The sequence below is a fragment of the Notothenia rossii genome (genome assembly GCF_949606895.1).
Source record: "Notothenia rossii genome assembly, chromosome: 7".
Lineage (NCBI taxonomy): Eukaryota > Metazoa > Chordata > Actinopteri > Perciformes > Nototheniidae > Notothenia > Notothenia rossii.
Window position 1 is genome coordinate 65125238 of NC_136905.1, and position 138992 is coordinate 65264229.

A 138992-nucleotide genomic window follows, 5' to 3' on the forward strand; every position below is an offset into this window, starting at 1 on the left:
ATGTAGTGAATAAAAAGTAAATATATTTGCTGCTTAAGTGTAGTGGAGTAGAATTACAAAATAGCATAAAATGAAAATACTCAAGTAAAGGACATGATCCTCAAAAATACTTAAGTGCTGAACTTGAGTAAATGTACTTAGTTATTCTCCAACTCTGGTAGCGGGCAGCCATTTTAACTGTGTCATATCAACTATTTAAAAAACCTTTTTATAGACATCTCCCTCTAGCTAACATTATGAGATCTCATTACAGGGAAAGTACAGGAATTAATAACATTAATTACAGTTTGGTTCCACTTAAGTGTGCCAGTATCTTCTTGCCACTGAGCCAGCAGCATGGAGGCTACCAACACTCTTACTGTGGCACACCTGGGTGGAAAACAGCCATTATGAATGTTATTAGTTCATTTACAAGTCACAGAAGTGTTTGGTTTTACTCTCTGTTTAGACAGCTAACTTTTATTTTGCTTCAAGGTGTGCCATAAAGTGAAAAGCTTGGCTTCTGATCTGCTTGACATCACAAATATGTTTCCTTTCTTTAGTTGTATTCAGTTAAATGCTGCCCTAACTGAAACATAGGAAATTCATGTTTTTTTCTATTGTAATCTTTTTTTTTGTTCATGGCATACCGTAAAGCAATTTGAATTCATATTATGCATGAAAAGTGCAATACAATTTATTTGTTTTATTTGTATTGTTTTGTTTTGTGCTTGTTCTCCTTTGTAGCTTCTTTTTTCTCAATGGTGAATAACACTGTTTTGGGTTTTCTACCATATTTATTTTGTCTTATATAAAACTTTTAAAATATTATAGTATAAAAGTTGAAGTTTGAAAAAGTGCTATATAAAAAAAGTGTAATATAACATTGTCTTGTGAATACTGAATACAAATATCGCAAAGTCCAACATCTTTCTTTGACCTCTTTGACACAAAAAGATAAGGGAACCACAGCCTTGGGCTAATTTGTTAATCCTTCAACTTTTGTTTATTATATATTCATAACAAATGTACACAAATAGTTAAAACACATTGTTTGTGGCCTCCTGTCTAGTTCCACTAAAACCACCACAAAGCCATGCCTGGAGGCTACCTGTTTAATAAAATGATTATAGCAGGCCTTATCTGCTGGCCAAAGTAAGCTTTGGCAAACTCACAGTTAAAATAACATTTATATTTACTTTTGATTTAACTGTCATGATAGGAGTTAAATATTATTGGCCGTTTGAAATGAAAACCAATTATACAACACAAATTATTATATTTAAATTGAAGGAATCCCAATATCCTACCAGCCACATATTTCTGGGCCTGCGTGCTGTCACTCAGCAGACTAAACCAAACACAAAGCAACCTATGTGACCACATGAAATGTCAGGTGCACTGAGTCCATTATGCAAAGAAGGGTTTTCACACATTGTAGCTCCAAAACCCAGTTGGGATATCACTGTGTACTCTCGAGCGAGCTACTTTACCAATGTAAATATTTAGCCAGCTGTATAAATGGGTGTTGTGTAAAACCTGCAAACTGAACTGGCACTGCACAGAAAGAGCCAAACAGAAAAGGCTATGCCAAACATATGAGTAGTGAAAAATACACAGCAGATTGTTTTACCTGTTAAACTGAGAGCGTGATGGCAAAAATGTAAATCAAGGGTAAAGAAACTCACTACAAGAGACTGACTGTAACCTGTGTGTTGGCTCCCTCTTATGGTGTGTAATATAGCCCGGCTCGTTATACAAACACACACGTACGACACACAAACAGTCAACATGTTTGAAAAACAATACTCAGCCCCTCCCTGTCTCCCCTTCATTACCCAATTACACTAATACACTCATCCTGCTTGTAATGTGTGCGGTCTGAATGATAGCTATCCTTGTTGTGTCTTACCCCACACGGACAAACACACACATACTTTTGTCTGTTTTCTGATGTGTGGATTTTCCTGACAGTGAATTACAAGTGGAGACCATGTCTCAGTGTTCAGCAGAAAGGGAGAAGAGACTGAGGCTGAAACATGACACTTTAATGATCTGGACAGCATCCAATAACAGTACACCCCCGCACTTTTTTTTTTTTTTTAAATATATTGCGAAACTTTGTCTGCAATCAGCCCTGCAGAATAGACTTGTTTGTGCTTCAGAACAGTAGGGACATGGCTCCAAAACACCATCAAGCTGACAGCCAGAGGCAGTGTTGGGGGGGGGGGGGGCAGGGTGGAGCCCACAGTGGGTGGACACCCACATGAGACATTCCTTGGAGACGGAGAGAGCTGTAAACAAACATGTTTTTGCCCAGGGGTTCCCAAACTTTTCTATATTTTTGTATCAGTGAACTGCGAGATTAACTATAGTTTGACCATGAACAGTCAAAAGTCATATAATAGTTCCCTTTTTCTGTTTGCAGGGGAGCTCATGGGACCTGAAGGTCACTGGGCCCTTTTGTTGGAAACTTGGGCTGATTTTACTCAGCAGGTAAACAGCCCATCTAGGGATTTCCCCCTGAATAACTGACACACATGCCTTTTCTTCTGATATATTTTCTGAATTTGTCTTAAATGTGGAACAAGGTTTGGTATTCATAGTGACGTTAAAGTAGTACATAATTCATTCATGTTTATGTCACTCCAGAGAAAAAAAGTTACAACATTACGCTGATTCTTGCAGATAGCTGGAACAGAGCTGCAATTGTTTTTGTTTTCTAGGACATGATTACATTTATGAATTCTGGTTTATCTTCATTTAGCTGCTCCAGCTTCAGGGTACAGATCAATTGAATGTGGCATCAATGTCAGTCCTATAAAGAGAGCCTATGAAACTTATTAATTTAGATAAATACCTCTTAACTCCGTGTCCAAATTACTCTCATGGTCTTCCTCAAATAACTATGTTGCTTATTTGTCTTCTGGTCAATGGATATGAACATGGAATTAGTAAATAGAAGTAAGGCTTAATGACAGTCAAAACACTTACAGTTACAAAAACAAAGTCAGAGTGCCAAGAAGTTTATTTAAATGCAGTCAATATTGTTAAGAAAAAAAAAATCCATGACATAGCTTGTATAATTTCTTTGTACAACATTATGTTGTAAAGAAATGGTCTCTGCAGAGAGAAAACGGGTAAGGCAAGAGGAGATGGTTTGAATTCAATTCCAAGCAAGCAAGAAATGAGCTTCAGATGAAATGTATAAAATGTACACATTGAATTCTGAGCGACCAAAACAAATATTTACAATTCCTGTTTTTGTAATCAAATTGGTTTAATAACAAAATGTCTGAAAAAACATGGCAAATGAGAGAAAACAAAACATGTTTTTGCTTAATCCGCATTAAAGCACTTTTGGAGCTACTGTATCATCACATACATTCACTACCACAGAGATCTACATACTGAAGAGACAGGTATTCGTTTCATTGCTACTCTCCTCTTTTGACATAAATATGTTTTGTGCCGCCTTTTACTGACTGCACATTAGTGTCCTTCATTCTGTATGCTATGGAGAAGGAAACGGAGTGTGTGGATCTCTTTTTACATAGCCGGAGTCATTTCATCCACAGTGAGACCAGTATAATGTGCCCTTTTTGCCCCTCCATGTGTAATCCAAACTACGGCTACAGTCAGCACTCACTGACTTTCCTTCATGCTTCACAAGAGAAGACGAGTCAAAGAGCTTTGCCACGTCTGGACATCTACACCTTAGATATCTGTAAGCTACATGGGGTTGATTATTTCTTCACCTCAGGTTAGATTTATCCCGATTCCTGCAGCACGTACAGGAGATTCCCTCCAATTCTCCAGAGCTGAGCTACAAGACTTTTGCCAATTTGAGGCAATGAGGAAATCAGAGCATGGATACCAGGTAGCTTTACCTGCAGTTACAATTATCTTTGATTTATTTAAAGTCGCTCAACATTAAAATAAAGCGTCTCTCACTTGATATGCCAACCACTCTGGTTTGGATTTGCTTCTACTTGTCAAATACTTGAGTGAAAAAAAAAAAAAACAGAAGCTTCAACACTGTTTACAATGTCTCTTAGTAAGCCAAAAGACCGGGAAAAACTGCTTCTCAGTGTTCATCCTAAAGCAATCCTAGAAAGAGCCATTTCAATATTAAACAGACAAGAGGAAATTAACAACAGCTTGTGACCTTCCCCCTGCTCCAGAGGGAAGGTCATCTCGAAGGTCACTTATATGTTGATAAGCGCTGATACACATGTCTGGCTGCTTCTCATGTGGCCGCGCAACATTCATCGGCCTATGAAAAACAAAAGTAAATTAGGGACGGAACAACCGTGAACTTTTGCTGAATCAACTAAAAAAAAAGTAGGTCGAAAAAGAAAAGGGATTGAGAACGGTTCATGCATTGGGCTTCGCTTTAGATGAGAGAAGGAAAAAAAGTCCAAAGTTATTTCTTTCTCGTGAATGAGCACATCAGTCCCGGGGTGGAGGTGGTGGGGTGTGAGAGAGAGAGAGGGGGGGGGAGGGATGGACACGGGAGCTTATTTGACCAGCCTCTTGGCTACGTCTCCGTAGGCGATCTCGATCTCTTTGTCGCTGGGGCAGGTGTTGGTGAACTCTTCGCGCGTGTAGGCGATGTTCAGGTACTTCCAGATGGAGCTCATCTCTTTGGGGATTTCAAAGCCTCTGTACTTATTGGCCACCACCTTAGAGGAAGATATCGGAAGTTAGAAATCCAAACACAATCCAACAGGCGACATACTCTTCATAAACTCAAAGCATCAGCAAAACTATGCAAATATCAATAGTCAAGAAATAACACTTTTTATTATATTTGGATAAATTAAATAAATGTGGCCCCATATACCAATAGTGGAGCAGTTATTGGTGAGTAATTCTTCATTAAAAGGTGGGGTAGGTAATTTTGGAGAAACCAGCTCGAGTGCGCTAGAATTTGAAAATACACAGCCGGAAAAAATCTGCCACTTCCTTACAGAGCCCCTCCTCCAACACACACGGACGCGCACATGACCAATGAGGGCACGAGATAAGTTTGTGCACAGATGGAAGGCTGACAGGCGGGTAGGCCATCCAGTTATTTTAGCCGAGCCGGCTAAAATTATTGGTCGTGCTTTTTACAGTACTACGGCTTCCACAGATGACATTTTTTTATGTATTTTTTGTCAAAGCACTTCAGATATTCATCCAGGGTATATGCAGGAATCCTGAAGTCAAATTTAATACCTTTTAAGACCTTTTTTAAGACCCTTTCCATACATTTTAAGACCTCATCGCAACTTTGAGTTCTAACCGGTTACATTGGCTACACACTTTACCTCACGTTTACTATATTGATTGTAAGATAGCAAAACTAAACAGAGTGCAGACAGACTACTGAAGCCTCCTCTCCACATGAACTTCAACCTCTCTGTGAAGGTCAGGTTTAATGCAGTATGCTGCTTTGTTGCTTCTGTACTCTGCTCTTTCATTCCAGTAAAACTCCTCAGAAACCAGTATTTGACCAATAAACAAAACAATTGACAAAACTTTGAACTATGAAATATGTTAAACTTTGGTGAGCTTCAGCGGGGTAATGCCATATAGGAGCTCCCTCTCAAATACCCAGGGGTTAAATTGGGCTGGGGCTGTCCGGGGCTAAGCCCTGGCACATAGGACGATGCTCTGACGTCATCACCCTCACACATTTGTCATATGTTTACAAAAAAGGATATATATGTTATGACTTTTCTCGTTCTTAATATAGACTATATTTAGGGTCGATATGTGTTGACTTTACTTTAAAATAGCAGATCTCTGTGACCGGATATAGTTTGGCTTAGACCCCGGCCCCACGAGGACGCATACGGTAAAACGCATACGCAAGCACAAAAAAGGCTTCCGTTCACACGCATTCGATTCATTAACGTGTCCGTTCACACTAGAGCGCTGGAAATGCTGGAAACGATGTAGTACATATGCCAGGCCTGTAAGTGGCGCTGCTGCCGCCCGAAATACACCAAAAACAGTGAAGAAGACCCCGGAGCATGGTTGCCATGGTTGCCCTTCTGTTTATTCTCCGCGGTGGACGGCGTGTTCTCCTGCTGTATATCTCTCAGGTAGTCCACAGCAGACTAAAAACACCCACCTCACCGCCTCTTCCAAGGAACGAGGGGACCGTGCGGCAGTTTCCGTAAAAAAAAAAATCCGCCGGTCAACATGTCCGTTAAAGTTTAAATCTTCCGTACAAAATTAGAAAAGTGCCGGTCAGAGGTTTTCTTTGTTATGTATGGAGCTTTAAAACAAATTGATAACGACTCTGTTCTCTGTATAATAATATAATAATATTTAATAAACAGTGCCTGCCTCTCTTTTCCTCCCCCTCTTCTGACAGCCCAGCAGCAGCAGGAGACGTGGGGAGAGGGAGGCGGGTTACTTAATCGTTATCAGAAAATGATCATATAGGTCTTAAACACGGAGCCGTTGGACCCCCAGAGCATTGCGTATGCCGGTCTACCCACCTTGGGACCCGTTACCGTAGTTGTTTAGTCCCCCCCCCCCACAGAGCGGAGCAAGGCAACGAAACTTAAAATAATAAGCAGCATTTTACGGCGCGCTATGCATGGGGCCGCCTTGGGGGGTTTCCCGACATGTCGTTTCAGTAAATTAAAAGGGTGTTTCATGTTGTCGTTGCTGTGGACCTTCTTAATACCTTGGGAAATGCCGTTTAATACTTTTTAATAGCCTTAATTTTCGCTAAATTGATTTATCAACTTTTAATACTTTTTAAGACCCCGCAGACACCCTGTCATTGCTATCGGGATGTTAAGAGCATTCCATGGAATATAACAAAAAGCGTATCTCGAGCCGGTTTCTCAAACTTACCTACCCCACCTTTAAATTGCTCTATGCTGCCCACAAGGTGTCACATTTGTAAAGCTGAAACTACTAGTCACTCAACAAATCAATCAACAGAAAATTCCTCAATAATTATTTAATTAATTAGTTGATATAATACTTATTTTTTTGATGAAATTCATCAGTAGTTGAAACCCTATAAAGTTGTCTCAACATCCTTGCAACAACAGAACATGTGGCAATTCGTTCAAGGACATTGTTTGGAAAAAATATAAAACACACAACCCAATATCACTGAAATTCAAATGTCGCACAAAAATGGCGACATTTGAATTTCAGTGATATTGGGTTGTGTGTTTTAACAAAAAAAAGGTCCCACGTGCTCATTGTTCACTCACTCACTTACTCTGCCTAAATAAACTGCTTGTTGGGAGCATGTTATCTCAACTGATATATCTCCGACCCTCCCATTAGTGTTGTTGGACATTTAGATAGCAACAGACTGAAAAAAAAATAAGGTGTGGGGGTGTAGTGTTTTTGGATGCTCTCCAGATCATTAAAGTTTCAAACCAACAGTTTTAGGTTCATGGAGTTTGGTGACCTTCTGCCTTTAAAGACCCTGTGTATCCATCTGCTGTTTTCATCAGGGGACTGTTTAAAAATGTCATGCTAACATACTAGCAGCAGCCAATTAAAGCCCCCGGCCACACGAGGACGATAACGGTTGTATCTGCTACAGTTCACTATCAGATAGACGGTTCGGCCACACGAGGCCGACATGGAAACGCAGAAAACGATAAAGGGTCCCAAGATGGGTAGATCTGCAAACGAAACGCTCTGGGGGGCCAAACGGCTCCGTGTTTACGCCTATACGATCATTTCCTGATAACGTTGAAGCAATAGCCCCGCCTCTCCCCACCTCTCCTGCTCAGAGATCAGCTGCTGGGCTGTCAGAAGAGGGGGAGGAAAAGAGAGGCTCCGTGTATTATTCTTATATAGAGTCGTTATTCATTTGTTTTAAAGTTCAATAAATAAGAAGACCTCTGACCGGCACTTTTCTAATTTTGTCCGGAAGATTTAAACTTTAACGGACATGTTGACCGGCGAAAAAAGATCAAACTGAAACTCTGCCACGCGGTCCCCTCGTCCCTTGGAAGGGTCGGAGAGGTGGGTGTTTTTCATCTGCTGGTGGACTACCGGAGAGATTTACAGCAGGAGCAAACGCTTGCCTCGGGGAGGGAGAAAAAGAGCCAGAGCGTCCTCAGCGGAGAATAAACAGAAGGGCAACCATGCGCGGGAAGTCTTCTTCGCTGCTTTTGTGGCAGGACTACAGCGCCACTTACAGGCCTGGCATATGTACTACAGCGTCTACAGCGCTGTCGTGCGAACGGACACGTTTCTGGTGCCTGTTGCGTGTGGACGGAAGACTTTTTTGATAACGATTGCAGTCCGTTTGCATTATCGTCCTTGTGTGGCTGGGGCCTAAAGCTCCTGCTATGAGTAGGAGCCAATGTGTGTTTATTCAGATTCGTCCGAAAGGTAAACAGTAAACAGTAAACAGTAAACAGTAAAAACACACACACACACACACACACACACACACACACACACACACACACACACACACACACACACACACACACACACACACACACACACACACACACACACACACACACACACACACACACACACACACACACACACACACACACACACACACACACACACACACACACACACACACACACACACACACACACACACACACACACACACACACACACACACACACACACACACACACACACACACACACACACACCATTGTATGTTAATTTTGAGTATATGAGAAAGGCGTGGATGTATACTAGATTAGCAAGAATGTCTGAGTAGGTGATGTGAGCTTACTAGTACCATCATAAATTGAATAGGCAATACATTATGGTTGAGTATGTATTAAACAGAAGGTTAGTATGCAATTTCAACAAATTGCTCTGGCTGACCACTGCTGAGGTTTAAGCAGGGTGGAGCTCTGCTGCGTATTACATAAGGTCACCAATCTCAATGTAGTAATAATTTAAGTTTGTTCTACCACAACTACAATGATTGGGTGACGTTTAAAAGTTCCCCCTGCTCACCTTGACTATGTGCAGCTTTGGCAGCAGGTTGCAGTCGGCCAGGGTCATCTCATCCCCGTCCAGGAACTTGCGGCTGGAGACCTTGACGTCCTCGATGCTGTTGTGGTCGATCTCGTCGGGCAGCGGTGAGCGAAGATACTCGTCCAGCTTCTGCAGCGTCTTCATGAGGCCGCGCTCCAGACCTATGAAAGATAGTTTTAAGTTCAATTCTATTTTCAGTAAATAATATTTAACAATGTTAAACTGGGCTCAACAGTGCCACTCCCAGTGGTCCACCACATGGGGGCAGCATTTCATCAGGAGAGTGGGCATGAACACTACTAATGCAGGGAACAGACACATCATGAACACCAGTACAATCCTAGCAACACTAGCATTGTGAACCACTGCTGTAACAAATATTTTATTATAAGTTAACTACCCACCACACATTTGAATTAATCGCATATGATTTGACCTTATCCTGTATCCATCTGTCTATTGATCAATCACTAACAATTCATTCTATTGTTGGAAATTATAAAATGAATGTTCGATCCAGTAGTTCAACAGTACTTGTGAACTGTAACTTTGGAGAGCACTTATCATTGAACCATGAGATTCAGCCCAAAATTCTGTTGACACAGCCTGGGATTTCACCTACAGCTCACCATGGCTCAATATTGTTCCCAGGGTGGAGAGAGCGGTCAACTAAAAACATGATACAACGTCTCGGTATTTTGTGCAGATCATAAAAATCATTCAAGGGAAACAAGTCCACAAATGGTTTCAACCAGGATGAACCAGAATCTATGGAGACTATATACATACTACAATACATCTAATTATCTTATCAGGGAAGTGTGTAGGTGGAGGGAGGAGATAGTGCGCTCCAGTTCATTCTCAGGATAGCTGCAGTGTGGTTTTCCAGAGGGCTCCAGCAGGTGAGACAGGGAGGGTGAGGACAAGAAGAACAAAAGCTCTGTGTTCCAGAGTGAGGCTGTAAACCACCAATCAGGGCAGGGCTACCAATCTCGCCTGGCAACCAGACAGTTCTCCAAACACAATTGGATGGTTTATGATCTCTGATCTCATGCGTGTGTCTGTTTGCATGTGTGTGTTTGTGTAAAATACAGATAACTCACCCTCATTTGCATCTGGTTTGGAGTTCTTAATGAAGGCTGAAAACTTGGCGAAGATGTCCATCCCAGCTGTGTTTGACTCTGGGTGTCTGGCACCAAGCTTGATGTACCTGCACCCAAGAACACACACTCAGGTAAATATACATCTGTATGTACATATGAGGAGTTTAAAGTGCAGTGTTGATAACATTTATATAATGAAAATAAATGTATCCTTTTAACTATTGTTGTTTGGAAAGACAGACACTGATACAGCATATTTCTCTGTACTGCCTGCATTAATAGTCTAAAAATGACATCAACAAAAAGTTTTATATAGTCATATTTGTGGGGTTTTGACATGTTTTCCTTATCATACCCGATATATTCTTTGGACACTATCATAATCGGTTTATTACCGAATGGGTTTACACATACGAGGTATTTGTTTTGTTGTATATGGTTCTTTTGACCTTGTACAACCTAGATCTATATGGCCTTTAGCTTTAAATATTTGCTAACAGAGCAATTAAAAGCTTATAGTGTCCTCGTGACAGTGTGCAGTGTGTACAGAGATTAGGTGTGTCAAAGCGTGGCTGGAGGGTTGAGACAGACGGCACTCACTTGGGTGGGGAGAGGACATCCTCAAGGAACTCCTCGATCTTGTTGATGTCAGTTTTGACCTCGCCGTTGAAGGTGATGAAGGGGGGGTGTGTGCCCGGGGCCAGGTTCTGGAGGTCGGCTGGCTTCCTGGAAGAGAAATTAAGCGAATGTTAGTGGATTTAAGAAAAGGGAACAAAAGTAACCATGCAACCAATAAAATCTCTATAAAAGTGGTTCTGGTCTGTTTGAATACGTGTAAACACATTCACTGTATATATATTTCAAGCTAATTCAAACATTGAGAGTGATGTGTGTTTTCCTCTGTCCCCATGAGTGTGTTTGTGTCTCCTTTTCTCTCTGCGGCCTTCAAACCAGCACATTTTGTACCAGATGTCTTTGGCAGGCAGATGACACTGACATAAAAATGAGCATGTGTTGAATGAGGAGTGTGAACACAACTCACTTGGGAAATCCACAGAGCCCAGATGCTTAAATCCCTTCAGCTTAAAGGCAGCCAAACAAACAGCGGTGTCTTTTTGAACCTAACAGATTGGTGTTAGCCAGCAGACAGTGTGAATCCTCTTTGATGTTATGTTACTAGCAACAACATGTATCCATAGAGAATCTAATACGCTCCAGCGGTGGCTGTGTTTTGGGACAAGCCATCTGAGGGCACAGAGGAACAGGAAATGACTTCAACTCTTAGGAATGCAAAGGGGAAGTGGCACCCTTACCGATTTATATCCAAGATGAGCTGGTAAAAACTTCCTTATGACTCGCATGCTTTTATCACAGAAACAAATATGATCATGATATCCTTGACCCAAGAGAAGACCTTAACATGTGACATACATGTCCTTCTACAGGTGTAACACTGTTCTCCCATTTAAACACTACAATAAAAACAGCCATAAACACAGCACACAACTTCTGTTGCATTCCACATGCGCTTTATGTTTACTCAAGGTTACCGACACTAAAACACATGGAGTCTGGATCTCTTGTTCCCCTGGAGAGGAGTAAAAAACAAAAGTCACTCCAGCTGAACAAAGGGATTGTCAGACGAGTGAAGGGTAAACAGACACTGCTAATTAGGCGGACATCCTACATTGCTTTTTACTGGAGACCATCCAGCTCTGTACTGTGCTACTTGCCCTCCGCTAGGGAAAATCTATGGAAATGAATCTGAGCAGTCATCTAGATCGTGCATGCATGTGTGAAGAAACCCAGATGACTTGTCAAAAAGACCCAATATCTATCATTATATTTCTGTTGATTTGTGTTGTTGCGAGACGCCCGGTGTTGAAAGAACGGATGAAATGCGTTTTGGAACATTACTGCAGAAGTCTCGAATCTCTGAGTCAATACACACATGACGCAGAAAGACCTTATAAACCACACGTTGATCTGATGTCTGAAAATAATCCGGCATTTGCCCGTCCCGCCTTAGGAAGTGGAACAAAATGTAGGGGGATGAATCACCAAAGAGAAACTGATGGGTTTGGTAGAAGTTCTGCTACAGGAGTCCATACGTTACTTTGAAGTCAACGTTTTCTGATTCCTGCGGTGAAAAATAACATGTTCCCCACCAAAATCTGGAAAGGAAGTGGGTGGAACCTTAAATAGCCTCTCCAGAGTCTATGTGTTTATATTCCTCCGGCCTGAGAAAGGGTCATGGGAAAACCAAATAAGCAGTGGGGAGGTTGCGAGCGTGTCGGGGTGGGGCTGTATCAAAGCGCTACAGAGCTGCCAAGGCCTCTGTGGAAACCTCCAGAAGAGAAAAAGAAAGAAGGATGGAGACGGAGAGCCAGACTCACCTCTTGAGGTCCACTGTGGTGACGTTGAAGACGACTCCTTTAAGCCACAGGATCATGAAGAGCCTCTGGGAGAAGGGGCAGTTTCCGATGCTCTCGCCATCACTTCCTGCCTGAAATAGACACACAGATTCAGGCGAGTTAGAAGAGTAGATTATCAGCGATATTGTTCCTGAAGACTGAGCACACAAATGGTGGCACAGGATCGTATTGAGAACATTGAAAGAGAAAGTATGTATTGTATTGCCAAGCAATGTGCAACTATGGATGTTGGCAGCAGAAACATTTAAACAACCTGTACATGGCACTAAGGACCACCCTATTGTTGTCTATACTCGCTTGAAAGCCAGCGTACTCTTTTGGCAAAAACAGTCATTTTATCTAGCTGAACATGAGAGTTTCTAGTCTATAGCTGCATTGATCGGTTTGTTTGTGTGATGATACAACTTTGGTGTTTTAAATTAGGTAATTCCGATTAACCAAAAGTCACACAAGACAAACCAACAAACCGATGTCTATAGGATAGAATTCTGCAAGGTACTGTCAATTATGTATGTCAATTTGGTGAACAATTATGTAAACTTAAAGTGATATTAATTAGGAGGGCCTTTCTTTAAGGTAGCGAAAAAGTGTTGTTACTGGCCCCATCCACATCAGTACATTGCTTCCGTGCCAGTACTCCTACCTACTTCTTCAAATTGGCGGTGTGCAGACCGTCCTCTACTGTTATACAACAGCTATGGATAAGTACCTCGTTCAACTCCACTTAAAACAGTACAAACTATCCCTTTAAAAAGGACACATCCCAGATTGTAATTATTGCAAGCATAAAATAAATATCAAGATAGCAGATCTTAAAAACATCTGTAACAGGTTTCAGGCCCTGATAACACCTAGGCTTAATGCTGAGGCCGAAACACCCCGAACAATCTTGATAGAGATCGCATCTCTGTTGCTCAACCTTTATGGTCCCGGGCATTTTACTGCACTCACCCAGAGAGGGCCCATCGCAGACAACGACTCTTTCATACACATTACATGCTGCCCTCGGAAAGATTTAAGTAGGAGGGAAAGAGTGGAGAGAGTCGACCCCCCTTGTCTTAAATACTTCAGCACACTTCCCCTCCATTAAAGTGCACAACAACTGTCCAAGAGTAAGAGGAAACTTCTGGAGTGATTAAGACCGTGGTCCGCCTCTTGTTTCCTCTTTTGCTAGACTGTACAAACACAAGACCAAGAAGTTGCTCAGGGAAGTGTATCAATGGATGCGGCACATGTCTTTAAAATGAATGACCATATCTCATCGGTTAGCACCAGACAAAAACAAGAGTGCGTTTCGAACACTAGAAACACAACCTGCTTGCTTTTTTTTAAGCTAAAGAACCGATAGAATAGTCTGAGCGCTTCATGGAGGACAGGGAAACATTGCAGTGATTTCTGTCTCACTATCAGACACACAGCAGTATAGAGAAAGACGACGGGAGGATGCTGCAAGCTGTCAGAGATATCTCCGCTCTTCCTAACAACCATCCATCTCTTTGTCTCCCACTCTAAATGATTAGAGACTCACAGCCATGTATGGAGGGAGTCGGCTGTAGCGCAGGACAAATTTGGTTTGGATTCTACATCAGATTGCAGAATAATAGATTCATTTGATTAACTGAGCTTTGTGAAGTATCCTAATCAAATCTGCAATGCTGATCGAGTAATGCCTGCTCCAAGATATAGATTTTCCGTATAAAAAAAGAAAGAAAAAACCTTTATTCTACCTTGTTTACACATCACCAGACATATATTTAACAACCGTTTCCATAGACTCAGAGCATTGTGACTCTATGAATACAAAGACTCTTGAGGTATGCCGTTATCCAGACAAGGCAGGCCAAAACAGAATGCACCTTATTCATCCATTCACAAGGACAAGCATGGAGGTCATTCAGGTACCGCCACTCTGAGAATCTTGGTTCAGTGTGTTATTGTAGCAGAGCCTTAGCCAAAGCGGCTGAATATCGTTTGGCTTTGTCTGCCTCTTGTGGCGTCACTCACTCCTCATTCTGCATGCACTCCTGCAAAGGTAATATGCAAAGTGTGTCTGTACGAGTGATGCAAAAGCCGTACTCAAATTACATAGACCAGAAAAAGAGCGCAGAATAAAAACAAGATTCAGATGTAAACCACTAGCTTAACAGAGTATTGTTTAACATCAGATGTGCATGTCCTGCAGCATCTTTAATAGTGGACTTTGTTCTGGAGTGTTCTGGAGTCCTGCAGCTCCTTGCTGCTGCGGACAGGCCGGTTGCTGTCATCCTTTGTGTGATGCCCAGTGGGATGGCTCTGTTTGATCTGCCTGCTGGTTCCTATTGTACTGCGGATGCCCCGCCCCCCACTCTGAATTCAATATCTGCAAAGCTTGGATTAGATTGTTGCCTTTGTCCAGCAAATTAAATTCCCCTTTTCACCTGACATGGTTCAATTCTGATATAAAGCATCGGCCATGAAGAGTATCCCGGTTCTTAGCCTTTCATACATTACACTAGCATTAGCTGATCTTTAGCGGATCAGAAACACATCAAATGGGATGATAACTCCATTTTCCCCATAGCGCTTACACCTACAGCGCACCATTCAGTTCTGGATCAAGGGAGCACAGCAACCGTTCCCATGACAATGGCCAGGGACATTATGACATGCACACAGCGTAGAAGGAATCACAAAATCACAGGTGAGCTCCTTTTCTGTAGGGGTTGAGAATTCAAATCACATAAGGCAATGTCTTTTTTAATTAAAAAGATGTTTGCTGTTCTTCAAACAATGAGATGCTTTTAAGCTCCAGTTCTGCCTCTGGAGTTGCCAAGAAGATGGCCACAGCAGCTGAGAAAGACAGTTCAAGCTTTTCTTTCTCTTTCAGTCTGTACTCAGATTCATGGCAATGCTCCTGCCCTCTGCAGCAGAGAAGACTGCAGCTCTCTGTGAAAGACACTGCAGAGAGAGGGATGAACAGCGAGAGAGAGATATCATAATAAATAGGGAGGGAACGAGGTGTCAGAGACATGGGGAACAAGCGGTAATCAATGCTCTTAGTGGGAGGAGAAGACGGCAGGCTTCAGAGGCCGTGTGCTGTTTGGCACGCTGCTTCTTCTTTCTTCTTCCTTCCCCCTTTATCCGTCTCCCCTTATCCTGGGCCCCTCTGTCGAGTCAGAGGGGGTTGGGCATTTTAGGAGGAGGCAGAAACTATTCCAGAAATGTCCCTTTACTCCCGCCGAAGAGGGGGGCTTTGTTTAGTTGAAGTAATGATGCTGTTGGGGCAGCATTTCCGCAGCCTGTGACATATAAACTGCTGCTCTGATGTGTAAGTGTGTAGGAAAATATTGATACATTTTTATAATCACAATAAAAAGTTCTGCATATATTGTATAGACTAGATGTAGTTACCACTCTTCTGATAGCATGACAAATTTAACTTATTTTTACAAAGATTATATGCAAATTGTGTGTGCTCTTAATACAATGACACATTTCCAAAACATAATAAAAAAAAAATGTAAATCGCAAAACACTGCCTAGCATACAATATTGCAATGCATCACCATACTGAATTGTAGCCCCTGTATGATGATATTGATTGTATCGCCACAGTCTTGAAGTGTACAGCTCTACAATAGAAATAAGGGATGCTCTACATTTAAGTATAGATTCAAGTGAGGTAGTTTTATATGATAAATAATAATTGTAAAAAATGAAATTATAACATTGCACCTTAGAGAACAACCTCAGGGGATCGTTGAGAAACAAAAATTGATATAATGAAAAAAAACTGCTCGGTTAACATTATTTTCAATTCTCATTCATTTATTAGAAATTGGTCGGGGGCTGATAGAATGGCTACTCACTGGTTTAGGACACACCTCATAACCTTGTCCATGCTCCACCCTACCAACACTTTCCAGAGTGCCAGTATTATAGTGGGACATTCAGAAAAAATGACTTCTGGAGAACCTTCCATACAGCAGCATCACAAAGCGCTTTTTGTTTGTGGAGTTTTAGGCACGTCACTAGGTAGCCAGGGGGGGGGGGGGGAGGGGGGAAATCACCCTCATAAAAACACACATACAAGGTAAGAAAGTACCTTGAGTGGGCCCTTTTATGGCTAGGAACTTCTGTTTAAAAATACCCTTTTTTCCAAATGCAAGCAGCATTCTGCGCTCAGTTTGGAGCCTGTTATGTTGCCTCCTGTGTGAAAAATGACTCACATCTTGCAGACGGTTACACCATCTTGCACATAGATTCGTACTTAGATTTCCTCTAATGAGAAACGGCTAAAATAACGGCTGGTGTGCAGAAGCAGCTGACTTCTTGCTAACAGACTCTCAAGCTTTATTTAGGCTCCATGGATGGACTGCGAGTCAACAGATGCTTGTTTATTTAATGCCGAACACACACAGCTGCTGATGGAGGGTGTGAGTCATGCTCAAGTCGGATGTTATCTAGGAGTCTGTGTCCAGGACAGCGTGGCCCCACAGCAGAACAATGAGGCCTCAGTCAGCAAGGGGCCCGTTGTGTCTTTAAAGCCCTTTTTCACAGTGTGGTCATACCTCTTTATCACTTCCCTTATGACTGCGCTCATGCTGATGTTATGACCCACTTAACACTTCTCGGGAGTAATGAAGATGAGGCTTTAAAGGGTACCTATCATGCTACTTTTAGGCATATATTATGGGTCTCAGATATATACAAATATATAAAATGTCTGTCTTTGATGTGTTTTTCTCAAAATACAAACCGATCATGCATTTTAGCCAACCCACATACCCCTCTTTTGCAGCCCTGTTAGAGAAACGCGGATTTTGGGTCCATAGCTTAATTAAAAAAAAAAAGAGGAGGCGGAGCTAATGCCTGATCAGAATTCTACCGGAAATAAAGTTACATTTTTGCTGTGATAAAACGCCATCCTGTTCTAAACCACATCAAGGATTATTTCTGAAACAGTATGGAGCTCAAATGCTTTTTCTCTTGCAGGTTTATCACAAGGTGAGTTCCTTTTTTTAATTCCTGTACATTACAGGTTAGCTCTGAGTGTTAGCGAGGCTTGCTAATGTAAAGAAATACCATATTACGTCCAAAACACGTCAGGCATTGTTTCTGATAGCAACTCTCTGTGGGTCCACCATCCGAAATTACGTAATATCGGCAGCAAATCTGTATCCGCTCGTTGTACCCCCGTTTTAAAAGATGTGGGTACGGAGGAAAAGAGAAAGGGTTTTATTTTCTGACGCTGCATGAGTACCCCGACGCACCGGGGAAACATATTTATGTATAAAAGACATTAAAAAAGTACATTTTGAATGACAGGTCCCCTTTAACAAATAATCTCAAATATTATTCGTAGATTAAAAGAGATTCTCAATACATAACAAATGTACTTGCTAGGCTAGGTTTCCTTGCCCTGGCTTATACAAATAGTTTTTTTGAGAAAATTAAAACAAAGATTGGGGTTGATTGTCATGTTTTATCTCATACAGTAAAATATATCGGACCAACGGCGACGTGTCACGGATGTCAAGTAACAAACATTGTTGCGTCACATAAATGGTATGGCAATCACCTCTCCTTCTCACTAATCATGGACTAGTTAACTGAGTGAGTGAGTTAAAGTACAGGCCATAGCAGATGTGCAATCATTTTTAACCACTTGTGATTAGCCATGTGGGTTGCTGGATTTACTGGCCTGACGTGGCATTTCACTGCCTAGGGCAATTCTTATTGTTGAGCCATGTGTATGTCCTTGAAGGTGTGTGCACCTTCAACATCAAAAGGGATCCTCTTCACAAGTCCATAAGACTTTTCAAGCAGGCACAGAAAATCCAACATCAGCGCTTTCATTTTCCAATTTTCTCCAGTGTTACATACATGACTCCCAACAAATTTCTACCAAGTTTTCCTACAGTTCTAAGACTGGTCTGATGATGTGAGACCAGAGTTACAGTCGCCAGCATTCAGGGACAATGGGTCCTGTTCAGGCCGGGCACAGTCCTACCAGTCTCTGCTCACAACCTAATTTTAGTAACATGTCTGACGTGCCTTCCCCTCCCCAACACACTTCATGTTCTAAATTGGGTGGGCTGCTCAGCAAGTTCAAGCCACACTTTGACCGAATAAGGAACTGACGATGTAACAAGGGCTCAGCTCTCCGTCTCCTGCTCTGACACACAGCAGGAATGTCCGTTTGAGAGTGGGCAGCCATGGAAACGTCATGGCAACGCCTCTCCCTGTTTGCTGGACAAGTATAATACTAGGATGACGCTAGATTTTTTATATTAAAACTTCTCATTTTTGTTCAGCATTTAGAATTGGGCTGAGACAAATATTAATCAATCAAAAATAAAATAATTCTAACTATTCTGGTACAGTGGTGCAGGAATGAGTCCTAAAACCCGTATATGAGTCAGCATTTTGGGACTTCTCATGGCTCGTCTAAAAATAACAAAGTTTTTCTTAATGGGTTTTTAGTTAGAATCCTGAATAAGGTTTGTGGTTACAACATGCTTAAAAGATGTTGGCGCTATGTTCAAACACATAATACTTCACTAATGTTTTGGATATTTTAAACTCGTCAATACTGTAAAGATGTACAATGAGAGTAATCAATAATAAACTGGTGAAAGCAAACAGCGTTGTCTTATTGGTTATTTATTTGAAGCTTCAAAAGGTACAGGTCTCACAGAGTATAGGATAGTCTGCAGGAGTGTGCACAGAGACAAATGTGTGTGTGTGTGTTTTATAGAAGACTGTTGCTGTGCAGAGAGTAAAAGAGATAAGACTTTCTCCTGACTGTTATCTTACAATGCTCTCATAGGGAGAGCCGCATTCTCCAGGTACGACCTTGGCAGGAAGCTACCGTGTGGTACAAAAGGTTGAGTTGACCAAACAGTTTCTCAGCATAATATCATCATTTGGTTTTACCATATAAAGTAATATAATAAATTGCTACTACACTAAGTACAGCAAGTATCCGATGCACCGTTTTTTCAGGTAAAATCTTACTTTGAGGAATAAAACCATGTTTTTCAACAAAACCCATAGTCTTATTTTATAAAAGCCAAACTTCTCAAATATAATAATTGTTCACTTGACAAAATAAAGTATAAAGTAAAGTAATTGCCAGAATTCACTTTATAGAGACTTTATAAGTAAAAACCCCCAGGCATCAAATGGCACCTTTTGGTACTCAACAGTCTTCAATAGTGCTATTGGCAGATTTCCCCCATCACCTAGGGCTGCTCAATTAATCATATTTTAAATCGCAATTACGATTATGGCTTGCAACGATTATGAAAACAACGTAATCGAAATAAAACAATTATTTTTTTATTATTATTACTTCTTTTTTTTCAAATTATTTTGTAGGTTTTTCAGTTGAATTATACTTAAAGTTCAGGGTAATCAACTATTAAAAACATACTGTTCATGTATTTTTTTTTCTCCAATAAATTGATGTTTTCAAAGTAAATGGATAATCGTTTTTAGTAATCGTGATATCAATTATTGACCCAAATAATCGAGATTATGATTTTGGCCATAATCGAGCAGCCCTACCATCACCACAAAGTTATTTAGTCTCCATGTCTGAACGTGGCAGTCTGGTTTGGGTGGGGCTGAGACCCTGTGTTACTGACAATCGCTCAGAGATGAGTGTACAGAGGACTCTGATCCTGCAGGAATAGAAACGCCATCACATCCTTGGTGTGGCTCTGACTCAGGCTGACATCACTCAATGGAAAACTCAAGACTTCCAGTCAGACACAGGCCTACTGTGCTGGAGCGCAGGAGAGCTGTAAGAAATAATGGACGCTGTGGAAAGTTGGAAAGACGTGTCCTGCGTAACCATGCTGCAATGATGTTGGCCAAGTTAATAATATTGTAACTCCTGCATCAAGCCTCAGTGTCGAATATATCAAGACAAATAGCCAGTTCAGGTTTCTAGAAGCACATGACGGGTGTTTGAGGATGAGTAACACAGATCCAAAATGAGGGGAAAACAAACAGACAGCACTGTGGGAGATCAGCATGAACTAACAATCACCCTCGCTGACTGTCGTTTCAAGTGTCTAACACAAACACTGAGCTGCAAACTGAAGTCTGCTCCAACTCCGTCTATCAAATACAGTACTTACACATTCAAAGACCCCATGCTGATGACTAAGGAGACTCATGCATTCACACATGCACACTTGCATATAGGGGTGGGCGATATGACGATATATAACTTCGTGACGATATTAGGTCTCCACGATATGCTTTTTCAGAGATATCGTATCTATCGTGATAAAAAAAAAAAAGATTGAAAAAAAAAAAGATTTGAAAAACAAACTATAAAAAAAATAAACTGATGTGAAAGACATGCTCTAAAGCTGTCTAGTAAGGATTCAGACAGTATTGCACTTTATTTATTGTCTTGTTGGATTCTCTTGACTTATATTTTATTTTATCAATAAGGTATTTATATAGTTTTTCCCTTCAGATATGCTAGTCTTTTATTGCACTTCAAGTCTAAAGTTTACATTTTAATTGTTTGGCACTGACTTTTCCTCATTGATGTTTTATGTTTTACTTAGTTATGTTTTACCCTCCTTTTCATGTTTATTGATGTTCACTGCTAGTGCTACCTCAGAAAGTTCATTTTTATACTGAGAAACTGTGCCTTGAAGCCATATCAAAATGTTGAATTCTTCATTCAGGGATTCATTTCAGAAATAAAACCAGCTTGAAATGCTATTTTGGTCTGTTACTCCTTTTTGTTTTAGTTTCTGTTACCTTGTAGGTGGTTGTACTGTTAAGTAACTTGCAAAATAACCATAATAACCGACATGAAAAAATAACGTGATATATATCGTCTATCCTGATACTGCTTGAAAAATATTGTGATAATATATTTTTCAATATCGCCCACCCCTACTTGCATATAGAAAACCCACACTTTAATCGTTATTCTCTCCATTTTACAAACATTTACAGGAGGAAATAACATGGTAATCTAACCTCTATGTGTCTTTCAAAAAGTAAGACTTCTTTAGAATCAAATTCTCTGTACTGAGCTCAATTCATTCACTTTGAACCTATGAATCCCAGGGATTTCTTTATTATAGATATCTTGTCTAGACAGCTTTGAACCACCCTTTGGCACAGATACAATGCCAGCATGCTGTTACATACATGCCAGATATGCACAGCAGTAAAAGCCTGCCCTGCATACTGGCCACATACACACTGGCCTCATCAGTGATTCTGACAAGATAGTGTGAGGGTGTTTCTCTATGTCGAGTAAAGCTGCTCCAGAGCCACTATTTCAAGCATACTACGTCATTGAGTGCCGCCGAAGGACTGTTCCAATGTCCAGCATACTTGGAATTCTACCGAGCCCGGCGTACTTCGTAGCAAGAAATTTTGAGGCTGCACATTTGTAGACTCCGGTCTTAAAATCCCCACAATGGTTTGCACACGGACCAATTTCCCAAAATCTGTGGCGGAAAATGTAAGGCGGGGCCTCTCATATGACGCACACCTGCACACTTGCTCGCCTATTCCACTCTTCGTTTTCCGAATGCCAGGAAGTATTCTTGCCTAGCTTCTGAAGCAAGACGCTCGGAAGACATGTGCTACCAAGCAAGCGTACTCGACATAGAGGAACACCCCCTGTCTCTCTCTGGACACTCGCTGGTCATATCCACTCTGACCTGAAATTGAGTTGGCTTTCAGTACCAGTCTGGTGTCTTGCTCTTTTCACATCATAAAAACCAACATGCAAATGAAGAAACAGCTTGGGCAAAGAAAGACTGTTCACTGCAAAATGGAAAATACAAATGTTCCTCCACCTATATCGCCACTTACCAATAGTTTTGTCGCGAGTTGCTGTTTGTTGTAGGCAATGGCTGTAGAGATTCTGCCTCAAATTAAATGGAATTAGACAGGCACCATTCTCTTTTGCTTGTGGTGCTTTAAGAAACATGCTTTTTTCTATAGTTATGATTCTAGCCATCCTTGTATAATAAAATCATCAATATTAGCCTTTACGTAGCAGCCATCATTGTGATTTTAACATTAACAATTCATTACTCTTCTTCATCCAGTTCTCAAAGACAAAAAAAAAGCCTACGTAGATATTTAGTGCACTAAATGATGGAATGATGATGAGTCAAGTAAGATTCCCATGTCATCCTATCCTCCACTTTCAGGGCATACTACACTTCCAAAGGTTCTGCTATGAGGAACACCGCATGTGAAACACAAGCAGACGGGATCTTGTTGAGACTGATTGAGTTACATGTGTAGCGTGTAGCGTGGAGAGGGGGGCAGATTCTCCTCATTTAAGGGGGTCACATCTCCTCGGACAGTGTGGATGATGTAGCAGACGCAGCAGTAGCTCCTTCTCCCCTGCATCCTGATCTTCTAGCAGTAACCTGTTCAGGCCATTAGTTCATTAACAAGTAAAACACACCAATCCATAAATTAACAAGTCTCCTTGTCTCAGATCCATGTGCTTAGGGCGACCTCACTTCCTGTACTTGAGCTCATAGGGAAACTACTTTATTAGCCAATGGCTTCCTGGTCAGGCAGCACAAATGAGACAAGCACTTCCTCCTTTTCCTTAGAAATATTGGCAAAACAGAACATTTTAGTCACACAATCAGGAACAAAAAAGCCTCCGTTTGACTGACAACAACATCAAATGGGACTTTTGAATACCCCATAAAAATGCAAACATTGATCTGAGAGCTCCTCTTACACACTAATAACACACTTCCAGGTCGATTACGGCAAGTGTTCAGAGTCAGTCAACCGGACAGTCACAATGAAGAAGCAGTGGCAGGTGCTGCAAAAGCAAAATTCACAGAGCAGAAACCACTGCTCTGCAACAGCAACAAGCTATTCATCTTTGTCCCCTCATGATGCTGACTGCACCTTTGCTATAAGCTTAGGACACTTTAACTACCCTATTGATTTTCCTATAAAAAAAAGCAGTGCTCAAGTGCCTGCAATGCCACCAGGAGCACAGTAACCATAAAACAGCACATCACAAGGCATACAACTGATTGTCACAAGTTGCAACTGATAGCACAATATATGACCGTGAAGTTTTTCCCTAGGGTTTGATAATAAACTTTAAAGAACAGAATATACTGTCAACTAAGAGTTCAAGGTGTAACACATGAACCCTAACAATTGTTCTCATGTGTAGGGAAGACATACATCTTAGTGTGATGTGTTGTTGAGCAGTAAGTCATCGGGCAGACCCTAGCCATCCCTGAAAAGGTGCTGCTTTGTGTGGACCTTGTTGCAGGCTACCATCTCACTGGTTCCCATGGAACTGTGCTGAAGGACACACACAAACACAGACGGCCCCTTATGCCATCCAGACTTAAAAGCACTTGTGTACTGGCTCTGTTGTTACTGCTGGGAGCAAGACGATAGAAGTCTGGAGGCAGCAGAAGGTTTTGTAACCGGTAGCGTGACTTTGGCACACTTGCAGCTAACAGAAGCATACACAAGTAGAGCCTGTCTGTTTCTCTTGACTCATCTGTATTCTGCTCGTACCGTCAGGTCATATGCTTGTGGAAAATGGCTCACTTTGTAAAACTGAGAGAAGCTGAATGAAAACAGAACCAAAATCGTACTGATTCAATGAGAATCATGCACATTAAGAACAATGAAAGTAACACAAGACCTAAGTTATGTGAGAGGATCCCTGAATCAATCAGACCGTGCTGCAATTAATAAGGATGGAACTCAGTTTGTAAGAGGATAGGGCTGCAAATAACAATTATTGACGTTGTATCCGTTGTTTGTTTTCTTGATTAATTGCTTTGTTCTATATAAAGTCCTCAATACTGTGAAAAATGTCAGTCAGTGCTTCCTGCAAGCCAAAATTAGGTACTCTATTTTTTCCGGGACTTGAAAAATTGGTACAAAGAAACAAACCAGGAGTTGCAGAATTGTACACTTTTCTTCTTTAAAAACTACTTGAACTGATTCATCTTTTATAAAAAAAGTGAGCAATTAGTTTAATAGTCACATAAAAAAAAAGATATTTAGAATTCTTAGTTCAAATACTACAAACAATGTCCCTTTGTGGCAGAGTAATACTCTTTCTAGTGATCACAGCACATAAATACATCAGATGTAGGGTTTCATATCCCTTTAGCCATGTGAATTGCAGCACGGTCTGATTGATTCAGGGATCCTCTGTGGATGTTAGAGACATGGGTGGATGCTGGGAAGTGGCAGAAGCTATTGCTCATGTGTGCAAAAACAATATCTAATCTGCTGCAGCGTGATGAGGGTCAACGGTTGATCCTCCTACTCACAAAGTCATTATACGATGCTTATTTGCAATCAAGAGCAATAGAAATTGACAATGACAAACGTCACGCCTTCATGGATGAGCACAACGTAAAGTGTTGCCATAGCAATGTGACAACCGTAGCTATAAACACCACAGGTAGAAAAGCTGCAAGATCATCAAAGTATCTCCAAACGGGGACAGTCAGCTACTTTGAATGAGTATCAGTGTTGTCTTTTTACAGACACAGCAGCAACTCATGATCTCGAAGTTCAATTAGTCAGCTTTCACATGGCAGCGCCCTAACAGATCTGACACCGCAGTGTGTGGAGAGCACACACAGTAAGTTTGTTATCAGCTGTTCCCAGAGGCCCTGCTCGAAGAAGTGTGTCTATGGCAACCTGCATGTCTGCCATTGTCTCACATGACTGTGTTTAACGCAGCACAGTGAGAACAACGGCCGCAATAATAGAAGTGGACATGGCAGATGTTGGCACGCAACACAGTGCCATACAAGGGACCAAAGAGAAACACACAAAAGGCTTTCCTACACACGATAAGAAGAAACTTCAAGCTACACAGGCCAAGGAGGGAGGGAGGGGGAAGAGTTTGCCACATGTGTAAACCTTTCAGGATGATGTAACCTCTCCTGTAGTCTGAGGGGTAGTTTGGAGAAATGGTGCTGAGCCAGTTGGAGTCCATTTATTCTGCAGCTTCAGCAAAGGGCCTGCAAAGCTGCTCAGCCTCGTGAAGTCCCTTACTACAAAGCCCTGCATTAAAGAGAGCACTAGGAACAAAACAAGTGAGTTTTTTATACTGAATCTAACAAAACAAGATGACTCGTTTAAGGCAACCAAAGTGCAAAACTTGTAACCCAGAGTGAGTTTGCATCAGGTTAAAAATGCCTGTTTCCATTTGCAGATAATTATTGTTTTAATGAGACTTTCCACAAGTATTTTATTCTCATCTGTGTCTTTCACAAGTGTGATTGTATTTCTCAATCGTCACCATTAAAGAGTTCACTCTCTGGGTCAGTGACACACCGCTTCAACACGCCCTCTCCCAGCCAAGACCCCATAAGTCCCTGCCTGTCCCAGCCCCATGCTCCCCCTTTTTCCTTCACTCTGCCATTTTCCCGCCCTACAATGCTGAGCTGAAGAAAAGGAAAAACAGCCGTTCACAACCCTCCACCATCCCTCACCAGTAGATGCAGATGTATAAACCATGGAAAAAGTGTGGTTAATTTAAATTGAAATTACTGATAGCTTCATACAAATGGTTAATGATGTTGTGATGTGTTGCCTGGGAAAAGGCCCTTTGGAAACCCATTTTTCCCCATTTCTCATTCCCTGGCAAATTATGGAAAATGTAAATGTGATACAATATTTGTAAATGAAGAAACAAACAGACATAAAACAAGCATTATCAAAAGCTCCTTGATAAATTATCATAATCTCTCAAATGTAAAAGCAGCATAAACAGTTATGACATTGAATAACAACCAGTGTCAGAAACAAACACCACTGGTGACACATGCCTGCAACCTAGTCCAACAGTAAAACTAGCACACACCTATCTTTCATACTGTTGCCTTAACAGTGAGATAACCTTGGATAACTTTGAATAACCAAAGTAGTCTATTTACACAGATCTCTGATGGCAAAACAACTAACGACATATGACCCTAGTATCCATGAATAGATTATATGCACGTCCAACACAATCCATCACTATAATAATCTAAGTGTTAAGCATGAATTTCCACTGCATGTTACGGTGTTTAATCTGCTGTTACGGAGCTTTTGAGAAAGGATTAGCGCCGTGTTGTCAGCATGGCAGCATTTTCCCCACGATGGGAGGAAAGCTGCATCCGCCCTGCCTGTGACACATGGCCACGGAGGGTTGTGGATAAATACAATTAAACTCAATGCGACATATTGTTCTAGCGTTAGTGCCACATGTAGCAAACGTTGTAAATTAATTAGCAATGTATAGCTAGTTTAAGAGGATTTAGCCACGCAAAACCAGTAATAGTGCGCAGAAATACAGCTCTCTTCATCACAATGCACTGATGTGTGTTTATTAAAGTCACTGAAAATAAAAAACTTCTCGAAGAGACGTGTGCTCGGTCTTACCTTCACAAACAGCTCGATAACGGGCTCGTCGTCTGACTTTACTCCGTTCTGCGGTACCGACAGCGACATTATGGTGCTTCTTTCTGAAGTTTTTGCTAACAAAGATTAGTTTTTTCTTGCTACCACGCCCGATTTAGCTCAGTCCTGTTGTCCACCTCTTCTTTTTTTTCACTGGAGCCCAAGTAGGCGCGTTTTCTCCCCGAGGAGGACCCGGTGCTTGGAACACAAGAGTCTGTTAAGCCAAACGGACGAGGGGGCAGCGTTGAAATCCAGATAAACAACTGTTTTTAATTACAGTATGACTTTAATCACGCTGGGCTACAAACACATCGTAGAGGCGCGCGGCTCTTTATGCTGGGTGAGTGTGATGAGGAGGCGAGAGGGAAGAAGAAGCAACGGGAATATCTAAAGCGGTGATGTCATCCGAGGCGCTCACACAGACAAGGGGGAGGGTCTGAGGGTTCTTGTTGGGAGGAGGGTGAGGAGATGTAGAGCAGAAAACTGAGACCACTGCAAAATTATCATTTTCTCTGGTTTATTATTTATAGCTATGTGTTTGAGTAAAATGAATTTTTCTTTACGTTATTCTAAAACCAACTGACAACCTATATCTGTGTTGGAATTCAACAGACACTGCGGAATGGCTGCCACACATGTAGAAATTGAGATATAAGAAAAGTTTGCAGTGGTCACTTAATTTTAACAGAGCTGTATAGGCCTACTGTCTTTTGTAAAGAAATACAAACATTTTTATTTTCCAACAACCACTAACTTCGCCGTAGGTTTTTCCATTTAATTTACGTATTTATTGGAATGGTTCAACGCAAAAAATAAACAAGTTTTTATTTATTTTCCGTATATATTTGTGGGCGCTCTAGGGAATTAACTTTAAACTGGTGTTGCATTATTTTGGTAGATCCGTTATACATTTATTTCAACAAATGTTTATTACTAATGTCTCTCTTTACTTGAATTTGCATTTTTACTTGCCCTATTTTTAACTTAACCATTTATTTCGACAAAGTCACAAGCTATTTGCCATTAAAATTTAACAACATTCAGAGATATACTTTCACTGACAACAAATATAAAGAAACTATATTAGGTCGGCTGCGGGATATTCATACTTCGCCTAAACCAGTGGTTCTCAAAGTGTGGGGCGCGTCCCCCCAGGGGGGCGCAGAGGCATGACAGGGGGGGTGCGAGAGACCAGGAGGAAAAATGGTTATTTAAAAAAAAGAAAAATCATATTTTGAAAGATTATTGATTCGAATATAATATGATACAGTACTATTATGTCTGGGTCTCTGTGTTTCATTAAAGCTCGGCTCTGTGTGTGTGTGGAACGAGCCATTTTGTGTGCGTGTGCGAGCGAGAGAGAGCGCACCGGTACCGGAGATCGTTGATGTTAGCTTCTGGTACTAGCGAGTACTACTACTACGCTAACGGATATAAGAAGTTTTTTCAACAACAAAGTGGAGGAGAGTCCTCTCCTGTCAGACTGAGAGAATCAGTGAGCTAAAGGACTCTCTCAGTGTTATCTCAGTGTGTCTCAAACGTTTTGGCCACCATTAATGTAAACAATTATGTCCGAGGCACACGTTTATATGATCAGTTTATAGTTATAAAAAAATAAGAGAATAAATTAAAAACAGGTATGAAATAGTATGTGACATTAAAAAATGAATAAAGTTTAAAAGGGGAGTGATTTGTAAAATATCTTAAAGAAATAGTAAATCTGTTTAGAGTTCTGTGTTCTGATGTATCCATAGATCTCTATTTAGCTCTCAAAGTGCACCAGATAGATGCTTTTAACTTCAATATTTAAAAATCTTCCCTGGGGAGCTTGCCCCCGGACCCCCCTATGTGAGGTCCACACACCACCTATAAAAATAGAACTTTAACCCTGCTTACACCTATATGCCGTGAGCTGATTATCGAGCCTTCATTGTAACAGTCGCGGGTATATTGTGTATTCGCGTGGGGATTGTTGCAGTAGAAAATTCCACTGTAGCAACCGGTACATTAATGGGAAACCCTAAATGTTTGAGCACCCTCTATGAAACGTCAAGCAACCCCACAGCACCCCCAAAATAAATCTCTGGCGCCGCCACTGAGCCTGACTATTTGTGTAGGGGGGGCCCCGACTTTTTTTTTTCTCCAAGCCTGACAGAAAAAGTTTGAGAACCAATGGCCTAAACTAGCATTAATTTTGTTAATGCTATTTAATGCTAATTTTGTTAATTGTTAATACTGTTGAAACAGGCAGCATGTGTAGTGTTAGGTTTTTGACTTTGCAAATCCATTGGATCATCATTGGTCTCATTTCAGTCAAAGCAACATCCCAACCATAGACTTCAGGATAACCAATAGAAAAGTGGGATCCCAAGCCTTTAACCTTTGCATTTTTCGTTAATTACCTCAATAAAATCTGTCAGTTTTCACAGATCCCATCCAAAACAGAAATGACAAAAGAAATCTCACAATTAAGGAAAGCACACGTCCTATAAAAAGGTTTTAATTCTGAAAGGAGGACAAGATGACAAGAGCCAGGGGTACTAAATACAAATAATAGAGCAGTCCCACAGCATGTTGGAAGGGTGTCAACATAAAATTGCATATTAATTATTTTAGAAAAATTAAAGCATACTCCATGTCACATTAGATTGTTGTAGTCTTAAAACAAGACAATTTCATAGTCAGAAAAAAAAAAGCAGGTTAAACAATGCTAAACACTTCCTTTAAGTTACTATATGGGACAAGACATTCTGTTAGGGCCTCTGATAGTTCACACAGCTGTGCAACTGTTCCACTAATAAGAGGCATTGGTAACAGTATGTTACTGTATGTTGGTTTTACTCTACACTCCATAAGCTCAGTGGGTCATGCACTTCAGAGACGATCACTGCACATGCAATCATTTCTCATATGGAATCTATTGTATGCTGCGGTAAACATCTTAAACCTGTTAACTCAAACCGTTACCCTGCTCAACAATTTAAAAATGATGGACAACACAGGCTTCATCACAGTTAAGATAATACACTAACTGACAAATCAAGCTCATGAAACACACTCTTCAGAATGTACCAAACCAGTAAAAAGAAAACAAAAAAAGACTCAAGATTTAACAATTTGTACATTCTAAAGCTGAACCAGGTTGATGACAAACATCAAGAGTGAGTGGAAAAATTCAAAAGTGAGAAAGCCAGTCGTTTTCAGGACATCTGGGATGGAGACAGCTGGGCCTTCCTCATGGATCGTAGGGCTTTCTCTCTTAGGTGCTTCTCCAGGTCGGCCAAGCTGTCCTCTACTTCACTATCTGATTCCTAAACGGAAAACAGCATGAAATACACGCAACTCCACTAGCCACTTGGACACAAATACAGAATGTTGGTTATATCTGTCCCGTTGAGCAATAGGCCTGGAAAGCTAAAAAACAAAGAAACTAGACATCACCTTTCTTGACTCTCCGTCCTCCGCGCCGTGGTTTTCATGTGCATCACCGGTCACAGCACTACCACTCTTCTCCTTCTTATGCTTCTTGTGCTTCTTGTGTTTCTTCTCTTTCTTGTGTTTCTTTTCCTTCTTCTTTTTCTTCTTCTTTCCACTGCCATCAATATCGGAATTCTGCAATGAAACAGATTTTTAAGGTCAAAAGTATTTAAAGGTTAACAGTGCTACTAAAAACACTGCAAACGATAAGAAAGAGATAATGAGAGCTAATATAACCAGAGTACACATCGTAAGGTATCTGCATACTTAATAATAATTCAACCTTCTCCAATAAGAACTAAAACACATTTGATAGTTGGTTTTTTTACTAAATGCAATCGTCCTTGAGTAAACTTAGAAAAAATACCCATAATATTCAAGACTCAAGTTATAAACCAGAAATATATGTATATATATATGCGCATCCAAACAGACAACCATATAAGTAAATAAGCTAAAATGTCAAACCTTGCTTGGGGATTGGCTGCCGGAACCACTGCTGGCTTTCTTTGCTGGTGGTGGAGACCCACTGGCAGAGCGGGAGGGGGAGGGGGAGGCAGATGCAGGGGCGGGACGTTTCAGAGCTGCTGGTTGAGGGGAAACAGATCTGGAGGCTGCTCTCCTCATGGGCTGGGGGCTCGGAGAGGGTCTTGGGAGAAGAAAAAAAAGGGAAGATTTAAAAAGGGTCGCAGGGCCATGCATAATACAAAGAGATAAAACAGCAGTATTCTGAATAAATAAATAAATATTGAAATATAAATTCAATGTTACCTCTTGTTGTTCCGTGGCTCTGGGGTGCGGGACACTCGGCGGATGGGTTTTCCGCTGTGTGTCGGGGACTGCTGCCTCCGCGGGTTAGATGGAGATGCACTGGAGTTTTCAAAACGTCCCTGAGGACTGGTGGAACCCCGAACAGGGCGACCGCGGGTTGCAGGGGGCGGGGAGAGGCGGCCAGCTGCTGCCACAGGGGATCGTGGGTCCCTGCTTAGTCTAGCAGAAGGCAACATGGGGCTCCTCCTGTGTCTGGGTGGAGATGAGGATGGAGACATGCGTCTCCTTTGAGGAGGGGAGTTTCTGCGCTTGGGGGACCTGGAGGGGCGGCGCTTGGCACCTGGAGAAGAGCGCTTTGGGGGAGAGCTAGACATTTTCCTCTTCTGTGGGGGCAAAGGTGAGGGGCTGTAGCGACGCTGGATAGGGGGAGAATATCGTCTGGGGGATGGAGAACGACGACGGGGAGGCGGGGAAGGGGACCTGGATAGTAACAAATGTAATTGTTACACTTTTGTTTTCATCCGTAAAAATAATTTGACAAATGAAAGCTCTAGATATGATATAAAGTTGCACATACCTTCGTCTAGGAGGAGAAGGAGATCTGCGACGTCGTGGGGGAGACGGGGATCGCCGTCTGCGTGGAGGAGATGGAGAGCGTCTTTTCCTGAAGGAGTACAAACACAAACAAAATGTTATACATGTGGATAACGCTGAACATGGGCAACCTAAAAACATTTGATTCAACAATAAGTTAAAACATTTTGCTAAAAATGTACAAAAACGTTGTCTAACCTTGGGGAGGCATCTCTGTGTCTCCTCCGTGGTGACGGTGTTCGGCTGCGTCTCCTCCTCACATCCCCGTTTTTGGCTCCCGGCCCTGCAGTCGGCCTCTTGGGCCCCTCGTTTTCAGAGGAGGAAGATCCTGAATCTAAAACCAAACAGACAAAGGACATCAACAACTGTTTAATTGTAGCCATAACTGTATGAAGTGAGGAAAAAAAACGCTACGGTTGGGGTTAAGAGCACGGCTTCAAAAGTCCATGAGACGATGAGTGCAAGATGACATGGACAGAGACTTTGTCAGATGGGGCTTTCACACCAACGCGGTTCTAGGGCCAGTTTGGAGCTAGAGCCTGAAAAGCACCGTTTTTTCCTGTTCACACCGCAGCGGAATCTCCGCTCCGGAATCTCCGCTCCGGAATCCGGAATCTCCGCTCCGGAATCCGGTTTGTTTCAAGCACCGAAAATGTTTCGGTCTTGAAGCAAGAACCGCATACGTCACGCTTACGTCGGAGGGGGGCGAGATTAACCTGAGCTAACAGTTAAAGGCAAGTAAAGTAAAAAAAGTTGTAACAAGCAGTAGTGCTGAGCAAAGTGACTAGAACGCAACCACACACTTGTAAAAAAAAAACAACACACTTTATAAAGTCAGGCAACACTAACCAGGCTTCGTGTGATTCTGTTTATTTGTACCTTACTTTGACCATCCGTTCGCTGTTATTGATCATTGTGGAGAGAACAGACAGACGTTTTGTTTTGTATTATAGCAGCTATCGGATGGAATCAATACATGGGCTGCACAGGTTGTCATGTCCGACAATCACAAGTAGAATCATAATGAAAAATATGCCGGTAAAATGTGCCGGCTTCTGGCACAATAGGATAGCAACAAGTAGTCAAGATAGTCAGTTTAGCTTCGGCTGCTATGCTAACATCACCAGCGTCAATTCAGACTGACACACATTCACTTATGGGGAATTGGGGATATGTATCAGCTGCTTGTGTGACAGTCAGACAGTGAATACTTTACAGCGGGCGCTGCCGTGTGAGCTAACCCGGAGCTAACGGGAGAATAAACCCCTGTGGAAGAGCAGCACTGCAGTGGTCGGCAAATGCCGCTGAAACACATTCATAAACAATGAACCACGGCACTCTGGAGAAAAGTATAAGGTTGGAGAAGTCGTTAATTTAATCTGGCTTCGTATGATTAAAAGCAACACGACGCAATCCCCCATTGTTGTTGTTGTAGTGAGCGCCGTAAGCGACGTAAACGGTGACGTCATGAGCAGCACCAGTCAGGCTCTGGGCGGTGTGAACAAAACGGGGGCTGAAAATAAAAACCGGTTCCAAACCAACTCTAGCAAGGAGCTAGAGGGGGAATCGCGTTGGTGTGAAAGCCCTAAGAGAGGTGTTGGGTATGGGAGAGGAACGGGGATAAAAACGCTTTTAACCTGAAGATGTCTGTCGGTTCTGCCTGCGATACTGACGTCGCTGCTGCACCGAATCTGCTGTTGCCTCTTTGTCATTTTTATCCTCCTCTGAAATGTAGAGCATTGAGTGTCTCATCAGTGTCAGAGAACCAGTAAAAAAAACTGCCATGGCGCATTAAGATAATATAGAAAAATATGTATATGCCTGAGGCTTGAGTTTAGGGTTTTAAATGGCATAGTGCAATTTGACTAAAAACTACTATTGTCCTTCATGTCAAGTCATAGTTTTTGTTTCCTTTGTTTGTACTCTTAAGTGGGATCCCAATTATCAAAGCAGCTTAATAAATGTGATCACTGTAATGAGGTCCTTGGGCATTGATATACTTAACGTTCCCCATCGCTGTGTGACATTGTGCCCCTTACTGCTGAAAACCGGGGCAAGTGGACTGAGCCAAAAAAATGACTGAGGACTCCAGGCAGCAGTCATCACAAACGTTTTTGGCATGAGGCCAAAGGCCCATACAGTTCCTTAAACAGACATAATATAACGCTTACCTGAGTCAGAGCCTTCAGAAGGTCTGGGCTTGGCATTATCAGACGGAGAATCATTCCTTCCCCTTTGTTTTTGCTTTAAACCTTAAAAAAAAAAAAAAAGACACCAAGAATTATACATGCAATTTCAATATCCATTCCTAAAGCCATGAACACTTCAAATGCACAATACTTATATGTGTCTCTCTGTGACCTCAGTACCAAAGGAATGTTATCATCATAACATTTTAACTAATGAGGAAAATGTATAACTAAACAGAAATAGTCAGGGAACTGAAAGAGTCATGGGGTAGGCAGTATGAGACAAAGAGTTCATAATTATGTCGAGGAAAGAACCAACGGTTAAAGATCATACCAGACGGCCTGGCTGGTGACGCAGAGCCTCGGCCTCTTCTGGCCCGAGGAGATGGTGACCGCCTGTCCTTCCCGGCGGGGCTGATGGCTTTTTCAGGATGATGGACCCCCTTTCTGGGTGGGGAGTTGGATATTCTCTTCATTGCTTTTTTAGGAGAGCGAGAGTTGGAGGAGCTGCTGCCAGAAGATGAAGCAGAGCGTGAGCGCCTCCTGCAGGACACAGACATTAGCACATTCAAAATGTATTCTCAACTGAGGAAGGATGGTCCAACATCCTCTGTAAGGTCACTTGTAGTAACCAATATAATATAAAGTATATTTAATTAAATAATTAAGTATTTTGAAGGATGTGGCGCTGACCTGCGGACTGGGGACCGTCTATGTCTGTTTCTGTTGCCAGGGGGGCCACGCCTGGGGGGGCTCCTACGACGAGGAGACATCCTCCTCCTGGGACTTGGTCTTCTACGAGGAGAGTAGGATCTGCAGTGGGGTATAGAGGAAGATAAGCTTACAAAATGTTCTATGTTAAATAACTTTTGAAGAACCATAAAAATAAAAATGTGATATGAGTGTCGGGAATTACCTAGAGCGGGAGCGTCGCCTGCGGTTGCGGGAATGAGAACGAGAGCGGTGGTGAGGTCTGTCCCTCCTGCTGTCCTTCTCCCTGTCCCGGGACTTGGGCCTTTCCTCTTTCTTGAGAGGCTTCTCTGGCGAAGATTCTTTGACTTCAGTAACTGGGTCTGGTTTCACCACCTCCACAACTGTGTCACTACAAGTCAGAGAAAGATTTTTATGTTACCCTTAAGGTTATTTGTTATAACCTGTCATCAAGCTAAACTAAAATATGTATTGATGAATACAAATTGAGTTTTTGATCCAGTTCATTGCTACACTCCGCACCCCAAATGAACCCTGATGAAAATCGTTAAGGACTAAAATAAACTTGCAAAACAAGAACATCTATTAAAAAAATTCAAACTAAAGTGGATTTGAACCTAAAACTTAGAACAAAAAAGTTTTGACTTTAAATGCATGGCAATAATGGTACATTTAAGTTTTCTACACACCATGTGGAAGGAGTTTCTTGGATGGCCGGCTCTGGCAGGGCTCCTTCTAATGCATTCGGCTCCACAAGCTGCTCCACAGGTTTGGCTGGCAGCTGCATCAGGGGTGGAGGGGGGGAGCTGCTGGCGACTGGACTGGGTTTGCGTCTCGGCGAGCGAGAGGCACTCCGTTTCCTTTCACGCTTCACTGGCGACCTTCGCCGTGGTGACGGTGACCTTGATTTCCTCCTAGACATAGGACGATGCAAACTGAATACGTTTTTGGTGATAAATGCACTTGTACAACCACTGATCTCCATATTAAAAAACGAGTTTTTCTTACCTTCTTGGGCTTTTTGACTGAGCCCTGTCTCTGATGTCCTTTTCCTTCTTATCATCATCGACTTTCTTCAGAGTAGCTAGCTTCTCTTGTTCAATCTACCAAAAAAATGGAACCATGGGGAAACAATCATACATCTCTCCAAAAGTATATAAATAATGTCTATCCTGCAATGTTTATAACATAACTGACATCTGGGAACCAAATAATGTATTTAATGTTGTCTCAGACTATTGATTGAAATGATATATCAATACCAATTATTATACCATTCAACAAAAGTGTATAAGAAATTGCAATGGCTGTTTTGACCCAAAACAAGTAATTATGTATCTGTCAACCGCAGAGTTATGGCCTGATAGCTAGAATTGTGTCTAATTGGCATTGGGGGAAGCTTACCTGTCTCTGTTTAATTTCCTCCTTCTTCTGTTCCAGGAAAGCAGAGGGGATGCCAGCAATGTTCTCCTGAGCACTCAGCAGCAGGGGCCACAGGTCCCTCATGAACTCCCGGGCGTTCTTCCCATTCAGAAAGCCTGTCAGGTTGATCTGCATCATCTTGCTATCTGGATTCTGTAACACACACACGAAGGGAGGAGAGAAAAAAAACATATGGCTATTGAAATAATGGAAGGGCAACATAATCAAGGACGGGGGTAGGACCTACTAGTCCTCACTAGACTATTCCTGGGACTATATTATCACCATTACTGTATTACTCAAATCATGACTATATAAATAAATGTGACTAATTTAAAATCATACTCACAAACTCATTGAACTGAGAATGTGAGCTAGCTGAGGGGGAGACATGTCTAATGATATAAAAACGGCATGCAATGTTGCTGTTATTCCAATTCCTGATTGTTATTCCCCAAATAAACAATCAATAATACAAGAAAACATTTTTGCCATTATTTGATTTCCTCAGAATTATCCCCTTTACTTTACCTTTCTGTGTCCCTACCCACCCCTTGCTATCTGGTCTCCCCACAGTCTACACTTCAGGAGTTAAACAAATAGCCACAATACAGAGTGCATTAAAACCCAACACTGCAAGTACAGTTCCGGTGTCTTCAGTGAGTCCCGTGGGATCAGTGGGCACGGAGCTCCCATGGCTTGCTTCCGCCTCCCTACTGCTTGAGACTCAACCACCTTGAGCTTAATGTTATATCACTAAATTGCAAGAGACGAACAAGCAATAATGAGTACATTGTTACACAAAAAAGGAGTTTTATTTCAACAACTGATAGAATTATTCTGAGAGGCCGTAATTTCAATTCAATTTCCTTGTCTTATCATTACGCAACACCCCTTACACTTAGCTTTCCATCCCAACCCACCCCCCAAAAGCTATGACAAGCAAAAATACCAAATAGAAGGATATCAAAAAAAAGTGTGCAGTGATGGTGTCATATATAAATAAATGAATGTGTTTTTTAGCATCTTGTTAGAATAACAAAAAGTCACTAATGTGGGTTATTTGCATTTACGCCAACATTTGCATTTAAGTATACTGTGGGACGAAATCCTAGGGATAGACTAATGAAGGACACTTTGTGTAAATTACTTGGGTTATTTCCCCCCAATTAACCTGTGAAATAACCAATTCCATTAAGCATAAGTGGTTAATCAGTGGGATCCACATTATGATTAAATAAAGAAAACTTTTGAAGTCTACTTAGTAGCAAAAGCCTATGAAATAAAGAAGAAGCAGAGTTTAGTATTACAAAATGAAATACCTAACATAAGTGGGGCTTAGCATTACAGCTCTACTGGCAAGAAAAAAAATGTTAAGGTAAAAAACATGACCATTACAGATATCTCAATAGTCTTCCAGTTTAAAGAGTAACTTCATACCAAAAAAAAGAGTGTTGTTTCTTCTGGTTGAAAATCTGCGGTCTGTTACACATCTGATGACACACAACCCAGAAGATGGGTGCTATCCGAGGTTTAACACACTCAAATAAAAATGTTGTTTTTGTTGGCCTCCTGTCATTGAGGTTCTCCATCTCCTACATTGATGTAGAGATACACCTGTGGTGTGTTCACATCACTGTAAGGTGTGGTTACTAGTACACCAGAAAAAGTTTTGCCCACCCCCAACAGATGTGAAACTTTGAATCAGAGGTAGTCAGTGAGACAATACTTTTTAGCTTGGTGTTAAAGTACTCAAGTTACTCTTTAAAGAATGTAAAGGAAATCATTTTCTCTATGTGGCAAACCCTCCCTGAATTTAACCTATATTTCCAATTACATTGGGCCATTGAATGATGCACTACAAATACCTACGCAATATGATTATGGCATTGTTCAGGTGTTTCTTTCACTAACATGATATTGGTAATCCCTGCATATAACTCACCTCAAACCACACACTGCATCATGAAGGGAGAGTTGGGCTCAGTGACTTTGGGCTCAGGAGAGAGCTAATTAGGTGTTGGTGCTATACTTCAGATGCAAGGTATAACATCCATATTGGTTCAGGCCTTTTAAATCATAAATCACATCATCATTAGAAGACTGCTGAATGAAGGCACTTTGTCACATAACATCAAAACATAGTTATGTCATTATAAATCAGTTTTACACCAATTGTAAACTTTACCCATTCAATTTCAAGTTGAACAAAATGTGCAATGGTTTGCTTGTATTCCTTCTAACTAACTAAACATTGCCCTCAAATTCATGACAGTTTTGAAGAAACAAAACAAACACATTTAAGACATTACCTTCTCCTCAAGCAGGTTAAATATTAACTCTATGACGACATCATCCTCGAATCCCAGAGTTTCTGTCACTCGCTGAGTTATCCAAGGTTTGATGACTTCCAGGTTCACTTTGGTCATGTCCACCTATGGGTGAAACAAGAAACCAACATCACACAGTAAGACAATCAGTGAATAAAGGACTCAAGACTAGTGTTTATGTTTCAGTTGTATTTATCAAAATGTACAACAGATGTGTTACTCTAAATGTGCAACTCCATATAGTATGAGACGGTTTAATAGAAATGGTAACATGTCCATTGATGTGATTAGCATGACATTTGGAAATCTCTAAACTATTTTTCTGTCCCGTCTGAAGTAACACATTGAAAGTGATGCTGATACCATTATAACAATTAAAAACAACATGGATGAAAGTAAGCTTGGACAGTATATTATTGCCTGAAAAAGACTGTGTTAAATGACTCAAGACTACAGTATCTACATTTCAGTTTTTTCTATCAAAAATGTATCTCTTTAAATAACATTGACTGACAGAAACACATATAAAACCTAACAAGACAATACATTTGATTAAGGCAACAGTTTATTTGGTAATACAATCTGACATTACCACATGTCAGATTTGGTAGTGTGAATCTATTGTGTCAGATTTTACATCTGACACAATAGTAAAATAACAAGTGATGATGCTCTTATACCTTCTTGTCCAGACATTCTGCAAACTTCAGCTGCTTCAGCAGTTTCTTCTGCTTATTGCTGAAACGGTTGTCTTGCTCCGCACTTGTACCCTAAAGAAACATCAACAATCAGATTGGCTTGTGTACGTTGAAAATCGTTATCACATCTACACGCATGTGCTTAAAACATCTCGCTTTTAAAAAAAAAAATCAAGTTGAATAGCAACTTCCGTGTTATTTTGTCAGCGTAAAGCAAACACCTGCACTTAAACAAAACAGGGGTGCTGATATCCAAACCTAAATACCGAGTTTCAGTTAAGTTAGCACAGATTTGAAAACATGTGCTCACACATGACGTTATTATATTATCCTAACTATTAATAAATATAATGTATGTGATAACAGTACCATGTTAAATGTAAGCGATCAAACTGAGTCGGATATGACATTGATACGATGAAGCTAACACCAGCTAAGCTAATCGTTAGCTTGCTTAATCCTCCAAGGGAACCAAACATGCTAGTTAGCCACTGTCTGGGGGATATTTTGGCCAACAACAGCGTTAATATAGTCCGAACACCACAAGTCATATTAGTTTTGTAATGCAGGACATATGTACGTCTATTTATTATAGCCAACATAAATGGTCGTGACTATCCCTTAGAGACAGAAAGGATGTACCGCCCGGACGCCATCTTTAGCCAGAGCTAACACATTATCATTAACTAGCAAAGCTAGCAAGTGTGGTTCGACTATTTCCTGCAAATGTGTAAAACTGCATATTAATGTGTAAAATACAGTGTAGGCAAGACACAATTATATGTTACTTTAGGGTAACGCCAAATACACGCAAACCCTGGAACTAGCCCAGTTGTAACACGACTGTTGACGAAACCCAACATGGTTCGTCATCAGGTGATAGACGTAGCCCTGACCATAACGTTACAGTCTGACTGTATGGCCCTCCGCCTATATACACAATACTACTGTTCTAAATAAGAAATATACTTCCATGCAACTCTGCAGTAAGACAAAAAAGGGTTAGAAATCATTTTCAAGAACTTACGCGGAAGAATCCCGCGTCCATTGTCGGAGAAAATGGATATTAGCAGGCGCAGTTGAGAAAGACGTGCGTGGCTCGGGTGAGATACTTAGAGGCCAGCCGGATGATGGTGCGCCTCTTCGGGAAGGAAGGAGCACTACATTTACTGAAATGACTGGAGAGCAGAGGGGTAAGCTACATCCTGAGCTTTTAAGTTAAAACTATGAGCTCAGAACATTCTCATAATACACACATGCACACAGAAGAATTCAAACTTGTAATTCATGATCCGTAAAAGGATTCACACTTGTATTTCCAGATACACACTTGTGTTTTTCAATGCACACACACATGTGTTCCGTACATACATGTAAATAAAATCCAAATAGAGAAAAACGTTTTACATATGTATTTTTGATCCTCACATATTTGTTGTCCGTTTAAATCCCCTGAACCTGCAACACAAACCGCTTTCTGTGCATGGATCGCTGTGCATTCGTGTGTGGGTTTTTTGAGACTCCCCTGACGGTCAACCCAGCGCCATATATACATATAGATAGCCTATTATATGGCTCTGGGTCAACCGATTCGTACTTGTAATTTTTTCTATCTATAGCCAATCACATGAGCGCGCCCCCACGAGGGTATGATTTCTTGCGTTCATGACACTTCATATACGCATTTTGCGCTGTCGGGTCAGCTCGCTAAACAGAGGGCGGAGCATCAGGTGATTATGCAGAGCTGCGTGTCTCCGTCAGACTCAGCAGCTGATCTGATCTGTCTCTCTCGCGTCCGGTTATACTTCACTCACGTTTATGTCCATATTGATCAGATCCAACTCTCCTGATCGGCCTTTATAGAGAGCACCGATCAAACTATTAAGAGTGAATATCGGCCGATAATGACCGGCGGGGCTCCCCCCCGTTCAGGGGCGGTTCTAGCCCCCCCCCTGTGGCCCCCCTAAAAAAAAAAAGAAAAAAAAAAGTTTATGATTAAACGATTTCTTGGCTGACGGAATAGGCGGAAGTAACGATATGTGTCATTCTAGTCGGACCCATTAGAGCAGGGGTCTCCAACACGTCGATCACGAGCTACCGGTATCTTGTTTTTTTTTAAACGCAAGCCGTCATCGCCACGGAGGAGCACACAGCCTCTGTGAGCGAGCGAGACAGAGAGAGAGAGAGAGAGAGAGATAGAGAGAGCACACCTTTATCTATTTAATGTGTTGTAAAAAATAAAGAAATCATTCCAATGTGTACTATAGAACAGTAAAAAAAAAAACAGCTTGAAAGGGGAGTGATTAGTCAAATATGCATAAATAAAAAGAAAGAATACTAACTATAGGTAACATAAGATAAGAATAAACAAGTTTAAATGATTTGTTATTGGTTGTGATCCTATTCTAAAGATTTTTTGATTATTAAAAAATATACATCTCTCTTTCATATGAGTGTTGAGAGCTGTATCCATAAATAAATGTTGTGCTCAACGTGCACCAGATTGATGCATTTAACTTCAACATTTTAAAAAAAAATCTTCCCGGGGCTGCATGCCCCCGGACCCCCCTAGAGAAGGTTAGGTCCACCCCAAAATAAAGCAGGTTCAAATAATTAAATTGCATACATTTTCTTTTAGTAAACACTGAAAACGGGTCCCACAGTCTTGCCCAGGGACACAACGACATGCTGACTGCAGTGGGGTTTGAACCATTGCTCCCCTGAACCGAACACCAACGCACTAATGCACTGCGCAACAGCCTCCCTATATATAATAATAATCAGAATCAGAATCAGAATAACTTTATTAGTCCCACAGAGGGGAAAGTTGCAGCGTTACAGCAGGAAAGAGCCACAGACAGTTTAGTGTTGCATATCTTAAATGCATAAAAAAATTATTAAGTTATAATATAATAAACAAACAACACAACAATATGCTAAAAAAGTACTAAGTTATAATATAATAATAATGTGTTGAAACAAATACCAATAACTCTATTGCATTGTTTTCTTAGGTGTATGCGCAACAACTTCATACTGTCTTTGTCTTTTTCGTCCTGCATTTATTGTGCCCCCCTCAGAAAATAACTGGCCCCAGCCTGGCCCCCCCAGTCAAATTGGTCTAGAACCGCCACTGCCCCCGTTGACAGTTCACTGTCTGGCACTGGCTTCGTAGTGCACTGATCGATTAGGCTAAGCCAGTGGTCACCAACCTTTTTAAGCCCAAGATCACCGACCTCGGCCTAGGTGAAAGGCGAGATCTACCTATTGCAGAATTGAGTGAAAAAGACGTCCCAGACAATGCTTCCAATTTGAGGCCTTTTATATAGGCTAATTGCATTTGAATTACTGAAGGCTCCATAATCAGCTCACGGCATATAGGCAGGGGTAAAGTGCTATTGGGGGGCGGTCCTCACCTCCTCTAGGGGGGTCCTCAGGAAGATTATTTTTTAAATATTGAAGTTGAAAGCATCAATCTGGTGCACTTTGAGAGCAACATGAAGAGATCGGATACCTCTCTCAGCACGCATATGAAACAGAACTGTAAACAGATTTTCTTTTTCTTTATGGATATTTTACAAATCACTCCCCTTTTAAACTGTATTCTTGTTTTACTGCCATATAGTATTTCATACCTGTTTTTCATGTATTCTCTTATTGTTTGTATAACTATAATGATCATATGAAGGTATGCCGCGGAAATATTCTTTTGAATAATTTGTGACAAAACCGTTCTAAACACTCAGAGTCCTTTAGCTCACCTGAGCCCCTCAGTCTGACGGGAGAGGACTCTCTTCCAGCTTGTTGTGGAAACAGCTCCTTATGTCCGTTATTGCAGCTAGCTAACCAGATGCTAACATCACGGTCCCCGCTAGCACCGGTCCCTCTCTCTCCCTCTCTCCCTTCTCTCCCACTCCCTCTCTCCCTCTCTCTATCACACTAAATGCGCTATTGCCACACACACACACACAGAGCCGAGCTTGAATGACACAAGCACACGTGTATTTCCATGCAACTCTCTGATTGGTCTGGTGTCTTGCCTCTGTTGCGTTCACTGAACACGGGAAATTACAGTCCTGCCGATGTCTCTTGTGTCATGATGAGGTAGACGTAAAGCACGGTTAATGTATTATATTATTGAGGTTTCTCAAATAAACTTCAATCAAGTGGCACCTGCTAACGGGGTGGTGGATGATAGGTTTATATCTAAAAACGTATTTTCCAAACATTATTATTTTAATTGTATTTTCTTTCTTTTATTACTTTTTTTTTTAACGGTCCGCGGTCGATCGCGAGTGACTGGTTGGCGACCACTGGGCTAAGCTAACCTGTAGCTGCTCCCTCCACACTCACAACAACTTCATACAGACATAAATAAAGCAGCTTTGTTCGCCATACAGGAAACACACATTTAAAACGGTTTTGCCTGCCGTTTTTGTGTACACAAGCATTCATCAATGGTTCGGAAAGTGGCGCTGTACCCAAGCCCGCCTTAACCTGCCATCAGGCCCTGGGGCTGATAGTTTTTGTAGGCCCCCTATTTAAACAACAAATCAAAGTCATTTATAGCCTCGGCAGGCTCTGTGATCGCACTTCTCCACTCTGCTCTACACGCGCCTGGTCCTCTCCTCCATATGAGTGACGTATCGGGCCTCCCTCATGTATTTGTCCGGTTGCCGTTGGCTCCCCTCCACGTAGCAAGTCCTCGTCGTCCTCTCCATCTCCTCCAACAGATAATGTCCCTCCTGTCTGTTTTTCCTCTCCCGCTACTCCATCGCTATCAGAACCAGACGGCCTACTTGTCTCCGAGGCCCCGCGGCCGGCACCGCTACCGCTCGGTACAGAACTCATCTGTCCTTCCTCCTCATCCTGGCCTACAGGTTTAAAATAACCTGTAAGCGTCGGCATTTTTTGTAATAGCTGCTTGTCTCGAAACTCCTTTTCCCTCAACAATTTCCTTTTCCGAGCGCCACTCAAACTTTTTCTTCACTCAATCACTCGCAATTTGAATAAGTCACATGTGAAACATATTCTCATTCTGACGTGTGGGTGTTTGTGTATATTTGCGTTTGTGTGTATTGTGTTTGTTTCCCGGGGAAAACCCTCACGAGAAACATCGGCTGTTGTTATGCCTGCTGTGACGTCAAGTTACTCCGTTCTCCGCTTGTAATTATGCCGTTACAAGCTTCAAAGTTGTATTTATCATCTGAATTTGCCGAAACAAGTTTAATATTCTGAAAGCCAAGACTTTGTTTTTTTAAAATCAGATGAAAACAAACTGTAACGGACCTTGCTGTGTTATCTATCATTACTCTACGTCTTACAATAATAATTTCAGTGGAGGGAGGGGGGCGGCGCTGTGGAACAGCAGAGTGGCGAGGGAGAGCTGTCGTCTTCCCTTTACAAGATTCAAAAATGTATTTATCGTGTGATTTTGGAAATGAAAGTTTCCTATTCTGAAAGCCAAGAATTTGTTTATTTAAAAAAAAAAAAAAACACCCGAAATAAAAAAAAAAGAATTTTTATTTTTATTTTTTAATTGGCTCATGATAGGCCCCCGATCTCCATAGGCCCCTGGGCTTCAGCCCAGATCAGCCCGTGCATTAAGGCGGCCCTGGCTGTACCTTAATAATATAAAGGCTTGAATCTGCGTGCATTTCCTGTTCGGAAAGTGGCAATGTACTGAGAGTGGAGCAGGGGCGGACTGGGGGGAAAAAGTGGCCCGGGGATTAATTCACAGACAGGTCCCACTTAATGCGCAGCATGTATCGGCCGGCCGGCGACAAAAGTATGTTACTTAACAAAAAACTCTACATTTTATTTTATTTTGGACCATTATTCATATAGTAATCACATTACCTGAGCCCTTGAGTTGCCTAGAGCAAAATAGTTACAGCATATATTTAGTGATTTTAATGTTAACAGATCATTGATGCAATAACATTTCGACCCAATTTGCCTGACTTGACACATGGAATAAAACATGGGCGTAGGAAAAATCCTCAATGTGGGTGAGACAATTTAACAGGTGGTGGACCTAACCTCCTCTAGGGGGGTCCGGGGGCATGCTCCCCTGGGAAGATTTTTGTTTAAATGTTGAAGTTAAATGCATCAATCTGGTGCACACACTCCAGGGAGTGGCCGGAACACTGACAAATGTGGGCCGGTAGGATCTAGGCAAAAAAAAAGAAAAAACTATTATTTATTAATTTTTTTGGCCCTCCGGCCCACGCACAGCACCGGCCCACCGGGAAAACTCCCGGTATTCCCAATGGCCAGTCCGCCCCTGAGTGGAGGTGTCCTCAGATTAGCGCCTGCAGGCAGGCTCCATAGACCTGTCAGCTCCGGACAGCGCAAAATGCTACATGAAGGCTACGTCATGAAAGCAAGAAATCTATCCTCGTGGGGGCGCGCTCATGTGATTGGCTTAGAATTGAGGAGACATCTGATTGGCTATAGATGGAAAAAGATTACAATTACCAATCGGCTGACTGTCAGGGGAGTCTCAAAAAACCCACACACGAATGCACAGCGATCCATGCACAGAAAGCGGTTTGTATTTGCAGGTTCAGGTGATTTAAACGGACAACAAATATGTGAGGATCAAAAATACATATGTAAAACGTTTTTCTGTATTTGGATTTTATTTACATGTATATGAAACGGAACACATTTGTGTGTGCATTAACAAACACAAGTGTGGATCCGGAAATACAAGTGTGAATCCTTATGCGGATCATGAAATACAAGTGTGAATCCTTCTGTGTGCATATGTGTATTATGAGACTGTTCTGAGCCCATATAAAACCCCTATCACCAGTAAGTGTATTAACATGAAATATGCAGAATGTCACCTTCTGAATGGTTTATCATTGTATTATGTGCCTATATCTTTATAATTCTTTATGTATTACTTTTTGAGCAACCTTTTTGTATGTAGCTGGTCTTACAGAGGAGGCTACTAATTATATTATTATCATATTTAATTTGTTTATCATGTATTTTGAAGGTCAACCCTGTTTTGCAAAGTAACTATTTATGATGATCTAAATGTATTTATGATGCTGGTGTAAAAATAAAAGAGTATAAGAACACGTACCTTCAAAATTTACCTATTTAGCAGCATAATCAGTACTACTGTCTGTCATCATTATCATCCTAAACTTCATCATCTCCCACTCAGTTATAATTACTATATACATGTAGATGCATGAAGTTCAACCATTCGCAAAAATCACAGCTGTTTGGGTAAATATCATGTTTATTATTCAAGATCTTAAGTCAAAGTACATTGCTTTCCAAAGTAATCCACAGTTAACAAGGCTTCTTTTGTTATTGCTGCTCATTCATAACTAAAATCACACTGTTTGCAAAAAAGGCAAAAATAAAGGCTTCTTGTTAGATGCCACTGCAAGGGTAGTGGGATTGCATAGTGTGTGATATTTATTATAAAAGATTGCATTTTAAAACAGCCAGAATTGTGTCATTACAGTCCAGAGGTAACTGAGCAAGCCGTTCCAGATGATCCTGGAATCAAAATGTACAACAGATGTGTTAAATGTGCAACTCCAAATAGTAGGACAGTTTAATAGAAATGGTAACATTTCCATTGATGTGATTAGCATGACATTTGGACATCTCTAAAGTATTTTTCCGTTCCGTCTGAAGTAACAGATGTAAAGTGATGCTGATACCATTATAACAATTAAAAACAAAATGGATGAAAGGAAGTTTGGACAGTATATTATTCCCTGAAAAAGACTGTGTGTGTGTGTGTTTGAGTGTATGTGTGTGACGTCTCACTGTCCGCTGTACATTGAGAGCATCTGACTGAGAATTCCCACTTTCTTTTACTAATTCCCATGTTCATTGCTGTACTGACCAGAGTAACACTGGGATACTGGTGGACAACTTGTGAAAGGAAGTGTCGTATATGCAGGGTGAAGCAAAGTCAAACATATGTCATTGGTTAGCCTTTGTGTAGCATGTATCGCTAGCTGACTGGCAAACCCTCGTTTGTCCTCTTCTCTCGAATGGATCTCAGCATGTCTGACACCAGCTCCTCAAGCGCATAAGTTGGCGCCCAGCCCCAATCTCTCCTGGCATTGGTGTCGTCAAACCTGACCGGCCAGCTGTCTGCTGCAGAGGGACAAGCAAAATGACCCAATTACTATTAGCATATTACAAAGGTAGCAGTATGAGACACATATCCTTTGAAGATAAAACTTAAAAGAGCAGTTTGTTTGATTAAAGCAAAAAACTAATTTCCTGCTAAGTGATCTGGTACATCATATACAGCTTGTTGAGTGCCACCCCTAGCACACCTTATGGTACACATCTGCAGAATTGGTTTTTTCCACACTCCCTGGTCCTTTTCTGTGTAATTAGACCTGCATTGGATTCTGGTAGCAGGTTTGTATAGATACAATGCGGTACAACATGGCGCAATCCTTTGAAGAGGACCCTCTCCCTTCATACTTCATCTTAACGGCTCATTCTACCCTAACAAAAACACAACTATTCCTAACTTCTGGTGATTATAAAACAGTTAAAATATTACATTCCATTTATGCCAATAAAAGCCTCTAAATCCTTCTCACCGCTGCTTTGGACCATGGGACCTAAACACTTTTAAAATGTAGGTTTTTTCATTTAATTAAATGCCACATCCTTTAATGTCTTTTGCCATCATATGAAAGATCAGTCCCTTTGCAGTTTTTAGAATTAAAGTAAAGAATTGTGTCATCTGCATTTCTACATTCGGCCACCACAGCTGGATTTTTAAAACTATTTATATTTCGACAGAGCTTTTATGTGTAGGTATGTGTACCACGTCCTACCGATGTTCTGACGGACAGAGTCAGGATTGTAGGTGACTTTGAGGTGAGGGAGATGCTTGCGGATCTCCTGGGCCAGTTCCTCTGGAGTGAAGCTCATGGCGGCGATGTTGTAGGTACGCAGAGACAGCTGGCAATCTGGTGCCTGCATGAACTCTATTGTGGCACGGTGGCAGTCAGAGATATGCATCATGGGAAGGCGGGTGTCGGGACGCAAGTAGCACTCATGGTGCCCTGTGCTGAGAGCATCGTGGAAGATTTGAACCGCATAGTCTGTAAATAAAAGAGCCCAGAGCTTAGTCCACAACATCCAACTGATTGTAGGCTACTGGATATCTGTAGCAGATAGAAAGTGATGCAATACCTGTAGTTCCTCCCCCGGGGGGGCCGTTGACTGATATCACACCGGGGTAACGTAGGCAGCGGAAGTCCAACCCATATTTATGATGGAGATACTAAAGAAAAACACAAATATTATTTAAGTTCAACAAATCTTTCCTGTTACCTGTAGTGCTTTTTATCAAGCTAGATGTCAGCGATAAATGGCACTTCATAATAAAAAATATGTGTTTTGGGACGAACAGTTTATCCATGATTGCCACACCTCCCCCATCAGTTCTCCATGCACTTTGGACACGCCATAGATGGTTCGAGGTCTTTGGACACAGAGGTCAGGGGCAGGGTCACGTGGAGAAGAGGGGCCAAACGCTCCGATTGTGCTGGGGACAAAGATGCGCAGGCAGTTCTCTAGGGCCAGGTCCAGCACGTTATGAAGGCCTACATGGACAGCAGAAAGCAGGGTTTAATTATAAAGAATCCATAACAAACTGTACTTTTAAATAGTGTATGCTTTCAGCTCCCCTGTGATGTTGATCTTGCGTGCCAAAGCCATATTGGCCTCCCCTACAGCACTAAGCAGAGCGCTATAGTGGACCATCCAAGTGATACGATTATTCACAACCAGTTCTCTGAGATGTTTGTAGTCCAAGACATCAGCGTATACAAACGGACCTAATAGGAAAAGAGCAGGTAAATAGATCAATTAAAGAGAATAGCTAATGATTCAGCAACATGGAAATTCTGTGAGGAAGACACAACAAAGAAGGTGAACATATTTAGAATTTGGTTTTGCATACCACTCTTCAAAACATGAGGTTGAGGCTTCTTAATGTCAGACAGGATCACATTGTCCTTTCCGTAATGTTTCCTAGACATAATAAAGATATGATAACATTCAAATTTCAAACATTTTGAAAAGCTTTCATATATGCAAAGTCCACATATCTCACCTCAGTATCTGTGCCAGTCCCGTACCTAACTGCCCAAGACCACCTGCGCACAGAAACCACGTTTTTTATATTTTATATTCCGAGGAAACACATACATATTTGGTGGTTACATGTTTGGTATGAAAATGCAACTAATGTTTTTTGTGAGCACCACATTTCAGCTTTTTTGTTGTTAGTATCAAAGCTTTATCCTGGGACAAAAAGTGACAGCCAGCTATTATTCACCTCACTCATTGGCTCTTTTATGTCACCAGTGCTGTCTGTACACATCCTATTGTGAAGAATTCAAATGAGGTCCTGCTGCCGGTGCACCGTAAAAAAACAACTCCAACAAATAAAAATGACAGCATGTGTCCAGTACTGCCTCGTGACATTGATGCCAGAGTATGAGCCTTTCCTCTTTTAGTCAAAACATTGGATATGTTGGATAGTTACTCTCTTATCACCATTTAAAGGTGCTGTTGGCCACTCAACAGGGGCTGCACAGTGAAAGTGGAAGAAAACAATGGCAGCTTCAATGTTTGTGTAGATGTGACAAAGACTGTCATCAGCTATAATGTTGCAGAAAATAAAGTGATATTACCTGTGATAAGGATACGGGGGTTATTCTGTGAAGGTAGGGGGCTACTGGAGTCCCGGCTGTTCCACCTGCTCATCTGCCGGTGCAAACCGCTGAGGCTGAGACCGGGCAAACTCCGTGTCCTGCTGAGACAATCTCGGCAAAACGGGCCCAGCGCAGCCGCAGTGGGCACAAAGACCCCCGGGTGCATGTCCGGTAGCAGTCCTTAGAAAAAGTGAAATTGTGATGATACAGAATATCTATAATTTAGGTATGATTATTAAGGCAAATACAACTTGTGTTAAAATAACATTTAAACACAAATTCAACTGAATAGTACACAGAAGAGTGTTTTACCTGACAAAAAATCCGAGGCAGATGATTCTTGTTGCGAAACCAGCTGATGCAACTGCGTCAAACTATAACTGTTTTATGAAGCTGACACTACAGTTTTCCAGATTTTTAAGTGACAGAATTAAAATATTATAATCCGATAGGTCACCGTTCCAGTTCACCTAACCTGGATAAATAAGCAGGTGTAGAAAGACAACAGGGCTCGTGGCTCTTTACTGAACTGGACTACAGTCTCCAGCTTCCAAAGCTGCGTGTGTGCAAACATGCTGACTTGCAGTGCACAGGGATTTCTATTGTGAACAGTGTTTAGCTGAGCTTAACAGGACTGGGAGGTGTGTTTGTTATGTAGTCTTATTCTATTCAAAATAGCTAATTGTAAATAAATGTTAGAAAATCATAAAATAAAATGCAAAACATAAAACATTTGAGCAGAATTTAAAACACCAGAGTGCATTGTTAATATATAGTGGGCCAGAACAAACATACACGTAACATTTTATTATACATTTTTTATGAAAAAAATAAAAATACTGGACATTTTAACATGGTAAGTTGTCCAAAATAACAAGTCGAAAGGCATTGTACATTGGTAACATGTTCTACATGTTCTGAACATCTTCACTTCTTCATGTGCTGCCAGGACAACTGCTGAGAGCCAGCTTCCCCCACTCAATGACCATGTTCCTGATTTCCTCCTGAGCCTCTTCTAGGTGATGAGTCTGTGGGGTCCACCTCAGAAAAAAGCCTTAGGAAGAGAAATAGACATAGCATTAATAAAATCCTAGAGTTGAAAAGTAGCAAAGTTTTAGGGTTACGACTCTAAATTATAAAAGCACTGTAGGAGATATCATATTGAATGAGTATCGCTGCTGAAACAAACCACAGGTAAAACAATTAAGATGTTTGAATTCTTTTAGGAACGGAGAGTATTCCGCAGTTTAATTGGTGGATGAAAATATGAATTTGGTGAAATTTAGAGTATTCCGCAAAATACATTTATTGGCCTGCATTTCTATAATGCAAAGCTCTATATCTTTAACTGTAATCGACTTAAAGATCGCAGCCTCTACATAAACAGTATTGTTTAGTGGCGGCATGCACTTCGCAATACAACATTTTAGAAAAAAATTGAAATACATTAAAAAAGTCAGAACGGTGCTTTGTTTTTGCTGTGTTAGCAATAGTGACGTCACTTAATTGTGGTTAGATCAGAGCCATGGAATATTAAATCATGCATCTTTACTGACTACAGATGGTCCTTTCTTACCCTACATTTGCATTATGAGGTTATGAAAGTGTTCTTAAAATACCTCTTATAGGTATCGGCTTTAAAATGTAACCATCCCTGGAATACACCAAGGCTCACCTCTCCAAAGCTGCAGGGACTGAGGGTGGACTGAGGGCCAGATTGCCAGCTCGGTGTGCTCATACAGCGGGTTAGAGTAGCAGTCTCTCTCCCTGGGCCTCAGCAGAGCCTGGAACAAACAGTGAGTGTTCTCCTTCACTCCCAGAGCACACCTGAGAGGGAGGAGCACATTTCAATGGATGTAAATGAAAGTTAAAAAGTTGAATTTTATGCGTCCATCAATTCCCTAATGCCCCGTTGCACTGACCTCTCCTGCTGGTTGTTACCCAGGAAGGTGCCGTAGTCCGATGCGTAGGCCTCGGTGGCCAGCCGGAGGAGCAGCGCCTCAGAGAAGCCCAGCGCCAGGGGGAACTGCCGCCACAGCTGCCACACGCAGTCCAGCAGCAGCAGGAACACCGGGGACTCCTGCTGCAAGCGGGCGTGGGAGTGGGCCGAGTGGGCACAACGCTGCTGGAATGGGTGACCTGCCTTCAGAGAAGAACAGCAATATCCATATTCATACATATAGTACAGTATAGACATGGAGTGGCAATTCCAACTTATTGAGGAGAGAGACACTTCAAGTGAATAGGGTAAAAACATTAACTTATAGATATCAGCATTAAACCAGTTGATAACTTAAGTTAGTCAGTTTTGTACTTCACATTTTAAATGTAACAAATTATGCATTATCTTCTTTTCTATGTGCTAATTTGTAAATATTTCTGGACCAGAAATCTGCATATTGGATAAAGCCAGGTTCATTATTCTGGTATCACTCAATCTATTGTGGTCAGGTTTATAGGAATAAAATGTAATAAAGAAATTAGGCTATGCAAGATAAATCAACAAAACCTCCACAATATAGATGGGAATTAAACTGGGAAGTTTGTTGTATGTACATGCTACTAAAGTGGAGATTTCTGAGTATGTGAAATATATTTTGTAATGGGAATTAAATGGGGTAAATGTTAACTAATTGAAATAAAAACAACAAGTTTAAATATGCAAATTAGTCATTATCTAAAGCTAACTCTCTGTTAGTCTTGGAGAAATCTACAGGCACACTGTGAAGGCTTACAACCACTGTTTAGTTTAACAGTAGTTAAGTATGATGTTGAAACATTCCGAAAAAATAGTTTCCCTTAAATGTTGATAAATGTTTCACTGGAGGTGGAATTGTTAGAGAAAAGTCACCACGGTCAAAAGGTGAAGAGAAGCAAGTTTTGTTTCTGCCAAGAGCAGCACACTAAATGGGATTTTTCTGTTTTGTTAAGTCATTTCCTGTTAAGGGTAGAATGTGCAGCAATTTCCTTTTTAGCAAGAGATTTTGGTCATAACCACATGTAAGATTGTGAACAGCTCTGCAGACAAACTACAAGTGTGAGTAGTAACAAAATCCAATATGCTCTTATTTTGGGTGTGACAAGAAAATGTATTTCAGACTCAAAAACTTGAACGGTACAAAAACAGTTGAAAATACTAACTTATTTAATGTGAAGTGCGCCTGTTCTAAGGATACTATTTCCATATGCCTTTGTTTTGCCACCCTTTGCTTATGAGAATCAGTGTTTTCCAAGTATTTTCCTCAAACACACACTCTCACCTGTACCCACTCCCTCTCCAGCAGAGTCAGGAAGCCCTCCAGTGTGCGGCAGCTCGGGTCCATGATGAGCTGAGCCAGAGTGCTGATGAGCAAAGTGGAGTCTGTCCCCTCAGAGCCGTGCACCAGAACTGAATGACCGTCCCTGGACAAAACCAATCCACAAACAGTCATTTACCTCTACATAGGATATAAGTGAGTTGAAGAAAAAACACACATACATGCATTTATTTATTAGCAGTTACAGTAACCCCCGTATGATGAGGATTATTATTATTATAATGTCCTAGAGGTGTCTTTGTTGTCACTTGCCTTACTTGTTATGCTATACCCTCATTCTTACATGCATGTGCAGCCTTTGCCTTGGTTATTTTACTGTCTTTTAGTATCATATTAAAGGGGTCGAAGCAGCAAAGCATTGCAGCATTCCACCCACTACTCAGGTACATAATCAACCTAATCGACCTCAAGGTGGTGCTGTAACAATCAAGTGTTTGCCATTATCTCAAAAAGGGCTTGGATTAGAGTCAGATTCCTTCATCATTTAATGTCTTAATTCATCTGCATTTCTGCAGCAATCTGAACTTAAAATGACACATTTTTGAACTTTTCTCTATCTTCTGAAAATCCCATCTTCTACAACTCGTCAGAAATTAATTGTCCCAAAACGGATTTGGCTGATCTAGGTTTATCAAAGAGATTTGGTCTGACTGTCCCTATAAACACTAATATGATTTAAGACAAGGGAACACCTTCTGTATTCGTTCTACAGACATACTCCCGGGTGTAGTTCTTACCTCTCCACACACTCCGCCAGCAGGCCAGCTGTTGACAGAGCAGTTTGGACGTGAGACAGCCACTTTGAATTTTCAAGCTTACTGAGCCAACGGTCCATATTATTGGACTCGTCTCCGCAGGCTTCCACCAGTTTAATCAGACTCTCCTGCAGCGCTTTACCCCTGCATATGAAGACAACGAGGTGAAGGAGGTACGTTTGAAGGGACATATAAGTGTACATATCTTATATAGAGTTATTGCATTAGGCAGTAATGTTTTCCTCTACCGGTCCGCTGTCACAAGGACCGATACAGGAAAACATTCCTGCCCACTGCAATAACTCTATATAACAAATCACCTCTGGCTGGCAGAGAACTCTCTGCTCCATAGCTTCTCTTGGACAACTGGACTTAAAATCACACTGTAAATCTCACATTTATATTCTAATATTTAATATTCCATTCCTCACATACTTATGTATATATAATATCCTGCTTTATATTTTGTTACTGTACATTTGTAATTCAACATGTATATTCTCTACTTTTTTTTAATGATATTTTATTTCTATTGAGATGTTCACATTTTGGAATGTTTATTTCTAGACTTTACATTTATATTGTACAATGCCATGTCTTTGTATGCTGCTGCAACGCAAATATTTCACAAATTGGACCAATAAAGTACTTCTTATCTTATCTTAAAAAACCAATTCACACTCACACACCTCTCCATCTGTCTCTGCAGTCTCTTCCAGCTGCTATAACACGATTTGGACTCCAATCCTCCACCTGTCATCCGGGCCTGCAACGCCTGCTGGCTGGAGCGCGTGTCGATAATGTAACCTTTATCTGAGCCATCAATCACAGCCTGGAGGAGCTGCTCATCTTCCCTGCAGCGCTTCCTATTGGCTCCCGTCAGAGGCTGACTGCTTCGCATGATTACCTAAAAGGTTGGATAACGTTTTTTTTGTTTCATATATAAATTGTATACTAGCAGTGGAAACACGTGAAAGACCCTCACCATGCCGTTCTTCTTGTGGTAGTAGCAGAGCACAGGGAAGCGTCCTCCCTGTCTGAATTTGGCCACCTTCTCCAGCATGTCATCGTCTGTGCTCTTGGGGACGATAACAGCTTGAGGGTAAGAGGGACACACTGAGAAGTCTCTGTTCACGGTGCTCAGTCTCCACCGATCATGCTGCAAACAGAGGAGAGAGAAACTATATTTGAACTTTATTACACGTAACATGCACATCTATAACAGCTTTTATGTAAAAGGTTATGAGAGTTACAGGAAACTGCTCTAACATGAGCGGGTCCCCCTTTGTCTGCATAAAGCACTTGCTCACTCATGGATTGTTCAGTCTGAAAAGTCTAGAGAGCAAATACATTTTGTGTGTCACTTGATCTTCATTTGTCCATTTATGAAAATCTAGAAGAGGCCAAGACTAACATCAAAACGAAATGTTTTACCGAAATTGAGAAGCACAGGAAGAACAACAACACTTGGTATAACTCTACAATCAAAATAAACTTAGCATGAAGACTGGAAACTACGTAAAACAGCTAGCCAGGCTCTTTCAAAAAGGGAAAATCTGCCTGCCAGCTAAAGAAAGTGACAACTAAAGGTAATTGTGTAATGTGACGTTGCATTTGTTAATCCTTTTCAAAACTCTACAAAGTGTTGCTCCAGGCCTACAGCTAGCTTGTCACTTTTCATAAAACTGAAATGTTTGTAACACTTTGCTTTTTGTTCTGATCAAAATAGTTTTTCATTAAATATATTTAAATATAATATAATATCAATCAAATATAAAGTGTAAAGGAACTTTTAAGTGGATGGTAGGCAGATTTAAGCTAGTTGTTTCGCCCTGTTTCTAGTCTTTATGCTATAAGCTAAGCTTACCGTCTTCTGGTCACACCTTTATATTTAACATATATTACATTAGAGTGGTAGAAATGTTCTTATTTTACTCTCTGCAAGAAAGTGATAAGCGTAAAATTCGCAAAATGTTGAACTATTGCTTTCAATGACTTACAGTAAACAAATATTGTATTCCCCATATATGTGCAGGAATCTGCTGGGCAGTTGGCAGTTGGGTGTAACCATTCAAGTTCCAACCAGAAACACAGTCACCAGGCTAGCCTGATAAAAACTTAAGATATCCTGCATATTTTGGGAACATTGTGCCACTAAAACAAACGCAACAATGCTGTCCTGAGGGTCCAACCCTCACCATGGCAACATGATATTCCCAGAGGAAGACATCCGTCTATTGAATCACACATTTAAGCTGTGAGCAGCATATTCTAAAGTTAAGGGAAAACAAATGAAAGCTAAGCATCGGGGATATCCTGAATCTTGACCCCTGCATGCAGATTCCCTGGAATTATCCTGTCATTTGGATTTTGGATCACTGTTGGGATGAGGTGCTTACAAGTTCTTTCATTTGACTGTAGTGCCTTTCAAGGGATGAGAGACCCCACTGGTCCCGCAGGCTGGCATTAGAGGGTCTGTAAAAGAAAGGATACAACTCCGACATCGAATCCAGACAGGACAGGGTCTGGAAAACGTGACCAAGGATTGTTGTTGTTAAGAAGGGTGTTATCAGATGTAAAGCACAGATGAGGGCTACACCGGAAATAGTGAGAAATGCTGTATTCAAAGCAAGGATGTAAGATCCCATCATAAACAGAAATGACTGATTTCCTAATTTATGTTTCGGGGCTTAGTATGATTATAGGACTATTTCTTATACCTCAATAGAGCGCGCAATGTTGAGACACTCCTCCATGCCCGGGATGTCAAGCTGGAGCACACGAAGATCTTTACACTTGATGGTAATCGTCCCTGAAGATCCAGGTAACCTAGACACACCGCTAACCAGATAACACACACACACCGCTATGATTATTTGCAACAAAAACAAATCAAAAAATTCCCCTGTGTGTCAACTCCCGCCTAAACACCACATGTTTTGACTTCACCAGACTTGCAGCAAGAAAAGAAAGGTGAACCATGTCAGTATATAAAGTGTTTATATGGCCAATAAGTGAGCAACCCCTACTCACCAAAATATATTGTGTGTGTGTGTGTGTGTGTGTGTGTGTGTGTGTGTATGTGTGTGTGTGTGTGTGTGTGTGTGTGTGTGTGTGTGTGTGTGTGTGTGTGTGTGTGTGTGTGTGTGTGTGTGTGTGTGTGTGTGTGTGTGTGTGTGTGTGTGTGTGTGTGTGTGTGTGTGTGTGTGTGTGTGTGTGTGTGTGTGTGTGAGGCGATGACAAAATAGAGTTGCTGTAATGCTGTTAGCAATGTGTCCTCTTTAAGCACTGTGGGCAAATAAGAGCAGCAGACACATGGAAACACACATTATGTCCAACCTTTGACTGAGACCTGCGTTAGAGAAGAGGCCGGAGCAGGTCAAAAGGTTTTCCACACTGGTTAAAAAAGATTTGAAGAATAATTGAATTAGACATTAATTAAACATTCTCGGAAAGTGTTGGTTATGATTAGTTTAGTTGGTTAGTGTTGATTACAGTATCTTCTTGAACAAGTTAGTTAGTTAGTTAGAATGATCCATACAACCTTATTATTAAGAGGAACACAACATAAATCCATCTTTTGATTTCCTTAAGTTTGTACCTGATCATAGGGCTGCTCAATTAATCGTATTTTAATCGCAATTACGATTTTGGCTTGCAACGATTATGAAAACAACATAATCGAAATAAAACGATTTATTTTCTTTTTTTTTAATACATTTTTTTTTTATTGGTTTTTCAGTTGAATTATATTTAAAGTTAATGGTAATCAACTGTTAAAAACATACCGTTCACATTTTTCTTTCAATATGTTTTCAAAGTAAATAAAGTAAAAGTAAAGTTTTTAATAATCGGGATATAAATTATTGACCCAAATAATCGAGATTATGATTTTTGCGATAATCGAGCAACCCTACCTGATCATTAGGCAATGAAATGGAGACTGATTTTGTGGACTGATTAGTTAAAACCCATGTAAATGTTATATATTACATAACTTAAGCATGCTAGCAGCACTATAGCTACATGATTTACAATACGAAAAAGTACATCAGCTGTGAGGTATAAAAACAATGTCTTATGATTATTAACCTTTCTCTACCTTGAACTTACAAATGCACTTATGTCAGTTATTTTTAATAACGTAGATAGGTGAATGCTGTCAATTCTGAAACAGAGAATCGAACCAAATAGAACAGTACCCTGGTTGATCTCAGTGTCTCCAAATGATTGCCAATGGAGCAGTTTTTCATTGTAAACTTGATGACATCACATTTAGACTGGTTTCTAAATGTGACAAATGGATGTTTCAACCCTCTAGTTTTTTTTATGTGGAAATTGTTCATTTTCTAACCGTCTTAAATCACAGTAATAAGTCGTATGAATTCTGTAAATGGGCGTATTCCCCTTTAAGTGCTGTAATTGGTATTTTCAAGCACATCTATTAGCCTACATCGTAAAGGCTGTTAATTAAAATCTGTTGTTTTTGGCACTTTTGGAAAACAAATGGAAGCAATTATATACTACTTTAATAATTCCATGCTGCTATGCTCAACATAACATGCCCCCTCACCTCTTCTCAATAGCATCGATGTTCCGGAGCAGCAGCAGAACCGGCCGCCAGCTCCCCTCCTCCCTGTCCGAAAACAGCAGGTGGTGGCCGGTGATGCACAGGGTGCCTCTGCCCGGTGGATGGAGCGGCTGCCGGAGCACAACATCCTCCACGTTGGCGGTCTTGATATGTTCAGAAAACTCCATCACAATGCAAACTTCTCCGCTGCTGCTGAACTTCTGAATGCACAAGTAAATCACTTCCTCGCCTCACTGTGAGAAAATGAAAGCTCCCTCCTCTCTGCACTCAGGGGGCTGGGTAACACAGCAGTTGCTTTCTGTTTGTTCGACGATAAGGGGCCTATTAATAGATGGGGGGGGGGGGGTTCTGAACATAGCCAGGCCTAATGTTGCTACACCTATTCTTACACAGGTGGCTGCTGAGCACGAGAAGGTGTCGCTCGAGGCCACAGAAGACGGAAGTGCACGTTTCCTGAGAAACAGCAGCACGAAGATGTGACTGTATGTGACACATCATGCTGTAAAAGCTCTGCACAGTGAAAGAGAGAGAAATCGTCAAGTCCACGCATTATACACACAGTATTACAATGTGCTGATTTTGACTTGACTTCAAACGTTTTTTTGTTGTAATCCTTTTATAGAAACGTCTAACTTATGTTTATAAAATATTTGTTTAAAAATGTTTTCAGAATTAATTTCATTTCAAACCTTTATTTATAGCTACAGGTGAATCCCATTGAGATCATTGATCTCTTTTTCAAGGGTGACCTGCTGCAAGTAGGTTCCACAGGAATTCTAAACATAACAGAAAAACAAAAAGGACATCATAGGCCTACAGCATATTTACAGCGACTACAGTTTACATAGCTAGTAACATTTACAGGCTCCAACAGTTTCCGATTGGATAGCATCTATCCTTGCTTTATATCTTTTTTTATTTTATTCATCTTAAATTGAGCTTTTAACACAACGCCCAATTTCACGCGGGAAAAATAAGGTATACTGATTCAGATATGCATGTTATGTCACACATGGTCAGTAGGTGGCAGCACACTCATACTCAGAAAGTTGTTAGAGCAGTTAAAGCTTACATCACAACAGGGTGAAGAAGGGTTTCAGTTTTTATTTAGCTTGATTTTTTTATATCACAAAAAAAACACCTATATATCCAAGTATTATTAATTTCCGTATCATTTATATTCATTTTTTATTTTACTTAATTTATCTTACTTGCTATTCTATTAGGAATTGGTGTACAGTACTTATAATTTATTTCTCTTCTGTTTGTATGTTGCTATAATTTTAAGCAATTGATCTCTGGCTCGAGGAAGTACAGCATCTTAAGTATTAAAAGTAGAGAGCTCATATGCAGAATATCCTACTTGGAAGGTATTAAACATATTGGCTGTTTTAGTGTGAGTGGAGCTACATTAAACTCATTTGCACTCTTTTGGTCGTTTTTTTTCTCATCATATTTTGTAAAGTTGAACAGTTTTATCTGCAAAAAATACCAGAGCACCTAGATTGATGTTGAAAAAACCCTAATATTTAATATATCTAAGTATATTATTTCCCTTTGAAATGCAGCAATACAGTGCTGAATGTTACCAAGTACATTTAAAACAGGCCTGTACAATACAAGACGTTTAAATATGTAGTTGTCTGTGAAGCATGGTGCAGGACACATAAACAAGTCAATAACAGAGATGTGATATTATGACGTAGCTTTGCATCCATCAGCTTAAACATTAAATATTAATAATAAAATAGTAGATAGAATATAGGGTAAACAATCTACAGCACCCATAGTGGTCATATGACTGTATTATAAAGGCCATCTTTAACTTTATTTTCAGAACAGTGTGCTGATTCTGTATTTCTATTTTATTTGTTTAGTGTATGTCTTTAACTTGTATTGAAGTACACTTTATTGTTGCTGTGTTACTTCACTTTACTGAACAGATGCAGTGACAACAGGATTGGATAACGCTTCACTCTAGATTCGTCTAATTTGTTTTAAATTATGAATGCACAGCTATAAATAGCGACACTAAGGTCTTGATGAAGTTTAAGGAGATCAGTGCTCCTTACAATAATGATCCAGCCTCCCTCTCCTGCGGGATGGGCGGTCACTGCCTCTTATGTCCCTATAAAGGAGGTAAAGACCTGTTGCGCTTTAATCGCCAAGCTGCTTACCCAGAGTGCAAACTGCACGTGGATTCCTAAAGCCTGCATTCATCACTGAGCCGATGGATTTTAAAGAGTATGGAGCTGAGTCCTCGGAGGGAGACTCGGAGGACCTGGACAGCGTGAAAGCCCTCACACAGAAGCTGAAGCTGCAGACCCGCAGACCGTCCTATCTGGAGTGGCAGGAGCGGGTACAGAGCGGACCCTGGAAGGAGGGTCTCCCTGCAGCAGAACCGGGCTCTGGAGGAACAGAGGTCTCCGTGCCGACGATCCTGAGGAATGAGAACTCAGAGCTGGTTGTGCGCAACATCTGTGGCTTTGACACCATTGATGATGCTTTGGAGTTTCTGCGGAAAGAGCTAGTGAGTGACTATTTTCCCCAAATTCCGTTTTGCTGAAACTGAATTAGCTTGGCAAAGTTAGAAAGATATCGGGGTATTCTAATTTGACTGATCAACTTAAACAACACGTTGTTAAACACAAACGATGTGTCCTAACAACCACAGTCAAATTGACAACTATTGGGATTGTAATTATTGTTATTGGCTAGCTGCTTCACTAACTAAAATAATGTTTCTTTTAGTGCATACAATGTTGCAAAGAGTTGACAGGATTGTAAAACCAAAATTAGTTCCAAAGTTACCTATCCATACATATGGATATGGAATACACAGAGGTCTGTCTTTCTAATTCACCTCTAAACAACATACAGTAATCTCTTCAGGTGTCAGAAATCTGCTGCATGAATGCCTGACTTAACCCTTATGCCATTGGCTGTGTTAATCCTATTGCATAGATTTTAGCAATCTGTGTAAGGTTTTTCTTTTCTTTTTGAATATTGGAGGTTCAACCTCAGCTTATATATATAATATACATATATATATATATATATATAATAATACAAAACATGCCATTTTTTTGGTTTACTGCAATAGAAATGCACCAACATCAATCAAACAGTGGCATTATACAAACAAAAAGGCATGTATTGGATTAAGCCTCTACAAGTGAATGACTGTTTGGTAGTTATGATCAGGACCATAATTGGTTTGAAAATGTAACTGAGTAAAAGAGGAAATAATATTTACATATATATTCACATGGAAGGATTTTATGCAGACATTTTCATCCTCTTGGTATATTAGAACTTGTATTATAGTGAGGCACAAGGGTTGAAATCAGTGCTAACATGACTGACTTCATGCAGTCGTCACTGCCTGAACAAACTGTTTGTGCAGCCATACGATGTTTGTTTTCTCACAGGCTCCAGCCCGTATGCTCTACATGCCAGTGATTGACACACCTTGATAAGAAGATAAATGAGAAGAGCTATCCAAATCACAGCTTCCACATTCCTATACCTTACTGATGATCACTTTGACCTCACCAGTCTGCCTCCCCCTCTCTGCCTCCTCACACAGAGGGAGATGCAGGTTCAGGACAACCACCTGGCCCGTCAGCTGATCCGTCTGCGTGTGGAGATCCACCGGCTGAAAGTGGAGCAGGTGTGTGGCCGCCATAAGGAGATGCTGGACGATGCCACGTACGAGCTGGAGGAGTGTGGCGAGGAGTCGGACCTGCTGTGTGACATCCCCATGAAGGCAGCCTTTTCCCTGTCCGGCCCCCTCAAACACCTGGGCCTCACCAAGATGAACATCAACTCCAGACGTTTCTCACTCTGTTAAAAACCCTCATTTGTGTTTCTGAGGATGTTCCCATGGCCTCCTCTGTGTTTGTGTTGGCTACATATTAGGCTTATTTCTTCCAATTGGTGGGTGGGAATGAACATGACTGTGCACCTTGGCTTGACATGCATGAGAAAGTCTCAGTGTGGAGACCTGTAGGGCCACACCCACTTAATACAGACACACCTTCCTGTTGGATAGAGCTTCAGCTGCTCTACTGTTCACTGTTCTTTGCACATGTCATGTTAATCGGATATAACAAGAAGGCTTGTTAATGTGAAGGTAGATATGGAAGGGCACCATTTACCCAGGGGAAAGATGCTGAAAGATTGTCAGAAGAACAATCTTCCTTCAGAAAAGCAGCTTCATTGTCACAGTAGATTTCGAGAGGTCAGCTTACTTTACACCAGTGGTTCCCAAAATAGGGTTCGGTGCCAAGACAGGGGTACCATATTTTTTTTAGATATTGTGAGACAATTAACTGGATAGGAATTTTTTTTTTTTACTGATTTCACTGATTATATTCGTGTTTAACAAGCTTTGAGCAGATACACTGCTACACAAAGTGTAGTTTTTGTAGCACTATAGGCTACACTCAATTCATGGCTATTAAATGTCCATAAACAGAGAAGAAAAGTAGAGGATGCAAACTGGCTATGGCCAATTCACTTAAAAATGGGGACAGATCATTAGGAATTCTATAAATTCTTTAATTTGAGCTCGTTTCATGATGTATGGAGATAAAGAAAAAAATATGCCAAGAGCTTAACAGCTGATGTCATGTAAGTTAAATATTTACGGAATTTATTCAGCCAAGGCATTTTAATATACTATCAACTCTTTTATCACAAATGTAAAAAGAACCTCAAGAGTGCAAAACATTTGTTTTTCAGACAATTATAGTTTTATCAAAAAATTTGCGCTTCCATACAGTTTTTCCTATGTGATCATTTAAAATGTTTAATGCCCAAAAGGTTGGGAACGCTTTGGATTACTGTTAAATGTGGAGTGGACTGAAATAAGAAAAGTAAGAAGGAGGAACCTCTGGATTACAGAACCTAAATACTGTAATCCAGCAATTTATTCCAGCTGGTAAAGCCTTCATACAGCTACTGTCCTCACTACTATTCTCAAAGGAAGCTGGAGGTCACTCTCCAGCATTTCTACGCCTCTTCTTCACAAACCAAATATATATCCATAGCCTCACCACTGCAGCGACAGGACGCAGGAGGCTGTGCTTAAAGCATTTTGTTTTCCATTACTATATATGGCTGGTGACCAAGTGTATTCTGCGGCTCAAAGTTGAATGCCGATAATAGCTTAATATTATTAATGTTAGCTAGCAAGTAGGAAGATGTTTTTATTGAGTGATATTTGACATTGGTTCTTACTTTGTTGGGTGTAAAAAAAAAAAAGAAACTGCATTATTGTAAAAAATATGCTACTGTAATATAAATGTATGTATTTGACAAATGATTATAAAAAGAAGTGCCTTAAAATGTAACTATTTTTCTTGCACAAACAGCAGAACATTTATGAGACTGTACCATATATATTTGACTTGTAGATTGTATTGTATTAGCATTAAAACGTGAAATAATACGTGCTTAGACTTTGAGCTGTTTTGTGCATCTGCCTATACCATTTATCCATATTTCCCAGTCTAACTGCCACTACATCCTCCATGGGATCCATCCTTCATCCTAAAGCCATCCTGCACAAAAGTCTCTTGTTTCCTGCCACGAGACATTCATGACCTGCCGTAATTTCCAAACATAAGTGTGGGGCCCCGGAGGGATGAGCAGTGTTGGACTTAATTAGTCAAACAAGAAACCAAATATGCCTTGCCAGAGTGCGCACTGTCTGAAATGAGGACTGTTGACATGATTACAAAACGGCATACTTCTCCCTCAGGACACGGATGACCTCTTGTGTGACATAAGAACGAAAAAGTTGAAATTAATATTATATGAAAGATTTAAAGAGGCCGAAGTTCACTCTTGAGGCCACATTCTTTAGTGAATGCTTTTACAACAAAGCTCTGCAGAGTTGTGTTTCTCATGCCTCTCAGCTCTGCCCTGCAGATAGTTTCACTTGACCCTTTAACCATATCATACCACTTGATCATATGTTGAAGAAGCTGGATTTAGAGACGAAACAAACTTAAGAATATATGTTTTTTAAATAGGTTAAGACTGACTGAGTGAGTTAGCAGCAAAAAAAGGGGCAGCACCTGCACAGTGAAGTATGTCAGTAGGAGTGTTGGAAAACCTTTTTGCATATTGATAGTATCTCGATTTGATTGCGTAACAGAATGTGATTTCCAACCACATTTAGAAGTAGCAACAGCTGTGGTCGAAGGGAAACTAGGAATACCCTTAAAGCCTCACAAGGCCCTGCAAAAGCTGAACTCCAAATATGGTGAGGTTCTTTGTAGTAAATGTGCCAGCATTCATCGTATTTATGGAGAATGTGTGCCAGGTTGGATTCTGCATTCAGAAACAGATAATACCACAGCAATCAGCTCAGTAAAAGACTCATTGTAAAAAATTAAAGTACTGAATTATCCCTTCTAGGGTTACACTCTCACTGTTATGTGCCCTAATGGAAAAAGAGTGAGCTCAGGTGGTTTCGTGTTAATCTATGCTGTGGCAGTGTTCTACGCAGACGTCTGTGCACTTCCTGGAAGGTTTGGACCGACTTCCTGCCAGCGCGAGCTCTGTTGCAGCAGCAGCTCACCACAACAGAAGAGAAGCGGCCTGCAGCAGAGAAAGATTTAGAAGTTTACATGCAGGGCTGAACATTCTCCGAGTAGCAATGGTTAAACATGATGATTCGTTTACACTGACATTTGTTTTTTTTGCCCCTCTGCAAGTGAGATGTTTATGACTCAAGTTGTCTATAATTTTCCTATTTGATTGTCATTGAAAACGAAGGCCCAAGTCTATTTTTAAAATGGTTCGCTGGCCACACTGAGACACAAACCAAATGTGTAATTGACAAAATAGACTTGTTTACTTGATACTTAACCTGTCACCTGACACCACAACACAGGAAACACAACTGTCCCTAATCACCAAATTGGTGATTTATCTGGTACATTGTTTATTATAATTACTTATAATCAATCTGATACTGTTCGTATATTATTATATTGTGTATATTATTAATTACAATCTTTCATAGCAGGTTCTCTTTAATAACCCTGCATCACTTCACCTTAAAGGTCACAGATCTACAGATGATACACACACAAGTGGAATATATAACTCTAACTGAACCATTGTCTCACATAGCCTCCTTTTTAAAACTGTGTTGGAAACATCTTTGGGAAAGGTGCTGTCCTGACCCCTTTACCATGGAGCTTGTAACTGCTCACACACAGCTGCAAGTTGAAGCACCTGTTATAGAAGAAGCCTGCAGAGCAACTCTCAACCTTTCAACGACAGGAAGCTCTGCTGTCACTCCAAGGTGTGTGTTCGCACATTCAGTTAGTGACTATAAGAGAAGCGGATGATGACATCTTCACACCCGTTGTGAAAAACTACCTTATTGCTAAATAGATTTTTCTTTACAAAAGAGAAATATTAAAAAAGTATCTTTATGGAGGCACGTGATATCTGATATTGCACATTTGAAGAGACATTTCATATTTCAAAAGGTAAGTGTCATACTTGTGAATCTATCGTTGTCGCATAGTTTTAAAATGTAGAGAAAGAAAAGTGAATAAACTAAAATTAATAATTTTTCTTTAGTTATCATGTGTTACATGACAAGTGAACATAAATCAGACAGGATGTTTAGAGTTTGCAGATTCGTTTAGTCTTTAATGTAATTTAATGTAATGAAAAATAGAGAAAAATGATGTCAAAGCCCGAGTTATGTCCCTATAGCTACACTCACTATATTTTTGTTGCCTGGTTCTAAATTAATGTGTATACAAAAATATTTCATTAGCACTGTTGATAAAAATCACTATGATAAAAGGAACAACGTACAAACAGAAGATGCCTTCTCTTTAAAATAAACATGCAGTTTAATATTAAAGTTAAATGTTCTTTAGACTTGTTTGTAAGTTGAAAGCTGTCACACAAACTGTGAATAAGAGAGACACAATGTAGGTGATGAAGACTAGATTATGAAGTACAAAAAACGAATAAAATGTGAAATGTTGGAATTGGAACAGAGCTGCATCAACATAAAAATCTCATGAAAATAAATATTTGTTTATGGTGTTCATAATGCTTCTTTTTTTTTTTAAAGGTGGGGTTATTATCCTACATGCTTCACTTACAATGTCAACATGTATCAGGTCATTATTCAGACTAACTGAGTTTCTTCATGATACTCTGCAAACAATAACAATCAGTATTTGTTGGCCAAGGCCTTCAGATCATAAAAAAAAGAGGGTAGCCCCTGAATGGAAAATGCTGACTTTGTTTGTGTGACTCTGTGAGTACTGGCCAGAATGCGTAGGAGTGCTGATAATTGAGGAAGAAAACTAGAAAAACTCCTCATAGGTCAAAGTCATCGCTCCTCAGGGTCTCAGTGTGGAGTGTTGGGCTGTTATTGGCGGGTCAGGCCTCTCCAGATTGTTCTCACGGCTCCGAGCCTTTGGGACAGACGGCTGCTGCGATTAGCCCACTGACCCTGTTCCATGAGCGGCCCGCTGGGAGCCAAGTGAGCTTAAGAAAGCCAGCTCATACAGTGCACCAGTGTAAAACAAAATACAGAGCACCCCATGCTGGATTATACAAGATTAGTATTTTTTTGAATTTCGTAGTGCTTGAGGTAGAATTAGAACATGTCCACTCCTGCGATTTGCAATAATGGGAAGTAACAATGTAGCTGTTTGTCACAGTGCTGGATGTGATTTTACTTGCAGGTTTATAGTGTCGAAACAGTGCCTACAGATAAAGCTTTCACATGTGTTAGGCCCTTTGTTTCCAGCCCGGTTCAGCACTAAGTCTCCATTTTGAGGCGAGGCCCTAATCACATCCGATAACAGTATGACAGTTTCGGATTTGTTTTTGTTTTCTGTCCACCGCAACGCAATTTTAGAGCAAACTGTATTCGACATCTATCTTTTAAAATGCATCGCAAACCGTAAACGGTCTTGGATTGGTATGAGAGACATTCCTTAAGTGACATGAAAGCTATCTCAGACGCCGCACAAAAAAAGAAAATACTTTCACACGCCATCAAAAAATGTATAGACATGATTTTATGAACCCTAATGCCCATAATGCTTCAATTAAACCTCTTAATTGCAGAAAAATGGGCTGCAACTGCAGTTCGGACTATTCAGACAGCGACTGGATTGAGAACTTGGATGAAATCTGTGACCACTGCAACTGCGCCATACCCCCCCAGTCATGCAACCCAGTAAGTGTCACTGCACATATTGTATGTACAGGCATGTGTTTGTGTCAGTTCATTATACATTGTAGTGTTTGAATGTGTGTAAGTGAGATTCACGCGAATGGCCTTTGGTTGTTTGTGTGGTTTAATGTGAATGACCCCTTGCACATAAGTTCACTGCAGTTCACTACATGTGAGAGTGTGTGAAAATGTCATAAGGTGCAACAATTCAATTCATGGCGTGTAAATGATGTAAAAATTTCCAAGAAAAATAGAGCAATCTGTTTTTGTGTTTTGTGTCCATAACGGTTTATAACATGCCTGTGAGGGAAGTTCTCTTTTGTGTTTGTGATTAAATGACAGCGTAATCATTACCTCTGTGTTTTTGGTTTCCTCTGCATGAGTAAGATATCCTGTTAGATTAGAAATAAAGTAGAAAGCCACCTGCGTGGCACATTATGTTGAGACATTTTGTCTGGGAGAAAAACCTAAACTGTGATAACATTGGCCTAATAACCTGACATTTATTTGACTTGAATGTGATACTTACTTATTTTTTCTGCCGGATTATTCTTTTGTTCTTTGGAAAGTCTAATATTGTTTTGTTTTTTGATCTCCAGTACACAGACCAGCTTATTCATCACCCATCACAGTATTCACCTCCTACATCTCCTCTACCAGGTGACTAAATACAATAAACTGTTCTACATTTGCAAGTAGTAAAGTGAATACAAATAAAATTGATAAAATATTATTGAATGTGTAAATACATTTAAAAGCTTTTGATTGTATTCCTTTATTCCAAACAACAGTTTGCATTTTATAATTTGCACACCAACATTTTTCTAACAACCCCCCATCTCCCTTATAGTTTAAATATTGTGCCTAAATGCAGGAGCACAAGAAGTTAACATTTCCTTTCTTCCTTTACAAAAATCTAAATTCTGAACCTCTTTGTATAAGTTATTTATGGATTAAATTACATGTATAACTAAGCATAAATGGAGTTTAGCTAATTTGCTGCCAATGTGGCTTCACCTCGCTCCGTTTCCCATATGTTCCTCCTTTTTTTCCAGCCCACTTTACCTTTAGCCACATAAACAATAATGGGCTACCGATACACATACTGTAAGCTCTATCCAGAAGACTAAGCTTTACCACTGTCCCCACTCACCATCGCCTTCGAGCCTTTAAAAAGCAGCCAATTGCCAAAATATAAATATCAAAACTACTAAAGCCTTTAATATATTCTAATAGTACGTTTTGGGAGTGAAATCTGTGGCTAATGTGTTTCACCTATATTTCATTCTTTCAAAAATGTACAAACCTCCTTGCAGACAACCTTGTGCTGGCCATATACAGTTATGAACCCAACCATGATGGAGACCTGGGCTTTCAGAAGGGAGACAAACTCAAGATCATCAACAAGTAAGCTGCTCATTACCATAAAGTGAAGATAGGGAAATATATCTTAGAATATTTAGGCCCAAGACAACAATTGATAGACTATCGACTCACCTCAACGTAACCTAAAGCTTCCTTTACATTTTAGGCCTACAGAATATATACATATAGGCCTACAGGGAATAAGGGAACATGTTGGTTTGGTTAGTGGAATTTTCAAATAAAAACATGGCTTTATTAATGTGAAAATCTCCCAAAAATACTCTAAAATGTAATTTAACTTTTGAAATACATAAAATATGTGTTCATTTTGTTTGTGTGATTTTAACACTCAGAAAATACAATACAGTGTTTGGTTGGAAAAAGGCAAAAATAAATATAAAAAATAGAGGTTTTAGGGAGAACTATTCCTTTTTTTGAAATGTCAAGTTTAAGAACCTATACAGTGTGGGGAATTTTGTTGAATTGAACATCTTCATTGTAAAACAAGACATTCCCACGCCTAATGTGACATGCGGTTCATTTGATGCACTGATCATTACCAGTGCAGAGAACCCCTTTTTCCGTGAGGGGCTAACTGAAACTGCTTTCTGAATATGTACTCCGTCTCTCAGAAAGTCTAAACGGCTGTATTTCATTTGTAAAAGTCACTCTTTTGCCCTCAGGGAAGATCCAGAGTGGTATTTGGCGGAGTCTCTTACCACAGGCCAGCAGGGCTACATCCCATACAACTTTGTTGCGATGACCACCATGGAGACAGAATCGTACGTCACACAGGAAACATAATCATACATCTCTCAACGCCATGTCACTCAACCTCAACACCACCTCATATAATGTGTCCCTGAGGAAAGGGAAGTGGTTTGCTCGTGTGAAGCATATCGTGTATTTGTGTTGCAGGTGGTTCTTTAAGAACATTTCGAGAAACGAAGCCACGCGGCTCCTCCTCTCTCCCGGGAATACACTGGGCTCCTTCTTGATTCGAGAGAGTGAGACAACCCAAGGTGATATTTTTGTCATCATGTCATTGACTCAAAAGGCAGTTTCTCAGCAGCATATTTGGAGTATGGCCTTTCATTGTTATTTGCTTAAAGGTGCTATTGGTAGAATATTAAGACTTTGATATATTTCTTTACAATAATACAACACACAAAAGGTGTGGTTTTCCCCATGTTACTTTGTCTTGTTATGACTGGCAGATTACCCATTTCCCACAACTCCCTTCCTGCTTCCAAACTCGTTTAACATGTTTGATTTCAGTTTTGCTTTACCAGTCTGAAATGCAAACACTACTAGATGTGTCATAAATCAATATAGTGTAATGTAAAGAAGTGAAAGAAAAATGTTTCTTTCACCAATACACTTAAACTTCAATCGATTTGTGATGTTCCGATATCTTTAGTTGAAAACACCTCGATTCCATTATGTTTCTTCTTTGTTCCAGGCTCATTCTCCTTATCAATCAGGGACTTGGACCACAACACTGGGGAAGTAGTCAAGCACTACAGAATCCGCAACATGGACAATGGTGGCTTCTACATCACAGCCAAGATATCCTTTAGCTCGCTGAAGGAGATGGTCCAGCATCACTCACGTGCGTGCAGCCTGTTGAAATGACTAACAAGATCGCTGTGGGGTCTTTATCTAAATGATTCTAAACCTGTGTGGTCTCTGTATCATTCAGGTGAGGCAGAGGGGTTGTGCACAAAGCTGGTGAAGCCGTGTCAGTCGAGGGCACCACAGAAGCCCTGGTGGCAGGATGAGTGGGAGATTCCCAGAGAGTCCCTGAAGCTGGAGCAAAAGCTGGGAGCAGGACAGTTTGGCGAAGTCTGGATGGGTAAGGGACAGAGAAGACCCTATGGGGGAAATGATTGATCCAATTAAATTATTTAAGTGTCATTTTTTTCTATTTTGTACATAATGGTTTGCACAATTTTGCACAGATCCATCACATGTACAGAGCCCTGTTATCAAGTTGTGGGCACCTAAAGCCTTTAGCCTGGGTTTTTCCACAGCGTATGCAGAACAGTTTCCTAAACACAGTCTTAATTGTAGGCTTGTATGAGCTGGTTCACTGAAGAATGATGAGGTATTATCCCCGTTATGCAACAGCACTCAAACAACATCAATCTAAATTTGCAAAGAGCTCATGAATTGGATGAATGGTCTCTTAACAATTCTTGCATAAACGCAATTGTTGAGTATTAAGTCAGAAAATGTGCTGATCACAAGGGTATAAGTTTTAATCATCTGTGCCACAATGTCCTTATTATTCAATTGAAGGGGTAATTCCCTTCTCTTTTCCATCCTCAATTGCCAGCTCAATTCAACATGCCAAACAAACCCTTGTATTGGAGATAAACATTGCCAACCATGGAACTTGTCCTGATTACACAGCCACTCTCTATTTACGATATCTTCTTGCATGTAGTCTGGGCACTGTATTTGTTTCTCTATTCACGTCCAAAGATTGGGGACTTTCAAGGACATGCTTAAATAATGGGAGTGGTTTTCATTTGCTATGAAAGTTTTATTTCATTTTCATTTTGTTTCCAATGCTACGCTTCATGCATGGTTTGAGATGCTTAGCATTTCATGAGTGTGGCTGTGGGTTTGAGTGACATGTTTTAATGTAGCAGATCTGGAATGAAGTCATTTTTGCATGAAGGTCATGAGGAACTATTGTCAGTATGTCATAACAACTGTATTTATCACCGCATTCATCCCTTAAGTTTCATTAAGTTTCATTCTAGTACCAAAATTAGGTCCACATTTTTGATCGTGAGTGAATTCACTCACCAACTATTAGTTGGATAAACATTAATGCTACAAACATGCATGTTCCTAAGAGACTGAATGCCGATAAGTTAAGGTTTTTCAGTTGGCGCCATGAGAAGAACATTATTTTAATTACTTCAAATTGAGCAAATGCATTTTAATGCGTTTGCTAGCCAACAAAAATTGTGGAAAACATTATACCTGCTTAACATTAGCATGTTAACATTGTGATAACATTGTGATACTGCAGTCTCTTTTACTTGTTTTAAACAATGCCCTCAACCACTGATGTCCAAATGTATATTTTCAGGTGTGTACAATAATGACAGGAGGGTGGCAATTAAGAACCTGAAGATAGGCACAATGACGGTGGAAGCCTTCCTGGCAGAGGCCAACATGATGAAGAACTTGCAGCATCCACGTCTCGTCCGCCTCTTCGCCGTTGTTACGCAAGAGCCAATCTATATTGTCACGGAGTACATGGAGAATGGTGGGTAGAAACAAGAGGAAACTCCAGTTATCTCTTATAGCATGAAAAGAAAAGGAGAACCATGGTCCCAGGGTATTTCCATCATCCTCAATTGAAGCTAAATTAAAAAGAGATTCTTCTTTAATCATACCAGCTTCTTTTCAATTCACTTAGTCAGCTGGAGTATGTCTAAGCCTGTCTGAAACGATCATTCCCTTAATCTCAGGCCCTGTTGCCCAAAAACCAAAGGCGGTGTCATAAGCATAATGTCTGGGCCTGGGGAAAAAATAAATTATAGGCAGCGGCGTAGACGTTCAGGATCAAACATGTTGATCTGGAATTAGAAAGATGGCTGTTAGAGCACTTGCTTTAACAAAAGACTGGGCTGCCCAAAGGGTTTCATCCTTTTCATTAGTCATCGTATTTGCAGAATTCAGTGACTCTGTTGAATTAGCTTTTGAACACACAGCTGCCTTCCTATGTTTGATAAAAGATGTAAACATTACTGAAATAATACTGTATAATCACAACCCGTGCATGGACATGAATGCAGCTGTGAGAGCAAACCTAAATAAGGGAGATCGGTCATGAGCTCTTGCCTCCCAAAGCATGCTGCTCTGCTGAAGTGGCCTGGCTTCTGATAGGCTATTTTCAGCTTCTCCTCGCAACGCTCCTGTATTCGCTGCACTGTGCTAAAATGTCTCAAAGCAAACATGAACTTTCACTTATTTTCCGGGCCCCTCCAGTCAGGTTACTGGTGTTTACTCACGAAAGGGAAGTCCCAGTCTCCTCGCCCATCTGAGACAAGAGGGTGTTAAAATAGGAGAGGGTGATTCATCAGGTTATTGTTCACAAAGACCTCTTGAGGATACTTGGCTACTTTCCAGAGTCTGCATTACGCACATTGCATCCACAGACACTCACAAGCACATTGAACCACAAACAAAATAAATAAAAAGGGGTAATCGTAACAGATGCAAACAACTTTCCATATTACATGCCCTATGCCCTGTAATAGTTTATCACGCACAAGTGTAGCAGTCATTTGTAAGTCATGCAGTATCTTTAATCTCAAAAAAGATATTTAATTCTCCTGCACTGGGAGGAACAACAACAATATGCATAGAGAGATGCTGTCACAAACACAGCTTTAGCCTTGCAGCGGAATTGAATGGAGTGCCTTTGTATGGTCTTGTATGAGTGGCCTGTAAACCAACAGCAGTGGCTCTACATGAGGCTGCCTCTTTGTCTGGGATCCACGTGTGGACAGGACACAATTGTCGCCTCTGTGTTCAAGAGAAAGGATGGCTCCTAGTTCCCGTCTTTTCAGTTTTTATTATGGAAGACAACAAAGATGGAAAAAAACAGGCGTGTCAACCCGGCTCCCTTTTGTGACCTTGACAAAAAGCGTTCCTCCAGACTTCAAAAGCTGTCTTCCTGACTTTAAGCAGAGGAGCAAAGGCCTCCTCTTTCCTGGCACAGTCATTCCTCTTATTTCCTTTGGTTTGACTTGGTTGGCTTGTGTGCAGAGTTATTGTTCTGTGCTTATCAAACTCAACACAAAGTCTGCTGTCAGAAACTATATACATCAACTTGACTGATGTTTGTGCACTTCCTCAAAGTGTTATGTCCCCTGTTTTAAACTGCTATTCTGGTCCAACTGTCTATTTATGCCCATGAGCAACCATGAGGTTTTTTTACCAAGGAAAATGTAATCTTCTGGAACAAACTTGGCTTTACTTTTGTTGTCCAATTCAATTAAAGCTTGTTCTGTACTATTCAGCATGCACTTGTGGTTGTAACCTACTTTATAGATATATTGCAGAAATAGGTCGCTAGAGTCCATCTGTTTAGGCTGACATGATTTTTTGTTACAAAATGTTTTTTGTTCAGCAAAACGTGCTTGTCTGAAAAGATACAACTTAAATGTCATTTTTACAGGAAGCCTAGTGGATTACTTGAAAACCACAGAGGGAGGCAGTTTGCCAGTGAACACTCTGATAGACATGGCGGCTCAGGCAAGACAACTCTCTTTTTTACTGTCAATGAATCTGTGCTTTTATCTACATTCTCCATTTACCATATTCTGTTTCGTTTATTCTTTCACAGCCTATTCTCTCAGCATGATCCTCATAGACAGGAAACTGACCACTGTTGTAATGAGACTTACACTCAACGCTGTATGACAGAGCAGGGTGTGTGTGTGTGAGCAGAGGTGCATGTGGTCTAGACATGTTGTCACAAATAAAACTGGTTACAACCAAAGAACCAGAATAGGGGAGAGATTCACCTTTTTATTGACCCATGTGAAAGTTCTCGTTGTGATTTTCAACCTGACAAAAGACAAATCTGGTCAGTTACTCCAGATGTTTAAACAAGGATTAACACAGACTAAAAGTTTAAGGGGTATAACAACATTTTGGGAGTACACTTTGTGCAGAGGGCTCCAGTAGAATAGGATACCGTTCTCATATCTCTCTGTTAAATATGAAGCTACAGCCAGGAGACAGTTATCTTAGCCTAGCACACAATCTGCCTACCAGCTCATCAACAGCTCACTTATCAACATCTTATATCTGGTTTAAAAAGCTTTCTACTATTGGACAGCGCCAGCCGTTTGGCCATGGTTCCAATCTTTAAGCTAGGCTAGGTTTAGCTAAGCTACTGGTTCTAGCTTAACTTTTAGCCTACAGATAAGAACGGTATCAATGTTCTTATCCAGCACACAGCAACATGAAAGGATATGAAAAACATATAGCAATGTTATCATTCCTGCATCTACTTCTTGTTAGATGCTAATAAAGGAACTTAGTGGGTGTGGGAAACCCATGCCACCGGAAGACAGAGTTATCTTTCAAAGTCTAACAAGAGATTCTTCATTTGAGAATAGTTTCATACAGAGCTTTGTGGTAAAAGATGCATTCTAGCGAGTCGTCATGCTCTGATAGCATTTGTGGTAAAAGCCCTAGCAAGTAACTCTAAAATTAAAGTGATGAATGACCTTGCTCAGCCACAGTGGCCCATTGGACCCTCTGTCCACATACTTAAACCTTGACTAAAATGTGCATACATGAATGGAATCAGAAGAGTTCTAGATTGTACTGAAATATCAGCTATAGGAGAGTAAAGCAGATACCTATAATTTACTGAATTCAAAGTAATGCTTTAAAGTTTGAGATTGAATCATACCACAATCAAATGGAGAGTGAAGAGGCGTTAAGTTGCCTGAATTGGAAGTCATGACGACGGTAGAAGTTTATGAAATACACAAACATACGTACATCTCACGTTTCTGACAAGCCCTCCGGGGCTAATAGCACCTATGTGATACATTCTTGTGTCTGACATATACACCACTGACCCAGCAAAATGTAGAGAGTTAGAAACATTTACACAAACACACAAATGACACAGATGCTTATTAACTGTGGGTTGTGAATTCTGTGGAAATCTTAATAAGATAACATAAATTGCTTTGTGCGGTAGTTTCAAGTTGCATCATAGGTCTGCTTATGTAGAAATGACTAATGATTGAATCAGAAACAGTCACTGGAATATTCAGCCAGTCTGTAGTAAGGTGAAGGCAAGACTGCAGCTTTTAGTATCAGGAAGTAGAGCGGTCACAGCTGGATGTACCTGGGTGGAGTACAGAGGTAAAGGGTATAAGGAACTGATCTGGGGAAGTGGGAAACTCCCTGCTTTGGGAGTGAACCAAAGCTTTCCATCTGTCCAACACACACAAATATTACACAATACTAAACCATACACAAGTCACTTACACTCACACTAATTTCATGCTTGAACACACAGTGATAGGACTTGTCTGATGATGTGCTGCCTCCTGCAGGTGGCGGATGGCATGGCTTTCATTGAGCAGAAGAATTACATTCATCGAGATGTGAGAGCAGCCAATATTCTGGTGTCCTGTGAGCTCATTTGTAAGATTGCTGACTTCGGACTGGCAAGGCTGATTGAGGACAATGAATACACAGCAAGAGAAGGTAACACATCCTCGGACAAATCACCCATGTTTGTCTCGAAGTCAAAACAAAAATGTAATTATGATATAAATCTGTACAGAAGATAAGGTTTCTTGCTGTGTTCATAGGTGCAAAGTTCCCCATCAAATGGACGGCTCCAGAGGCTATCAACTATGGCACCTTTTCCATAAAGTCTGATGTGTGGTCATTTGGGATCCTCCTCACAGAAATAGTGACATATGGACGCATACCCTACCCTGGTAAATACTCATTAATTCTCATACTAGTCCTACCCAAATTCCTTTCTTAAAACACCTAGGTAAAAGTATAACATTTTTGAGACCATTGACATTTTAACTGTTTTTCAGGTATGTCCAACCCAGAAGTAATCCAGAACCTGGACCGGGGCTACAGAATGCCGAGGCCAGAAAACTGTCCAGAGGGGCTTTTTAACGTCATGTGTCTTTGCTGGGGGGAAAACCCAGAGGACAGGCCCACCTTCGAGTACCTGAGGAGCGTTCTGGAGGATTTCTTCACGGCCACAGAGAGGCAGTACCAGGAGTAGCTTTCAAGAAGCAGAAAGACATACAGACTTACAATAAATGTACTCAAACTAAAGGCATTGCTCGTGAAGATGGATGCTGGATTTTGTTTTATTTGTCTTTAAACAGTAGGCTACATGAGTATTTTGCTTCTACATTAATTGTATTTTATAGTGGCCTTTTGTGGAACTATAAACCAGGAAACTCTTGCAACAGCTGGAGAGGGAAGTGATCAGCATGCTGCTTGAACAGACATGGGAACTGTAGCTGAGAAAGTAGCAGCTCTCCTGGTGCTCATTATTAAAATGTAAATACCCTCAAAGTACTCAGCTATGTTTTACCTCGAAACATTTATATATTTGTTCCTACTGGTTTTACTTACAGATAAAAGCTTAACATGGATGTTGTTTTACCGCTACTTAAAATACAGCAGAACCGATCACAGCCCATTTCACCAATGATCCCCCATCAGATTAAACTTGGTATGTTTCATACGTAAAAATAATCAAATGTTTTATTGATGCTTTTATGACTATAAATACATGTAATTAATAATAAAAAATATGTGCTTTCTGGACACTGTAGTTTTAATCGCGGGTGCTGAAATTATAAAAAAAAAGTTTTCAGACACTAACTGTTAGTGTAGGCTATGTGATCATGGACAGTATTTCTATAATGTAATGAGGTGTGAACAAATTAAAGTTGGTTCAGCTGCATTACTCCATTAGGAAAACTATTAACTTTACTTATAGGCCTATGTTTGCTGTTAAATAAACTTTTATGGGAAAAAACTGCCATCGTCCTTATCACATTTGTCAAAAATATAAAGGTTGTTGCCTTGGGTTTTGAAGAATATACAGCACATTTTCCCATAATAATGCAATGATGTACTCAATGACAAATCTGCAAAGGGGTTCAAAACTACAAATACGTCACAGAGTGGGACGGGCTATAACTCTATCGCCCCCTGTTGAAGGTAGCTATCATTACCTCCCATTGATTCGCCTTGATACAAACTATCCGCCTCTCGTCGTTGTTGTATCTTGCGTTGTGCGGGGAAAGCCAAGAAAAGGCAGTAAAATGGCGCTTAGTTCTCAAGGAACAAAGAAAAAAGTTTGCTACTACTATGACGGTGAGTACTGTTGTCCTTGTACACTACAAACCGTTCGTGCGTATGTGTGAAATCCTGCATTTCGTGCCAACAAAGGTTGTAGTTTATTTATTCAGCCTCTTGTGCTAACCTGGCACGTTAGCTAAGCTAGCTAGCTTGAGTCGCAGGCGGCTCTCATCATCTCAGTGTAACGCAGAGCTGCTAAGTCCACAGACAGTATTTATGCCCTAATAGTATATCCGCGGTTCCAATTGATGCGTTAGTTTCGAGTAAAACACACTTGCATGCATTTATCCACCAAATAGCAGAATTTAAAACCAAATTAGTAGCCGTTACTAGCTACACAGCTAACAATGGGTAAATGAGTACTTCATTGTCGCCTCAATTAACGCCAGCACCAAGCTAGCCTTACAACGGCTCATCGTGCTTCCCCCAAATACCCGGTAGTTAGCATTATATACTGTTTTGGTCTCGATTTATTGATCCGTGTAATATGGCGCAACCTTGGAAATGTAGCTGGGTACTTAGTTTACTTTCATAGACCCGATTTTACTCCAGGATGTAGTTTATAGAGTTCTTTTGCAGGATCCCAAATACATTTTTGTTGAAATCATCGACGATCTTTTCAGAGCCCAGACCAGGAAGTTGTAGGACCTACTGTTTTTTTACTTTTTACTTTGTGTTTACATTTGTTGAACGTTTACATTTGAAATAGAACCAAAAAAATCCAACATGTTGTGTTTATTATTTTTATATTTCAGGTGATGTTGGAAACTACTACTACGGACAGGGGCACCCCATGAAGCCCCACCGAATCCGCATGACTCACAACTTGTTGCTCAACTATGGACTCTACAGAAAGATGGAGATCTATGTATGTTAAAAGTAACATTTTAAATTAATCAGCCACACCAACTTGCCTTATGTGTCTCAGGAACTAAGTTGTCCTCTGTGTTTCAGCGTCCACACAAAGCCAGCGGAGAAGAGATGACCAAGTATCACAGTGATGATTACATCAAGTTCCTGCGTTCAATTCGACCGGACAACATGTCAGAATACAGCAAACAAATGCAGAGATGTGAGTTTAATCACAGATGTCCTTTGCATCAGTAAAGACATTGTCTTTGTGCTCATCAAACTAACTGCATACATTCTGAAATGAGAAATAGCAATAATGTGTTTATTTATCTGCTGCTGATTTGCAGTTAATGTGGGAGAGGACTGTCCAGTTTTTGATGGGTTATTCGAGTTCTGCCAGCTCTCAGGAGGGGGCTCTGTTGGTACGTTTTTTTGTTTGTAAATTCAGCTGGAACAATATGCTATGTTAAACTATTTTCATGCCATAGTTCCCCCATTAATCTGTCAAATTCAGTATTGGCAGGTTGTTAACTCTTCTGTTCTCCAGCTGGTGCGGTGAAGTTGAACAAACAGCAGACGGACATTGCCATCAACTGGGCTGGAGGCCTGCATCACGCCAAGAAGTCTGAGGCCTCCGGGTTTTGCTACGTCAACGACATTGTTCTGGCAATTCTTGAGTTACTGAAGTGAGTACAAAAGACCTATCATAGTCATTCAAGTACTGGTTTGCTTTTGCATAAGGGGATATAATTGTGATATTTTTGGGAAAACAAGTACTGTTTAAGGTCTAGTTGTTCCCCTAATCAAGCACATGTGTTTTCAGAAAGCCTTATAAATGTGCAAATTGACAATAGTCTGCAAGATGTTTTTTCTTAGGCTAAATCCAAAGTTTCATCACCTAACGGGTGTGTTTGCTCTTTTCAGATACCACCAGAGAGTTCTGTACATCGACATTGACATCCATCATGGAGACGGTGTGGAGGAGGCTTTCTACACCACAGACCGTGTCATGACGGTGTCCTTCCACAAGTACGGAGAGTACTTCCCTGGCACAGGCGACCTGAGGGTAAGCTTTGAAATATGTTTTACAGATTGGAGTCACATTGTCATAGTTATAAGGTTAGCTAACATCTTTCTTGTTCTCTGCAGGACATCGGTGCTGGTAAGGGTAAATATTACGCTGTGAATTACCCACTGAGGGATGGGATTGACGATGAGTCTTATGAAGCCATATTCAAACCTGTAAGTAAACGAAGACTTGACTTTGATGTTTGGGTAGTTGTGATCTCTCTGATGGAAAGAAGGATTTTAAGAGTGGATGTTGTTGTTTGTTCAGATCATGGCCAAGGTGATGGAGATGTACCAACCCAGCGCAGTGGTTCTGCAGTGTGGAGCTGATTCTCTGTCAGGAGACAGGCTCGGTTGCTTTAACCTCACTATTAAAGGTAAATTAACAAAACGTCCCTTTTTCTTTAGAGGAACAACTGTCTGCAATGCCTTGGCTACAGTCTATCTGACAAGCCAAATAATCTTCATTTTTTTTCCTTCTGTGTTCTCAGGCCATGCAAAGTGTGTGGAGTACATGAAGAGCTTCAACCTGCCACTGCTCATGCTGGGAGGAGGAGGCTACACCATCCGTAACGTGGCACGCTGCTGGACTTATGAGACGGCTGTGGCCCTGGATACCTCCATCCCCAACGGTGAGTCTTTTTATGCCCTTTAGAGTCAAATTCTGTGGTGTGGTGGTAAACAAAACATTTTAGAATGTTTCAGAAATAATTGAATCTATTAATAAGTCTGTCAGATCCATTGATTAAACTGCAGTTGCAATAGTTTCCCAGCAAGTGAAAAGAGAGATATAGACTTGAGTATCCTTATACAAACAATCAATTAACTTCTTGATTATTATCTAATGAGCAAACATTTTTACATTTCTCAGAGCTCCCATACAACGACTACTTTGAGTACTTTGGACCAGACTTCAAGCTGCACATCAGCCCCTCCAACATGACCAACCAGAACACCAATGACTACCTGGAGAAGATCAAGTAAGTGCATCAAATTGGATTTATGTGTATTTTCGCAATCACATTTCAAATCACACGTTAGTAACAAAATGTAGAAATTTTTGCTACTTTCGAAAGTGTTGAAATTGTACTTTTAAATAGCGGTTTCAACCCTGTAAATGTAAGAATTTGGCCATATGTTGCCGTTGGGTACAGGTTTTTATCTCCGGCCCTTTAGTGTTCAGTATCTTCAACCTGCATTCTGTTCTACAGGCAGCGCTTGTTTGAGAACTTGCGCATGCTGCCCCACGCCCCGGGGGTCCAGATGCAGGCCATCCCCGAGGACGCTGTGCAGGAGGACAGTGGAGACGAGGAGGAGGATGACCCCAACAAACGTATCTCGAGTAAGAACCTCTTCCGTAGACATAACTTTCTTACATATTTATCTATTTCAAACTAGTGTTCCATGTTTTAATTGAACCCTATGCTCTGTTAACTTCAGTCCGTGCTCACGATAAGAGGATAGCGTGTGAGGAGGAGTTCTCTGATTCTGAGGATGAAGGCGAAGGAGGCCGCAGAAACGCAGCCAGCTTCAAGAAAGCCAAGCGAGCCAAGACTGAAGGAGAGAAGGAGGGAGAAGAAAAGGAGAAGAAGACTGAGGAGGAAACGAAAGGTATACATACAAAAATATATGTATATTATTTTTATCTCATTGGTGGTTTTGTTGTGATTGCTAAAAATGTGTTTGTTTTCTTTTACAGAAGTCAAAGAAGAAGAGAAGGCACCAGAGGAGGAGAAAATGGACACATCAAAGTAAGAAAACACTTCACACACATATTGACCGTACTTTACAGGAAGTGGTCATTGCGTGGTGCTAATCATTTCCTCTGTCTTGGTCGTTCAGGCCGAAGGAAGAGTCCAAGACGCCTTGAAGTCCTCGACAGCTAATGGTGCCAATTCGGTTGATAAGAACAAGCTTTGTTTGGATAAATCATCTTTCCAGGCTGCTGCTGTGGAAATCGGTGAAGAAATATACCTTTGTAATGAGACCCTTCTTCCTCAAAATGGGATAGGGATCTTAATATTTTCTAGGACACCTTTTCAACCTTACCTGTTTATGGACCGAGGTCAAACTGCGTGTTTTTGAGTATTGTTTTTGTATTCTTTATCATTTATTTTTTATTCTATGACACCTACTTTTCCCTTGTAATGCAACTGTGTAAAGATGGCTAGTACATGTATGCTTTTATATATCTTAACGATTTATTTAAATCATAGATATTTTGGCTACTGTTTTGTCTTTCAGTCCCAATTGTCATGTGTCTTTGAAAATGTAGTTGAAGCATGTTTATACAATAGATCCTTTTCTGTAATACATTTGTCACTGGCCTTGCCTGCTGAAGTCACTGAGATTGGTTAAAAGGGTTGTGAACACCTGATAACCTTTTCATATGGCACAGTGAAGGTCAGTTACACTCTTATTTTAGTATGTGTCCTTCACACATTGACATCTTCAAATCCCTGGGACTCCCGCCACACTATTGATAATGTTTTGAGTCCTGTCACGTGATGTCAGGGCTTAAATTCCACATGAATTTGGACTTGAATATCCAGCGTAAAGTACTTAAATGGGAAGAAAGACAAATGCCAGAATTCATTTGTTGTATATATTTGTATTCTGAAATCTGACAGACCATGTGTGAAAACACACTTTTAACACCAATAAAAAAAACTACCCTTAAACATTATGTACCTTTTTGTTGTTAATACAAATGTTAAACTGGCAGAATAATACACAAAACTACATTTTATAAAAAACATTTTAATGTCAACAAACGGGAGACATCGCAACACCCAAATCTGATAACTTAAAACCATCCAACAGCAGTATTTAATCACAGGGAAATATAATGCCTTTGCTTTTTCAGACATTTAATCTGTAACAGACACAGTAACTTCACAAAGTGTTTCATTTGATCCAGGTAAGCCAGGCAGTTAGCCCATGTAATTAGGCGTAGGAGCTTCAGAGCCATGCGCTCTGATCCACCGCGACTTCTTCCAACAGCTCGTCCTGCTCTGCCGGCTCCTCAGGCTCCGCCTCAGCCTCGCTCACTGGGTCGGGTGCTTTAGGAAGCGGTGGATAGTCCACAGGTCTCTGGATACGCACCTACAACATAACAAACATTTAGTTTAAGATAAGGTAAAACATCAATATCATTAGCAAAGGTAACTAGAAAATGACTTCTAAAATACAGACTGATCTTTGGTACTAGTGCTAAGTGTCAATTTCAAAGTGTGTCATTAGCCTCTCTTTTGAATAGCAATTAATCAATTTTAAACCACATATATACTCGACTTGTTTAAACATTTTAAATCGCTAAGCACAAATCTGCCTGCATATCGTAATGGCAGGGCCGGTTAACATGTAAGTCCAAACTACAACATAGTGTCTCTTGGACTGAAAAAAGTTAATTTACATTATTTTGAATAATGTCATTGCAATTTTATAAAGATCTTTTTTTCTAATATGCATTTGTGACAACACAGGTGTGTCCAATGATGGTAATAAACTGAGCCATTGTTGTGATCTGTGCTTTTGGAGTTTATTTCCAGCCACTGATCCAACCATGTGATGTGCACTGAGACCACATGAGAAGAGGACAGTTACCACCCGCTCTGTCAGGTTTGCCTTGTCAGCAGGGCCACTATCTTCCATTTGTCTGTATTAAACTCAACGTCACAGTGCTATTTGTGGATAGAGTGAAACCAGGCCAGGTCACTTTTATAACATTCACTTCATTTAATGCTTTTCCATTGCTGCTGTGTTAGTAGGGACTTTATTTGAGGTATTAAAGTTAAATTATTAGTTTGTTGTTACCTCCACACAGGGAGTTATGTTTTCAGGTTGTTTTGTCACGATTATTACAGAAAAATGACTCCATATGTTCATGAACCTTAATAGAATGGTTTAACATGGGCCAGTGAAGAATGAAAGTTGATTTGAATCACAGAGTACATAGACTTCTTTATATACAGTCTACGGTAGAGACACATAATGTTTTACTAATGGCAACAGCCTTTATAGAGTTCTGGCCCTTCTAGTTTTCAAATATATTCATGTTTAACCTCCATCATTCTTTTAAAAGTATTTGTAGAAATTAAATTGATTTGTTTGCACTTTGGAAAGAGGTAAACATCACAGCCGCATCTACATTAAGGTTAACAAAATGTATATAAAAAATCAAAGGTCTGCCTAATCATCTGGATGTTGTGATATGGCATGGTTTTAAAAGGCTGTATTACATTACACAAGTGATGTAATTCTTTGAACACACCAGACTGTTGTGTAGCTCTTCAACGAATTGCCTTTACTCGCTTTGTCATTATATTCACCTTACTGAGGATCATTTATCCAAAATGTCATTGTGTTAATATTTAGTGAAACCATAATTGATTAACCCTACAATATCATTTTTATATTGAGGTATTGGCTGAACGATAACATAATATGTTATTATCTTCATATGTAGGTCCAACACTGATCAGACAGCAGCTCACCCTCCTGGCCTGGGTCGGCCTCCTCCTGCACGGACACAGGTAGAGGAATGAAGTGCAGGCAGCGAAGCAGCGGAAGGAAAACACTGTTTCCACCACGGACATTAAGATGAGAGGAACCCACAGGATGATTGTTGTCCCCTGGTTGACAAAAGAAAGATGATTTTCAGGCATTTCAAGAAAATATAAAAAATACTGATGGATGAATATTAACATTCAACTTACATAGACACGTGTGGGGTCGAAGGGGCATTCGTATGTGACGCTGGAAGAGCCAAGACCAGATTCAGAAAACGTGCAGTGTGTGAGCAGACCCCATCCTCTGTTGCTAATGGCTTTTGCCATAGAAACTAATAAGGCTATAGAGGAGGCGACCGCCAGAAGGCCGGCCAGGAAGCTCAACACCAACAAGACCCACTGCTGCAAAGAGAAGGTACAAGAAAGTAAAAGCGCACCTCGTAGAAAGACAATTATACACAGGAGATAACAGGCTTTTCAATTAAATGTAAACGGAAGGCTCTAGGACCCTGGAATACAATCCACAGCAAATACGGGAAAGACAGGAAATATTTAACTATACTCTATATTCGCATGGACCTGAATGTTAGCTATTTAAATAATAAGATATAATCTTGCATGTTACACACATGCATTCCCTCAGAAACAGAGGACAAGTTCTAACAAGAGCCAGCAAATGACACATGAGTGCTGAATGGAGCGAGGGAGAAGCAGTGGCAGAGAGAGGGGAAGAGCATTTACCAGGATCCTGTTTCTCTTGTTTTTGGACAGGACAATGGCAGTTATTCCAACAATAATTCCCTATGGGGTCACAAGAGAAAAAAAGCAAAGAGAATTCATAAAATATATACAGATTAAATATGAGGCTTCAAGCAGCATTTTAGTCAATGTTTTTCTAGTCTGTTGAGGAAAAATTATTTTAAAACCACTGTTCACTGGAAATTATCAATTGGATTTCAAGTTTTTCATATACATAGTGAATTTTTGCCCCACTTACAACCAGGCCTGCCACAATGGCGATGACATTAGAGATGGCGTAGACCATGGTCCGGGCCTGAGAGTGCACGTTGATGTGTCTGAGCACAGCGCCGTGCACCAGCGCTCCAAGAAGAAAGTTGACGTGGCCCACCAGCACCAGCCCCAACCCCATCTTCATCAGGGCTTTGTTATCCTTCAGGTTGGCACAGCATACTCCTACAGGAAGTAGAAATAAGATTTGACTTGGGCTGCAACCCATCATTATTTCCATTATCGATTATCCTGCCAAAGAGAAAATAGTGAAAAAGGCCCTTCCCTGTTTCTCAAAGTCTAAGGTGATGTCTTTAAATGTTTTGACAGTACAACCAGGGCCGTCCCTTCCTACAGGCCGATCATGCAGGCTGCATGGGGCCTCGGCTTATGAGCTCGGCTTGTGCGCAGTTCTCCGCGCATCAGCTGCAATTAACGACATGAAAAAGGTAATCTCTGCATAGCAGGCTGATGGAGATGCAGTTATTTCCAGCATTCTTTATTTGCCATTCATTCAAGTATGTTATGCCTTTTATCTGCTAATTTACAGGAGGGAGAGTGATAAACGGTATGTCTGGTTGGCTTCATAGGTTGGCTAACATAACAGTTGAAGTTTACAGCCGAAAAAACATGGAGCATTTTTTCCCCTTTTATTCATTTTTATGTCAATTTGCACATTTCATGGTGATGCTCAGCCTCTCCCCTTAACTTCTAACGGCCCGTCCACACTACAGCTTCAAAAAAAGCTTGGCGGCGGGCGTGTCTGAAGCTCGACCAACAACCAATCACATGAATCTCCCGCCCCTGACACACAAGCAGCGGCTTCGATAGCTTCAAAAACGGTTTCCAACGCGTCTGCCCATTCACTTTGAATGGGGTGACGTCACGTTGCCTCGCTTTTCGCCGAACTGAATTTTGGGTAGCAGAGCGGAGCTTTCTTGGCGTTTCAGGCTGCAAAAGTTGAGCAATGTTCAACTTTTGAAGCTTCTGAAGCTTTCGGTGGAAGCGTCAGCCAATCAAATCATATGCTAGTACAAGCTCTAGCCAATCAAACCGCTGCTTGTGTGTCAGGGGCGGGAGATTCATGTGATTGTTGACGGGCCGTAACAGTCATCATCATGTCAACCACAACACAGAGAAATACTGATAGAAATGTGTGTGTAGTTGTTGATACATTGCTGGCAGAGGGAACTACATTTGAATACAGATTTAAGAAATATCAGTTTTTGAGCATGTAATAAGCATGTTTTGTCTTGAGTATACTACAACTATATTATAATAAAATAATATAGAATTTATATTATTGAATTGATTATGATTATTATTAGTAGAAGTAGCTTATTTACATTAATTATATTAAAACCTGCTCTGGAGATGTTGTAATTTCTCCACAAAAGTGAGTTACAGGAACTGTACCCAAATCTCTGGATTGCCCTCCGCATTGCAGTAACTCTTCCTGTTACAGTTGCGTCTGCTGAGAGAAGCGTTTCCAAACTGAAGCTTATGAAGACGTACCTCAATGGCACAAGAACGCTTAAGTGGCCTGGCTATCATAAGCATCAACGCACAGTTGGCAAAGCAGCTGTCATACCTTGTCGATGACTTTGCATCCAGGAAATGCCGACGTATTCACCTGTAAACGCATACTTAACGACATACATGCACATTTACCATTTACCTCAATGTATAAAAGAGTAACTGTGTTGATAATAATAATAATAATAATAATAATAAACAGGAATTATATTTGCAAAGTACTTTGTTTCCCTGATCGGAGCATCCCTAATTTTGTTCCTTCCTCTGAGGAAAGTTGAATCATCCCCCACCTGTAAAGGACAATGCAAGCCCCTCATGAACCAAACAGGACAAAGCTTTGGGTGGAGTGTTCAAACATTAGCCACCACTATTTACAGCCTTTAGGAGCTGCAGGAAAAACTCAGTGCGTGTTGGTCATAATATTGAAAGTATAATGTTGACACTGTAATGTACAGACCCTAACAAAATAAATATTTAATTATTCATAGTATTTTGGCATGTAGTGATAATAACCCTTATCACTCTGATAACCCTTATCACTCTGATAACCACTTGATCTTATATTCCAATATGATAAAAGATAAGCTGTAAAATGCAATATGATATTCTATTTTTATAGTTACATGACCCATATTACACAAAAACATAGTAAATTATTTTTGATCGCGTTACTTTATTTATGTTCGGTTATAATGTTAAGATGTTGACCTATCAACAGCCTCTATCATGGATCTATGCAACAGCTACCCAAAGTTTAACTTGTATTGGTGAAACTCCAAATTAACTAAATAAATAAACTTTATTGTCAGAAAATGAACGTATATCACTTAAGCTTCGACACCCAAACACCAGTAAAGATGTTAACTACGTTTGTTACGTCTCATCTCCTTTGAGCTCAGTCACGGACTGCGGACCACGCCTAAAAACTTTAGCGCGCAACAGACAAATATTCAGCCACTTTAGTCAAACACGCATTAAAAGTTAACTTACCTGAGTTCGGCATGGTGGCGTTTATGTCCCCTTAGATCATATTAGTGTAGAAGTTGTATTAAAGTCATTTCTGACAGCTTGGGGTCGTTGTCTTCCTCAACTTCCGCTTACCTGCAGGACACTGGCGTAACCTTCCGCCTACCTGAGCTGAAGCTCCACCCCCGTGCTGGCTCACTCTACAAGAAAAAAGGGAAACGTTGTTTATCTGTTCAAAACCAAAACACATGCAACTGGGACCCTATACTAGTAAACTTGATTATCCATACATGAAAAAAAAAGATATTTCTAAATGTTTGCAATTATTATATTATCAGAAAAAGAAAAAAAACATCATATAATGTATTGGATCTTCATGATTATACTGAAAGTTAACTGAACAGTGGTTTACAGTGACTCCCTTGTTTGTTCACTGCAGGATTTTATGGGAACTTATTACAACAACAAGGGTATTAGTAACCTAGGCCTCATGCTGAATGAGATGTGGTATTAACACTGTAGATGTCTACTCTACTACATTGACCCGACAATCCATGCTACTAGTAGGCCTACCCATAAGCTTACAAGCTACAACACTAAAGTGATAGTATTACAGAACATTCTGTGTAATGAGTAATTTTGGCCCTTTAAATTAATTTGATGAGCATACATATTTCAAATGCAGGATTTATCCTTGTAAGCAAGTATTCAGTCACATTGTTGTTTTGCTACTTTTACTTTTGTTAAATCTTTATATCTTTATATATATATATAGATATATATATATAGATATATATATATATAAATATAATAATCTGTGTACTACTTGCGCCGCTGTGCAACATTTCCTCAGAGTTAGTCATCACGATTATTTAGTGTTTCTTTCCCCAACATAATAAAAAATATATATATATATATTGTGCACAATTATTTCCATAAGGATTATAATAGCACAATTCCATTAAAGATGTTCAACATTTATGGTACAATTGAGCATCTATATAGCCCTGGTAAAATGTCAAGTTCTGAAAAGTGGATAAGAATGATATTATTGAGGAACAGGTAAAATTCAGTTTAATTCAGGTGTCAGGGATTGATAAAGATAAAGTCAGGAATAAAATCAACAAAATATACAATCTTATACTACTTGTGTGTTTAAAAAAAAAAATGGATTTACCACATCTGCTGAATGCCTTCTGTCTCACAATGACACACTAGTAGCATATAGACTGGCTGCAGTGTTGAATGCAGCATACTGGCCTCGTTAGCTTGATTGCTAACACCTGTCCCTCCTCCCTGCACCTTATTAAAGACACACCTGTGGTGGGAGAGAAATTATCCCACTTTGAGGCTTGCAATGGGGAGTGTAGAGATATTTGTCTGTGTTTTTCTTGTACACGTAATTGCTGCTCAACCAGTAATAAGAACGCAGGATGCCACATTTTTCCAGGATGTTGAACAATTATTTGAAAACATCAGGCCTTTTCCATTTGAAAGCAATTTTGATTTCACCCCGTATGACACCATCTTCAGCTCGTGGCGGACTCTGCAGCCTGACTTTCACAAGCTGGCTGAATTACCTCACACCATGATGGTTCCCATAGTCGAGGTGTTCTGCGATGAATCAAAGCTAACTCTGCTGGTTGATAAGAGATTCAATGGTGTCGTACTGGCCGGAGAGGAGCTACAGCTGGGTGTGGGCTGCTATAGCAACAGCGAGCTACCAAACCAATTTGTCTTCACCTATAGTTTGGATGAGTGTGGAACCACACCTGTGGTAAGTGAACAACATGTTTGAATAGTTATTGATTTCCACAGCTTTTGTAAGGATTGTCTGATTTCTCTTACAGATGCAGAATGGCTTGGTGATGTTTAGCAACTCTCTACACTTGAATCTCAAAAAACCTCTCCAAACAGGGTGGCAATCTCCCTCCACTGTGCACATCTCATGCATACCTAAAAGGTGCATCCTTTGATTTGCCAAAATAGTTGTAAATCTGTCAAATTATCATACTAAAGGAGAATGCGTGTCATTACAGTTCATATCCAAACTTCATTGACTCCACGCCATTTCCTGAGACTGGCAAAACCTTTAACATCAAAGCTATGAATCGTGAGTCATAAGTAAAACATATGCTGTTAGGCTGGATTTGTTTCCTTCTTTTGCAATAACAAGTATTTAATCGTTTCTGCAGCAACTTGGACTGGTAATGCAGAAACTAACATCTACAAGCGAGGGCAGGTTGTCAACCTCCAGCTTTCTGCCAAACTCAGTTCTGAACAGAAGCAGCTTTTCATCCAGTCCTGTTTTGTCTCTGCGTTCCCTGAGCCTCAGACTAGACCCAGGCATGCAGTCATAATGAATAAAGGGTAAGCAGCCAGTCAGGGGTTAATATAATGTATGTCCATGATGTTCTAAACACCTGTGATACTCTGCAGATGCACAGCCCCGTTGGGTTCTTCTCATGCTGTGATCGAATTCGTAACCTCTGGCAGAGCAGATGTAGTGAATCTTGTTCTGAACACATCTTATCTTCTTTCTGAGGTAAGTTTTGTTAAGTCTTTTTTTTTCTTGTTCTGCAGTTTAATTAAACAACCTCCTTTTTTCTTTTCTGAAGTTGTACATCCACTGCAGTGTCCTCAAATCAGACCATGGTGTCCACACTGGCTCTAAATCCTGCAACTATAACATGATGCAATCAAGGTACTTGTACACACATTAAACTATACTTTGTGAACTTTCATTACTTGATCAGATCGTTTTGTTTTTAGATGGGAGGATCTGAGAGGAAATGCAGAGGTCTGTGAGTGCTGCATCGCGAAGTGTAGAGGCCTGCCAGTCAAGCACCTGTCTGAAGGTCAGTTTTCTGCAAAAGGTGCGATGATGGACTCTGTTTTTTTTCTTCTGGTCTGTAACTCCAGCGTGTCGTTTCAGATGCTAAGGCTATCGTCAGCACTGGCCCTTTGGTTGTTGTGGACAAACGTGTAGAGATGAGTCCTCAGCCTTCTCTTTCTGAAATGCAAGAGACCACCTGTGCTCCGCATGCATGCTCCATGCAGTCTGATGGTGCAGCAATAGTTTCTGGTACTTCCTTATCAAGACCCCCTCAGGATGTGGTGGTTATCAGTCAGGACCCAGTTGCCAGGCTGACACTTTGGCTACCTGGACAGGTCCAAGGTCCTGCACATGGAGAGAGTAAGGTTTCTGAAGACAAGTTGACAGTTAAGTTACAGGCAAGAGACACCACATCAAGATACATTCCTGAGCAGCGACCTTTAACCTCATATCAGGAGCCTCCTCTGAATGCACCCACCAACAAGATCAGAGATCACTATGCAAATGAACTAAAAGATGGTCCTATTTTCGATTTGAATCTTCTTACACTAGTTGATGGATGGCCAATCCCTCCACAGATGGAAAAAGCTGCTTTTGCAGATGAAGCTCAAATCAAAAAGCTTTTTGGAAAACCTGGAATGTTTGAGGCTCCACAAGAGGTTGACATTCCACTGATAGCGGAGATGACTTTGAATGTCCTTAACCAGCATGACTTTCACCAAATGAGAGACGAGCTGACAGAAGAAGCTGTGATGCCCAGAGATGAAGCGACTGATTCAATAATTCGCTCAAAGGTTCAGTTTTCCAAAGGCATGGATGGATCCCAAACATTGAGTTATGAAGAGGAAGTGATGAGGGAGCAAGAGGGAAAAGGTGTGACCCGTAGATTTGGGATGGATGGGAATAAAAGGAAACCGGACACCAAACAGAGAGGACTGCGCTTGACTTTCCTGGATTTGATAAGGTAACTAATCTTTTAATGTCAGTATTTTGTATTGCACGTGAATATGACTAACTGTATTTCTCCATCTCTTACCCCCAGGAGTATGGACAAGGCAGAATAACTGTATTTCAAGAATAATCTAAAATGGCACTTTAACTGAATAAATCTATTGAGCAATGATCAAGTTGTTTCGTCATACATTTGAGTAAAACCCACGGACATCTTGAGTTTCTGGACTCTATACGGCTGAATCAGAAGCTCATATACACAGTACACATAGTACACAGTAGCCTGCACACTAAAGTAGGGAGAAACACTTGAATAAACTAATTGAATTATTTATACTGAAATATAAGAGCCTTAATGATTGTCGATAAGGCTGATCATAATAAGTCAGACTTTCTGACTGTTAAGGGTTCATTTCAAAGAGGGATCAATTAATGGAGCATTGTAAAGATGAATGTACCGTCCGTACGTTTAAGAATTTACATGCACATATTTGAAGGATACATAGCCAGTGACCACATTTTTAAACTGCTCTTGCACAATTTTGAGGTATTTAATATTATTTAATATTTCCATGTTTATGCTAGGCTACTTTATACTTTTACACTACATTTCAGAGGTAAATCGTATATTTTTACTCCTACATTTATTTAATAACTTTAGTTACTTTACGGATTTGGATTAATGATGTGAAATTTAATCATCACTTGAATAATACTTTAGTTACACTTGAAGTAAATTTACAGTCCACCCTGCAGTATACAAAGTAATTCAAACTCTGCACCTTTACCAGCTTTGATGACACTTTAATGATCAATAATTATAATCAAAACGCATGATGTATATTCTGAAATAGACATATCTGCATAATTACTACTTCTACTTTTGGTACTTAAGTTTATTTTGATGCTTATACTTTTTGTACTTTTACTTGAGTAATTTTTTAATGCAGGAATTTTACTTGAGTATTGCTACACTTTGGTACTTTTACTCAAGTACATTAGTAGCCTACTTCTCCCACCTCCAGTCAATTTGTATTATGAAAAATGACTTTGGTATAGGAGGCATTTCTCTCTCTTTTTTTTAGATGTATGTTTTTTCTGAAATAGATTTCAATCCAACTTGAAACGTTGTCCATGGTGGTAACATGCACCCAGATGTCGCTGTGGGGAGCTGCGCTCTGTAGTTAGCAGGGTACAGTGTGAGCTCTCTTTTACACCGCATGCTCGGTGTTGTTATTCTCCCATTCCATGTTTGACCCTGGCCACTAGTTCCTCCTCACACCCACACTCTATAAAGTGCCCATGCTTTTCCTCACGCAGTCTCTTTCCCCGGCCACAAAACAAGCGTGAGTGTCTAACTCACCGATCTTGAAAAACTTTAAAAAAAAATAAAAAATATAAAATCCAGAAAATCTTAATAAAAACAAGGATACTTAAAGAAATACACACGTTTAAAAAAGAAAAAACAGTAACAATAATAATTTATAAAAATACGAGAAACAACAGGCCTTGGGCTTTAAACGAAGTTCGTGTCTTTTAAAGGAAGAAACACTTGAGAAGAGATCATTTTATATCGTGATTTTTCAGTTTTTTTTTTTTTTTTCAACAAGCTGGACAACAGAGTCAGCTGTCTTTTTGAGCTGAAGGGCACATCGGACCCGGAATAGAGCTCACACCAACCGGCTTTTTTCTGGCGTTTCTGAGGGGAACCCTGAATTCATTTATATTGTGAATTCCAAGTTATGGACAACACAGCGACAGGGAGTTATCCGATGGCTTCTCTTTATGTTGGCGACCTGCATCCCGACATCACGGAGGCTATGCTGTATGAGAAATTCAGCCCCGCCGGACCGGTGCTCTCCATTCGGGTCTGCCGTGACATGATCACCCGGCGATCCCTCGGTTACGCCTATGTGAACTTCTCTCAACCCGCTGACGGTAAGAAACACGCGAAGTAATCACTGCAGTTTGAGCATATGTTACCTGCATGCGGCTTTAAAATGCACACCTCATGCATCCTTTAAATATTGACAATGTCACCATATGATCTCAATGTCAAGAGTTAACCTGTCTGCATAACCCAATGCAAAATCAAGTAGGCTACACACTGACAATGAAAACACATGATTTGCTTCTAAATAACCCTGTGCCATAGACTGGATAGTGCACTCATTTTGACCCATATAAGCATGCCCCAGTTGTTGAGAATACTCCTGCCAGCATTCACACCCATGCAGTTTGATCTGTAGCTACTTGAAAGTGAATAGAAGCGTCTCTTTAATGCCCAATCAATTGGGAATATCAAAACCTTTTGCAGTCTCACTTAATCTGCCCAAATGACCCATTTCTGCTCCTACTTAGGGCTACTGGGTGTAACCAATTTACATTGCCCTCTGTTGCTATGTCTAAGCAAGAGAAGGGACAGCTGAACAATGACTCCTGCAATGCCAGCTTGACATGTCTCATTTGTATTGTCTGGCACATGCAGTAATAGTAAAATACTCTATCCTGTTGGCATTTAATCCCATATTTGGTATTATCTGAATCATAATAGGTTTATCTGTAATATCGTAACCATTTGAGGGTTGTTAATCTATTAGGACATTGTGCCTCCAGTCAAAGCATTGAGCAATAGTAGCAGGTGCTGTGGTGGCCTGCTGACACTGTTTACATTGTGTGGGCTTTTTTACCTCCTTTATCAACGATAAACACCTGTCACAATTTATCTGTGCTTGAGTCTGTCACCAAAAGCTGTTGTAACGATATGTCACAACTTCAAGGAAGGTAGTGTCACTCACTTGGTAAGAGCCACAAGTGAGAAGACAACATATTTGTTATTGGAAGTGTAGACATGGGGGGGATGGTAACTGTTGGGTAGTTAGCATGTGCCTGTGGAGCAATAGCTTGCTGTCTGTAAATAAATCTAACTTCTGTATATCTGTTTCATTCAGAGTAACGCTGTAGTCATGCACTCTCTGTTGATTTTTTTATGAATCCCACTCTGAGGCGTAGTGTTGCTCATTTGAGCATTCTTGTTGAGTGGCTCTTCCCCACCAATGGTAGAGAATGCTCTACTCACACTCGATGCCAGCACATACCTCCCAGGACTCCTCTCTAAATATAGAACATCTTTCTGAGCAGCACTTAATTTGCCTGGCAGAAATTCTTTTAAGTTTTTACCTTGAAAGAAATTGTTAACCAACAACTAATAATTCAACACAACAACATTTGACCACTCTGTTTAACTACTGTTCTTAATTATTTAACTAATCATTTAAAATAGTAATTATTACATAGATCAAGCTGCCATTTTTAAAACTCCAATTCCCAATCTGAACGTTCCAGAAGACCACATGTTTGACAGCGGTCACATACACCTTCTCTGAGAACACAGGCTATGAAGTACAATTGTGATCCAAACTGCTGATGCCAGCAGACACAAGGCAGCTCTGTTTTGTTTACCAGACACTTTTAGCTGGAAAGCCTGGCCTGTGTGTGTGTGTCTGTTATTGTGGACAGAACAAAGGGATGTTTTGGCGTTTGTGCACACATGGACATGAGCGCCTTTATGAGAGTTGGTGCAATAGATTGAGAGAAACATTTTATAAATTGAACCTGAACCTATGCCTCCTTCCATTATGTCTTCTTTGAATCAGGTTTTAAAAGAGACAGAATGAAGTGAGCAGATAACACATAGTACATCTTATACCTACAATAAGCACATTTGTATTATAGTTGGGCCTGCTGCACTGATAGTGCAACTGTCTTAGGTGGGACGTGGCCCAGCAGCATGTGTTGAGTTGGAGAAGGGGGACATGTGCTCCCAGCTCGCCCACTGCAGCTGCCCCTGACACATGTCCCAGCTGCTCCTCCGCCTGTCTGCTGCAGTCCTCAGCCATGTTACATATACCTTGTTAATGGGCTGGAAGCTAAGACTAATACACTACACTGTAGACTTTGGGTTCATCTTATTTCTCCTGGGACGTTATTAAACGATAATTAACACCCTAAATAATCATTTGTATACCAACTTTCTACTTCGTGTTACCTTTTAATACTCAAAGAAAATCATGAATGCTTTCATGGTAAAAAACTAAGAAATGTTTTGCTATATTGAAATAAATGGGAGCTGTGTTGAACGGCAGCAAAACTATATCCAATTATATTAAATAATAAGTTCTAGGGTCATCTAGTAAGAATGGTAGTATAAAAATAAGACTTGGTTATACTTAACAATTTGCATGGGATTATTTGATGTAGTATTGTTGTTATTTGATGCAATACTATTTACTTCAAACATCAATACTTCTTGATACATTCTGGGTTATCGTGAAGGCATGCAAAACAAACACAGTTTTCTTAAAAAAAACATGGCGAGTAATTGATATACAAATGATCATTTTATGTAAAATGTCTCTTAAGGCCCTGCTGTGTGTGTGTATGGCAGCATCTTAACAATCGGTTTTGACAAAATAGAAATTCCTTGTGTGCATGTATTGTCCATGATAGATGGAAGCATGTTGGTTACAGACATACTAGTAACTAGTAACATATATGTTTTGACTGGTTGCTCCATGTAAACAACCACCCCTGACCTTTCCCTCCATATCTCTGCCCCTCCTCCCTCAGCTGAGAGAGCCCTGGACACCATGAACTTTGACGTGGTGAAAGGGAAGCCAATCAGAATCATGTGGTCCCAAAGAGACCCCTCACTCAGGAAGTCTGGAGTGGGCAACGTGTTCATCAAGAACCTTGACAAGTCCATTGACAACAAAGCCCTGTACGACACCTTCTCTGCCTTTGGCAACATCCTCTCCTGCAAGGTACAACTGTCCTAAATTCAACTGAGGGATGTTAAAAGATGATCGTTTCTATCAAAACTGTTCTTGCCTTGAGATTCCACACAAATGTAGTTAGTTCTAGTTCCATCTCAAAACATATCTGCCATATTCCCACAGTTGAATATGAAGCTACAGCTAGCAGCTGGCTAACTTACCTTGTATTGGAAACAGCTAGCCTGGCTCTGTCCAGAAGGTAACACAAATCACCCAACAGCCTGATGCTTACTAATGTACAGTTATTTAAATATGGATGGAGTGACACCTTACATGTTAAACTGGCAAATAAACCCTGTAAAACAACAAATAGACACGTTTTTGTACAGACGGATCCAGGCTAGCTGTTTCTGGTCTTTATGCTATGCTAGGCTAGCTGTCTTCAGCTTCATATTTAGAAGAAACATTTTACAGTGGTATCGATATTCTTAATCTTACCCTCAGCAAGAAAGCAAAGAAGCGCTCTTCTAAAACGATTTAACTATTGCTTTCAAGATAAACCGAATGCATGCAAACATACCATACATACAGACCTATCCTGGTTAAATAAAGGTAAAATAAATAAAATAAAATAATGCCTCTTGATCTGATACAATGTCTTTCTCTACTCCAGGTGGTGTGTGATGAAAATGGTTCCAAGGGCTACGCTTTTGTCCACTTTGAGACCCAGGATGCTGCCGATCGTGCCATCGAGAAGATGAACGGCATGCTTCTGAATGACCGCAAGGTGTGAGTGTCTGATCATTTAGGAACTTGGGACAAAGGGTTGTTTATTGTTGTCAGTTTTTTATAAAGAGACTTTTAAAACAATTCAGCTTAAAATGTAAAGAAAATCTTGAAAGTAAAAGAATAATGATGCTGTTAAAAGTCCGGTTGTAGAGGTTGCAGTTATCATAGAGCTTATGGTGATAATATAGTGATAGCTTACATGTACCGGTGTTATAAGGGTGTTTATTTTGTGTAAACCTGACTTGTTTGTTCTGCACATGTGTTGAGTGAACTGACTTTTTGTGTCTTTTTGGAGTTGAGTTTGTGTGTGAATAATCTGACTAATAAAGCTCATCTCTCACAACCGCCAGTAAGAAGATAACCTCTGAACTGATTAGATAACAAACTAAAAGCTCTTACCTTAGCTCTTATCTTTCTTACCAGAAGCATTTTCTGTTGCCTCATTGGTCCACCCGCTGGTCACCCGTCTTGGAGTGTTTGTATGTGTGTGTGTGTGTGTGTGTGTATGACCACGCTTGTGTGTTTTAGTGATGGATCGAATGCAGGAATACAATACTGGATGGCAGAAGGGGAGAGGTCATCATAGCAAGGTATATAAGATCACTTGGTCTTCCTCAGCTTTTCTTTGTACTGTGAGACTCTGTTCCTCCATCCTTCTCCATCCACCTCCTCATCAAGTTTTGGACCAAGAATTAAGATGGTTGTCTCTGTGATGTCTAGCATGCCAACCTATCTGCCTGCCTCTGGTGATATTAACAGCAGTTTGATGTTTTACCCCAGGAATGATGTGTCACATGATGAATTTGTTTTGTGGGTGTTGTTCCTGTTTTGTAAAAGAAAGTACTCTCTTTTAATTACCTTGCTTGTGTGGTCAGGTCATCCTCTCCCGGGATCAAGAGTGTTTTTAGATCGGGAAAAGGAAGTCAAAACAGATGGATCCTGGTTTGTTTTACCCACCACTTTCAGGACTGTTTTACAAGAGTGTGTTTCGCTGCTCCCCTTCCTCTCTTTAGGTTTGTGGGTCGTTTCAAATCTCGCAAAGAACGGGAGGCTGAACTTGGTGCCAAGGCCAAGGAGTTTACCAATGTCTACATCAAGAACTTCGGGGATGAAATGAATGATGAACGGCTGAAAGAGCTTTTCGAAAAATATGGTAACGTGGAACTAGATTTATCCTCCAAACCTGAATGTGGTCTGCGATCCTGGACCCACTTATCTGACCATTAATCTCTGCAGGTACAATTCTCAGCGTGAAGGTGATGACAGATCCCACCGGCAAATGCAGAGGCTTTGGATTTGTTAGTTTCGAACAACATGAAGATGCTAACAAGGTACTTTGCCCTCATAGTGTGCACTACGTGATTGGTCATTTGTGGTAATTCTTGCTAATAACAATGATTTTGTACAAAGGCTGTAGAGGACATGAACGGCACTGAATATAATGGCAAGACAGTGTTTGTGGGCCGGGCTCAGAAGAAGATGGAGCGGCAGGCGGAGCTCAAGAGGAGGTTTGAGCTGCTGAAACAAGAGAGGATCAGTCGTTACCAGGTGTGTAGAGACTAATCCCTTAATTAATCAAATAAATCCTATATTTAGTCTAATGTCGAAGAAGCTGCTACTTATGAATCCTGACTGTCCGTCTTTGGTTTCAGGGCGTTAATCTTTACATTAAGAACCTGGATGACACCATAGACGATGAGAAACTGCGTAAAGAGTTCACTCCATTCGGGTCTATCACAAGTGCCAAGGTGAGAACAATCAAATTGATGTTGCAATTTCATCACCATAAGAGAAAACATGATGCGTCAGTGCTTACAATATTATGTGTTTGAAGGTACTCAGTCACTATCTGTCTCTACATTAGGTGATGCTGGAGGAGGGCCGCTCCAAGGGCTTCGGCTTTGTCTGCTTCTCCTCCCCTGAAGAGGCCACCAAGGCTGTGACTGAGATGAACGGACGCATCGTTGGATCCAAACCCCTCTACGTCGCTCTGGCTCAGCGCAAAGAAGAGCGCAAAGCCCACCTCACCAACCAGTACATGCAGCGCATTGCTGGTATGAGAGCCATGCCGGCTAATGCCATCATTAATCAGTTCCAGCCTACCAGTGGATACTTCATGCCAGCTGTGCCACAGGTAGGAGAATCAACGTCTGTAAAGATAGTGTGTGTTAACATGGCTATCTTAAAAATATACAGTGTTGAATGTGAAAGGGGCTAGCTCCTAGTAACAAATCTATAGATACTTATCATCTGACTCTACTGAGTTTTTTGGTGTAGGCTCATTATGTTTGACAAATGTTTAAACCTTATGTAGATAACCAGCTCATCATTAAACTGCTGACTACAAAATGTAACATCTTTAAGCATTTACCAGCTTGAAGCCAGATATTTCCTGCAGCAGTAGATGGACACCAAAGACAGAGCTAATAAGAGGAGTGCATATTGGATTTATCTTTGCCCAGTAGATACAAACCAAAGTCAAATGTCACGCAATGTGTGCTTGATGTGTACATATGCAACTCTGTGCTAATAAGTATGCCATACCAACTTTAAATGTTATTATGAATTGTCCAATTACCACCAACTCTAAGTGAACTGTTTTCATTGTTTTCCCAGAAGTCACAAAGTACAATGTTGACTCTTGTTTTATTTCAGTAAAACGTCACAGGTTACAAAGATAGTCACATCAGTGGTTTAGGTGTGGTATGACTTGAATGACATAAAATGATACATTTCCCTCACTTGTACCCAGCAGGCCCAGAATAGGACTACATACTATGCACCAAATCAGCTGGCCCAAATGCGACCCAACCCCAGGTGGCAGCAGCAAGGAGGCAGAGGTCAAGGTGAGCATGTGGCACTTTATGACGTTGACAATTGACTAGCGATACCGAACCGGGCCGCTTGGCCGGTCAAGTTTCCCGGGCTGATTGTTAGTCCCAGTCCGCCCCTGCAGGGCATCTATTTTGGATATGCTTTCACGGACACTGTAATATAGCCATACTGCAATGGACCTATTTGAAATCTATATAATTTAATGCTCAACCCTTTTGTTATTCATCTCATTGTTTTTGTCTCTGCTTCTGTCACTCCTAGGTGGTTTCCAGGGGATACCCAACTCGCTGCGTCAGCCAGGACCCCGTGCTGGCTTGAGACACATGAGTCCTGGCGGTGGCTCACAGGGTCCAAGAGGTGTGTTCACTCATAACATTAGCAACCAAAATGACCACCATCATTGATATTCACTTTTGCTTTTATTGAGGTATATGCATGTTCAGTAGAGGTTGTCAAGACTCTGAATTATGCTCCATTTTCCCTCCTCTCTGCTAGCTTCTGGCCAGGCCATGGCTCCTCGTCCCTCGATGGGGGTCCCCGGCCCCCGCGCCATGCCTCCTTACAAATATGCCACTGGTGTCCGTAACCCCAACCCCCAGGTGGTGCAACCTATTGCCTTACAGCAGGTATGAGCTAAAAAAAACACATCATGTCATGTTCCTATCATATCGAACCCCAAAACCTTTATATCATTTTCCTTCCTATGCTTTCTCTCTGTCCAGGCTCAGCCGGCTGTGCACGTTCAGGGCCAGGAGCCTCTCACGGCCTCCATGCTGGCTGCTGCACCCCCACAGGAGCAGAAACAGATGCTAGGTAATAATATCCCATCATGATAAAGAAACTATTATGTTTTTTTTTTTTATAATTAGGTTGATTTATTTATTTATTTTTTCAAATAGGTGAGCGTCTTTTCCCACTGATTCAGTCCATGCACGCCAACCTGGCAGGAAAGATCACTGGCATGCTGCTGGAGATCGACAACTCTGAACTGCTGCATATGCTGGAGTCTCATGAATCTCTGCGCTCAAAGGTACTTGGTTACCTCTATCCTTGCCATAAAGTGGCACTAAAATGTCTGTTATCCATAGTACGCTGTTTCATTCATGTTTGATGTTTTCTTTGTACAGGTGGATGAAGCTGTTGCTGTGCTTCAAGCACACCAGGCAAAGAAGGATGCGACTCAGAAAGTGGGCAGCATGGCTACTACTGCTGCTGTGGCCACATCCTAAAGACTGTGTGCTGTACTGAAGTGGTACGTATCATTATCAGTCAGTCTATTCTTACATAATTCCAGGTTTGTTGTGTTAATAAAAAGTAATTGTCTTTCAGCGCACAGACAGAGTGCAGAGATGGGGAGAGACACTCTACACCGACTCCATACACCTTACTCCTCTGAAGAATTATGCAAAAAATGAAGGGGAAAAAAAGGAAAATGTAATAAGAGATATACTGGAACATTTTGAAAAATATAACAATTCATAGTTTTCTAGTTCCGTAAAACTTTTAAACTGCATACCAAAAGAAGATATGCAAACAAATCTTGAAGGAAGGTTCTTCACCTTGTGGCGAAGGAGAGACCTTTTTTTTTTTTCTAAAAAAGGGAAACAAGCCTTATTCTTTTGCTTTGCTTGAAAGTTTTATGTTTGATTTGAAATGATGAACTCCCCCATCCTATCATGTTATCATGGGTGTGTGGTATTCTCAATAAAAGGATGACATATCAAGGTTTCTACTATTGTCTGAATGTAATGCCGACATGAAGCTTTATTTATTCAGTTTCAAGTGACACACGCTTACCTATCACTAGTACACAGAGATGGCCGAATTGTACACAGCAGAATAGTTAAGGCATTGCAGGAGTAGAACAAACAATATTATCATTCATATGGTATGGTATCATATGTTTTGTCTGGATGTTCACTCGGATAGATGATTGATATAAGCTACAAGCTACATTGGACCCTTGAAAATGACAGGAAAGATTTTGCCTGAAAAAAATTAGAAACTAACAAGTTAAATGAATCATATTTTTGCATAGAAAACCCATTCAAGATAATTGTCATGACTTAATTGCCATTACATCTCAGCAAAATAACTTATTCAATGCAACTAAAAAGGTGTCACCACCATCATGTTGATCATATCATTTTTATCCATTAGCTTGCATAGGATTCATTAAACATTTTTAAAAAGCTTTAAGACACTTCTCATTCTTCGAAAGAATGATCCTGATGACAGAAAGCATGTGCATCAATTACTGACAAAGGGTGAGATATGAAAAATATATTTTCTGAAAGTTTAGTGCCTTTTTTCTTATCTTAGTCAAACTAAATATGGTACCACCAGCCAGAGATATTCTTAACAAGCTATAAGTTATCTTAGAAAAGAGCTTAAAACAAATCAAAACATTTTAGATTTATTAATTAATATTTAATCCATTAGTTCAAATGCACTATTTATAAGAGTACACTATTAGATATTGGTTCCCAAAAATATTTTTGGCTGCTCTTAAAATGTCCCTTTTAGATAGAGAAAGGTAAGATAAAATATGCTCCACAATAATCAGAGATTTTTCACAGCAGTTGGACTTGTAAGAAAGCACAGGTGTCCCAGTAAGTGATTACAGTTTGAGCCACCAACAGGCCTTTCTTTCCACAGAGGATATTTGGACATTATCAGCGTGGGAAAATCAGAGGAAAATAAATAAAAATAATGATTGAAACCTGGCAACTGCTGTTTCAGGATCCTAGAATTGTGCATAGAGGCATACCGTTGTTGTAAAACACAACAGTGCATATGAATCACAATATCATTTCCTGTGCTTTTCATACTATAACAAGTGGCATGTCCCTATCTGAAACAGCTTAATCATCATAATATTATTATTCAAACATGTAACAAGGAAGAGTTTTATCTCAAATGCAAATCTTATCTCACTTATATCCAAATCAAAGCTTTTTGTCTTCCTAAATAGTAGTAGTAAAAAGTAGATGTAGAGTTTTGGAATATTTGCTGAACAAGATAGATAAAACTGGTAAAACGGATGTTCCCAATCCCAGCTATAAAAGGAGTGTGGTGATAGTCTGCAGCTGAATGTACAATTTGTAATACTGAAGCCTAGTATTAAAGTGAATATGGAGTCGTGCCCGTTTCCTCCGACAGATGGCGCCTCAGGAAACGTGGTCATTGGGAGGCGGGCTTTAGTCTCATTGAACCAATCACAATCTGCGGGGTCAAAGTTGAGGGGTAACATCCAATATGGCGGCTAACAAACGAGTGCTGTATGTTGGTAAGTTAATGTTTTTTTTCTTAAAAATCGTTGAAACTACATAGTTTCACTACATTTAGCAAACATATTAAGGTCAATACTTTATAAATATTTGAAGTAACTAAATGAAAATATGAATATAGTGCAAGAAAACCTCCGGAAGGAAAAGGTTTAGCCGGTAAAACTTGAAAACGTCTCCTGAAAACATGGCAACTTCGCCGATTTTTAACATGAGAAAGTACTTATAGTCAACTTGTTAAAGAATTTTGAATGAATTTAGTCAAATATAAATATAAGCCTAAGCTTCAGGAAATCCTATAGACATATGTGTATTGGACGCAGCACGTTTAAACTGTCCCGTTATGCTCTTCCGCTAATATGCAATATATATACATTTCATCATTTTGCTGTGTTCTGTCAGGTGGCCTGGCAGAGGAGGTCGATGAGAAGGTGTTACATGCAGCTTTTATTCCGTTTGGAGACATTACAGACATCCAGATACCATTAGACTATGAAACAGGTAAGACTAGTAACTGCTCTGTTTCTGCAACACTTTATCACTGTGGCCAAGATAAACTGAAATAATGTGTCTGTCTAATGATCTGTTTTCAGAAAAGCACAGAGGATTTGCCTTCATTGAGTTTGAACTGGGAGAGGTATGTACTGGTACTTCTCTAAAGTACACACTGAAAGTAACAATATTCTGATATTTACATGAAAATGCCAATACATATATTAAAATAGGCTAAAATCAGTGTGTAGTTGCACTATTGAGAGAAAAGTTAAACATGGACACACCTTAACACTATCTGAGTTTAAAGAAAGGTTTGCAACACATAGTAATCTATCTGCTTGGGATTGTAATGTACTGTTATGTAGATCCTTGAAATATGTCACTGCCCCTTGTTGTTGTACAGCATATAAATATGAATGGGCTAAATGTATTATTATTATTTGCACTACTGTCTGATAAGGACATTTTGTATCTTTGCTTGACTTTTGAATTCAGTGTAAACATGGATGGTAACATATAATAAGGATTTCAATTATACATATTTCTGTGCTCATGACATATATGGCCTTTTCTTCTGTAGGATGCTGCTGCAGCTATTGATAACATGGTAAGTGCATCACTGTGTTGTGTAAGTGCATACACAATCATGTAAGTGAGAATGTTATTCTGTTCCTGAGACATAGCTGATGTGAGTTTGCCCAAAAGGTTAAAGCTTTCCGTTTTCTAGCTTTCTGTTTTAATGTTTATGTTCTTGCTCTTTCTGCAAGAATGAGTCTGAGCTTTTCGGGCGGACTATCCGAGTCAACACTGCCAAGCCCATGAGGATCAAAGAAGGATCTTCTCGACCAGGTAATTTAAAAACAGCTTATAGAGTTCTTAGGTTCAAGTATATTAAATCCTTTATTCTTAATTTAAATCTGCTTTTCTGTCAGTGTGGTCGGACGACGACTGGCTGAAGAAGTTCTCGGGGAAGACAGCAGAGGAAGCTGACGGGGAGGCAGCGGCTGGAGAGAAAACCACCACTGCAACAGAGGAGGTGAGGCTGCTTTCTCTAAAAAGGGTTGGTGGCTCCCACCCTTAACTATGTCAAGATAGTGACATCAGTATGATTTGGTTGTTTTTTGCAGGCTGAGCCCCCGGCTAAAAAGGGCAGAGTTAATCCTCAGGTCTACATGGACATCAAGATTGGAAACAAGGCAGCGGGGAGACTACGATTCCTTCTTCGGGCCGACATTGTTCCCATGACAGCAGGTGTGTGTGCTGTAGGGCTTTCAACATCATATCTTTGTCAAAAAGTTATGTTGTAGCTGTACAATGTTAAGTGTGCTTGCATAAAGAATTGATACTGAATTCTAAAGGAGTCGATCGTAAAAATAAAAAGTGTTTATCATTCCCCCCTAAATCTAAAATTGGCAAAAAGTGACCTCATCATCTTTTCTTTGATTCTCTACAGAGAATTTCCGCTGCCTGTGCACGCACGAGAAGGGCTTTGGCTTTAAGGGCAGCTGCTTTCATCGCGTCATCCCTCAGTTCATGTGCCAGGGAGGAGACTTCACAAACCACAACGGCACCGGGGGCAAGTCCATCTACGGCCGGAAGTTTGATGATGAGAACTTTGTCCTCAAGCACACAGCGCCAGGTGAGGAGTTTTGTGTGGGGTTCGTGGGTGTTTGTGTCGGAGGTCTGAGTGTGAATCAGCATCATGCTTTACAGATTCTGTGGATAACTGTTCACAATCTTGTTTTTTTGTGTTCACAGGCCAGCTCTCCATGGCCAACTCTGGAGCAAACACTAACGGCTCCCAGTTCTTCATCACGACTGACAAAACAGACTGGCTGGACGGCAAACATGTGGTGTTTGGAGATATGGTGGAGGGCATGGATGTGCTCCGTGCAATGGAGGTGAGGGATAAAGGGTTGACTCAGACTGCATTATTATTATTATTATTATCATTATTATTATTAAATACAACTGAAGGTCAATGCAGTGATCATAATGAGCTACACAATACAACAACATAGCCCTCTGGTTTAAATGCTCTCAATTTAAACACAATTTATTTCAAAACAATGTCCATCACCATTTGATTCTCACTTTTGCTACCTGTGAATACACTTTCTGTTCATCATCTCACTTAAAAGTGTACACATTACAAAATCACTATATTGGTTTAATGTTATATTGATAATAGCAGGTTATAAAAGCTTGTAATGGTTAAAGACAATAAGGATGAATCTTTAGATGTAATTGCTTTTTTATATTTGTGTTTTCTTTTTGCAGGCTCAGGGAAATAAAGACGGCAAGCCGAAGCAGAAAGTAATCATCTCGGACTGTGGAGAATATGAGTGACCAAAACAGTGTGTGTTTGCTTGTATGTGTCTGTGGCCGCAGTGTATGTCTGACAGTGTGAGTGTGTTCATGGTATTTTGTTCTTTGAGCCCACATTGTCTGCCATGTAAATATTTCAATAAACTTCTTTTTTTTTTAATAAAGAAACCACAGCTTGATTTCTATTCCTTGGTAAAAACAGTGGAAATGGTTGGCCAATGCTCTTAGCGATGCATATCAAATCAACCGCTTCCTAAACTATTACAGTCAAGACACCAGCAAGTGTTGAACAAGTTTTGACCTTTGGTCACCTTTCACCTCAAGTTTGCATATGGTAATGTTGGTTACAGTATGTTGAAAATATTAATAAAAGCCATAGTGTATTGTGTCAAAGAATATGAAAAGTCCTAAGTCCTTATGTAATTTTCGATAATATCGATAGAATAGAATAGTTTTCCATTGATTTCAATGGATATTTTTATGTACAGTGAGTCCAAAAAACCTGAGAATGTTCATTGTATTGTATAGAAAATATCTGAAGAAAACCAAAAGTATAGTATGTTGAACATTTAATAAAAAAAGTCATATTGCGTGTCGAAAATAGTAAAAAAAAATACAAAGTCAACTAATTAGAAAATACGATTATTATGTTGAAGATTTCTGAAAAAAACAATTCAATAATAGTTTGGCATGTTGAAAAAGTGGTTGTGTGATATGTAGAACAATTTGAAAAGAACTCATAGTCAAGTCTGGTGAAAAAGTAAAGAAAATCATAGTATAGTGTAAATATGAAAAGATCATAGTATGTCGAAAAACAAGACAATTATATGAAAATACTGCAATATATCAAGATGCAATTGAATGAATGAAAGCTATTGTAACACAGATGTCAATTTTTACAATGCCTGGAATGATTATAAAACGTAAATAGTAACAGTGAGGAAGAGTATTACTTTAAAAAACATCCTTTATAGTTGAGGATAAACAGTTTATGTAAAAAAAACAGATGATGTGCATGCGCTGATATTTTATACAAATACAAAATATCTTTATTTTACATGATTTTATTGTTTGTTTTGAATTGTTTTTTCTTCATTTAATGGGTTTCATGTAAATAATGAACTTGCAGGACGCCTGATCAATCCAATCTGATCCAAACGCATGATGCCTATTTTGACATAAACGGTACATCAGACGTTACCCTATATCCATACGTAATCGTATAACAAGTTTGTTGCAGTGTGGCTGCCACACCTGAGCAGGTTGATTGGAGAGAAGAAGACATGGCAGGCAAACAACTCCACCCCCTCCACTCCCGTCTGTTGAGAAATCTCCTGAGATATTCATCCGAGAGCTTCATCCAAGCTGCTCCGCCGCTCCGACACTGAAGCGCAGCAGCAGCGGCTAAACTGTAAGTAGCCTATTCAAATCAATATGTTAAATACAGAATAGGATGATAACGCGAACATGTTTGGATTTATCCGATTGTATAGCATTTAGACGAGGATATTGTGGATACGCGCAATTGCAGACGGAATGTCCAAACTTTAAAAAGTTTACCACAGTCATTTGGAAGTGATTCAGTAATATTGGTTTGACTGTGTTTCGGCACAAAACGAGTTTAAAAAAGGTTTCTGCTTGTAGATTAAGAACACATCTTATATTATAAAGAAATGACGGACATTTGTGTTGTTCATTGTGTTGTTTTTGATCTTTTTTTTTTTTGATGATTTTTTTTATCTTTGTGCGTTAAATATATGTTAACACGGGATTATCATGATATTAACCCAGTTTCGTCCGAACTTGTTTCTTAGTTGTTTTATCCCTCTTCTATGTGTGTGTGTGACTGATTTATTTTGTCTAAGGTCGGTAGATACCTGGTTTTCTCTGTGCCTGTTCAGCTGAAAAGAGTTTCCTCTGTCTTCCATCAGCAGGAAGAGAAGACAGACTGTGAACAAACGTCGTCATGAACTGGGCATTCCTCCAGGGCCTCCTCAGTGGAGTGAACAAATACTCCACAGTCTTCGGCCGAGTGTGGCTCTCTATCGTGTTCCTATTCAGGGTCTTGGTGTTTGTGGTGGCCGCAGAGAAGGTGTGGGGTGATGAACAGAAAGACTTCAAATGCAACACGGCTCAGCCCGGGTGCCACAACGTCTGCTACGACCACTTCTTCCCCGTGTCCCACGTGCGGCTGTGGGCCCTGCAGCTCATCTTCGTCACCTGCCCCTCTCTCCTGGTGACGATGCATGTGGCCTACAGGGACGACAGGGAGCGCAAACACCGGCTCAAGTATGGCGAGAACTGCAGAACCCTCTACCTGAACACGGGCAAGAAGCGTGGAGGCCTGTGGTGGACCTACGTTCTCACTTTGGTCTTCAAAATAGGTGTGGACACCACCTTCGTCTACCTCCTCTACCACATCTACGAGGGTTACGACTTTCCCTCGCTGATCAAATGTGAACAGAAGCCCTGCCCCAACAAGGTGGACTGCTTCATCGCTCGACCCACCGAGAAACGGATCTTCACCATCTTCATGGTGGTCACCAGCCTGGCCTGCATCCTCCTCTCCATTTTTGAAATCGTCTACCTGATTGGCAAGCGATGCCGTGAATGTTGTGTATCCATTCACAACTCTCGCCACACCACGAAACGCACATTGATCGAGTCAAACGGTATAAAGATTCCTGGAAAAAGCTCCCCTGAGACGCCCGCTCCTTCGTACAGCCTTGTCACATCCTGAGATTCTGAGATTAAAGGAAAAGACTAAATGAATGCGGTGGGAAAGGAAACTAATCTCCCCCCACTCTACAGGCACTTCCTTCAAAGACTTGTCAGCAGACATTTTGTGCTCAGAGACTGAACTACGATTGACTTTGTTCTTTACTTTTTTTGTGTCCACTATCAAAGACTTTTAAACATTTGGGCCCCGAGGCATATGTGTAATTTATCTGGAATGTGCTCACTGTTGTGTTTGGGTCAGTGTATTTTTTTTTACAGATGAAGTTCAGCCTTGCAAAGAAAAATCTAGTTTGTGTGATTCAGATTTAGCCTACAGTCCAATTACATGAGTCACTCCATGGTTTTGGCGATGGTTTTACAAACACATGTGGTTTTCTGTGTAAAGTTTTCCCTCTGCTCAAAGCTCAACCCAGAACTGCTTACTCCAAGCTGTACTGTGTCTCTTTCCCCTTCACTCACATGATCCTATCTGGTTCTTTGTGAGTAACTTACATAATTTACCATTAGGTTTGACAGACTGATCTGACTTGTTTTTAAACTGCTTCCTATACAAAGGCAAACGAGTGCAATAATGTTGAAATGCAGGGTTGTACACACATATATCAGGATGTGTGGCTGCAAAGTTGTTAATAATATTGTTGTTAATAATATTTTCCAATAAAATAATTGTGATGTTTGGATGTGAGTTTTCTTTACATTTTCATGTTTTCAAAATGTCTTTATTCCTCTATATAATCAAGGAAGGCAATTTAGAGAGGTCCATATGCAGTAGTTCTATAATAGTTACACAATAAATCTTAACATATGAAATACACTGATTTAATCTAGCCACAGGACTTATCGATTCTTCACAAGTTGTGTGGTTTGACAAAGCCGTCAGACTTTCTTTCTTCTTACACTTTTTACATTTCATAAAGCCCTCCCTCCCCATTGGCAAAAAAAATTGCTCTGTTGCTAGGCGCAGCGCCCTCATTGTTTAGGTACATTGGTAAATTGGAGAAGGGCGGAGGAGGAGTCTCCCACCCCTCGGTTTGAATCACCCATTCTGACGGGTGTTGATCCACCCAGTGCAGGAATTTGTCGGTCTACACAACCTCTGACTGGATGTTTCCACTTCTGAAACTTCATGTGTGATAGAAGAGATATAGTGAGAGTAAAATACAATTTCTTACTCTCTTTTGAACCCAGTTAGATAATTTGCTCTGCTAGTGTTTTTCCCTCTGAAACTGCCTCCTCAATACCACAGAGGAGAATAAATATAGTTGGTGCTGCTCAGAGCAATAAAGAATGACATTTTAAAGAGTCAAACATTAAAGTGTCTTTGCATAAACATTCAGAAAGATAATCTGCAGACTACTGTTAACGGATTTAATGGGAAACATCTATGTATTTTACAGTAGACAGTAGTTCCGATCAACCTTTTTAACAAGAGAGGTCTGTGGATTATCATGGTTCATAGGGCAATGTTTCTTATAAACACTTTTAACACCTCTACTTTAAAAGGTCGGTAGCACAAATGTCACAAATTGATATCTAAATCTACAAGAAGAAAGTGGCAAAATAAGTTTTTATGTGGGTGATTTGAGAACTTTCTAGGGGGTCAGATATGCTACAATTAGTCTGAGTTAATCATCAATTCCATATTATCTAAACAGGATCTAAACTCTCAAGTGTTAGATCAAGTGTCACAAGGTCTGAAAATATAAGCAAACAGAATTGAAGTTCTCTTTGTCCCTTTTCTGCTTGCCCAGCCTTACTGGGTAGTTAAGTGAAACGGGCAATCCCTCCCATCAAAGGACCCTCCCAGCTATTCTCTGGTTTAATTTCCCTCCCCAAGCCTTCCCTCTGTTCTGGTAGATTTCCTTCCTTTCACAGCCACAGCAGTGAAAAGTGTTTACCCCGTGTTGTGTTGCTGTTGTCTTGTCGAGACTTGCTGCTGGCAGAGGTTGGGGTGCATTCCTCCAGGTGTGTCCTAGAAGTAGACTGCCTGGACCAGTTATTCATCTGGAGCTAAGAAGCAACTTTTCTTTAACCTCCCCCTCACCTCTAGTTCAATTGTTGTAGTCTGAACTGCTAAAAAGCTTTTACAGGATTAAATACAGATGTTGTTGGAAGCTTAACTTCACAGCTGGACTTTCCTCGAAAGCACAATCACAGTTGATGTTCGGAGAGTTTTGCCTGTTGGCTGTGAGTCTTTGAGATTAAGTGTTTGCTTTAGACAAGCCCACATTATAACATTCTTTTCATGGTGTAATCTTTCATACAATTCAGCTTTCTATATTGTAGAAATAGTTTGAACACAGACACAATATGAGAAACAAACTTGTTCTAAACATGGATACCACAAAAATGTGCACTCATAATTGAATTACTTATGGATTTTTAGACAGACAAAATTCTGTCTACATGTCAGTTTCACATCTCATTTTTTTCCAGTCATTTTAACTTTGGTGAAGGAAAAAACATAATTTAGTTAGATTATGAGGTTAGTTATGTTTGCAAACTAAGCATGTGGCATTGCAACTGCTCTTATATCTCAACCTTGTGAATTACAGTTTTTTAGCCCACTTCCTCTAATAGTTGTGAGCCATTGTCATTGCCTGAAAGAAGAAAAGCCCATTGAAACATAGCATGCAATTGAACAGAGCAATGCAAATTCAATCAATGACTTGACTTGAGACTGATGAAACATGAGCAAGTATATTATCCTTTTATATAAAGTCAACACAGGATTTAATAGCTCTGAATAGTCTGCAAGAAGTAGCATGCTCTGGCATAACTATGGCATGTTTGATTTTCCTTTACAGCTTCTGAGGACTGCAAACACTGCTAATGATGGGATGGTTTTCCTAAAGAAAAGAGAGATACAAAAGCTGTTTAGAAGGGATATCTTATCTGTTAAGTCTGAAAAAAAAAACAAGGTTTGGTCGTGAAAAGCATGCAGATGGTGAAGTGGAGACAATAGATCTGAAGATGAGCCTATAAGCATGAATTGTGACAGTGTTATCTGAGAAGAGCTCTGTCTCTACAAGAATAAAGGAAACACAACATGCTCTTTTGGCACTGTTGTTAAATTCATGGAAGCAGATGGAATAAATTAACAGAGCAGTAAATGAATGAGGAAAGAGAATGAGGAACAAGGAACAGGGACATTTAAGAATTAATAACAAATTCCCCCTGTATAATGATGATGTGTGTTTTCTGCTATGACCTCCGGCCTACCAGCAACCCCACATTCTTCAATAGCCTACTCCTACTTAAAATCCCTGTAAGAATGTTGTCTCGTCATGCTTTTAGAAGCTTGCAACAAGTCAAAGACATGCACAACAAAACAATACCAAAAAAATGCATTCACCTTAAGGTGTGTCTGTCTGCCTCTTACGCACACTTTATGTATAGTAGCTACTCAAAAACACGTTCAAACAGGGAGACGCTTCCTGGAAAAAAGGGAAGGTAAAGAACAATGGACCTACATCTGATATTTGAAATCATTTTAGTGAGCACAAAACAACCCTAAGAAGAGGATGCTTTTCCTCATGTAACGGTGTCTGGAAGGATTTGGTGGTCACTATGTTGCCAATCCTTAACGTGAACCATGTGAGCTCTAATTGGTTTTATCTGGTGCCAAATGTGTTGGTGCATGTGTCCTGAAACCCTTACGAAGTCTGAAAATGGTTTCCTTGAACTGTGATACCTGTTACGCCAAAAATATTTGATTAGCCACCTAACAGTGGGGTGTGAGACCGAGTCAAGGAGGCAGACAGAGAGAGAGAGAGAGAGAGAGAGAGAGAGAGAGAGAGAGAGAGAGAGAGAGAGAGAGAGAGAGAGGGAGGGAGAGAGAGAGAGAGGGAAGGAGGGAGGGAGGAAGAGGAACATCTGGGGTGGCTCCAGTCTCTTTTCTGTAACCACACCCACAGGCGCATTTCTCAACTCTGGGCTCCGCTACCTGTCGACTGGAAACGAATCTGTGCGTTATAGGACCAAAACGACATTACCGCGGCAAGAAACCCCGCAGAAACACATATTATCGGGTGGCTTTCAACATATAATGGACTAATACTTTTTTCGGTAAGTGGAAAACTCGCCGAAATGAACTTTTGCTGTGTTTTTAAAAAAAAGTTTAGCTCCGCGTTCCAGTCAATTGGACAGGAGTTGATTCGTTGTTTTTTATACGGCCGTTTCTGTAACGAGAGACGGCCGTATACAAAAAAACCCACACAACCTGTATTGTCCCGGGTAATTGTGTAACTCATACTATCGGAAAAGAGCTAAATCCATCACTAAAATATGTTTAAATAACGCATAGAGTCGGTGCGTAAAAGGCCGTTTTCATTCAGATGTCTTTTTTTACATGTAGACAGCAGAAGGCTAATAGCATTTACTATGTTAATTACATACGTATTTGCATTAAAGTCATGTAGTTAAGCAATTGTGTTTTGTGAATTACATGAAACTCTGGATGTGTCATCGTTGTTCCAACTTGTTTCCTTCATGAACGGATTTGGCTCGAGGCCTACCCATAAATGTGTTGTTGTCAGCTAGCTGCTGATAAATGAGGCCTTTGGGAGTTGCTTTAACTTTAATTTAGATTTATAAGATAAAGAAGAGTTTATAAAAGAACAGAATTTAAGGTTATGTATTATGCAAGGCACCTGGAGTTCACAGAGTGAAAGCAGAGTACTCAGCAGAGAATGCAAACATGTTCACCCATTCTTCATTCTGCCATGTCCAGGTTTGAAGATAAACTCCAACCAGCAACAGAGGATTTCCAGAGAAAGGGTTTTTGACTGCCAGCCGAGGACATGGACTGGAAGACCTTCCAAGCCCTCCTCAGTGGGGTGAACAAATACTCTACGGCGTTCGGGCGGGTATGGCTGTCTGTGGTGTTCGTGTTCAGGGTCATGGTGTACGTGGTGGCGGCGGAGCGAGTGTGGGGCGACGAGCAGAAGGACTTTGACTGCAACACCAAGCAGCCCGGCTGTGCCAACGTCTGCTACGACCACTTCTTCCCCATCTCCCACATCCGCCTGTGGGCCCTGCAGCTCATCTTCATCTCCTGCCCATCTTTTATGGTGGTGATGCACGTGGCGTACCGTGATGACCGTGAGCGCAAATACAAGATGAAGCACCCAGACAGCGACAAGCTGTATACCAACACGGGCAAGAAGCACGGCGGCCTGTGGTGGACCTATCTGGTCAGCCTCTTCGTCAAGACGGGCATCGAGGTTGCGTTCCTCTACATCCTCCACCACATCTACGACAGCTTCTACCTGCCGAGACTAGTTAAGTGCAGCGGGGCGCCTTGCCCTAACTTGGTGGACTGCTACATCGGCCATCCCACTGAGAAGAAGGTCTTCACCTACTTCATGGTCGGAGCTTCTGGCCTCTGCATCGTCCTGAACATCTGCGAGATCATCTATCTCATTTCCAAACGCATTGCGCGAATCGGCAACAAGTTTAAGAGGCGCCATCGCAGCACGGCCGTGCGACAAGAAGACTACAACAGCAAGGAGCCCTTTAACAACATCCGTTTGGCCGTGCCGAGTCGGGACCGGAAGGACAGGCCTCCGTCCTTTAAGAGTGCATTCAAGTCCTCACACGGGATATCCAGCCTCATAATGGAAGAGAAGATACGGGCCTCCGCTCCAAATCTGTCCTCCTCATGAGATGACAGGAGGCTGAAATTAAGAGATCAGCAGAACCCAGTGTCAAACTAAAAGACAAAGAAACTCAGAACTATGAGACAAACGTCAGTGTGTGTCTGACCCTGGAAGTCATGAGTCATCAGTGCAGGATCCATCCCTTGGACCCCTGTGTCCACATCTAAGACTCTTTTTGAGCTCATGAACTTTGGTTTCCAAGTCAACCTCCACAATGTACAAGTCAGCTCGAGCCAAATTGATTTGTTAATATGTTGGTTTTCTTCTTTTTGAACACAATACAGGTCTGTGTGCCTTTTCAACTTCACCCCCTCACCCATATTCAAACATTCCTGTGAGGTTTCTGTCTTTCATGTGATTCGAGTTTTGACGCAGGAGGGGAAGGCAAGGAAACGCTCAAACAAGGAGGCAGGACACACCTGGCAAAGGTATTCCCCCTGCCTGCCTGCCAGTGTATACAGTGGTGTGTCTTGGCACTAATTGTTAGACGCACATTTCTTGATCTCTTTTATTTATCTGAACATTAGCTTTACCTTTATCATGTGTTGTCCTGTTGACATTAAAGATGGGTAAAAAACCACATTGGGAGTGGGGATACTCCAAAGTCATAGAGTTATGGCTGAGTTTTACTTGAAGGTGTGTGAGCTGGCCAAAACAAAAATGTTTTTACTGCATTTTTGCTTCAGATAAGCAACAGTGTGCATGCAATATTAGTGTATTTCTTTATCTTAAGCCTCAGCAGACTCAGGTTTATGCTGCACGGTCATACGCTGTTCTGCCTGTTTTGATGTGCTTGTACACAAACACCCCTCATCCAAGACCACTGTTGATTTAAATAAGGCCAAAGGAATGCTGCTGTTTATCCCTGTGCTGATAGAGCTGCAGCACTGAGGAAAAGGTCGTACAAACGGACTTCTCATTGAACTATTAACGCATTTTTGCGAGTTCCTAATCGTCCCCTATGGACCTCAGCTGGACATGGATATTATGCACTTGTTAAAAATGTAATTTTTACAAAGCTAAATATATTAAATGTATTGAATGTGTGTTTTGTATTTGGTGTTTTCAATGAGGGATGCTTCTCGATACGCAGGTAATATTTATTTTTGGAACAGGTTTCTATTAACACATAGGACAAAGGACAAAGACACTTTTCCTCCCACAAACTTATAATTTAAAGAGCTGTTATTTTCCATTGTTGTTGACTCATGATTAGTGTCTTACACAATCCATTAAAAGGCATGCAATATCATTTGTCCACATGATCTAGCTGTGAGTCATCACATGTGATTTTACTGTGTCTTATACTCATGAGGCAAGTTTCTAAAGCACCATGACGAGGCCAGCTGTAAGAATCTCAGTCTGCGTGTCAGACTTGTAAGTCAGGTTTTTAACAAGGTGGAGTAAAGAAAAAAAGTTTGTTTATTCTGGATCATTTTTGCAACAAAATGCAAAATCACTATGAGTTAGGAAATATTAACATTGTGCCTAATATGGTCAGTTATGGCTCCAAAAATGTTTACAACAATTGAGCTAACTGTAAAAGGCTTAATTTACTTTTCAAGCTTCTTGAGTAACAATCTTTCTTTACAGTTACGCTATTTATATCACTTTGCTCTCCACATAAGATCAATGACACATTTCATGTATGAAATACAATTTATTTTTAAATGTACAATCTACATTTATTTACATGTTGAATTTGAAAGGAAAATAAATGCACAGCACATCAACATTTGTTCCACAAGCCAGTACAATGCCCACGTTCATTAGAACAGATTTTTCATTGACTCTATATGGAGAATTCATTTGAAGACAGACATAATGGAGTATGGTAGAAAACAAACAGTGTTTTCATCCATACCCAAGACATAATTCCACTGGTTCATTAACAGAAACAAGTGTGTGTCTACTTTGATTTGGCCGGAAAGGAATGTAAACACACTATTAAAGAAGCAGGTGATGGCATGGCTTTTATAAGATGGATTTGTGATTAGACTGACTGTACATAAGGCACTGTTCCAGCTATGCCATCATGAAGTTTAATAAGGTAATCCAAAAATAAAGTAACTGGTACTTGGCGAGGATGAATGAAACTCAGGAGAGAATAAGCAGGTCTGCACATAGAGAGGATGAAGGCTCCAGGTTTACAGTCTGTGTTTTCACTTTAGTCTACAGCTTGCAGTTGGCCTGCGCTACTTTGGAGCTGGTCTTCCTGTTGAGGGTTCGGCAGATATAAGCTCCGGCATCCATCAGCTTTGAGAGGTCCACTCCCTGAGGTGAGGACAGTAAGTCAAATGTTAAACTTGAAGTAGCCCACATCCCACAAAATATGGCTAAAACGTAAGCTACAAATTTAGCTTAATTATAATATGTGGAAAAAACGCAAAAAAAACAGCAGCTTAACAAGTTCTACTATATAGGAAATAAAAGAAAAGGGAGGTTAAAGATAAACACAAAGGAGGACTTCTCACTGTTTGAATCCCAAGTCCGTGAAGCATGTAGACTACATCTTCAGTAGCAACATTCCCAGAAGCCCCCTGGGCATAGGGACAGCCCCCCAGCCCTGCTACCGACGAGTCCACCACACTGATTCCCATCTGCAAAATAATGGTGCAATAGATTCATTAAAGACAATCTTCAGTTTATGAATTAATGTTTGCTCTTTACCTTTAATATTTATTCTAATGATAAAAAGGAAAATATATTTTCCAAAAATAGTAAGTAACCAGAGTGAGGTCTGACCTGTAAGGCTACGAGGATGTTGGCCAGGGCCTGGCCGTAGGTATCGTGGCAGTGCACTGCCAAGGCATTAACTGGCACCTCTTTGCTCACCGCCTCCAGCATTTCAATCATGCTTCCAGGAGTCCCCACTCCTATTGTGTCACCAAGAGAGATCTCATAGCAGCCCATGGAGTACAGACGCTTAGCCACCTGCGAGATAGAGTCCAAGTTAGACCTGGTTGACCTCGTAGTGTGCCAGTTTACGTCAAATAAACACGTATCAAATAAACTCACGTGTGCAACTTTTTCTGGTGCCACCTTGCCTTCATAGGGGCATCCAAGAACACATGACACATAGCTGAGGTGACAGGAAACAGAGAGGAAGGAAATGAAAACCCAATCATTCCAGTAATGTATACATGTGTTAGGAGCGAGACAGTAAACCTACCCTCTAACTGGCACTCCGGCTTCTTTCGCTGCTTTCATAATCACTTCAAAGCGCTGTAAACTCTCTTCCACTGAGCAGTTTATGTTCTTCTTACTGAAGAGCTCTGATGCAGCACCAAATATGGCTACCTCTGAAGCTCCAGCCTTCAACTGAGGTAAGTAAGAGCAAGTACAATTTTTATTGAAACATTGAGACTACAGTGTAAGATGCTGGATTTATCAGTTTAGCTATTGGGATGTGATGTGTGAAACTTACAGCAGCCTGGAAACCCTTGAGGTTGGGGGTGAGGACGGGGTAAGACACCCCCGGTTTCCTACCAATCCCCTTCATCACCTCCACCTGGTCTGCCATCTGGACAAGGGGGACAGAAACCAATTAGTCCTGGAGAACAAGCCACCACCATTCCTTCATACTGAGGTTCTGTACCGCCCTACGTTGGGTGTGTCAGCACTTTCCATATGAATGGCTGTGGGAGAACAAACTCACCTGTGGAACCCATTTTGGAGACACAAAGCTGGTGGCCTCAATGACTGGCAGCCCTGTCGCTGACAGCATGTCAATCAAATGAATTTTAGTTTCTGTTGGCACGATAGTCTGAGGGGGGAAGCAGCAGAGCAACAAAACGAGGAATATTTGTGAAAAGACTGACAAAAATGCATGCCTGGAATTATTTCACCTGTTACGCAATATTTAAACACCTGCTCTATTTCATTATACTCTCTGTTGTAAAGTTACTAAGTACATTTACTCAAGTACTTTACTTAAGTAAAAATATTGGGGTACTTTTACTTTTCAATGTTCTTGCTAGTTTGTAAATCTACCCCACTACTATTGAGAGATTAATAGTATACTTTTATATTATTATTATTAGCTACCCTGCAGTTTACCAAGTAATTTCAGTTAGCTGCCCCTTTACAAGCTTTGATAAACAAAACAAAAACAAATAGTTATAATCAAAACATATAATATATTATTTTGAAATGGACCAATCTGCCAAATGAATACTTTTGGTATACGAGTAGCTTATATTGTGATGCTAATACTGTACTAACTATATATACACACACACGTGTACCTATATTTGAGTCATATTTTGATTGCAGGACTTTGACTTGTAACAGAGTTTCTACACCCTGGTACTTCTTCTTTTACTTAAGCACAGGATGTATTCCTCCCACCTCTGACTATGCTGATGGTGACACGCATAGATATGTTAACATCTGACATGTAATAGCTTCGGTTTAATCAAATTATTCAAGTCATTAATTGTTCTTACATAACTTTACCTTTTCATTCTGAAGCCCATCTCTGGGTCCCACCTCCACTATTTTCACCTTCTCTGGAAGAGCTTGACCTGCTCTTACGCCAGCCTGCACAAACACACGCAGACACATATTTAATACAGATGTAATTTAAAGCAGTGTTAGGTAAGAAAACTTGACACACAGCTGCCTAGGTTACCAGCTATCAGTGACTGTATGTATGTTAGCTTAGCTTGACCGTGGAGGAAGCTCACAGTTCGCCGACAAGCACTACAGTCCTGACAGCCATTTAAACATGAACAATATAACCTGCTGGGAGATAAAAGCATAATAAAACGTACTGCAGTGACCTTTGCTGCTGAGCTATACGCCACATACTTCTGACCCATTGCTGAACTTAGAATTCTTCTGTTTACAAGCCTCATCACGGCCGCCATGTTGGTCGGTTAGTGCTAGATCCAAGCCCCCAGGAAGTGCGCCGGACTCTGATGAAAATATTCGTTGTGTCCAAAAGGCGGTACTACAATTTCCGTATCAGTCCGTGAAGTCACTGGGCCCAGAAATACTTTTTCCCATTCACTAACATTGGGAAAGAGACGTCTGTAAATCAGCGGATACTTTTTTTTAAACAAAATAAACTACCCAGTATGAAATATTTGATAGCCCTTATTATAATAATTAATTCCTTAAAGTTGTAAAATGCACTAAAAGCCGAATCTAGATTTATTTTCTGTCTCCATTCATTCTACTGAGCCGAGAGTGGGAGCTCCGGGGGCGGGGCTTAAGGGGCGCATGCTTTGTGAGCGCACATACGGGTTCTTCTCATGGATGTATAGGTTCTTGTGCTCTCTGACAGCCAGGCATGATGGGTAATCTGTGACGTTTCGCTCTCAAAAAAGTTGGGCCATTTTGTCCTCATGCGCCAATGAGCAGCTCTCATCGGAAAGAACAAGGCCCTGATGTCACTTCTTCCTCGGGATAGAGGAACGGAAAGCACCGCAAGGTCGCCATCTATGGGCCGGGTCTTTGTATTGAAAACTCATTTCATAATATTTGTAATGTCCTTTATCATTTATTATGTTAATTGTAATTCGACCCCATTACCATATACGTTTAAGACGTTTACAAAAGCTACATCATATTCATACACATATGTTTTAATGCTTCACTCATGTTGATCTCATTTTTCTTGTAATCATTCACTCACTATTTGACAAATAATCTAAATGAATACTGTTTTCTTTACAATACTTTCGAAGTGTTCTAAAATCATCAGTGTGCAATGAAATATTGTCCATTTCGAATGCATATAATCTGCCTTTATTTTATTGTATTTTCATTATTTGTTCTTGTCCTTGCTATAGTTTTCCTTTTATAAGATTTGTTTAAACTCTCCATTTAGACAACAAGATGTGAAATGACACAGAACACAGTTGTATCAAAAATATCTTTAATGTGTCAAAAAGTAAAAAGAAACAGACAAATACATTACAATTGGTTTTATACCATAGTGCATATCATATTCAAAAATGATCATAGAAAAACTTTGTGACATTGGGAGGGAAAGAAAAGTCTGCTGTTGACTTTCCCTACAGTGAGCAGTAAAACAGCAGTAGAGTCATAACATGTCACTTTGTTTTGTTCAAACGCCAGCATTTATCAAAGCAGAAAGACTCGAAAAGTAGCAAAAGTGTTTTTCCATGCATATGAAAAAACTATTGAAAGAGTTATTATTTAACAATAATAGAGGCAAAGGAAACACTTACAATGCATGCTTTGGATACTGCATATATTTATGAAGTTTAACAAAAAGCATTCCATTTGTCATTAAGGTCAACTTCTCCTTTAAAGTAACCATTAACCGGTTGCATTTAACAAATAGGCGTATATATATATATATAACTAATATATCATAAATGTATATCTTTACATTACTTGATCACATATGTTATTCATAAATTATCCTGCATGGCTTCAGCACACACACACACACACACACACACACACACACACACACACACACACACACACACACACACACACACACACACACACACACACACACACACACACACACACACACACACACACACACACACACACACACACACACACACACACACACACACACACACACACACACACACACACACACACACACACACACTATATTTCACTCCAGCTCCTCGTCGCTGTCGTCCACTTGTTGGATGATGAGGTCGGCCCCCGAGTCTTCAGCCAGGTCATCGTCCTCAGTTACCATCCAGCTCCTCTTGCTGTCCCCCTCCTCCTCCCCGTCTACTCCCAACAATAGTGCCGGCTCCTCATTGGCGCCATCTAGACTGTCCATGGGGATGTCATCACAATCCACTTCCTGGATGCATGTGGTGCACATGCGGTATCGTCGTGAGCCCTCACACACCACATGCCCAGTGTCCTCCGTCACCTGACACTTACACTTCCTGCAAACCAGCTTCCTGGCTTGATGGATCTGTGGAGGAACAAAAAAAGTCAGAAATGCTGTTGGTGTTTCTATGGGGACGAGTAGGTGGTTGCAAATAATCTTTTGTTTTCAAACACTGAAGCACAGCCTGAAGTGTATGCTCACAATTTCTATGTTTCTAAAGCTGTTACATCAATACTGAATGACTTTCGCCTCCGGATTGTTAATAAACCTACCGTCTCGAAATGGCTCCGAAGATGCTCCAGGCGAGTGAAACGTTTATTGCAGGCCTGACAGGGGTACGGCCTCTCTCCAGTGTGGCAGCGTAGGTGTCGCTTCAGGTCTGCCTTCCTTTTCACCGTGTGTGTGCAGAAGGGACATTTGAAGCGCATAATGGGGTTTGAGTCTGCAAAGAGGAAGAGAAAGTGTTCAGAGCTCTTGCTTTTCGGTTGATGCAGCAACCTGCAACATAATCACAAAACCCAATATCCCCTGGGATAAATACAATTATTCTGATTCTTATGATTGTGATACAAGTTAGAATTAAGAAGGTCACTGACACTGATAAATGTTGAATAAGTTACAGAGATTACTTTTTTGGGAGTTCATGCTAAAAATATTTTTAAAATGGTCAACGATGACAAGAAATTGCATGACATCTGACTGTGTCTTGCTGTTTCGAAATTCAGTTACATTCGTTTTTTTATATAGAATATCTTTTTTTTTCCTGACATTTCTTATTTATTATATTAGTGAGAAGGAGACAGTACAATTGATAAAATGCAACAGTAAACCCTTGGCGGGATTTTTACCCATAGGCAGCTGTAGCAAACTAGCGTCAGCTATAAAGAGAACAATACTTGCATCAAATAGCTGTTTTCAGCTTGTCCATATATTATATTTCTGTCCGTATTTAACTTTCAATACATTAATAAATAATGCCCTGAATATGAAGAATTGGCTTATTTTGAGGTTTTCAATCCATGCCAGTCTGACCATATTATTCATTTTCCCACTTCTCTATAGAAATGATTGTCTTTTCCTTTCGTACAGCCCGACTCACCTCTGTTGAAGTGTCCAATTACACCCAAAATAGGTGGCAGAGTAGCATAAAGCTCCTCTGCCTTCTCAGCCTTTTGTGTCCTGGCCTCCTGCAGGTCTAGGTCCTCAGGTTGGTTGGAGCGATTGCTGTTGGACCCTTTCCTCTTAGTCCCCCCTTTACCTCTCCGGCGCTCTGATCCAGGCAGGGTGTACAGAGGATCCTGAGGGTCATGCAGGTCCTCTGACTCTGCATGGAGATCATCAGCAGGGCTGCTCGGGTTAGTCTTCATCACTGAGGCCGATGACTCCTGGTCTAAGTCTTTCCCTATAAAGCTAGATTGTGATCTGGAGTTGTCCCGGGTCCAGAGCGCAGGGGGTGGGCTGACAGAGCTGGGGCCTTGCTGCTGCTGCTGCTCTAATATCTCATCCCCTGCTACACTGGTGAAACTGCAGGTCTCAGACACGCTGAGGCAGCGCTCACTGTCTTCATCCTTCACACTGATCTCCAAGGAGGATTTGATGAAGTTCTTGCAGAAGTTTATGACATTGTTCATCTGTAAGTAGCTTGCTGCTGACATCACCTCGATCACGTTGTGGCTTGAGAGGTCCAGCTGGCCGGAGTAGATGAAATCCAGGATGACGGTGAAGGTCTCGGGGCTGAAGACGTCGAAAGTGGCATCAACGGAGTCAGCCAGCCCGTCCGGCCCCTGGGACAGCAGCATACGGAAGTATCCACTGCTGGCAAACAGGACGTTGCGGTGGGCCCTGAAGAGCTGACCCTCCACCAGCAGGTTGCAGTCACAGAAGAGCTCCTGGCGGCGCTGCTGGTTCAGCTGCTTCAGCAGGCTGCTCTGGTGAGCCACTGTGATGTCTGCCGCGTTGAACCACCTCTGAGGCTGCCTGAAGGAGACAACATGAGAGCACTCTGGGTGTGCATGCGGAAAACACTGTTCTGCAATAAATTAACAGATCATAAAGGCCTTGTGGAAACTAATAATGACAGTGACACTTCCATCTACATGATCCTGGATGAACAACCTAAGAGCCTATACATAGCCTACATGACAAATGTTTTGACTTTTACATATTACAGTGGAAAACATGCACTTCTTGAGTGTGTTCGTGGGACATCTGACCTGGCCAGCTGACTTTGATAAATAGTTGTGCTACCAGGCTAAATATTAACAGCAGGTCACACAGCAAACACACCAGTTTGACTACAGTGGTGTAGTGGGGATTTTTTTTACTGGGTGTAAGCAATGTCGATGCTCATGAACTGAACTGTCAACAATCCCAAACAATGCCACAAGTGCGCAGTGCACTCACAAAACGGGCAGACAGCAGGTCTACAGAAACTACCGGTATGCTTAGTCCTACTTTAGTACTGTACTGCAGAAAACACGTGCTGTGCTCAACACACACAGACTCAAAACCATGGACACACCGGCACATAAGTTAGGCTACATAAACAATTTATAGGCCTAAATTGCATAGTAGTTGCAATAATCACGCTTCAAAAAAATGGGGGCTCCAAATAATTGGAGAGACGGTGATCCCCCGCGTCCAACGACCACTACACCACTGCCAGTGACCCCCCCGTTGATGAAGCTGTCAGTTCTCCCCTGTCTTTGTTTCTGCACTGGACTATCTCCAGCTCCGCAAAACATCCGCCTACCTGACTTCATTCGGCGCTGTGATTGGATGCACGATATTTCAATCAAACTCTCCTTCTAATAGGCTACACCCGACTCTGGTCAGAGCATCGGGTGGTAAAACCCTGTAATCACCCCTATGGGGAGGTAAAGCGGGCATGAAAAATATCTGACGTTACAAACACAACAGACTTAAGGGAAGAGAAAATATTAGAGCATTGTAACTGGGCATGACATGCAAAGGTAGTACGAAAATGCCGCAACCTCATTTGCAGAATAGTTTTATTTTTTATAATAACCTATTTAGCCTTCCTCGTGTAGACTCTAAATTACACGCATGCATTTTTAATTATGCGATGCTTTCTGACAGGCTCCCCAGCGCCCGATAACCACGGTGCAACGCCCGCTTGCAACATTCTATACTGCTCCTCATGTCACACGAAACCAAGTCCAGCATGTAAACAGAGATATTCTCCCTTAATTCAGGTAGTCGACCTATAAAACGAAATGAGAGTGCTGCAGTCCTGCGAGAGAAAAGCGGGCAGCGGCGCACCAGAGCAGCCCAGTCTGTCCTGGAGCGACGCCCACTTCAGGCTCCAGCCAGCACACAATGGAAAAATAAGAAACAAACCTCCAGTAACTGAGCATACTGCGAACTGATAAATACATATATTCACATAGGGAATCATATTTGGGATAAGATGCGCTAATACACCCGTTTTCATCCTCGACGCCACCCCCACTTTCCCCGGAGGTCCGGAGCGCAGCGAGCAGCGGGGAGGATTTGCCTGCTGCCCAAACCCAGCGACTCTCTCCCAGGCGTGATGTGTCGGTAGGACCCGCTTACGCCCCACGCCGTTCAACCCTCAAAAGATCCATCGATACTCACTGGTGACTTGATTCACCCGGCGCCCGATAGAGTCTACTCGCCCCCAAGTCTTCCACCATTTCCGTTTTTAATTTCTTTTGCATTTTTCCGGTGCTCTTTTCTCCCTTCCAGGGTCCACAGTCAGGCACTTCCTGCTCAGCCCTAAAGACCGAAACCCGGTTAGAGCGACTGGAGCTCTGCTGACGTGGGTGTTTATTAACTGGGTGCCCGAGGGTTCAAGGAGCCATTTAAAGCCCTAGTGCCCGGTTTTAATGTGGTGTATGGGCAGAATATTGATATTGAACAGTGCCTTATAACATTGTGTAATATTTCTATAGGGATTTATAGTCTGTCTGCCCATCTACTGACCTATCATATAGCTTTTATTTACTGTATACAGTCTGCTTTGGCATCACTATGATAATGTTCCTTTGTGGCTCAATAGTGACTTTTCATCATATTTACAGACAAGTGTGTGTTTCACTGGAATATTGTTATGGTTTTGTTTTTTCCACAAACATTTTTTATTTTATCTCATATCGTATTCAGCACTGAAATCAGCAATCTCCCTTAATAACATCTAATTTCACAATAATTTGAAACAGTTAACTTTTATAATGGAGTGGAAATGAAGACATCCTTAATATGACAATTAATTTATTCTTTCAGTGTTATGGCTCACAGATCAATACATACAGTATTATTGGAGAAAACACCCATTGTTAATCTGAGAAATCAAACAGTTGTTCATTAGTTAATAGAGAATACATAGTATAAAACAGCTGAATCACATGTTGTTTATATGAAATGCAACAAAGAGGAAGTTGATGGTTTGCTTTGGCCCGATAATTTAGGAGGGGATTCAATAACAGCAAAAGTCTGAGTTGCATCAAGAGGCGGTGCCATCAGGAAATCCTGTGGGGTTCTTGGACTGCCAGCGCCACAGATCTTCACCTACACAGGTAAGAATAATAACATATATGATGGGGAAATATTTCACACAAAATAACTTTAAAATACACAAAGATATTTTAAGTGTAGCTGTGCTTACACATTCGTTCCAGGTCAAATTTGGCCTTCCAGCCCAGCTCCTTGTCAGCGAGACGAGGGTCAGCGTAGCAGGATGCGATGTCTCCTTCCCTACGTGCTGCAATTTTGTATTTGATCTATGGAGAGGATGCATTTTAATTAACAGAACAGGAGGGTGGTTTAGCCTTAAAAGGTGGGACCCTCTTAAATCATCTAACTTCACAATCAAAGTCAGCTTTGCCATCCTTTAACATGTAGTTTGGTTACTACGCCAAGTGAGTTTAATTACTCTCAGAAGACACAATACAATCACTGAAGACAATTCACCTTGGAAAGATGATGTCCCTCACCTCTTTCCCTGATGTCTTCTCCATAGCCTTCACCATCTGGAGCACAGAGTAGCCCGTCCCCGTTCCCAGGTTGTAAACCTTCGGACACAAACATATACGCATACCAGCACTCCCATACATACCTTCATGCTATATGCAAGTATATATATATATACAAGCAAATGTGTTTTGGAATGCTTTGCTTTTTTTCTCAAATGTACCTTGCAGCCACAGCCATCCTTCAGCTTCTTCAAAGCTGCTATGTGTCCTTTTGCCAGATCTACGACATGGATATAGTCTCGTACACCTAGAAAGAAAAAGGCAAACCTTGAGCCCTCTGCCCAATTTGCAAACCACAATTAAATCTTTTAAATGCAGTTATTTTCCATTACCTGTTCCGTCAAGTGTGTCATAATCATTCCCATACACACTGAGGCACTCTCGTCTCCCAACAGCAACCTATGAGGGGGATAAATTAAGCAATGCAAAACACATTGAGTATGCTTCCATGCTCTGATCTAGCTTTGTATTTGGCAGAGGGCTCATGTACCTGGGCAACATATGGCAGCAGGTTGTTAGGGATACCCTGAGGGTCCTCCCCGATCAGGCCGGAGGAATGAGCTCCAATTGGGTTGAAATAACGCAACAGCATTGCATTCCAGTCCTGCTGACACACAGGCGATAATGAGACACCATGTGCACTGTATATGTGTGCATGGTTTCTGTCTTCGGATAAGTACCTTCTCAGCTTTACAGTGGTCCTTGATCATCTCCTCAATGAAGTACTTGGATTGGCCGTAGGGGTTGGTGCAGCCGCCCACAGGGTGCTGCTCGTCGATGGGGAGGCGCTGAGGGTCTCCGTACACTGTGGCTGAGCTGCTGAAGACCAGATTGTGCACCTTGTGAGCCTGCATCACCTGGGACACGCGCAGATGCAAAACAAACACGGCACACACATACAGTCAGCCACTTAAGTACACACACATACGGAGTAAGTTTGGCAGACACAGTGAGCTCCACACATTAAAAGTTCTGAAGGGTGCAGGGTTAGAATTAGCCGACTCAGTGTCAGATGAACACACGCTGTCATGCACTCTGCAAACAAAGAGGAAGTGCAAATAGAGATCAGTTCAGAAATGAAGAGGGAAGTGCAGGCTTAATGGAGGACAGACGTGTCAGAAAAAAAGTTCAAACTGACCTCCAGCAGGTTCATAGAGGCGGTGAGGTTGACTCTGTAGTAGCGTAGCGGCTGCTCCACAGACTCGCCAACAGCCTTCAGACCAGCAAAGTGCATCACCGCACTGAAGGAATGCTGCAACACACATCCATGTTTAGTCAAGTATGACCAATGTGGAAGGACATATTTGTAACTGATATGCCCAAGCATTATGTCACACTACCTATTTTCAGTGCTGTCTGAGCATTTATGGTGGCCAGCAGGGACATTGTTTGGTAAAAAAAATAGAAAAGCAGACTAAAATTTTAATTGTAAAATGTACACTCAAGACAAGGTTTTCAAGCATTACCTCAATGACATGTTATGAGCTGATCTAAGAGCTGATTGATGAGCGGAAAATACCTGTACATTTAGTTGAATTTAGGTTTAAACTCACATTTTCTGTTTTCGATTAATCAGCCATTGAGGTGAACAATTTATGAATTTGTCCAAAAACATTGTCCAAGAAAAGTGAAACATGCCTATTATTTTCCCAGATCCAAAGCTGCCATATTAAACAGAATTATATTATGATTATATATATATATATATATATATATATATATATTATATACATATATATATATATATATATATATATTATATACATATATATATATATATATATATATATATGTTTGTAATTTCTTGCCTGAAAAAATTACTAAAACATCAAACTAGTTTCGTCTCTCAACTGAGAAAGCATTTAAATAAGTAGCTGTTCAAGTTTGGATAAAATGAATAAATAACCTTTAATATCTTACTGACCTTTTTGAAGAGTTTCTCCAAGCCAGGTTGGTCCAGAAGATCTAGTTCATGAAACTCAATGCTGGTGTCCAGGAACTTCTCTATCCTCCGTATGCTTTCTGGCACATCCCCCTCTCCTCCATAGACAACAGGTTGCACACACAAAGAGAGACACACACATACACACACTTAGCTTTATATTATGACTTTGAATTGCGAACTGTAGGCTGAGGCACTAACTTTTTATCAGCCTGTGTTTTCATTAAGGGAGTTTACCTCTGACAGCGTTACTGAAGTTATCCACCACGACTGGATGGTAACCCGCTTCGATGAGCTCCACCACACAGTGACTACCGATGTAGCCTCCTCCACCTGTGACCAGCACCTTCTCTGCCATTCTCTCACCTGTCAAATACAACACACAATCACAAACATAAACTCAACCATTTAAAACCCTGTTGTGATTATTCTTGTTTAAAGCACAATGATGTGAAGGCAATCTCTAGACCTGCTCTGGAAGAACAGGATATTCTTTAAACTGAGTAAGTTTGAAGAAATACTTTAGAGCCACTGTCCCAGGGCAAGCCCAAACCTGTCAAGCCACATACAACAATTATTGTGCCTTAACCTTGTAACGTCAGTCGCTACTCACTGTTGGAAGGTATTTTAATCCTTTGAGAAGGTGACCTTAAATAAACTATAATGTACTACTACGTTGCTTCGTAAAAGTTGTATGAATGACTATCAATAAAAACCTTAGCAAATATATAAAGTACAGGCCCCTAATGAGTGCTGAGTCCGCTTTAACATAAACCCATGGACATTTAACTTCTTTCCATCTAGGCTTAATCAATAACCTAATACTATGTCTCCTCACTAGTAACATACACTCTAGGCCAAATCCTAAACACAGTTTTTCCTCAGTACACTTTTGTGTTCTGTGTTTTGCATTTTTAGACTGTACATTATAGCTAAATGTATTATTTTCTGTATAAGATTAGGCACAATCCGAATCAACACGTATTTTTTTATAAACGTGATGTCGTCGTCGACCCACTGCATCTATGTCAGTTCTACTAAGGATTAACAACTTAAATGTAGTCTAACCCATTGAGCAAAGGCATTAATTTGTGACAAACTGTCAGAATGAGAGCACATCCCACAGAGAACTGAAGATGTCAGCGAAAAATACTTACTTAATTTCCCGATAAGAGAGTAAATAGTAGTTCCCGGCAGAGTATCCTAATAAAACAGACCCGGAGAAGCAGGAAAAGTGTGTGTAGTGACAGAAATAAGTTGTATCTGTCATTTAATTGAGTGAAGTGTTTCCCCTGCATATCTTTACTTCCTGTAAAACGTGGAAACAGCGATAAATTCACGAGTAGAGCGCAACTTCCTATATATGCCCTTTCAAAATAAAAGCAGACGCATTCCTACATTGGCACCGCAGAACATTTAATTCACTTAAGCTTTAACTGTGATATAAAGTTATATATGTGTTATAATACCATGTAGGTAAACAAACGCAACATAAACCACAACATGTTATAATATCGGCAAAACTATAGTTTCAGCTTTTATTTTGACGTATTAAACGGATTCACCATACTGCTCATCGTGCGCTTCATGGTATTTAATCACTTTGACGTTGTACGTAAGAGGCTCACATGGCGTGACGTCAGAACCACCCTAATAAAGCTACGCCCTTGCCCATACAAACAGAGAGGTGATAGTGCTGTGTGCAGACCAATACACACAGGATGGGAAGGGGAAAGTGCCACGTAACTTAACAAATTCAGTCCAGCACATTTGCAAATAGTAAAGGGTTTAGGCAGCAATGCAAGTGCAGTTTAGTAAAAAAACTACAGATACTTGAATGTATCCACACAAAAACATGTTTAAAACATACAGTAGGCTATATGTCATTATGTTAATACATATAAAAAGTATCACTATGTATATGTACAAAGTTAGATGTTTTTTACGTAATTGTCCAAACTCAAATAAAAGTAAATAAACAAACAGAGAAAATATGAATCACAACATCCAAAACGTATGTAGCCTTTTAAAACACCATATTTCTAATGAATTATCTGACCTTTTTCTCTATTTCCTATGATGACATATGCAATTTGAACTGATGCCTTTTCTGTTGCCTTCAGATCCTAATGTGTAAATCATGCATGTGAAATATGTGTTGGCATTCTTATGTTCATAAAGACAGCTGTTTTTTCCATTAAGTCTGTATGCAGTTCAGATTTAGCAGGAGTCTTTTATATTTTGTGTCATTTCTGAAGGCCACTTGCCAGTCCTGCCCAGAGACACTGGCACATAAAGAAAGGCGGCAGAATTGTGAGCAAAGAAAGATTAGACGAGTTGGATACCTTAGAGATTAAGTTTGCTCTCTCCATTTATAATGCAGTCTCTTTGTTATAGAAAGGTCTTGGAGCAGATGAAGACATCTGAAGAGGGAAAACACATCAGCAGTGGTACACAGTTATAAACAGGAAAACCAATCCAACCATTCAGAAGAGGAACGAGAAGAGGAAACCGAAGGAAACATTTCAAACTGAGAACAACAAGTCAGAGAACAACATGTAACTAGAATTGTCATCTCTTAAATACATTTGGATCAGTTTTGAAACCACTCTACAGTTTTATTTTGGGTCAGCTGTGTGTTTTAAAATGTATATGTCAGGAAGCAAACCAGCAACTCTCCCCCTAGTCCTGATCTACTGTGTATGCTGTGGGCAGTCTTCTAATGTGGATTGGCAGCAGTGTGACCCGGATGGGGCTCAGATGGCAGCTGTGAAGTGGGCCTGGTCTCCAAGACGAAAATGCAAATGAAGAGACACAGGGCTGAGCCAGATCCGACATGTGTGTGTCAGGAGAAGGGTCCAGTATGTGGCTCAGATGGGCGGACCTATCCGAATGTTTGCCAGATGAGAGAGGTCATGAGCCAGCATAAAACCACCCTAAAGCTCACTGGAGGAGGACCTTGTTACTGTGGTTACTGCATTATTTTCTTGCACAAGTCATCAGTCCAGGAATGATTAGATTCAAATTCATGTGAAGAGTTGTCTTGTTACTTATTAACTTTAGTGATCCTAGTTTTGAACCTTGAGGTACTCCTTTTTTTGCTGCATCCCCACGTAACCTTCAAAGCCGCAGAAACCAGTTCAATATACACAGGGAACGACATTGTGTTTTTGTGCGAGGCCTAAGCCAACCATCTGTCAAACCTGAGCTTTGGCAAAGACACGGAGTGACAATTTCCTGCCCGGAGATGATCCACACAGCTCTGTCCAGGTTTAATACGTACTGCTGTTATCAGTGTTTACTGAACGTTTCAGTAACAGTGTATCTGAGGCTGCAGAATCAAGCAGAACCAAAACAGAAAAACTGACTCAAAATAAAACTAACTGCTGAGTCACCAGATAATTAATCGAATGCAGGGAATGATCCAATGTCCAGGAACAATGTTTTCACCTATTCTCGCCTTGCTGCCTTTAATGTGGTGTTCCCTGGTAAAAAAAACATAAGCTTTTTCTGGAGCGCCAATCCCACCTCCACCTGTCTCCAAGAAATGTCAACCATCATTTCATTTGATTTAAGTGATACAAACAGATACAAGTCACCCCTAAAGTAAAGCCTCAACCCATTCTACCTGCTTTCACGTCTCCACCCAGAAAACGTAGGGTACAGTACATTCGTACACTGAGGAAAAAAGAAGGAGATGGATGGAGCGAGAGAAGGTGGGACCATCCACAGGGTCTCCATCTGATTCTCTTCATCTCTCTCCACCTGAGGGCCAGTTAATCCTCCCCTCATCCACGACTCCCAGCTGGATACACTGGCTCCTTCTGAATGGCAAGCTGCATTAACGCCGAGGAACCTTCCCCTGCTGTCTGTTAGTCAAAGCTGATTGGAGATTAATGGCCTGCGGCGAAAATACAGCCTTCCATCTCATCTCAAATCACTTTCCGCCCCTTTATCTCTCCTTCTCTTCACTTCTATATCTTTTAATCCCAGCTCTCCTCCTTTTCAATGTCATCAACTTTTGCTTGCCACTAAATTTTTGACTCTATTCAGTTATCTCTTTTTGACAGATAAATGACAAGAAGGATGAAGAAGCGGAAGACTAAGTAGAAAAAATAACCCCCCCTCCTGAGTGGAGCCAGAATGATGTTATGGGGGCATTTGTCCTCCTGGTGTGGAGGCTTCCCTTCCCCTGCTAATTACCTTGTACAAACTCGAATCTGATACGGCGGATATGAGGCCCAAACACAATTATTGTGGGCTAACAAAGAGATATTGAGATTCAGGGAATGAGGGAGAGACTGCAAGTGAGATAGAAGGAAAAGCATGCGCATGGCCATGCATGCACACACACATACAGTGACCACATGCGTGCACACACACAAGCATACCCCACCCACACACACACAACCACTTGTCCTTCCCCTCCATTCCCTCAGATAGGCTAATGTTATTACTGGGGTAATTATCCTCATTAGTGCTAGCAGCTGTAGAGAGCACATTGCTTGCTGTTCAAACTCCACCCCAAACCTTTCCGTCTTCACATCCTTCTTTGTATTCCCAAGATCTTATTTCGAGACTTTGTCTCCATCCTTTGCATTTAGTTGTAAAAATAGAGCCCCATCAAGTTACCCCTACTTGTTAGAGGGTTGCTAATGTGTTCATGCTTGCAGCACTGACCACAAAAAGCTACATTAGAAGGCTCAGCAGTGTGCAAAAGTAGAAAAATGGCTAAAGTGCATTTATAAATTAGTTAATAGTTAACTTAATTGGATGTCATAAAACAAGGATCCATCTCTCATTCCACCTGCCGGGCTTTTGGATTTTAAAAACTGAACACAAGATGGCACTGTTTAGTCAAATAAGCACTTTACTGCTCTCCAGTGACTGTGCTCATACGGTACGTTGACAGCTACATCTATTTGCACTGCTCTCTATTTGCTTCATGTATTCTCTTATTTACATCCCTCTAAGCAAAATCCGTCGCCAAATGTTATTAGTTGTCAGTCTTTCCATTTTGGATACAATGACACTTCCCCACTGAAAACCAGAGAATACAAGTATTTGCATAACTAAAGGTGTTGCCTTTTATATGAAAGCCTTCTGAAAATGAATCCCTTCACCCCAATGCGCTGTGTGCATCTTTACACACAAATTACGAGATCAACAGCTGAAACAGGCAGCTTTGCACGCAGCCTTCCCCCCCGCTCTGTGAGATTGCCTTTTGTTTTATTGCCAGGGGCTGCTGAGGACAGTAGGTAACCTGTATACCACTAAGCCCCGCATCAGGCGCTAAATGTCATGCATAGCCTGTTTTTATTGGCTGAAATGGCCTGTTGTACCCTTCTCCTTTTTCCTGGAAGCCATTGTTAAAGAGCTGGTTGTTAACGTGGCTGACCAGATGGGCTCCTTCTCCCACATCAGCTCTGACTGAGGGTGTTTACCATGCACTGGGCTGTGGATAACAGGTGAGACTGATGCTTTTCAACCAATCACTGAGCAGCAGATGTCTGGCCTCTGCCTGTAAACCTTTATTTGGCATTTGGGCCTTATGGGAGTGGGTTTGATAATAACACGGAATCAAAGTGAATACTGTTATATGTTTTCCACATGACGCTTTTATGTGAAATGGCCATGCAAGCTATGCTAATAAGCCCCTCAAACTCCCTGAACCCAATATCCTGAATCCATTTTCTGTCAGAACCTTCAGATAAATAAAGATGAAATATCTTTTGTGTATGAAATACTTCAAATGAAAAACATCCCTGCTATTTATTTTCCCTTATTCAAGTTCAGACCTAATTTCCAGAGATGTTCCCCAGTCCCTTGTGGGACAAAATGTTTCAAGCATTAGCTGAGCAAACAGCGGACATTCCTTTCCCTTTTCCAATGCAGCCCATCTTGAATTACTGCAATTATTATGGCAACAACAGAAGGTAAGGCCGGGCCTGGGATGGTTGAGGAGTACTCTTCTAAAGCTCTGAATCAATCTGCCTTAATGGATGACCTGTGTCGAGCATGCATGTATGGATTAGTTTGTCTGCAGCACCTGTCCCTGCTCTGTCAACAGCAGATCAGGTTACTGGCCACACATTCACCTGGCTGACACAACTTCCTGTGATTGACAATACGCCGGCTTTTGTGCACTGCTGCTCTCACAATATTGACATTGAATGTACAATTATGAAACAGGTGATCTTAAAAAATACTTTGGATATAGAGAGTTTTCTTTTCCTTTCAATTAAAAAAAAATCCATATTGCCACAAACAATTCCATCTGTCTCTTCGGGCTCTTATGAGGCCTTTCAGGTTGATTAAGGAATTAAGCTTCCAGAGCGACCCACTGAAGCAAGGCTGTAGCCCAGCTTAACATCCTCCCAAGGACAGCTTGTATCTGATCTGAACTGGGAGACAAAGCGCGGCGGAGAATAGGAAGAATCCTCTCTGAACTTTGCTCCAGAGTAGTAAGATTTAAAGATTATATTATCAAAGATAAGTCTTTTTTTTTCTAGTCAGATAACATTAATATGCATATTCTAGGATATTTAAAAGCGAACTGGGGATTTGGAACAGTTGACAGGATACCTTATACCCTAAAGTCTTTGTTCTGCTAATCAGTTTCCCAAAGCCCAATATGGGGAAACTCCCCTTAGATTTGTAAGAACATTTTTTGTTTCAAATGATCAAACCAGCTCGCTGGTGCACTCATGTAATTATTAACCGATGTTCAAACAGACTATGTGCCTGCATGCGAGAGGTAAACTGCAAGGCTCCACTTGAGACCATTCATATTTGAGTCTGGAGTCAGGAGTCCACAAATGGAAATATCTACATATTTCCTCCAGCTGGCACAAAGCCCCCTCTGCCCGGCCTTGTACGCCTCATGCGGCCTTGTTGCTGGTCTGAATTCACTGTCATCTCCATTATCTCCCTGATGATGAAATGATTAGCTATCAACCGTTATGCTAACCACAAAGCTGGGCGGTGATGGATGGGCTAAGTCATAGACTCTGGCGGTTGGTTTTGGGGGCTTTGTCTTGGATCTCTTGACACCTTCTATCTTGTGATCCAAGCAACCCCCCCATTGCCTACAAACAACCTCAAGTTCCCCCCACCAGCTGCCTCTGACCCCTCATCATAGCGCTGCCTATGCTTGCCATGTGCTGGGAGTCAAAGGTTCCCACCTATCGCTCATCAGAATGGAAGCCGTCCATCTCCTGCCCCGCGCTCTAAATCACAATCAATCTTTTGGCAGACAGAGATGGATTGGGACATCCACGACCCTGTACCTTTCATGGAGCTCCCCCCGCCCTCCTCCACCCCCCTCCACCCTCCAAAGGGCGGCTGTCACTGACAAATAATAGAGGTGATGCTATAGGAGGAGTGAGCAGGTCAAGTCTGCCGGCCCTGGAAGGAAGTTATCACAAAGCAATCGAGGGGCATTCCTTTCTCTTCAGAAACAACAGTGACAATGTCTAACAGCATGTCTGACAGAAGGACGTGTGGAGGAGAGGAGACTTTATAATAAAATTTAAATCCATCTTAGGCAGGAAACATTTTTGAGTGATGTGCGGAATGTATTCTTGTATGAGAGATGTCAAAAAAAGTTCACAAGTCTCACGTTTAATGTTAGATTTATTTTTTGCTAATGGGATACTTCAGAGGAGAGCAACATAACTGTACTTAGGCAATGTGCTATCATTTAATTTAGGCTACCCTTAGGTGATAGCATGTGCTTTTATTCAGACTAATATCTGTACTTCAACCGTCTCTGATTCTTTAACACAAGCGTTTCAGTAAAAGATACATGCAAGAAATAATCAGGCCACCATATAGCTCGGTTGGTAGAGCTGGCAGCCAACATACTGGGGTAATCCCCAATTGGAGGACCCATGTTCGGAACCATTTGCCGCATGTCATCCCCTCTGTCTCCCCATGTTATATCTATAACTGTAATAAAGGCACTTGTTACCCAAAAAACCTTTTGAAAAAGAATCAAACTTTGCCCAATGTGTTAGGTAGATGTCTATTAAATGTCAGTCCGTCCAACAAGCTAAATGTTTGGCTAACCAGTAAGGCACATTATATGAGAAAAGCTTCTTTTAACCTTAACTTCATTTAAATGAACTAGTTAAGTCACCATAGCAGTAGCAATAACGAAGAAAGTGCAGCCGTGTTGAAATGCCATGTTATAATTTTAAGTGGCCTAGCTAATGTTAATGCCAGCCAATAGTAGTTAGACTAGTAAGTTAGGTGCTGTATTTGTTTCTCCTCATTTTACAAATGTTACTTGCATTATGTTAATCATGCTTATTAAAATGAGGCGTGTTCGTCAAACAGTGCTTAAAAGCTATGACAAACTGAATTTGCTTTACCTTACAGAACTAATAAAGTGTCAAGGTGTGTCTAAATGTACCAAGATGTACAACGTCCTCTAAGAAAAGTAATCCATTCCATTTGTATTCAGATTCATGAACACCTGTCTTTTGATGATATTTACATATGTATTATCAGTAAGCTGCCTTTGTCTCTGCGTCCCTTTTGTCCTCTTCTCTCACAATAATACAATCTTGACATTGTGCCTCACATCATCATGTGTGTTTGAAGAGTTGCCGTCTAGTGCTTCCTGATTTACTTCACAACAGACTGAGTGATTGCATCATTCACATGAGCATTGACAACAAATATCATTCAGACATGTAAAAGTCTCCACAATGCCATAACACGATGATTGGGACGTGAAAGATCTTATTCTGTATTCACCGCCGAGGGCTCGAGGAGGATCATTCACATGTAGATGTGTCCTTCTGGAAGTGCCTCAGCTATACAATTTCCATTTAGATAAGGTGTATACACAAATAAAGAAAGGGCATTGGGTTCTTCATTTGATTAACTAATCATAGTCTTTGTAATTCCACTCGGAGAAGGGCAGTGCCGGGCTGTGCACCCTGATTAGCCTATACATGATTGCTGCTGCTGTGGCACAAATCAGTTCAAGTAACTCAACTCCATACACAACGCAGTGGCTGTGATTAAACAGGCGATTAATACGGAGAGAGTTTCTGTCTCTCTAATCCCTTCTCCCGTTGTCTAGATAGCCACAGTGTAGTCCCTGATCAACAATAACTGAGCACCACAAGAATTGGAGTGAGAGGTGATTAGGTCTTTAAAGCTCCCTGGAGTGCGCATGCAGGTTGTTTGTGATTAGCTCGAATTTAGAGGTACATTCTGTCCTTATTGCCTCTTGCCTGAGCTGGGAATTCATTATCTGATGCTTAAGCTGAGGGGAGTAGAATAAGTAACACACATACAGCCCCCAGGACTGGTGTAATATCTTTAAGTGAGACCGGAATAATCCACGTTTGTGGCACTAAACATGCCAAGTGAGGAGGCATCCTGTTCACAGCATGTTGACTAACCCCACACAACACTCCTCAACCTCACGACTCAAGCCTCAAAGTGCTTTAACCCTCTTTCCACTTCGCTGCTAGCCTCTTCATGATGTGCAGTGGTGTCTGTGTGTCATCTGAAGGCTGTACAGAAACTCTACAGCCCCTCTCCATGACTGATCTCTTTTGATAGAGCTCATTATGCAAACTGCTCCCAACTCCCACCGCATAATTAGTGCTTAATTAATTTGAGTGAAATCTTTCATCTGTCTGTGTCCGGCCAGCTCCTTCCTTCCATTTACAACATGATATTAATTTCAGAGGGGGGAATGGTAGCCCAGCTGATGAAAAGGCTGATATAATTAATCAAGTACTGTATCTTTTTCCTTCATTTTTCTGCAGGAATAATAATAAGTGTGATGAGCAGAGTCTGATTAACCCTATTATGCTCCCTAATTAGGGTGATCATTTAATAATCAAAGAAGCAGCACAATTAAAAGAGAATGCAAATTATGCCATCTGATGAAGAGAGGGCCAATTCTGGAAATTCTTTGTTTGGAAAATGCGGCATTCCAATGTCAAAGGCCAAGAAAAGGTTTCTTTTCTTAATGCACACAATGTGTCAAGGATGTACTTACACACTTGAGCTCCACATTTTTCATGCATTCTTTGGTACATTTCTTCCACAATGTCCACAGAAAGGAAATGAGTGACTGCATTAAAAAGGCATAATAATCACAATGTCTTTCCTTGCTAAGAGTTCAACGAGAAAATAAAAAACAGTGTTTTTTTCTGTACAGCAAATATGAAACTGAAGCTAGCAGCCAGTTAGCTTAGCTTAGCATATAGAAAACATGTGGAATAGCCTGGCGAGGTTTAAGTCTGCCTTCAAGCACCTATAAAACTCGCCATTTCATTTTGGTTTGTTTAATCCATCTAACCCCTCAAGTGTAAAAACCTTGTGTTTTTTAAAGAGTTGTGTTTTTAAGTTCCCTACTTTAGCACTGCTAAAAAACGCTATAGCATAAAACTGCCAGCATGGCTTCTAAAGCCCTGAGTGAGTGTGTGTAGAAGCACCTGCCATGACTTTATGACGAGATCTTAAAATTGGTAACCTTTTTC

General features: G+C 40.8%; 16 protein-coding genes across 28 annotated transcripts; 8 read left to right on the forward strand and 8 right to left on the reverse strand.

Annotated features, from left to right (window-relative positions):
• Window positions 1-2989: 2989 nt before the first annotated feature.
• On the reverse strand, window positions 2990-27357 carry clic4 (chloride intracellular channel 4). Its single transcript, XM_079691403.1, has 6 exons — window positions 26941-27357; window positions 12475-12584; window positions 10679-10804; window positions 10079-10185; window positions 8955-9136; window positions 2990-4664 (listed from the first exon to the last, which is right to left on the reverse strand). Exons 1-6 carry the CDS (start codon window positions 27007-27009, stop codon window positions 4500-4502), a joined length of 759 nt encoding a protein of 252 aa, XP_079547529.1. The 5' UTR covers window positions 27010-27357; the 3' UTR covers window positions 2990-4499.
• A 2074-nt stretch (window positions 27358-29431) lies between these two features.
• Window positions 29432-40717, reverse strand: srrm1 (serine/arginine repetitive matrix 1). Of its 7 annotated transcripts, none has more exons than XM_079693010.1 (18): window positions 40579-40717; window positions 40178-40328; window positions 39133-39222; window positions 38435-38557; window positions 36105-36275; window positions 35709-35803; window positions 35390-35635; window positions 34906-35091; window positions 34683-34802; window positions 34324-34496; window positions 33972-34052; window positions 33438-33524; window positions 31999-32134; window positions 31784-31870; window positions 31207-31686; window positions 30904-31084; window positions 30400-30570; window positions 29432-30269 (listed from the first exon to the last, which is right to left on the reverse strand). In XM_079693010.1, exons 2-18 carry the CDS (start codon window positions 40196-40198, stop codon window positions 30159-30161), a joined length of 2559 nt encoding a protein of 852 aa, XP_079549136.1. In that variant the 5' UTR covers window positions 40199-40328; window positions 40579-40717; the 3' UTR covers window positions 29432-30158. The 7 variants fall into 7 exon arrangements, with proteins under 7 accessions (XP_079549136.1, XP_079549134.1, XP_079549135.1 ...); XM_079693008.1 differs by having other exon boundaries at window positions 34324-34532; window positions 40579-40709; XM_079693009.1 differs by having other exon boundaries at window positions 34324-34532; window positions 35390-35614; window positions 40579-40708.
• A 5676-nt stretch (window positions 40718-46393) lies between these two features.
• On the reverse strand, window positions 46394-50528 carry tdh2 (L-threonine dehydrogenase 2). The gene is made up of 9 exons (XM_079693766.1): window positions 50193-50528; window positions 49860-50060; window positions 49277-49319; window positions 49124-49194; window positions 48848-48998; window positions 48592-48763; window positions 48352-48442; window positions 47991-48260; window positions 46394-47289 (listed from the first exon to the last, which is right to left on the reverse strand). Exons 2-9 carry the CDS (start codon window positions 50044-50046, stop codon window positions 47144-47146), a joined length of 1131 nt encoding a protein of 376 aa, XP_079549892.1. The 5' UTR covers window positions 50047-50060; window positions 50193-50528; the 3' UTR covers window positions 46394-47143.
• A 144-nt stretch (window positions 50529-50672) lies between these two features.
• LOC307047052 (myotubularin-related protein 9) lies at window positions 50673-60857 on the reverse strand. Its single transcript, XM_079693765.1, has 13 exons — window positions 60721-60857; window positions 59233-59319; window positions 58526-59053; window positions 57292-57348; window positions 56673-56793; window positions 56352-56477; window positions 54938-55111; window positions 54642-54859; window positions 53935-54096; window positions 53141-53282; window positions 51803-52023; window positions 51556-51707; window positions 50673-50934 (listed from the first exon to the last, which is right to left on the reverse strand). The coding sequence occupies exons 3-13, from the start codon at window positions 58708-58710 to the stop codon at window positions 50816-50818; spliced, it is 1677 nt and encodes a 558-aa protein (XP_079549891.1). The 5' UTR covers window positions 58711-59053; window positions 59233-59319; window positions 60721-60857; the 3' UTR covers window positions 50673-50815.
• fam167b (family with sequence similarity 167 member B) lies at window positions 60350-63998 on the forward strand. The gene is made up of 2 exons (XM_079693768.1): window positions 60350-61073; window positions 62133-63998. The coding sequence occupies exons 1-2, from the start codon at window positions 60774-60776 to the stop codon at window positions 62394-62396; spliced, it is 564 nt and encodes a 187-aa protein (XP_079549894.1). The 5' UTR covers window positions 60350-60773; the 3' UTR covers window positions 62397-63998.
• A 1834-nt stretch (window positions 63999-65832) lies between these two features.
• On the forward strand, window positions 65833-77507 carry lck (LCK proto-oncogene, Src family tyrosine kinase). The gene is made up of 13 exons (XM_079694418.1): window positions 65833-66057; window positions 67670-67781; window positions 68378-68438; window positions 69095-69185; window positions 69827-69925; window positions 70062-70165; window positions 70606-70755; window positions 70846-70998; window positions 72250-72429; window positions 74350-74426; window positions 76256-76409; window positions 76517-76648; window positions 76757-77507. Exons 2-13 carry the CDS (start codon window positions 67674-67676, stop codon window positions 76951-76953), a joined length of 1506 nt encoding a protein of 501 aa, XP_079550544.1. The 5' UTR covers window positions 65833-66057; window positions 67670-67673; the 3' UTR covers window positions 76954-77507.
• A 398-nt stretch (window positions 77508-77905) lies between these two features.
• LOC307047444 (putative histone deacetylase 1-B) lies at window positions 77906-82648 on the forward strand. The gene is made up of 14 exons (XM_079694417.1): window positions 77906-78062; window positions 78803-78915; window positions 79002-79119; window positions 79247-79321; window positions 79447-79585; window positions 79824-79965; window positions 80049-80141; window positions 80236-80344; window positions 80459-80599; window positions 80839-80947; window positions 81179-81309; window positions 81408-81578; window positions 81667-81718; window positions 81810-82648. The coding sequence occupies exons 1-14, from the start codon at window positions 78011-78013 to the stop codon at window positions 81835-81837; spliced, it is 1473 nt and encodes a 490-aa protein (XP_079550543.1). The 5' UTR covers window positions 77906-78010; the 3' UTR covers window positions 81838-82648.
• A 59-nt stretch (window positions 82649-82707) lies between these two features.
• On the reverse strand, window positions 82708-89299 carry tmem54a (transmembrane protein 54a). The gene is made up of 7 exons (XM_079694419.1): window positions 89166-89299; window positions 88013-88188; window positions 85476-85672; window positions 85220-85279; window positions 84686-84880; window positions 84464-84601; window positions 82708-83072 (listed from the first exon to the last, which is right to left on the reverse strand). The coding sequence occupies exons 2-7, from the start codon at window positions 88023-88025 to the stop codon at window positions 82929-82931; spliced, it is 747 nt and encodes a 248-aa protein (XP_079550545.1). The 5' UTR covers window positions 88026-88188; window positions 89166-89299; the 3' UTR covers window positions 82708-82928.
• Window positions 89300-89319: 20 nt separating this feature from the next.
• Window positions 89320-91947, forward strand: zpcx (zona pellucida protein C). Its single transcript, XM_079694414.1, has 9 exons — window positions 89320-89765; window positions 89839-89951; window positions 90028-90101; window positions 90184-90358; window positions 90428-90533; window positions 90607-90692; window positions 90761-90846; window positions 90924-91788; window positions 91867-91947. The coding sequence occupies exons 1-9, from the start codon at window positions 89346-89348 to the stop codon at window positions 91886-91888; spliced, it is 1947 nt and encodes a 648-aa protein (XP_079550540.1). The 5' UTR covers window positions 89320-89345; the 3' UTR covers window positions 91889-91947.
• Window positions 91948-93086: 1139 nt separating this feature from the next.
• pabpc4 (poly(A) binding protein, cytoplasmic 4 (inducible form)) lies at window positions 93087-101898 on the forward strand. 2 transcript variants are annotated; one of them, XM_079694415.1, is made up of 15 exons: window positions 93087-93713; window positions 96405-96598; window positions 97224-97339; window positions 98353-98492; window positions 98576-98670; window positions 98750-98887; window positions 98992-99087; window positions 99204-99473; window positions 100092-100185; window positions 100436-100531; window positions 100670-100800; window positions 100897-100987; window positions 101074-101204; window positions 101302-101426; window positions 101504-101898. In XM_079694415.1, exons 1-14 carry the CDS (start codon window positions 93518-93520, stop codon window positions 101401-101403), a joined length of 1890 nt encoding a protein of 629 aa, XP_079550541.1. In that variant the 5' UTR covers window positions 93087-93517; the 3' UTR covers window positions 101404-101426; window positions 101504-101898. The 2 variants fall into 2 exon arrangements, with proteins under 2 accessions (XP_079550541.1, XP_079550542.1); XM_079694416.1 differs by having other exon boundaries at window positions 100095-100185.
• Window positions 101899-103335: 1437 nt separating this feature from the next.
• Window positions 103336-106440, forward strand: ppie (peptidylprolyl isomerase E (cyclophilin E)). The gene is made up of 10 exons (XM_079640318.1): window positions 103336-103463; window positions 103864-103962; window positions 104055-104098; window positions 104537-104563; window positions 104724-104805; window positions 104889-104992; window positions 105084-105207; window positions 105410-105595; window positions 105715-105857; window positions 106237-106440. The coding sequence occupies exons 1-10, from the start codon at window positions 103433-103435 to the stop codon at window positions 106303-106305; spliced, it is 909 nt and encodes a 302-aa protein (XP_079496444.1). The 5' UTR covers window positions 103336-103432; the 3' UTR covers window positions 106306-106440.
• Window positions 106441-107447: 1007 nt separating this feature from the next.
• On the forward strand, window positions 107448-109701 carry gjb10 (gap junction protein beta 10). Of its 2 annotated transcripts, none has more exons than XM_079641338.1 (2): window positions 107448-107695; window positions 108219-109701. In XM_079641338.1, the coding sequence occupies exon 2, from the start codon at window positions 108251-108253 to the stop codon at window positions 109022-109024; it is 774 nt and encodes a 257-aa protein (XP_079497464.1). In that variant the 5' UTR covers window positions 107448-107695; window positions 108219-108250; the 3' UTR covers window positions 109025-109701. The 2 variants fall into 2 exon arrangements, with proteins under 2 accessions (XP_079497464.1, XP_079497463.1); XM_079641337.1 differs by having other exon boundaries at window positions 107449-107695; window positions 108216-109701.
• Window positions 109702-112933: 3232 nt separating this feature from the next.
• gjb3 (gap junction protein beta 3) lies at window positions 112934-115935 on the forward strand. Its single transcript, XM_079640621.1, has 2 exons — window positions 112934-113091; window positions 113756-115935. Exon 2 carries the CDS (start codon window positions 113826-113828, stop codon window positions 114687-114689), a length of 864 nt encoding a protein of 287 aa, XP_079496747.1. The 5' UTR covers window positions 112934-113091; window positions 113756-113825; the 3' UTR covers window positions 114690-115935.
• Window positions 115936-116323: 388 nt separating this feature from the next.
• On the reverse strand, window positions 116324-119776 carry hmgcl (3-hydroxy-3-methylglutaryl-CoA lyase). 3 transcript variants are annotated; one of them, XM_079640619.1, is made up of 9 exons: window positions 119468-119776; window positions 119142-119225; window positions 118342-118449; window positions 118111-118206; window positions 117856-118004; window positions 117702-117765; window positions 117429-117617; window positions 117158-117283; window positions 116324-116957 (listed from the first exon to the last, which is right to left on the reverse strand). In XM_079640619.1, exons 1-9 carry the CDS (start codon window positions 119552-119554, stop codon window positions 116856-116858), a joined length of 1005 nt encoding a protein of 334 aa, XP_079496745.1. In that variant the 5' UTR covers window positions 119555-119776; the 3' UTR covers window positions 116324-116855. The 3 variants fall into 3 exon arrangements, with proteins under 3 accessions (XP_079496745.1, XP_079496744.1, XP_079496746.1); XM_079640618.1 differs by having other exon boundaries at window positions 119459-119775; XM_079640620.1 differs by having other exon boundaries at window positions 119496-119572.
• Window positions 119777-120550: 774 nt separating this feature from the next.
• Window positions 120551-125287, reverse strand: zbtb8a (zinc finger and BTB domain containing 8A). Of its 2 annotated transcripts, none has more exons than XM_079641157.1 (4): window positions 125143-125287; window positions 122624-123501; window positions 121797-121966; window positions 120551-121608 (listed from the first exon to the last, which is right to left on the reverse strand). In XM_079641157.1, the coding sequence occupies exons 1-4, from the start codon at window positions 125223-125225 to the stop codon at window positions 121291-121293; spliced, it is 1449 nt and encodes a 482-aa protein (XP_079497283.1). In that variant the 5' UTR covers window positions 125226-125287; the 3' UTR covers window positions 120551-121290. The 2 variants fall into 2 exon arrangements, with proteins under 2 accessions (XP_079497283.1, XP_079497284.1); XM_079641158.1 differs by having other exon boundaries at window positions 124885-125287.
• A 474-nt stretch (window positions 125288-125761) lies between these two features.
• Window positions 125762-129795, reverse strand: gale (UDP-galactose-4-epimerase). 2 transcript variants are annotated; one of them, XM_079694560.1, is made up of 11 exons: window positions 129639-129795; window positions 128719-128847; window positions 128464-128576; window positions 127678-127791; window positions 127220-127396; window positions 127030-127143; window positions 126872-126938; window positions 126701-126786; window positions 126501-126578; window positions 126173-126287; window positions 125762-126075 (listed from the first exon to the last, which is right to left on the reverse strand). In XM_079694560.1, exons 2-11 carry the CDS (start codon window positions 128837-128839, stop codon window positions 126011-126013), a joined length of 1050 nt encoding a protein of 349 aa, XP_079550686.1. In that variant the 5' UTR covers window positions 128840-128847; window positions 129639-129795; the 3' UTR covers window positions 125762-126010. The 2 variants fall into 2 exon arrangements, with proteins under 2 accessions (XP_079550686.1, XP_079550685.1); XM_079694559.1 differs by having other exon boundaries at window positions 128464-128579.
• Between the last annotated feature and the right edge of the window lie 9197 nt (window positions 129796-138992).

Excerpts from the sequence above, each read along its gene's own strand:
- gjb10 (XM_079641338.1), top strand. The coding sequence starts at position 108,251 with ATGAACTGGGCATTCCTCCAGGGCCTCCTCAGTGGAGTGAACAAATAC.
- pabpc4 (XM_079694415.1), top strand. The coding sequence starts at position 93,518 with ATGGACAACACAGCGACAGGGAGTTATCCGATGGCTTCTCTTTATGTT. Across the intron at positions 97,340-98,352 it reads CTTCTGAATGACCGCAAGGT|GTTTGTGGGTCGTTTCAAAT; the intron begins GTGAGTGTCTGA and ends TCCTCTCTTTAG. Across the intron at positions 99,088-99,203 it reads GGTCTATCACAAGTGCCAAG|GTGATGCTGGAGGAGGGCCG; the intron begins GTGAGAACAATC and ends TCTCTACATTAG.
- ppie (XM_079640318.1), top strand. The coding sequence starts at position 103,433 with ATGGCGGCTAACAAACGAGTGCTGTATGTTG. Across the intron at positions 103,464-103,863 it reads CAAACGAGTGCTGTATGTTG|GTGGCCTGGCAGAGGAGGTC; the intron begins GTAAGTTAATGT and ends GTGTTCTGTCAG. Across the intron at positions 104,099-104,536 it reads TTGAGTTTGAACTGGGAGAG|GATGCTGCTGCAGCTATTGA; the intron begins GTATGTACTGGT and ends TTTCTTCTGTAG.
- LOC307047444 (XM_079694417.1), top strand. The coding sequence starts at position 78,011 with ATGGCGCTTAGTTCTCAAGGAACAAAGAAAAAAGTTTGCTACTACTAT. Across the intron at positions 80,142-80,235 it reads ATGAAGCCATATTCAAACCT|ATCATGGCCAAGGTGATGGA; the intron begins GTAAGTAAACGA and ends TTGTTTGTTCAG. Across the intron at positions 81,579-81,666 it reads GACTGAGGAGGAAACGAAAG|AAGTCAAAGAAGAAGAGAAG; the intron begins GTATACATACAA and ends TTTCTTTTACAG.
- LOC307047052 (XM_079693765.1), bottom strand. The coding sequence starts at position 58,710 with ATGGAGTTTTCTGAACATATCAAGACCGCCAACGTGGAGGATGTTGTG. Across the intron at positions 57,349-58,525 it reads ATCGATGCTATTGAGAAGAG|TGTGGAAAACCTTTTGACCT; the intron begins GTGAGGGGGCAT and ends TTTTTTAACCAG. Across the intron at positions 52,024-53,140 it reads TGGAGAGGGAGTGGGTACAG|GCAGGTCACCCATTCCAGCA; the intron begins GTGAGAGTGTGT and ends TCTTCTCTGAAG.
- gjb3 (XM_079640621.1), top strand. The coding sequence starts at position 113,826 with ATGGACTGGAAGACCTTCCAAGCCCTCCTCAGTGGGGTGAACAAATAC.
- zbtb8a (XM_079641157.1), bottom strand. The coding sequence starts at position 125,225 with ATGCAAAAGAAATTAAAAACGGAAATGGTGGAAGACTTGGGGGCGAGT. Across the intron at positions 123,502-125,142 it reads CCGGGTGAATCAAGTCACCA|GCAGCCTCAGAGGTGGTTCA; the intron begins GTGAGTATCGAT and ends TGTCTCCTTCAG. Across the intron at positions 121,609-121,796 it reads TTCGGAGCCATTTCGAGACG|ATCCATCAAGCCAGGAAGCT; the intron begins GTAGGTTTATTA and ends GTTCCTCCACAG.
- fam167b (XM_079693768.1), top strand. The coding sequence starts at position 60,774 with ATGGATTTTAAAGAGTATGGAGCTGAGTCCTCGGAGGGAGACTCGGAG. Across the intron at positions 61,074-62,132 it reads AGTTTCTGCGGAAAGAGCTA|AGGGAGATGCAGGTTCAGGA; the intron begins GTGAGTGACTAT and ends CTCCTCACACAG.
- srrm1 (XM_079693008.1), bottom strand. The coding sequence starts at position 40,198 with ATGGACGCGGGATTCTTCCGC. Across the intron at positions 35,092-35,389 it reads CAAGAAACTCCTTCCACATG|TGACACAGTTGTGGAGGTGG; the intron begins GTGTGTAGAAAA and ends TCTGACTTGTAG. Across the intron at positions 34,803-34,905 it reads AGGCGACGCTCCCGCTCTAG|ATCCTACTCTCCTCGTAGAA; the intron begins GTAATTCCCGAC and ends ACCCCACTGCAG.
- tmem54a (XM_079694419.1), bottom strand. Across the intron at positions 84,602-84,685 it reads TCGACCCCACACGTGTCTAT|GGGACAACAATCATCCTGTG; the intron begins GTAAGTTGAATG and ends TTTGTCAACCAG. Across the intron at positions 83,073-84,463 it reads GGCCGACCCAGGCCAGGAGG|GTGCGTATCCAGAGACCTGT; the intron begins GTGAGCTGCTGT and ends GTTATGTTGTAG.
- hmgcl (XM_079640618.1), bottom strand. The coding sequence starts at position 119,554 with ATGGCGGCCGTGATGAGGCTTGTAAACAGAAGAATTCTAAGTTCAGCA. Across the intron at positions 118,005-118,110 it reads TCAAGGGTTTCCAGGCTGCT|TTGAAGGCTGGAGCTTCAGA; the intron begins GTAAGTTTCACA and ends TACTTACCTCAG. Across the intron at positions 117,284-117,428 it reads ACATCCTCGTAGCCTTACAG|ATGGGAATCAGTGTGGTGGA; the intron begins GTCAGACCTCAC and ends ATTATTTTGCAG.
- zpcx (XM_079694414.1), top strand. The coding sequence starts at position 89,346 with ATGGGGAGTGTAGAGATATTTGTCTGTGTTTTTCTTGTACACGTAATT. Across the intron at positions 89,952-90,027 it reads ATCTCATGCATACCTAAAAG|TTCATATCCAAACTTCATTG; the intron begins GTGCATCCTTTG and ends GTGTCATTACAG. Across the intron at positions 90,359-90,427 it reads GCAGTCATAATGAATAAAGG|ATGCACAGCCCCGTTGGGTT; the intron begins GTAAGCAGCCAG and ends GATACTCTGCAG.
- clic4 (XM_079691403.1), bottom strand. The coding sequence starts at position 27,009 with ATGTCGCTGTCGGTACCGCAGAACGGAGTAAAGTCAGACGACGAGCCC. Across the intron at positions 10,186-10,678 it reads GATGTCCTCTCCCCACCCAA|GTACATCAAGCTTGGTGCCA; the intron begins GTGAGTGCCGTC and ends TCTTGGGTGCAG. Across the intron at positions 9,137-10,078 it reads CAAACCAGATGCAAATGAGG|GTCTGGAGCGCGGCCTCATG; the intron begins GTGAGTTATCTG and ends TATCTTTCATAG.
- tdh2 (XM_079693766.1), bottom strand. The coding sequence starts at position 50,046 with ATGCACCCGGGGGTCTTTGTGCCCACTGCGGCTGCGCTGGGCCCGTTT. Across the intron at positions 48,764-48,847 it reads CGCAAGATCAACATCACAGG|CCTTCATAACGTGCTGGACC; the intron begins GGAGCTGAAAGC and ends TGTCCATGTAGG. Across the intron at positions 48,261-48,351 it reads CCCCGGGGGAGGAACTACAG|ACTATGCGGTTCAAATCTTC; the intron begins GTATTGCATCAC and ends TTTTATTTACAG.
- gale (XM_079694559.1), bottom strand. The coding sequence starts at position 128,839 with ATGGCAGAGAAGGTGCTGGTCACAGGTGGAGGAGGCTACATCGGTAGT. Across the intron at positions 127,397-127,677 it reads CCTCTATGAACCTGCTGGAG|GTGATGCAGGCTCACAAGGT; the intron begins GTCAGTTTGAAC and ends CGCGTGTCCCAG. Across the intron at positions 126,939-127,029 it reads TGCTGCCATATGTTGCCCAG|GTTGCTGTTGGGAGACGAGA; the intron begins GTACATGAGCCC and ends TCCCCCTCATAG.
- lck (XM_079694418.1), top strand. The coding sequence starts at position 67,674 with ATGGGCTGCAACTGCAGTTCGGACTATTCAGACAGCGACTGGATTGAG. Across the intron at positions 70,756-70,845 it reads GATGGTCCAGCATCACTCAC|GTGAGGCAGAGGGGTTGTGC; the intron begins GTGCGTGCAGCC and ends TGTATCATTCAG. Across the intron at positions 76,410-76,516 it reads TGAATACACAGCAAGAGAAG|GTGCAAAGTTCCCCATCAAA; the intron begins GTAACACATCCT and ends CTGTGTTCATAG.